The following is a 132,238-nucleotide window of genomic DNA, read 5'->3' as shown; positions in this document are numbered from 1 at the left end:
ATTCCACTGGTTGGAAGTGTCACAGTTTATTTATCCATTCCTCAGTTGAGGGATGTTTGGGTTTCCAGTTTTTGTTTGACATTATGAATAAAGCTGCCAGAAACATACACGTACAAGGTTTTGTGTGAACATGTGCTTTCATTTCACTTGGGTAAATGCCTAGGGGTAAGATTGCTAGGTCACATGAGAAGTGTATGTTTAACTTAAAAAAAAAAAACCCAAAACTTCCAAACTGTCTTCCGAAGTGGCAGTACCGTTTTGCATTTCCCCCAGCATTGTATGAGGCTTCTAGTAGCTTTACAATCTCAAAGCACTTGTTTTGTCAGTTTTTTCTTTTTTATATATTTTTGAATATATATATATTTATATATAAAGAATATATTTTTGAATGTTAGTCATTCTAACAGACATGTAGAGACAAGTGGTTCTCATTGTGGTTTTAAATTGTATTTGCAAACCGACTAATGATGCTGAGCAGATTTTCATGTGCATATTTGTTTATATAAATATGTATCTTCTTTGATGCATCCACATATCTTTTTTGGCAAAGTAGCTATTCAAATCTTCTCTCCATTTTTCTAATGAGATTGTTTGATCTTATTTTTGGGTTTTGAGATTTCTTGGTATATTCTAGACACAAGTCCTTTGTCAGATATGTGATTAGCAAATATTTTCTCCCAGTCTATGGCTCATATTTCTTTTCTTTTAATGATGTCTTTTACAGATGAAATGTTTTTAATTTATATAAAACCCAATTTATTTTTTTTTCTTTTTACAGATCATGCTTTTGTTTTCTAAAATCTATTTCTCTAACTAAGGTCACACCAATTTTTCCTGTTTTCATCTAAAAGTTTTATATTTTAAAATTTTCCATTTAGGTCTATAATCCACTGTGAGCTAATTTATGTATATGACTTTAGGTATGTGTAAAATCAAGGCTAATTTTTTTTTGCATATGGGTGTGAAATTGTTCTTGTAGCATAGTTGAAAAGCTGCTTCTTTTTCCATTGAATTGCCGTTGCAGTTTTGTCAAAACTCATTTGGCCATATTTGTGTGAGTATATTTCTAGGTTCTCCCTTTTTCCCATTGATCCATGTGTCTATTCCTCCATCAATACCACACTGATTTGTTTACTTTAGCTTTATATTGTCTTAAAATCAGGGTGAGTGAGTCATCCAATTGTGTTCTTTTCCAAACTTTTTTTCTATTCTATTTCTTTTTTTTTCATATTCTATTCTATTTCATGTGGTTTTCCATATAAATTTTAGAATAAGTTTGTTGATATCTACAAAAGACCTGCTGCAATTTTGATGGGGACTATGTCCATAGATCTATTTGTAGAGAATTGACATCTTAACAATGCTGGGTCTTTCAATTCATGAACACAGTATATCTTTCTGTCTATTTAGATCTTACTTAATTTTTTTCACCAGTATTTTGTAGTTTTCAGTACCCAGGGCCTGCACGTAATTTGTTAGATTTACATACAAATATCCCATTTTGGGGGCTACTGTAAATACTTCTTTTCTACATTATGCTAGGTACAATAAACTACTCACAGTAGGACAAACACTACATGATTCCACTTATATGAAGTGTTGAAATATTCAAACTCATAGGAGCAGGGAGTAGAATGTTGGTTACCAGGAGCTGGGGGAAAGAGAACCAGGGAGTTGTTCAATGGGTGTAAAGTTTCAATTATGTAAGATGAATAAGTTCCAGGGATTTGTTGTACAATATAGTGCCTATAGTTAATAATCCTGTATTGTACACTTAAAAATGTATTAAGAAGGTAGATGCCATGTTAAATGTTCTCATCACAAAATAAAAAAACAGAAACCAAAACAAAGGGATGCAAGGGAACTTTGGGAAATATGAGAGATATCTATTACTTTGATTGCAGTGATGGTATCATGGGAGAATGCACATGTCCACATGCATCAAATTGTATGCATTAAACATGTGCAGGATTTTTGTACATCCATCATGCCTCAGTAAAGCTGTTAACAATTTCCATTTCTGGGGCGCCTGGGTGGCTCAGTGGTGGAGCATCTGCCTTTGGCTCAGGTCGTGATCCTGGGATCCTGGGATGGAGTCTCGTATCCGGTTCCCCTCGGGGAGCCTGCTTCTCCCTCTGCCTGTGTCTCTGCCTCTCTCTGTGTGTCTCTCATGGATAAATAAAACCTTTAAAAAAAAACCCAAAATTTCCGTTTCCAAATACTCATTGCTAGTATATAGAAATACAATTAATTTTCTTCTACAGTGTGACTTTGCTGAACTCATTAAACAGCTTTAAGAGCTATTTGAGATTTCTTTAGCTTTTCCTACTTAGACAGTGATGTCTGCTAATAGAGATAGCTCTCTATCTTCCTTTCCAATGGATATGTTTTAGTTCTTTGCTCCTCCCCTATTGTACTTGCTAGAATTTCAAGGATGGTGTTGAATAGGACTGGCTAAAGCAGACACCTTTGTCTTGTTCTTGACCTAGAGAGAAAGCATTCAATTTTCCACCACTAAGTATTACGTTAGCTTAAGAATTTTCATAGGTGACATTTATTAGGTTATCAGGTTTATCAAGCTTATCTTTTATTTCTGGTTTTCAGAGTGTTTTCATCATAAGTGGATATTGAGTTTTGTCAAATACATCAGTTGATGTGATTGTGTGGTTTTCATTTTTAGTATGTTATATTGATTGATTTTTGCATGTTGGACAAGCCTTGCATTTCCTGGATAAATCCCAGTCAGTCACAATGCATTATCCTGTTTATATATTGTTGGATTCAATTTGCTAATGTTGTGGTGAGAACTTTTACATTTATGTTAATGAGGGATACGGCTCTGTAGTTTTCCTTTATTGTAATGCCTTTGGTTTTGGTAATCATGTTAATGCTGGCCTCCAGAAAATGAATTTGGAAGTATTTCCACCTCTTCTATTCTCTGGAGACTTTTTGTAATGGAGTAAGTATTATTTCTCCTTTAGATATTTAAGACAATTCACCAGTGGAACCAACTTCTTTTGTGGGAAGTTTTTAACTATGAATTCGATTTCTTTTTTTTTTTTTATGAATTCGATTTCTTTAATAGAAATACAACTTTTCAGGTTATCTGTTTCTTAAGTGACTTTTTGTTAGGTAATTTGTCCATTTTATCTAAGATGTCAAATTTACAGGCATAGAGTTGTCCATGTTATTACCTAATCATCCTTTTAATGCCCGTAGTACCCATACGGATATCATTTTCATTCAAGATTTTGGTAATTTGTGTCTTCTTTCTCCTTTGCTTGGTCCATCTGGCTAGAAAATTATCAGTTTGATTGATTTTTTTTTATAGAGAACAAGCTTTCTTAAATTCCATTAAATTCCATTAAATTGTATGATATCTGTCTTGGTTAAATAGGTGATGGGAATTAAGTAGTGCATTTGTGAGGAGCACCCAGTGTTGTATGGAAGTGCTGAATCACTAGACTGTACACCTGAAACTAATATTACACTGTATGTTAACTAACTGGGATTTAAATAAAGACTTTAAAAAAAACAAGCTTTTGGTTTCATTTGATTTAGCCTATTTTCTATTTTCAATTTCATTGATTTCTGCTTTTATCTTTAGTATTTCCTTTTGCATTCTTCTTGCTTTGAATTTATTTTTCTATTGTGCTTTGAGCTTCATAACATGGAGTTTATATCACTGATTTGAGATTTTTTTCTTCTTTTCTAATGTAAGGATTAAATATTATACACTTCCCCAAAACACTGCATTAGCTACATACATACCACATATTTTGGTTATGCTGTTTTCATTTTCACTCATTTAATGATATTTTCTACTTTCCCTTGAATTACAATCTTTGACCCACAGATTATGTAGAAATGTCATTAATTTCCAAATGTTAAAGAATTTCCCAAGTATCCTTCTCTTAATGATTTCTAGTTTAAATCTGATATAGTCAGAGCATACTTTGTATGATTTCAATTTTTAAAAAACCTGTTAAAGTTTATTGTATGGCCTAGGATGTTACAGATTCTAGAGAATGGTCCACATGCACATGAGAAGAATTTGTAATCTACTCTTTGGGGGTAGATTGCTCTAGAAATGTCAAATTCAGTCAAGTTGGCTGACAGGTTATTCAGCTCTGACATCTACTTTCTGATTCTCTACTTGTCCTAGGCATTACTGGGAAAGGACTGTTGGATTCTCCAAGAATATTTCTGGATTTTTCTGTTTCTTTTAATTTCTGTTTATTTTTAAAGATTTTATTTATTTATTCATGAGAGACAGAGAGAGAGAGAGAAAGAGAGAGAGGCAGAGACACAGGCAGAGGGAGAAGCAGGCTCCATGCAGGGAGCCTGATGTGGGACTCAATCCCCGGTTTCCAGGATCACGTCCTGGGCTGAAGGCAGCACTAAACCGCTGAGCCACCCGGGCTGCCCTAATTTCTGTTTTTGCTTAATGTATTTTGGAACTCTATTATGAGGTACATACACATTTAAGATTGTTATATATTTTGAGTGAATACACTATTCAATCACTATGTAATGTCCCTTTTAACCCAGGCAATTGCCTTGTTCTGAAGTCTCTTTCATGCTAATAATATATACATGCTTGCTTAATTACATTGATGTTTACTTGTTATACCTTTATCAATTCTTTCACTGATAAATTCTATATCATTACATTTAAAATGGGTTGTAGGATCACTGTATTGTACACCTAAAACTAATGTAACTTTGTATATCAACTATGCTTCAATTAAAAAAATTCAGTTAAAGTTTAATGACATAACACACAGAACAGGAAAAAATGTAAATGGGCTTGTTGCAGAATGCATATAGTTGGGTCTTATTTTTGTTACCCAATTTGACACTTTTGCTCTTCTTTTTAAAGATTTGCTTATTTTGAGAGAGAACAAGCAGGAGAGGGACAGAGGGAGAGGGAGACAAGCAGACTTACCACTGAGTGGGGGCCCAATGCCAGACTCGATCCCAGGACCCCAAGATCATGACTTGAACTGAAATCAAGAATCAGATGCTTGGGGCACCTGGGTGGCTCAGTGGTTGAGCATCTGCCTTTGGCTCAGGGCGTAATCCTGGGGTCCTGGGATCAAGTCCCACATCAGACTCCCTGCATGGAGCCTGCTTCTCCTTCTGCCTATGTCTCTGCCTCTCTCTGTGTGTCTCTTATGAATAAATAAATTAAATCTTAAAAAAAAAGAATCAGATGCTTAACCAACTGAGTCATTCAGGCGTCATGACAATTTTCCTCTTTTAATTGATATGTGTATATACCTTTTATATTTTATGTTCTTACTGATATGATTGGATTTAGGTCTTCTATTGTATTAGTTTTGTTTGTTGCTTTGTGCTCTTATTCCTTGTTCTTCCTTTCTTAACTTTTTTTGACAATTTTAATATTTAAAATATTCCATTTTAATTTACACTTTTTTATTTTTGGCTGTATCACTTTATATGTATTTTTAAATACTTTTTTTAGAGCAGTTGAAAGTCCACAGTGAAAAAGGAGGGTTCAGAGATTTCCCATATGCCCTGTGCCCCCATACATGCATGTTTGTACAGTTGATTAACATTAACAATAATCATCTAAAGTCCACAGTTTATGTTAGGATTCACTCTTGGTGTTTTATATTCTATAGGTTTGGACAAATGTATAATCACTATTATAGTATCATACGAAGTATTTCCACTGTCCTAAAAATCCTCTATGTTCTAACTATTCATCTCTCCCTCCACAATTCCTGGCAACCACTAAAATTTATTATTTCCATTGTTTTGCCTTTTCCAAAATGTCATATACAGTTGACCCTTGAACAATATCAGAGTTAAGGGCAGGGACACCTCATGCAGTCAAAAATCCATAGATAACATTTGATTCTCTCAAAACTCAACTCCAAATAGCCTACTGTTGACCAGAAGCCTTACTGATAAACAGTTGATTAACATGTATTTTGTATGTCAAATGTATTACCTATTCTAGTCTTACAATAAAGTAAGCTAGTGAAAAGAAAGTATTATTTAGAAAATGATAAGGAAGAGAAAATACATTTATAGTATGGGACTTTATTTATTTATTTATTTATTAATAATAAATTTATTTTTTATTGGTGTTCAATTTGCCAACATACAGAATAACACCCAGTGCTCATCCCGTCAAGTGCCCCCCTCAGTGCCCATCACCCATTCACCCCCACCCCCTGTCCTCCTCCCCTTCCACCACCCCTAGTTCATTTCCCAGAGTTAGGAGTCTTCATGTTCTGTCTCCCTTTCTGATATTTCCTACCCATTTCTTCTCCCTTCCTTTCTATTTATTTAAAAAAAAAACACACATAAGCAGATCATGCAGTTCAAACTTCTGCTGTTTAAGGGTTAGCAGAAGTTTGAAACATACAGTTTGTAGCCCTTTCAGATTGAAAATCTTCTTTCACTTAGTAATATGTACTCATGTTTTGGCTTGTACTCAAGTCCATGGCTTTTCATGGACCGATAGCTCTTTTTTTAGTGTTGAATAATATTCCATTGTCTGGATGTACCAAGGTTTATCCATTCACCTACTGAATGTTTGATTGCTTCCAAGTTTTAACAATTACGAATAAAGCTAGTATAAACACCTGTGTGTAGGTTTTTGTGTGGAGATAAGATTTCAACTCATTTGGGGAAATACCAATTAAGTATGATTCCTGGATCATACAGTAAGAGTATATTTAGTTTTGTAAGAAGCTGCCAAGCCATCTTCCCAAGTGGCTGTACCATTTTGCATTCCCACCTGCAATGAATGAGGATCCCTCTTGCTCCACACCTTCACGAGGATGCTGTCTACTTTATCCACCCAAGCCCTTAGCATGTTAATTACAGTTGTTTTAAATTCCTGGTCTGATAGTTCCTTTACCATGCTGGCCGTGATGCTTGTTCTGGCTCTTCCAATTGTGTTTTTTGCCTTTTAGTATGCCTCGTAATTTTTTCTTGCTAGCCAAACATGATGTATTGGGTAAAAGGCACTGTGTAAGTAAGCCTTTAGTAATGTGGTGTAGGGTCAGGAGAAGTGTTCTAGTGTCCCATGAGCATGTCTCACTCTTTTTTTCTTTTTAGATTTTATTTATTTATTCATGAGAGACCAGAGAGAGAGACAGAGACACAGGCAGAGGGAGAAGCAGGCTCCCTATGGGCAGCCTATTGTGGGACTCCGGGATCACACCCTGAGCCAAAGGCAGATGCTCAACCACTGAGCCACCCAAGCATCTGAGTGTGTCTCACTCTTTTAGTGAGACTATATCTCTGGACTGTGAACTTCACAAATGTTTCTCATTTCCCCCAACCTTACATGGAATAGGATGACTAGAGTGGGCTGGAGTTGAATACTTCCCTTCTCCACATGGAAAGCTAGAGAGGACTGAAGTTGCGTATTTCCCTTCCTTCCTGGTCAGTTAGGCTCTGATGATACCCAGCAAGTTAGGCTCTGGTTAACTGGGCTCTCCTGAGAGCAGGCCTCGTTACAAAGAACAGCATGCCCTCATGTATTTCAAAATGATTCCTTTTTCCCCTCTCTCTGCCAGACCCCAAGGGATTTTTTTCTCCTATATTTACTGTGGAACCTGGTTGAGGTCCTAGAGGTAGATCTCATAGTATTGTACCCTTGCCCCATGACTGGGTCTCCCTGGAGGTTTTTTTTTTAAGATTTAATTAATTAATAATTAATTAATTATTTATTTATTTATGAGAGAGAGCAAGAGCATGAGTGAGGGAGGTGCAGAGGGAGAGAGACAAGATTCCTTGCTGAGTGTGGAGCCAGACCCAGGGCTTGATCCCAGGACCCTGAGATCATGACCCGAGCTGAAACCAAGTGTCAGAGACTTACCTGACTGAACCAATCAGCTGCCCCTCCCTGGAGTTTTTATCAGAGCTGTCCTCATTGAACTTCCAGCAATTTATCAACTACAGTTCAGGTTTTCTTGCCCTGGCACTCGCCATAGTATAGTACACCCATACCACGGCAACTACCCAATGGAAAAAAAAAAAAGAACTGTTGATACACAAAACAAACTGGATGAATGTTCAGATAATTATGCTAGGAGAAAAAACTCCCAAAATCTTACATACTGTATTATTCAATTATTCAATCTATATAACATTCTTGAAAAGAAGAAATTACAAAAATGGGAACAGATTAGTAGTTGCCAGGGGAGGATATGCGTATGGGAGATGCGTTAGTTCAGTGTGCTATAACAAAGTACTAGAGACTGGATGACTTAACAGAAATTTCTTTCTCATGATTCTGGAGGTTGGGAAGTCCGAGATTAAGGTGCCAGTCAATTTGGTTCATGGTGAGAACCCTCTTCTGGTTTGTAGTCAGATGCCTTTTGTTCTATTCTTACATGGCAGAGAAAACAAGCTCAGGTTTCTTCATCCCCTTATTAAAGGCACCAGTCTCATCATGGGGGCTCCACTCTATGACCTCATTCAAACCTAATCACCTCCCAAAGCCCCCAGCCTCCAAATACCATCACATTGGGAATTAAGGCTTCAATATATGAATTTTAAGGGGAGATTCAGTCTATAACAAGAGGAAAGTGGGTACGTCTATAAAAGGGTGAAATGAGGTTTCATTTGGTGATGGAAATGTGTATCTGAACTGTCTCAATGTCAATATCCTGGTTGTGATGTGGTATTACAGTTTTGCAAGGAAGATGTTACCATTGTGGGAAACTGGGTAAAGTGTACATGAGATCTATTTGTATTCTTTCCTTTTTTTTGACATTTATTCATTTTAGAGAGAGAAGAGAAAGAGAGCACACACATGAGCAGGGAGGGGCAGAGGAGGAGGGGAGAGGGAGAAAGAATCCAAAGCCAACTCCGCAGTGAGCTCAGAGTCAATGCAGGGCTCCATCCCACAACCAGGAGATCAGGATCTGAGCCAAAACCAAGAGTAGGTCGCTCAGCCGACTGCACAATCCAGGCACCCCTATTTGTGTTATTTCTTATGACTACATGTTGATCTACAGTTATCTCAAAATAAAAAGTTTAATGAAAAATTGTCTGCAAACAATCTTCCCCTTTATTGTCCTCAGTAGGGGTGTGAACCCCTCCCACTGCCCTTCCTCACCTTTGGTAGCTAATTCTTTCATTCCAAGTTTTCTTTCTTTTTTTTAAAATTTTTTTTATTGGAGTTCAATTTGCCAACATATAGCATAACACCCAGTGCTCATCCCATCAAGTGCCCCTTTCAGTGCCTGTCACTCAGTCACCCCAACCCCCCGCCCACCTCCCCTTGTTAGTTTCCCAGAGTTAGGAGTCTCTCATGTTCTGTCTCCCTTTCTGATATTTCCCACTCATTTTTTCTCCTTTCCCCTTTATTCCCTTTCACTAATATTATATTCCCCAAATGAACGAGACCATATAATGTTTGTCCATTTCTGATTGACTTACTTCACTCAGCATAATACCCTCCAGTTCCATCCATGTCAAAGCAAATGGTGGGTATTTGTCATTTTTAATGGCTGAGGAATATTCCATTGTATACATAGACCACATCTTCTTTATCCATTCACCTTTCGATGGACACCGAGGCTCCTTCCACAGTTTGGCTACTGTGGACATTGCTGCTAGAAACATCGGGGTGCAGGTGTCCCGGCGCTTCACTGTATCTGTATCTTTCGGGTAAATCCCCAGCAGTGCAATTGCTGGGTCTAGGGCAGGTCTATTTTTTAACTCTGGAAAACTGTGTGGAGGTTCCTCTTTTTTTAAAGATTTTATTGATTTATTCATGAGACACAGAGAGAGACAGAGACATAAACAGAGGGAGACACAGGCTCCCTTCAGGGAGCCCGATGTGGGACTCAATCTCCAGACCCCGGATCACACCCTGTGCTGAGAGCAGAGACTAAACCACTGAGCCACCCAGGCGTCCCTCATTCCAAACTAACTTTTCTTTCTTTCTTTCTTTCTTTCTTTCTTTCTTTCTTTCTTTCTTTCTTTCTTTCTTTCTTTCTTTCTTTCTCTTTCTTTCTTTCTTTCTTTCCTTTCTTTTTCTTCTTTCTTTCTTCTTTCTTTCTTTCTTCTTTCTTTCTTTTTTTCTTTCTTTCTTTCTTTCTTTCTTTCTTTCTTTCTTTCTTTCTTCTTTCTTTTTTTTTTAAAGATTTCATTTATTTATTCATGAGAGACACAGAGAGAGAGGCAGAGACACAGGCAGAGGGAGAAGCAGGCTCCCTGCAGGGAGCCCGATGTGGGACTAGATCCAGGGACTGTGGGATCACGCCTTGAGCCAAAGGCAGACGCCCACCCAGGTGTCCCCCAAGTTTTCTTAACAAGAAAATAGCCTGTTCAGTCTTTGAGGGTGTTGTCATTGACTTTTAGTAGGGTGAGATTTGGTCCCTTTGGGGGTCCTTAGCGTCTCATAGCATAGGATGTGATGTAACAAACACCACTATGAGGTAAGCGGCCTAGAGGTAATGTATTTTATGTATCTGTCTGCCTTTTGGTGGGGGTGGCAGTGTCACCCATGCACTTCACCCAATATAGGTTCCTGCGATCTACACCCTGATGTTGCTGCCCCCCAACTCCCTACGTATATGTGCAGGAACACCAGACCTTTTTCCTCCTTGCCTGGGAGATAGTGTGATGAAATTTGTCTTTAGTACTTGGACCTTATCTAGTCCTTATTCCCAATGTCTGGCTAATAGTGGACTTTCCAAGTCTAACCCCCAACCCTGTACAATCCCACCTCTTTCCCTTTTCTCACACTCCTGCCCCCCCCCCTTTCCTTTATCCTTCCCTACAATCAGAGAACTCACAGAGACACACATGCAAATTTTCACAACAGGGTGAATTTTTATTTTATTCATTACCATGCATGTACCCTGTTCGTGTAGTTTGGTCTCTAAGTAGTTGCCATTTCGAAGTGGCTAGACTTTGGAGATTTCACAGATATTTGAGGCCTCTGGCTCCACTCTGAAGTTCTGGCTGCCCGGCTCTTCATCTGAAGTGGTGGGTTTTTCTACACTCTCTTGGGACTGCTTGGGTTCATTTTGATTCAGCTTTTCATTCAGCTTGTGATAATGGCTGAATAGGATTGATCCTTTGGTTTTCTTAGAATTAATTAAAGGGATGGGAACTCTGGAAGAGGTGTCTTCTCTTAAACTCCCTTGAGGATATCTTTTAGCTTTCATAATTGTCTTGGCTACCTGTGAAGACAATAGGGTGGGCCACAGAGGGGCATTGATTTAGGAGGAAAAAGGAGGGTGGAAGGGAGCAGGGGCTTCAGGAGAAGGGACAGGCTTGGGAGGATATGTGTGCCAGATAGGGACAGGGAAGGAGTCTAGGGGGCAAGGAATCAAGGGATGAGGAGGAGCTTGGGTGGAGTCATCTCACCATGTCACTGTCTCTGGACCCGAGTTGAAAGGGGGTCTTCTCTTTTCTCCCTGAGGTGCTTGGAGTCGGTTGTTCTGTAACTCTGCTAGAAGTTTGTGGCTTATAGGTCACCTTGCCCATGCCAAAATTTCCCAGTGATCTGCCCGAGGCCTCCTCACCCGCCTTTATATACCCTGCAGGATAATGAGGCACACACCCTTCAGCTTTGTTTGGTAGCCAGTGGTAGCCTAGGGATACTTAGACATCACAAAAGACCATGTTGACCAAACTGCGGGGGAGGGGAGATGCTGGAAAAGCCAAGATGCTGTAGTGGGTGAAAGGGGAAATTTTCTTAGCAGCCCTTAAGAGTCTTCCACACTGACCTGTCACCCTTCTCATCTCTGTATGTCAATTTTTGGTGGGTCACATGTCAGGGAGGGTGTCTCCTCCAAACTTCCCCACAGCCACTCTATTAAGTGATACATTCTGTTCTTTTCCACCCTTCACCGATGCCAAGTTGTTGTTTTTTAATCTTACCTTCAATCCATCCATGATAACATGGCCATATTTAAGTCTATGCAGAGATGTGAATCATCTCATTTCCCTCCTACAAATTCCTCTACACACTTTGAAGATCATTGAGTTCTTGGATACTACCAGGGATCTTTTTTATCCCCACCTCCTTTTGCCAGTGACCGCATAGCTCTCCTCAGTTTTCTGTTTTCTAATCTGAAATCACTACCTTCAGGTTATCAAGACTTCACTGAATAAACTTGCTCTGCTGGGTATCTTAGTCTTGTTTCTTTATTTTTTTAAAGATTATTTATTATTTTATTCATGAGAGATACAGAGAGAGGCAGAGACATAGGCAGAGGGAGAAGCAGACTCCCTGCAGGAAGCCTGATATGGGACTATATCCCAGACCCCCAGGATCACGCCCTGAGCCAAAGGCAGACCCTCAACCACGGAGCCACCCAGGCGTCCCTTGTTTCTTTATAAAAAAAAAATTTTTTTGAGAGAGAGAAACAATGTGGGAGGGGGAAGGCAGAGGGAGAGAGAGGAGAGAAAATCTCAAGCAGGCTCCAGGCCTAGCGTAGAGCCCAACATGGGGCTTGATCTCACAACTCTGAGATCATGACCTCAGCCGAAATCCAAGAGTTGGATGCTTAACTGACTGAGACACCCAGGTGCCCCATGTGTATCCTATTCTTGTTTCAAATCTGGGGATCTTGTTTATCTCAGTAGGTGTGCTACTCAGGTTTAGGTTTTAATAGTGTAGGGGGGGATGAGGCAGATGCATAGATGCTGCAAGTTGTAATGGGTGTTTGCATGCAAAAAACTACAATCTAAAACTGATGAATACACCCAGGATGGAGCTTGACTTCACCAGAGGAATGTGTTTGTTATGTAAAAAGCTCTTCTCAATATGTATCTTCACCCACAAAACACTTTTATAACTTTATTTTACTGCTGGCACTCTTAGCATCCTAACTCCTTTCCTTCTGCAGCCTTCTGGAGAAATAGACCTTACCTTCTTGGAGGAGTACTTGTGGAATTCTTTTTTTTTTTTTTTTAATGAACAGCAGTAACAAGATTTCAGCTTCTAGGTGGAGAAACTTAGTGATCACTTTCAGTTCATTTATATTCTTAGGTAGACAGTCTCTCATTTGGGTTTTGTCCCTGTAGGAAAGAGGCAATAGAGTTAACCATAGGTCAGAGTGCCTCTATTAGTATCAGACAAAAGAGATTTCAGAGGAAAAATATTATCAAAGCTAAAAAGTCATTTAATAATAATAAAGCTGTCAAACAAGAGAATAAAAAATCCTAAACATTTTGCTACTAATAGAAGATCTTCAAATTACGTGAAACAAAAACCAATAGAACTGCAAGGAGAAATAGGTAAGTTCACAATCATAGTCAGAAATTTCAATACCCCTGACTCAGTAAGTGAGAAAATGAGTACATAGAAAATCAGTAAAGAGATAGAAAATTTGACCCACATTGTCAATTAGATTAACCTAATGACATTTACAGAATAAATAACATCAGAATTCACATTCAAGTGCACATGGGACATTTACCAACAAAGATAAACTATTCTGGTCAGAAAGCAAGTCTCAATAAATTCAGAAGAATTCATATCATGCAAAGTTTATTCTCTGGGCACAATAGAATTAAATTTGAAATCAATAAGGGAAATATGTCTGGATTATCTTTAAATATTTGGAAAGTAAATAATACATCTATAAGTAACTCATGAGACAAAGAAATCAAAGGGAAATTAGAATATATTTTAGACAGAATTAAAATAAAAACACACCGTTAACAGAATTTACATGATGTGCCCAAAGTGGTACTTAGAGGGAAATTTATATTACTACATGCCTATATTTGAAAAGAAGAAATGCCTCAAATCAATGACCTCAGTTTCTAGCTTAAGAATCTACAAAACTAGTGCACCTTAAACCCAAAGAAAGCAGATGAAAGAAAATAATAAAGACTAAAACAATTTCAGTGCAATAGAGAAGAGAAAGACAATAGAGAAAATCAATGAAACCAAAAGAGGATTCTTTGAGAAGGATGATAAAATTGATAAATCTTTAACCAGACAAACGAGAACAAAAGAAAAGATACAAATAACCAATATCAGGAATGAGATAGGTAGCATCACAACAGATTCTACAGATAAGATGATAAGAAAATAGTATCAACATGTATGCCAATAAATGTGATAACTTGGATTAAATGGATAAATTCTCTGAAAGACACAAGCTACCAAAGCTCACTCAAGAAAAAATACATTTCAACTACACCTAGTTTTATGCTAATGAAGTGACTCTTGGTGGGCTCTGAGATATGAAGCTATCTCAGGCTTCAGGAAAGAGGCTGGTTGCCTGAGGAACCAACTATGTGATTAGAGGATTGAAACTTTCAACCTGGCTCTTGACTTTTGGAAAGGAGTGACTGGCTGAAGATTGAATAAATCACCAATGACCAATGATCTAACAATCATGTCTAAGTAATACAGCTCCCACAAAAACCCTTAAACCAAGCTGTGAAGAGCTTCCAGGTTGACCAAAACCTCAAGATTCTGGGAGGGTGGTGACACATTTCGAAAGGGCATGGAGGCTCTGGGTCCTTTCCTCCATACTTTGCCCTACTGCATCTCTTCCTTCTGGTTCTTTCTGAGCTGATTGCTTTATAATAAGCTAGTAATGGTATGTAAAAGAAGGAGGAGGATATAAGGAGAGTTAGAAAGAGAAGAAAATCATAAGCCAAATAGCCCTTTATATGTTAATAAAACTGAACTTGTAGTTAAAAGATATCCCAGAAAGAAAATTTGAGGTCCATGTGGCTTCACTGGTGAATTTAACCAAATGTTTAAAGAAGAATTAACACCAATGCTTCACAAACTCTTCCAAGAAATAGAATAGGGAGCACTTCCCAACTCAATCTCTCAGGCCAGTATTACCCTGAAATCAAAGCCAAAGATATTACATGAAAATAAAACTATAGACCAATAGCCCTTATGAATATAGGCACAGAAATCTTCAACAAAATACTAGCAAAACAAGTCCAGGAACCTATAAAAGGATTATAACACATGAACAAGTGCAGTTTATCCCAAAAAGGCAACACTGGCTTAACATCCAAAAATCAATCAATGTAGTAACTCATATTAATTGATTAAAGGGAAAACACATGGTCATCTCAATAGAAACAAAAAGAGCATTTGACAAAGTTCAACATCCTTTACTGGATAATAATAATAATAATAATAATAGTAGTAGTAGTAGTAGTAGTAGTAGAACTCAACAAACTAGGAATAGAAAGAAAGTTCCTCAACTCAATAAGAGCAATGTACAAAAACACCACAGTTAACATCATATTTAATGAGTAAAGACTGACTAGTTTTTGCTTAAGATCAGGAACAAGGTAAGAATACCCACTGTTACCACTTCTATTCAACAAGGCAATTAGGCAAGAAAAAAAATTGAAGGCACCCAGATTAGAAAGGAGAAAGTAAAATTGCCTTTATTCACAGAGGACATGCTATTAAAACTAATAAATGAGTTCATCAACGTTGCAGATTACAAAGTCAATATACAAAATTCAATCAATTTTATTCCCATACAATATCAACAATCAATTGGACATTGAAATAAAAAATTAACAATAGCCTCTAAAAATAAGATAAACTGAGAGAAAAATGTAACAAAATAGGTGAATGACCTATGTATTGAAAAGTATAAAATTCAATATCCTTAAGATGCCAATCTTCCCAAATTGGTCAACAGTTTTAGTACAAGCCCAATCAAAATCTCATTACTTTTTTTTAATAGAAATTGGCAATATGATTTAAAATTTTAAATGAAAATACAAAAAAAAACAAAATAACTTTAGGAAAGAACAAAGTTGCAGGATAAAGAGTGTCTGGTTTTGACGTATTATAAAGTACAATAATCACAGCAATGGGATTCTGGCATAAAGATAAATAAATGGATCAATGGAACATAATAGAGAATCCAGAAATAAATCCACACATATATAGACAAGTGATTTTTGACAAAAGTGTAATTGATTGGAGCAAGTATAGTTCTAGCAACAAAGGTGGCTGGAAAAATTAATATCAATATACTAAAAAAAAACATAGAAAACTTATCATCCATACCTCCCATCACATGCAAACATCATCCCAAAGAGGACTATGGACCCAAATATAAAACCTAAAACTATAAAACTGTTATGAAAACTATAGGAGACAACAGTTATGACCTTAGGTTAGGCAGAGATTTTTAGATATGACACCAAAGTATAATCCATACAGGAACTAACTGATCAATTGTACTTTACCAAAAATAAATAAAAAAATTCTACTCTTTGGAAAGCACTGTTAAGGGAATTAAAAGACAAGCAGCAGATGGGGAAAGAATGTTTGCAAACCATATATAAGACAGAGAATTTGTACCCAAATATATGATGAATCCTCAAAGAAAATAACACAATTTTTTTTAATTGGGTAAAAGAGGGCAGCCCCGCTGGCCCAGCGGTTTAGCGCTGCCTTCGGCCTGGGGCATGATCCTGGAGACCTGGGGTCGAGTCCCGCGTCGGGCTCCCTGCATGGAGCCTGCTTCTCCCTCTGCCTGTGTCTCTGCCTCTCTCTCTCTCTCTCTCTCTCTCTCTGTGTGTGTCTCTCATGAATAAATAAATAAATCTTTAAAAACAATAATAATTGGGCAAAAGATTTGAACAGATACTTCACCAAAGACGATATATGAATAGTTAATAAGTGCATGAAAAGATGCTGAGAATCACTGGTCACTGGGGAAATGCAAATGAAAACCAAAATGACATATATCTATGTAGTTATTAAAAGGGCTAAAATCAGAAAGACTAAAATATGACTTCACCATTTCACTCCTAGGTATCTATCGAAGAGACATAAAAGCACATGGTTACACAAGGGGTTGTACACAAATGTTCATAGCAGCTTTATGTGTAATAGCCTCAAACTGTGAATTGTGCAGATGTCCATCAACACGTGTATGAATAAATGAAGTATGGCATAGTCCTACAATTAGCGCACACTATGACTGAGCAATCAAAAGAATAAACTACTGAATCTCAAAATAATTATGCTGGGTGAAAAAAGCCAGACCAAAAATTGTACATGTTGAATGACTGTATTTATGCAATATTCTAGAAAATGCAAAGTAACCTTTAGTGACAGAAAGCAGGTAGTGGTTACCTGGGCCCTGGGGGTGAACAGAGGTAGGAATGAGGGTGCAAGGAAGGTTTTAGGGTGAGGGGTAGATTCACTATCTTTATTTTGATCATGGTCTCCTGGATATACACGTGTCAAAACTTATCAAATTAGACACTTTAAATATGTGCTGTTTGTTATCTGTCAATTATAACTCAACAAAACTATTAATAATATAATGAATATAATAATAATAAATGATAAACTTTAGAGAAAATAGATCACTCCTTCTGAGCTGGGCCCTAACCTTAGGGCTGTGTGTCTACCGTGGAATTTGTCTTACTGGCCAGGCTAATGGTGGTGGTAAGAAAAAACCCTTTTGTTCCTGGCACAGCATTAATGCTTTCATAGGTATTATTTCATTTTGGCCTTATATAGCAAACTTACGAGGAAATCTAAGAGGGTGATTGACTTGCCTAAGATCAAACACATCAAAAGAGTGAAGAGCATCAGTCTACGTCCAAAGCCAGTGGTACCCTAGTCGATGCCAACGGTGTAGCAGCATTTAAAAACCAGCCAAAGACTTCTCATATGCCAATGACTCACTTGGCAGGGCCTAGTGCAGAAAATTCAATGAAGAGTCAGGTTCCGGGCATCATTTTAACTAGCATTCACTTCATAATAACACTAGAAAAAATGAAGCCACTTTTGTTTTAGTGTGTCATAATTCTGAGAATCTCGCCAATTACCCTGACATACACAAACATCTGAAACAGGGCAATTTGACTTTTGAAATAGCTATAGTAGTTCTTCACTAATGCTAGAAGCATCTTTCTAAAAATACTTCCTTCCTCTAACTCCTGTCTTAGTTCCGTATTACTCACAGAACCTAATATTCATGATAAACCCAGGCAATGAAACCAGAATTATTTCTTACTCATACTTCATACTTGTGCACTTTACAGTTTCCCAAAGCTCTTCCTTATAATGATTGATATCTAATTCTCACAAAAGGACAGGAATTTGAATCCCATTTATCCTCTTCATACCCACCAGGATGGGCATAATCAAAAAAGACTGGCAATTAACAAATGTTGATGAGGATGTGGAGAATAGCAACTTTCACACATTGAGGGTGGGAATGTAGAAAGTTGCGTCTCTTTGAAAAAGTTTGGAAGTTCCTCAAAAAGTTAAACATTGAGTTACCACATGATCCAGTAAATCCACCTGTAGGCATATAATCAAGAGAGCCGAAAACATGACTGCACAAAACTTGTACGTGATTGTTCATAGCAGCGTTATTCATAATAGTAAAAAAAAATAGAAACAACTCAAATGCCCATGGATGGGCATGGGTTTCATTTTGCATTGATGGAAACACCCTAAAATTGATTGTGATGATGGTCTCAAAACTATGAATATATTATCAGTACTGAACTGTACACTTTAAAAGGGTACATTTCTGCCTTCAGCTCTGTGACCTATTCTGAAGCTCCAAGTGTTCAGAGAGAACTTGGGTTAAATTCTCCTTTCCACCATGGTCCTTTAGCCTACTTTTTAAAAAGATTTTGTTTATTTATTCATGAGAAACAGAGAGACAGAGAGGCAGAGACACAGGCTGAGGGAGAAGCAGGCTCCATGCAGGAAGTCCGATGTGGGACTCGATCCCGGGACCCCAGGATCACGCCTGGGTTGAAGGCAGAACTAAACCGCTGAGCCACCCGGGCTGCCCTAGCCTACCTTCTTTAGCCTACCTTGTCCTTCTTGGTCCTTGCTTATTCGAACCACCACTTACCGAGCACTGGCTGTGTGTGCAGCACTGTATTGGGCACTCAACATATATGTCTCCATACCTTCGCCCACAAGAAAGGGCTATTATATTTCTTCCCTCTCTTTGAAGAAACAAAACTAAGGCTCAGAGAACTTAAGAGACTGGTCCAAGGTTACACAATAATAAGAAGACCCTAGATTTGAGTCTAGGTCTGAGCCTGGGCTCATTGCCATTATCATTGCAGTATCTCCTCACGTCTCCACTTCCCTCCACACATATATCGATCCTACCCACTGATTCCAGTGCCTTTCCATCTCTCACGCGTATGCAGAGCATATGCACCCCTTCCCTAAAAACTGCTTCCATCTCCCAGATTTCAGTGGCATGTGGAAGCATCAGATAATTAGATGTTCTGATTGTTCTAAAAAATCAGCCCGATTCATTTTGGCATTCCAAGTCCTATCTTGAAAAGAAGGGGAGAAAACAAAGTTTTGCTTGTATAGGATGCACTGCAGAAATGATAACTTTCAAAACATTGTTTCCTTGGAGAGAAAACGTGTTGCCCCCTTTAAAGGAGTGCCTGGTTCTGCACCTGTTTAATAGTGGCCCTAGGGAGAGTCTGATGCAGGTGGACTGCAGTGTTTCCAGAGCTGTCAAGCAGATTCTAAAATGTGGCAGGGCCACATTTCACTGGTGAAGGGGTGATGGCTTTCCTGAACCCCACTTGGGGTAGAAGTTATCCCTTACTCCTTGAATCTCCTTCCCGAACTCCCCAAACGAGGCCCATGCCTTGCTTGACTTTGTATCCTTCGCTGCGGCTGACACAGCACCTCTTTATCATACATGTGACTGCACTGCATATTGAAGTTTAGATCAAATAAAAGAGAAATCAGCTCTGTCTCAGTTTGGAAGGAAAAAATTCTCATCACTTTATAAAGGGTCAATTTCACCTCGGGAGGTTGCCCTTTTATCCTTTGAAGACATGAAAACATCGTCTAAACTTAATTCTTTTTTTAAAAAGATTTATTTATTTATTTATTTATTTATTTATTTATTTATTCATTCATTCATTCATTCATGAGAGGCACAGAGAGAGAGAGAGGCAGAGACACAGGCAGAGGGAGAAGCAGGCTCCATGCAGGGAGCCTGACATGGGACTCGATCCTGGGTCTCCAGGATCATGCCCTGGGCTGAAGGCAGCGCTAAGCCACTGAGCCACCCGGGCTGCCCTAAACTTAATTCCCCTGAGAAATGTTGCAACAACAGTGCAGAAGGGAGACAAAAACATAGGAACAAGGGAAGGAAAGGAGGAAATTCACTCTGACCAAACCTACTCAAGCAAGGGATGACTGCTTTAGCATGAGAGGTGGGTGGCAGCAGAGAGTTGCTACATTGAGTGAATGAATCTGTGAGTATCTAGGGAACCGATGAAGCATTTTGGCCTGCAGGAGAAGCAGACACAGGCCAGTAGGAAATTAGTGTGAGGGCATTAGGGTGGGAGGGAGCTACTGAGCTCCAGAAAAGGGTAGGGATGGGGCCAGAGCAAGGGAGCTCCAGAAAGAAAGGTGCTGAAATGCCAGGCAAGTTATGCTGATAAAGGCAGGTCCTGAAAGGTGAGGGCAAGACCAGCAGCCAGACCAACTAGCAGCTGAACAAATCAAGACCATGACGCTAGGCTGCTATAGTCTTCCTGAGTAGCAGATGGGGTCACAGCACTGAGGAACCTTCCACCTCATTAGAGGCTGCCTGAATGCTCAACAGCATATGTTGGAGAGAAAATTCAGCCATCACATAGAAGGGTGCTGTAGATAACCTCCAGGGTGATCCAAACCAGGGAGTTTCTGAGTCTTTTAAAAAGGCTGGGAAGGTCAGCTGATGGAGATACTCAAATGCTAAGGATCAAGAGAGCCAGAGAGTGAAGTGATGAATGTCCAGGAGTTACAGCAACTCTCGAAAAGAACAGTGATGTCTTCGTTCCAAGTCTGGTCTCAAGAAATACTTATTGTGCATCTACTAAGTGCCAGGTACAGCTCTAGGCACCAAAGAACACAGCAGTGAATGGGGGAGACACAAACAGAGCTGGCATTCCTTAAAGAGTAAATGCGCATTCATCTCCCTATAAGGTCAGCCCTTCAGAGTGTACTGTACAAGTGCTCTTGGGGTGTTTCTTTGGGACTTGTCATTTTGTAAGTGTGTCCCATTTTCCAAGGTTTTACCCTTTGCTTGTTACACCTGGGGTTCATAGAGCCTGCCACCTTTCTAAGGCTGACATAGTGGTAGGTTACTGAAAACACATAAGGTACTTGGAACCTTGCTCATGGTACGAGTATTTGTTGAATTCAATGAAAAAAAAAAGTAATAGCACAAATAGTAATATTACTTTGTACTCACATTTTTCAGGTCAAACAGGGTAGGATGGTTTGGGCTTCAGACCATACCAAGACTTACAGAAGAAAACTAATTTAATGTTTTTTACTGAAGCATAGTTAACACACAATGTTATATTAGCTTCAGGTGTCCCATGTAGTGATTTGACAAGTCTATACATTACGCTCTGCTCACCACAAGTGCAGCTGCCATCTGTCATCACACAATGAAAGGTATTTAATTTTTTAAAGTAGTTTATAAAGTTCAATACGGAGTGAAACTGGAGTGAGTAGGTAACATTTTGGTTTTTTTATTTCATAAAAAGAATAATTGGACCAATATTTCATTACACAGTTTCAAATGTACTGAAAAAAATAGCTATCACTGATTTCTGAAGTGTCGAGTACAAAAGAACTGTCAGCTTTCTGAGTGTGGTTCTGTATCAGACACCAACTTTACTTATCATAAAAATCTCTTTTAAAATGGAGAGAGTGGAAAATATTCCTTTATTTTCTCTATTATTCTATTAACACTTCTGCAAAGAATAGCATTGATTAAAAAAAAAAGAGATATTAGGAAGAAGCTCAGCTAATAGTACAGACTGCCTGAATGTAACCCCAAAGAAAACATTCATCATAGCCAAAGTCAACATAAGTCTGGGAGAGATGAAAATTTCATTGCTTATATTAGCACTCAAAATTTCTAATACTGTTGGTCTGAAGGTGACTACTTTGCAGAGCAGTAACCATGTTACCAAAAAAAAAAAAAATCATATCACCTCCACCTCTCTTCTTGAAGCAGGTGGGAATGGCACTAAAAGCCTGTAAATGTAATAATGTAAATGCTTAGGAAGAGAGATGTAGAAGTATGTCTTTGAACAGCAAGGCTACCTCATCAGACATGAGACTTCTGTTTCCATAGGCCACATATTGCGAGATTCCCAGCTGGCTGGGACCTTGGACATCAGCGACCTAGCTCGACACCCTCAATCGCTCAAAAGGATAGTCCATCAACACAGCAACAAAATTGGCCCTTCCAGTTGAACAAATTCTACTTTAAAAAAAAAAAGATTTATTTATTTATTCATGAGAAACACAGAGAGAGAGGCAGAGACATAGGCAGAGGGAGAAGCAGGCTCCTCACAGGGAGCATGATGTGGGACTCAATCCCCGAACTGGGATCACACCCTGAGCCAAAGGCAGACACTCAACTGCTGAGCCACCCAGGCATCCCCAAATTCTACTGGTATATGAACCCAAACATCTGGATACAAAAAAGGTGATTTCCTCTGACAGCTGACTGACTTATTTACAGGCCCATACCAGGTTCTTGTTCCTCATCCCAGTGACCAGGCCACTCCTGGCAGGTCCTGAATCGTGAGAGACTTACACTAAAGAGTCAAATGTTATGTCAAGGCCCACAAATAGGTCTCTGTATGCATCTGCGTATTACCCCAGCCATGGATGTTAGAGGTGTAACGGCCAGATTCTGAGTGCTGGCAACCCAATTTCCCAGCATACTTTGATGTCTGCACCTTCTTGACCCATAACTGCCACAATGTGGCAGAGGCATGCATTAAACAGCAAATTCTAGGTATAAATATAGAATGAGGAAGTTAAGCTAAGGGATGTTGCTTTAATACAATTCTTCCAATGATGTTTCTCCATACTTACAGATGCAAGTGAGGAAACTGACAGAAGTTTGACATTTTCTTGTTTGACTTTAACACGGACTCATCGCAATGATGATAAGGTTAATGCATCCAGAGAGATGAAATGCTGGAGACATTTTAAAAAACATTGACACCATGTCAGTGTCTTAAGTTGTTAGCATTCTTAAAAAACAAAGGGTGTGGTTGCAAACAAACTAAATAATGAGCAATAACATAATACAGTGCATGAACTGCAACATAACTATCTTTACTTTATTACCCATGGTTCATTGAAAGAAAAGAAATCCCATAATTCAATTCTTTCTAAATGTGGAAACCAAGGCCCGGAGAGAAGAAAGAACTTGCCTAGGTCTGTAGCAGAGATGAGCCTGGAACCCAGACCTTCCTGGGCACTAAGCCAACACTTGTAAATCATGCTGCATCTATAAGTTGGCGAGAAGCACCTTCTCTTATTAAGGGTGCATGGATTCTGGAGCATGGCTCATCAAAATTTATAGAGCCATCAATGTCTGCAATAAAAAGCTCAGCCAGATTTCCTTTCTTTTACTTTTGTTTTTTGCTAGATTTCCTTTTTAATGAAAGTATTAAAAGCACCATTTGAGAGAACATTGTTTATTTGCAGTATCTCCTCCTGTTAAGCTTGATTTAGTGTTTAAGCAGAGAAATCTAATCTCATATAAATCTCAACAGTAAATAATACAGGTTTCAAATCAGATAAAGTATGAATTCAACTTCCAGATTTGTGTTCCTTTCTCTAATTGACAATGCGGCTCTTTGCTGTCATTCACACAGGAGATACTGCGTCTCACCTGTAATCAGATGAACTCTTTGAATTAAAATACTGCTCAATTCAAAAAAAATAAAATAAAATACTGCTCAGTTCTCCCCTGCTTTGAAGTTTGTTTTAGACAATCAGAATCCACAAGTTTCTTAAATTCAAGCAGACATTCATTATTGTTGGCTGAATTGTTTTTTTTTTTATTATTTCTATGTGGAGGTAGAAGAAATCTAGAGTTTTTTTTTTTTTTGAAATCTAGAGTTTTGAAGTCCTAATTATAACCAAACTTTACATATTGAAATTTGAAACACTTAAAGACAATATTAGATATTTGAATGCCATGTGGCATATACTCAAAGCTTGTCTGATTTCCCATGGGCTAATACAGAAAGCAGAATTTCAATCATTTGCTCATTCTGACTTCTGGTTTCCACATCAGCAAAACATGTTCTGATTGCCCATTTTTGAGCAGGGAACTGTTGTAGATGCAGAGATGAGATGTGGAGTAGGAGAGAGAGAGGTGGGAAGGAGTGGCCAGGTATAGAGATGGATGACTGAACCTTGTCGCTATCCTCCCATCAGTGGTCTAGAAAGAGTATTAAGACAGGGACATATACATAATTCAGGAGGGTCAATGGAGGGAAGAAGTGTTCCAGGGAAGTTTCAGGAGTGCCTCCAAGAGGGAGGGGATGGGAACTTGGCCTTGAAGAATAGGAGAATTTCAATCGGTATCCCTGAGGGGCTAGGAGCAAGAGAGTATTCCAGGTAGGAAGAAAAGCAACAACAATGGCACAGAGGTGGGAAAGGGCAGATGAAATCGGGGACGGAACGGAAACAAGCCCATACACTCTAACTGCTTGGTAGGGCTCATGTATGCAGCAAAACCATATGGCTGCCTAATTAGAGACACTCATTTCAATGCTCTTGTGGCATTAAGTTAAGCTACAGGCAGCTCACAGTCCAAGTCTTTTTGGAACTGTAATCCATATAATGACAATGGCTTGTGGACTATTGTCTGGCTAGGCCCCACTGGAAGCTTGTATCAAAGCTAATAATGAGAACTGGGAGCTCCAAAGACCCAGGACAGATGTAAAGCCTTCCTCTGTGTCTGACAAGTTACCAGAGTTCTTGTGTTTGCTTGGAACTTAGCAAAATCAAGACAGAGCAGGAAAGTGGAAGCCAGGGCAGGCTGTTTCTTTTTTGATGGACCTCCTAACAGCTCTGAGGGAGTCCACAAACTGCAAGCCTCTAAAATAGCATTGACTGATTTCAGAATGTACAAAGATAGAATCTGGAAGTCTGAGGCTGGGAGCTGTAATTCTTTACAGCTGGTCTCTAAACAAAAACCTACAGATGCAAACTGGACCAAACTATTTAGAAAAATCAAGAACTCTTTGGCTAAATTTGTACAATAGGCAAAAATTTTAAGAATCCTTCCAGGAATTTCCATTTTCCATTTCCCACTGGGGCACAGTTCAAAGCTGCCCCTTGATACTCGTGGAACACAGCTACAAACCCCACAGCAAGAAGGAAAAGACCGAAAAAACATTCATCCCATCTATATGGCCACGCTTTGTATGACTTTATTCCACGTGCTGTTTCCTCGCTAAAATAATCAGCGTCTCTGATGATCACACATTATGCATTTGACAGTACTGAAAGTGGTCACCAGTTTCAGGTACTAGTACATCCAATGAAAATAAAGGTACTTTATGACAAACCTAGGAGCAGAAACTTCATTCACAAAAGGTAATTGCTTTTCCCTACCACAAGCACTGCCTTATGTTCGTTGACTCACTTATTTTTTTTTTGACTCACTTATTTTAATTCAAATAATGTATGGTCCACCCCAGCAACCTGAAAAATGGTTCATATAACATTTTAACTCAGATTTACTGAAGTACAATTTTTAAAAAATATTTTATTCATGAGAGACAGAGAGAGGCAGAGACACAGGCAGAGGGAGAAGCAGGCTCCATGCAAGGAGCCCGATGTGGGACTCGATCCCAGGACTCCACGATCATGCCCTGGGCCGGAGGCAGTCGCTCAACTGCTGAGCCATCCAGGCATCCCTACTGAAGTAGAATTTGTATACTATTCACCCTTTTGAGTGTATAGTTCTATGAGATTTGACGAACACATGAAATGGTGTCTCTGTCACTACCATCAACATATAAAACGTTTCCAATACCCCTAAAAATTCCTTGAGCCCCTGCATAGTCAATCCCTTCTGACATCTCTATTTCTTGACAACTATTGATCTGTTTTCTGTGCCTTCAGTTCTGTTTCTTGCCGAATGTTAGGTAAACGGAATCATACAGCATGTAGCCATTTGAGTCTGGCTTCTCTCACTTAGCATAATGTATTTAAGATTCCTTAATGTCATTATGTACATCAATAATTTATTCCTTTTTATTGCTATGTAGTATTCCATTGTACGGATGTACCACAAAGTATTTATCCTTTCATTTGTTGAGGCCATTTGAGTTGTTTCCAGTTTTGAAAGTTATGGATAAAATTTTTACAGACATTCACACCCAGGGCTTTGTGTGAACATAAGATATCTAAAGCTCAGTATCTCTAAAATTAAATTATTGATCTTTTTCTCCAACCTGCCCACCAATGACTTTCCCTTTCTCATTAGATGGCAATTTCATCCTTCAAGTTGGTCATGCCAGAAACAACTGCAGGCATTAAACTTGTCACTTCTGAAAATAAAATAAAATAAACTTGTCACTTCTGGGATGCCTGGGTGGCTCAGCAGTTGAGCACCTGCCGTCAGCTCAGGGTATGATCCTGGAGTCCCTAGATCGAGTCCCACATCAGGCTTCCTGCATGGAGCCTGCTTCTCCCTCTGCCTATGTCTCTGCCTCTCTCTCTCTGTGTGTGTCTCTCATGAAGAAATGAATTAAAAAAATCTTTTAAAAAATAAACTTGTCACTTCTCTCATGCCACAACAATCTGTCAGTATATTGTGATGGCTCTACCTTAAGAATATATCCAGAATTCTACTACTTTTCACCACCTCCACTGCTACCACCTGGTCCAATCAACTGTTATCCCCTACCTGGATTACTGCATTAGCCTCTTAAATGGCAGCCCCTCTTTGGCCCTTGACCCCTATAGTATAGTCTCAACACAGCAACCAAAAAGCTCTTTCTAACATGCTAAGTCAGATCGTGTCACTCCTTTGCTTCCCATTTCACTCAGGGGAAAATGCTAAATCCTTAAAATGCCCTGTAAGGCCCTGTACCATCAGGTCCCTTTCCCTGCCACCTGTCTGATCTTCTGCTACTTACCTAGCCACATTGGTCTCTTTGCTGTTCTTCAAATACGTGTACCTCGCTCCTGCCTCAGGGCCTTTGCACTGACGGTTCCCTCTTCCTTGAATGTTCCTTCTCTAGAGTTTCATAAAGTTAACTCCCTCACCTCCTTCAAGTCTTTGCTTAAGTGTCATTTTCTCAATAAGGCCTGTCCAGACCATTCTGTTTAATGTAACATCCTGCCCCAACCTCACATACACATCCCACATACACATACACTGTACTCTTGATCCACCCTACCTTGCTCTACTTTTTCATTTTTGTAAACGTTTATCACTTTCCAATATACTATTGTTACATTCATGTATGAATCACGTTTAGTATCTGTATTCCACTACTAGAATGTGAGTTTTATAAGGGACGGACCTTTGCTTTATCACTAAGATATTTCAATCACCTAACACCTCCTGGCACAAAACAGGCACTCAACAAATATCTGCTGAGAGATGGACTAAAAGAACTTATGTAAGAATAATCCTCTGTGTGCAGTTTCCTAATATCCAATGCCAAGCTGGTCTTTTTTTTTAAAAGAAATGTGGTTTTTAAAAAGACTTTATTTGAAAGAGAGAGAGAGAGAGAGAGAGAGAGAGAGAGAATGAGCAGAGGAGGGGCAGAGGGAGAAGCAGATTCCTTGCTGAGCAGGGAGCTCAACAAGGGGCTTGATCCCAGGACCCTGAGATCATGACCTGAGCAAAAGGCAAATACCCAACTCACTGAGCCACCCAGGTGCCTCTCCAAGCTTGTCTTTTTAAAGGTCCTCATGAGCTGCAGCAGCCTAGATGTCGTGTGCAATTTGGAGAGTTGGGGAAAGCACTGCCAAGAATCCAAGCCTGGAATTTCAGAGAAGTCTTTTGAGTGTCATGGTGCCTGGGACATTTGGCTGATTTATATCAAGGTTTAGCCTCCATGCGGCAAACAGCAGCTATCTTTAGTATCAGCAACTTTTTTTGGACTGCAACATCAAATGTGTTCCAAGAAGTAATTGCGAAAGAGGAAAACTGCTCAGCATGTACAGTGCCTCTGAGGCGACAAGGGAAATACCACACTGAACCTAGAACTCAAAAATAACCAACCACTTAGGATAACCACTTAGGTTGGACTAATATAACTGATATATTAGTTGACATGGCAAAAATATGGGGAACTTTCCACCACACTGAATGAACACTCCTGAACATCTGCCAGTTAATTATAAAAGTGTTCTTTTCAAGAAAAATTGACTCATGTGGTTGGTACTGCTTTCTGATAAATACTGGGATGTTCTTAAAATTGCTGCCCCAAAAGCACAGACTTTGGATCACATAATCAATTAGTATTGGTTGAGTGAACAAATGAAACTTAGGATCATGGAATTTAGTATATGAAGTGGAAATAGCACTGGATTTGGGGAGACGGTACCTGAATTTGAATCCAAATACTACTACTTGGGACGCCTTGGTGCTCAGCGGTTGGGCATCTGCCTTCAGCTCAGGGCATGATCCCAGGATCCGGGATCGAGTCCCACATCAGGCTCCATACAGGAGCCTGCTTCTCCCTCTGCCTGTGTCTCTGCCTCTCTCTCTCTGTCTCGAATGAATGAATGAATGAATGAATGAATAAATAAATACTACTTATTAGCCTTGTGATATCAAAACTCTGAGATTCAGTTTCATCACCTATAAAATAGAATAATGGTTGTTGCCCTGATTACCATGTAGAGTTATGAGGAAGAGGAATAAATAACAAAACGGATATGAGAGCTATTTGTAAATTGCGAAGCATGGGACAGGTATATTACTATGCATTTTAGAGCTGAAGGGTCATCTAAAGCAATCATCTTTTTACATTTTATTTTATTTATATTTTATTTATTTATTCATGACAGACACAGAGAGAGAGGCAGAGACACAGGCAGAGGGAGAAGCAGGCTCCATGCAGGGAGTCTGATGTGGGACTTGATTCAGGGACTCCAGGATCACGCCCAGAGCCAAAGGGAGATGTTCAACCACTGAGCCACCCAGGCATTCCAGCAATCCTCTTTTTTTTTAGATTATTTATTTATTTATTTATTTATTTATTTATTTATGAGAGAGAGAGAGAGAGAGAGAGAAGCAGGCTCCATACAGGGAGCCCGACGCAGGACTCGATCCCGAGTCTCCAGGTTCACACCCTGGGCCCAAGGAGGCACTAAACCACTGAGCCACCCGGGTTGCCCAGCAATCCTCTTTTTAAACAGAGAGATCCTGAGGCTCATAGAGGGACAAATGCATGATCAATGAGGCAATGGTATTGCAGGGTCTACAAACCAGGCCTCTTGACTCACAACCCAGTTCTCTTTCCATTATATCACAACTATTTTATGTTTCTCTGAAAGTGAGGAAGGATGCCAAGAGTCTGAGGAGACCAAGGAAGCTAGAGTTAGCTGGGACACAGTACCAAAAGGAAATAACTGCACAAAGAGAAAATTAGAGATTCACAGAGTACTCCCCTCAAGTATTCAGGTGAGTACTGATCAGCACATGCATATTAGAAAGCTAGCCACGGCTAGAGAAAGAACTTCTCCCCAAATTCTAGGAGTTCTTGGAGTTCTCACAGAGCTGGGAATAGAGACAGTTCTCACAAGCCACACTGGAATCCTCATGGCTCACAAGGCATAGGGTATTCAAAAGGGTCTTGGCTCAGTGGTAGGAAACAACTATAGAACAAATGCTGCTCTGTTTCCTTCTAAAGTTTTAAAGAAAGTCAAGAAAAGATCAAACTATTCCAAGTAACCTAATTACATACCAGAAAAAAAGTTCAAGAAGAATGTAAAAACACCAAGCACAATTGACAAAATGCAACCCAAATCCAGCAACATACATATATATGCAATGATCAAATGGGATTTATCCCAGGAATGCAAAGTTGGTTCAACATCTGAAAATCAATTAATGTAATGTCATATCAATAAAATGAAAAACCAAAAATCACATGATAATCTCAATAGATGTAGAAAAGCATTGGACAAAACCCAACACTCTTTCATGATAAAAACACTCAACAAACTTGTAACAGAAGGAGACTACTATATATGTTGGCAAATTGAACTCCAATAAAAAAAAAATACAAAAAATAAAAAATAAAAATGAAAAAAAATGTGTGACCAAAAAAAAAAAAAAAAAAAAAACAGAAGGAAACTTCATCAACTCAATAAATGGCATCTATAAACAACCAAGAGCTGAGAAGAAAAGGTATAGACAGGGAAAAGACATTTGCAAAGGTATATCGACATTTGCAAAGGTATATCTGATAAAGGACTGTTACTAAAATTATACTCCCCCCCCCCAAAAAAAAACCCTCTTAAAACTCAGCAATAAGTTATGCCTGGGTGGCTCAACGGTTGAGCGTCTGCCTTCAGCTCAGGGCATGATCCCAGGATCTTGGATTGAGTCCCATATTGGACTCCCTAGAGGGAGCCTGCTTCTCCCTCTGCCTGCGTCTCTGCCTCTCTCTCTCTCTCTCTCTCTCTTTCTTTCTGTGTGCCTCTCATGAATAAATAAATCTTTAAAAAAAACAAACAAAAAACTCAGCAATAAGAAAACAAACAGCCCAATTAAAAAATGGGACAAAGGCCCTAACAGACAACTCACCAAAGAAGATATACAGACAGCAAATATAAGTATATGAAAAGATGCTCCAAATCACATGTCATTACAGAATTGCAAATTAAAACAAGAATGAGATACCACTACACACCTATTAAAATGGCCAAAATCCAGAGCGCTGACTACACCAAATGTTGGGGAGGATGTGGAGCTAAAGGAACTCTCATGTCTCTGGCGGGAAGGCAAAATGGTAGAGCCAGTTTGGAAGAAAGTTTGGCATTTTCTTACAAAACTAAACACCATATCATTCAGCAATCACACTCTTGGTAATTACCCAAAGGAGACGAAAACCTATGTCCACACAAAAACCATCACAGGGATGTCTATAGCAGCTTTATTTACAATCAGGCAAAATGTGGAAGCAACCCAGATGTTCCTCAATAGGTAAATGGATAAACAAACTAGGGCACATCCCAACAATGGTGCAATGGAATATTATTTAGCACTAAAAAGAAGTAAGCTATCAAGCTATTAAAAGACATGGAGAAAGCGTCAGTGCACATTGTTAAAGAAGCCAATCTGAAAAGGATATGTTCTGGGAGAGGCAAAACAATGGAGACAGTAAAAAGATCAGTGGTTGCCAGAAGTTCAGGGTCAGGTGGGATTAACAGGTGGCATACAGGGGGTTTTTAGGGCAGTGAAATTATTCTGTATGATACTGTAGTGGTGAATATATATCATTGTATGTTTGTCAAAACTCATAGAATGTACAACTCAAAGAGTGAACCCTAATGTAACCTATAGACTTTAGTTAATAATAATTAATTATTGGCTCACCAATCATAAAAATGTACCACACTAATGCAAGATGTTAATAATAGGGGAATCTGTATGGTGAGGAGAGGTTGGGGCCCAGAGAGAAACTCTCTATACTTTCTACTCAATTTTTCTATAGACCTAAATCTACTCCAAAAAATAAAGTCTATTAACTTTTAAAAACACCACTTATAGTATTACAAAAAACAAAACTCTTTAGTCATAAATCTAACAAATTATACACAAGCCTTTTGTGGAGAAAATTGTAAAACTTTATTGAAAAACTCCCTTCAAATATGGAAATAATGGAGAAATGTATCATGACCTTGTGTAAGAAGATTCATTAACTTAAAAATATCAATTATCAGGTGGAGGAATGGGCAAAATGAGTGAAGTCGAGTGAGAGATATAGACTTCTAGGTATAGAATGAATAAATCATGGGGAAAAAGGCACAGCATAAGGAATAGAATAAAGTTAATGGTATTATAGTAGCATAGTATGGTGACAGATGGTAGTTACACTTGTGGGGGGTATAGCATAATGTATAAATTTGTCAAATCATTATGTTGCACATGTGAAACTAATCTAACATTGTATGTCAGCTATACTTCAATAAAAATATAAAATTGATTCCCATATGTCAAATGCAATTCTAATAAATTTCCCAATTTTTTTGTGGAAAACAAGCTAATTCCAAAAAATGCTAAAAAATCAGAGGGCGGAAAAAAAAAAAATCAGAGGGCGGGGATCCCTGGGTGGCTCAGCAGTTCAGCACCTGCCTTCAGTCCAGGGCATGGTCCTGGAGTCCCGGGATCGAGTCCCACGTCGGGCTCCCTGTGTGGAGTCTGCTTCTCCCTCTGCCTGTGTCTCTGCCACTCTCTCTCTGTGTCTCTCATGAATAAATAAATAAAATCTTTAAAAAAAAAATCAAAGGGCCAAAAGCAGCCAAGATATTGCAAAAGAATGATACAGATGGGAGGATAAACTGCCAGATATCAAGATTTTTTAATATTTATAGTGATCAACAGAAATGATGTGCTATAAATGCTGTGTGTGTATGATTCACCTCTGATAATAATTAAGGAATAATTAAGGGGTTGTATGATAAGAAATTTGCTACGATGTTACACTGATGCCTGAAATAATTTTGTTTCTTTCACATTACATCTTCCTAACAAAAATAATTTAATAGAAAAACTATAGTAATTAAGACCATGTGGTTTTAGTGCAAGGGTAGATAAACAGTCCATTGGAATAGGATGGAGTCTGGAAATAAGTACACACATACACAGCATCTCGATTGATGACAGAGAAGTAATTACAGATCATTGAAGAGGATGGACTATATAATACAAATGATTCTGGGACAGAAGTTTATCTAAAAAAAAAAGAAGAAAAGAAAGAAATCCCTATTTTGCACCATATGAAAATCACTTGTATTTGTATTTTTTTTTTTTTTACTTGTATTTGTATTGAAGATTGTTCTTGGACTTAAATGTAAATATGAAACTATAAGATGTTTAAAAGACCACACAGGAGTACAGCTTTATGACCTCAGATTAGAGAAGCAAGCAAAAACCGCTAAAGAAAATGATGATCTTCTTTTCACTAAAAATCCCTACTGAAAGTAACAAAGACAAACCACATGCTGGAATGAGATACTTAAGTATATAAAGCTAATAAAAAATTAATATAGGCAATATATAAAAAACTTTCTAAAAATCAGTAAGAAATTATCACCTAATCTAAAAACTGGACAAAAGACACATTTTGAAGAAAATGTTTATAATGAATATAAACATTAGATCATTTTAATAAAGAAAATGTAAATTAAAACTAAATGAGATATATTTCAGACCTACGAAATTGGCAAAGGCCAAAAAAATTAGAGAATATTTGTTGACAAAATATGGAGCAACAGGAACTTGCACCTACAACTGCTAGAAATGTAACAACTATTTTGGAAATGTTGGGCATTACCTGCTGGAATTGGCATGGCCTTACCCTATAACCTAGCAATTATATTCCTTGGTTTGGAGAAACTTTTTCATAAATGCATCTAGAGGCATATAAAAATAGTCATTGTAGTATTTGAAATGGGCAGAAACCTGACAGAATTACCCAAGTATCTATTAATAGTAGGATACACTGTGGTATATTTCTACAGTGGGACAGTATGCAGCAGGAAAAAATGAATGAATCATACTTATGTGCATCTTACAAAGCTGAATCTTAGGGACATAATAAGTGAAAGAAGTAAGTCACAAGAGAAAACATGGAGAAAACATGTGCTATGATTCCATTTATGTAAGGAACAGGCAACACTAAACAATACACAGTGAGGATACATGAACAGTAAAATTATAATAAAAAGCAGGTGAATGTTTAATTTAACATTAACGACAGTGTTTGCCTGTAATCTACAGGATTAAAAATGATGTGATCAAGTAAAGGTTAACAAGAGGCTTCTAAGGTACTAGTTAGGTGTTCATTTTATAATTTTAAACTGTACATGAACAATTTATATATTCTTCTCTATGCATTATATACTTCATAAAATATTTTTAAGGGTAAAGAGTTAAAAATAAGCACAATAGTTTGAAGAATAAAAACAAAGTGAGGGGACTCCGACTAATGGAACAAAATAGATAATCTGAGGGAAATGAAAAAAGTACATTTTACCGAACATCATACCAAAAATCTTTGTCAATTTTCAGGTAAAGAAGTCAACGTGAAAACAAAATTTTTAAAATCTTAAGAAGAAATTTAAAAAGATTTATTTATTCATGAGAGACACAGACTGAGAGAGAGAGAGGCAGAGACATAGGTGGAAGGAGAAACAGGCTCCACGCAGGGAGCCTGATGAGGGATTCAATCCCGGATCCCGGGATCACGACCTGAGCCGAAGGCAGATGCTCAACCGCTGAGCCACCCAGGAGTCCCTTAAGAAGAAAAAAATTTATTTACTTATTTTTTATTTTTATATTTTTAACACCCAGTGCTCATCCCATCAAGTGCCCCCCTCAGTGCCCATCACCCAGTCACCCCCACCCCCCGCCCACCTCCCTTTCCACCACCCCTAGTTCGTTTCCCAGAGTTAGGAGTCTCTCATGTTCTGTCTCCCTTTCTGATATTTCCCACTCATTTTTCTTCCTTTCCCCCTTATTCCCTTTCACTATTTTTTATATTCCCCAAATGAATGAGACCATATAATGTTTGTCCTTCTCTGATTGACTTATTTCACTCAGAAGAAAATTTTTAAGATCATTTGTATAACTTCTGGGTAAGGAAGAATTAAATAAGTGAGACTCAGAAAGTATAACTTGTAAAAAGAAGATTGATAATTTTCATTACATGAAAATTAAAAATTTCTCTGCATCAAGAGTCATTGGGAAAAAATAAATATAAAGCAATATCATAGACGAAATATTTGGAACCCTTATTCCTAACAAAGGAGTAGAATATGTAAAGGATATATTAAAAACTCTTATTAATCAATACCTAAAAACCAAATACATTCTAAAAATGTGCAAAAAAATAGAAACAGGAAATTCAGAGAAGAGAGAACATGAATAAACTCATGAAAATATGTTCAACTCCACTGGTAATCAGGGAAATGCAAATTTAAACCATCCCTTAGGGCAGCCCTGGGTGGCTCAGAGGTTTAGCATCCCCTTCAGCCCAGGGCGTGATTCTGGAGACCTGGGATCAAGTTCCGCGTTGGGCTCCCTGCATGGAGCCTGCTTCTTCCTCTGCCTGTGTCTCTGTCTCTCTCCCTCATTCTGTGTCTCTCATGAATAAATAAATAAAAATTTTTAAAAAATAAAAAATAAAAAAATAAACCATCCCTTAGATTGGTAAAATTTTTAAAGGCTGATAACCCCAAATTTTGAATCAGATATGAGAAACTCCCAAACACTGTTGCTGATTCTTTAAATTGTTATGACCACTTTGGAGAGTAATTTGCAAATATTGAGTAAGGTTAAAAATGGGCATACTCTATGATCCAGAAATTACCCTGTTAGATTATATACCCTAGATTCTGGTTCCTGAGAGCCTTTAAGGGCATCTACTAGATCAACTTTTTTCATAATAACACTAACACATGATTTGTTTTTTATCTCATGAGTGTACAGTGGAGTTTTCAAGAGTCTACATGATATATCATATGACAACAGATCGAATGGAGAAATTGGTGGGAAAATCCAAACGTTACAGAGATTTGCAAAGATATAAAACAATAGCACTCTTATAAAGTTTCTTTTTGTTTTGTAAAATAACAGGTTTTCATTTTTATAAAAATGTTACTTCTGGGATGCCTGGGTGGCTCAGTGGTTGAGCATCTGCCTTTGGCTCAGGGTGTGATCCCGGGGTCCAGGATCGGGTCCCACATCAGGCTCCCTGCATGGAGCCTGCTTCTCTCTCTGCCTGTGTCTCTGCCTCTCTCTCTTCTCTCTCTCTCTCTCTCTGTGTTTCTCATTAATAAATAAATAAAATTTTTTTAAAAATGTTACTTCTACATGAACAAAGAATTATTTAAATTATCTCATCCTTAATTTCTATTTCTGTTAAATAACATTAGCTATATAACCCACATAAACAAGAGCTCTTTGGGGTCCTCAATAATCCATGAGTCTCCATCTGGACTCATTTACCAATGTTTGCTAAGCATCTTCTAGTGCCAGGCTCTGGAATGGGCTCTTTATGGCATACGGGGACACAAGGTACCCCAGCTCCACCTTCTTCGAGGCTCTGGCTGAATCTAGTTGATTCCTCCATAGACAAGTGACCCCAAAGAAGCCTCAGGGTTATTTTATCCATAGCACTAAAAGCCTCAGCTACTTTCCTCCCACCCCTGAAACGTTGCAATTTTCTAGTTGTTCCACTATCATGTTACCAGTGTGGTCATCTACCAACCTCAGGGCCCAGAGCCTGGGAAGATTCCAGTGGCATCTGTGCTTCTAGTTTCAGTCATGTAAGTTGCCAGGTCATAAGAAAAAAATGGTAACAGACCACATCTGGGCTCATATTTAATTGCCCGCCGAGTTCAACTAGTTACCACCACAGATTCTTTAATTTGAATGTTGTTCCCTCTTAGCCATATTACCCACTTATTCTGGGATTTTAAAAGTGGCCCCAGAGAGCTACAGTTATTAAGAATATGGCACTCTTCACAAATACCAATATAATACCACTGTTCAACTCATCTGAGCACAGGGGCATTATTGGCAACTGACAGGCTGCCTGATATACTCAGAGCTTTCTTAAATTCCACAAATTTTTGACTCTCCATATTTTTTTGAAGGTCACCTGTGTGCCAGGCACTGGGAGATCTACTCTATCCAAATACATATCAAATACATCAGTGTTATTTTCTTCACCTAATCCTTGTAACAGCCCTGATGGTTAATGATATCATCTTTTTACAGACCCAGCACATACATGCATTTCAGTGCTAAGGCTTCTTGGTTGCTGGTGCCTTTTGAAAAATGGAGAACAGTGGTAACAATTCAAGAGGGGCCTGCTCTCATGGGCTTTGTGAACTGTCCATTCACGGAGGGGATATCTCTCCATGGGTTCTCTATCTATCCATCATCTATCTATAATGTATCTACCTTTACCTATCTATCAATCTATCAGTGTGTTTTGATACACACATGTAGATCTCTCTCTATATATAAATACTTATGTATGTTGTTCCCTCATTTGATATTCCCAAGAATGGTTATTATACCCATCTTACAGACAAGGGAGGGCTAAGAGGCAAAAACTTTTGGTTAAGTCACTGGTCCAAAGTCATAGAGCTCCTAAGTGGTGGGCCATGGCTTCCTGCTCAGTATTTTTTTTTGTTAATTTTTTTTTACTTATTTATTCATGAGAGACACACAGAGAGAGAGAGAGGCAGAGATGCAGGCAGAGGGAGAAGCAGTCTTCATGCAGGGAGCCTGATGTGGGATTCGATCCTGGGTCTCTAGGATCAGGCCCTGGGCTGAAGGCAGGCGCTAAACCATTGCCTGCTCAGTCTTATATGACTTCCATGAGCTTTCTTGACACAGTCCTCCAACCCCATCCTGTAGCCTTCTCTGACTCCTCAGTAGCCATCTCCCTTACATGGCCCTAATTCAAAGAAACCCAGAGTAAAAAAAAAAGTAACAGAGTGGACAGCTTCCTTAGAGCCTACTCAAATTTGCCATGGATCCTACTCCCAAGCTTTCAAGATTCACAGGGAAAATCTGCTCCCTCTACCACATGACAGCTCTTCTGAAATGGCTCCTGCACACTGTTTTTTGCCATTAACTAGCTGTGTTACCTTGACTGTTACTCCCTTCTGAGCCTTGGTTTCCTCGCCTGTTGATCGAAAAAAAAATGAATTAATAATCTGAGTCACGTTTTAGCTCTGAGATTCTAGAATTTTAGACACAAAAGAAGTCAGGTCTTCTTAGTGAAAACCAAAGTACTCTGATTTGAATTTCCAAGACTAGAGAGCACACTTGTGGATTAGCTGATCTGTAGAAAGCACAGACACTTGACAGAACATAACTTCTTGAAAAGCTAAAAACCAAAGCAGCCCAATCCTCCACCACTTGAGCAAGGTTGCAACACAGCAAAGCAAAACAACAAGCCCAATTCAGCTGCCACTCGTCTCCAACCAGACTCATGAATATCATTTGCCAAGTGGCTTCACACGACCCCTTACAAGCAAAGTACTGCTAGTGGGAGGGAATGAAACAAGTATTGACCTGGAAAGTAAACTAAGTTCAGATCTCAGTCCAGCCACTTTTGGGCTGTTTCACTGCCCTGAGCTTCAGCTTCCACCTCTATAAAGTGGGATAATAATTCCTGCCTTGTGTGGCCTTCAATGGATTGTTGTGCAGTGTTTTAGTGGCTGTCAAAATGCCTTAAAAAACTTTAATGCGGTAATGTGAATTTAATCTGATTAATTCCTTGAGAACAAGAGCTAAGGTATCACCGGGCCCAAGGATTTACAGAATTCATTATGGCCAGCTAGACAGGGAGGTACCAGTCACGAATCAATTTTCCCCTATAAGTGTTTTTGATAAAAGCCAAACAATGGAATCTTCCTAAAAGAATACAAAGAGCTAATAACTGAGGCCAACACTTGATTTAAGAATAGGATTCAGTTTGATCATGATCACAAATGATGCACTTACCTTATGTGCCCAGAACGAGAGGAGAGTGCCCATAAGCCCAGCCAATCTTGATGGCTCCTGGAAGGGCCAGGTCTTTCTGTCGTTGACTGCTCAATGGCAAACAGTGGTAACGTGCTTTGTGGGTAGAAAATAGCTATCTCCAATGGAGAGGAGAGTGGCAGTATCCAGCCTGGTCATCTTTCTTCTGAGACAGGTTTCGTCATTTCTTGCCCAGAGTGGTCTTTGCAAAAGCCCCAGGGGAACAGGCTGTTACTCCCGGGCTCAACCAGCTAGGTGATTCTTAAAATGTCTAAATCTAAAGCCTAAGGAACTACAAAGAACAGAATTGGCTAGTAGACAAGATCCTATTTGTTGCACGATTCATTCCCTTCATCAGAAGACTCACAAGTAAACTGGCACAGAAAGAATCCTTTTTGTGGATAGTCCTCTGGTCTAGGTTGCCAAAGTCAACCAGAAATGAAGCAGCCTGAGGGACCTTGAGAGCCTGGACAGCCAGTTGGCCAGTTGGATGGGGAGACATACAGGCAAGTGGGCAACAGGGAAGGTGGGCTGGCAGGCAAGGGCTCTGGCTTGGTACCCAAGGACCTGCTGGGAGTGAGAAGAAAAACAGTGACCAGAGGGAGCCAGGTATCTAGGAGGGAAGAAGACTGAACTCAATCATTTGCTCACAATCAGAACTGGAATCCAGTCTAGATATTTGCAGCTTTTGAAAAATCTTCAGTTGTGTCGAAGAGTGAAAGGAGTATTAGATGTCAAGCTTCTGTTTTTTATTTTGTCTTGAGAGTTAGAAGAGGTAGGACTTCAGTTTGCTGAGCCTGGACCATGGGGAAGCCTGCTCAGTAGACCTCTTCTCAATGACAATGACTACTCAAACTCCACATCATTCCTTCTTTTCCAAGCTCTAGCTATCCTCCCAAAAAAACATCAAGCTCCTCAAAATATTAGCAAGAAGCTGGTCTAGTTGGCCCATAAAGAGCCTCTCTTGACCATAAGCTCCTGAGAACCACACTTTTCCATGCCCAAATCAGATCCAGGTCTTCAGGGTGACGGTGGCCTTTGCACTTTTTTCTGTTGTTTGGGCCTTGGTTGCCTCATGGTAAAGCTGAGTACAGAGTACCTAAGGATTGTCTACAGCACCTCCTGGATCACCACTGCCAATAATCACATGACAGTTCCTCATAGTTCAATGTCTCTAACTAAATTCATTATGTTCACTTTCATACTTACCCACCTCCACAATTGCTTCTATCTCAATGGCTGTTGATGTTCTTAGAACCTCAAGTCAAACCTGGGAAGCAGCCTAGATTTTACCACTGATACTAAGCTTGCTTACCTTGTATTAAGGCCAGTGCTATGTAGTTTATGCATATTTTGATTACCTAAACCCATTGATCTTACCTCCTTGATATGACATGAAGCTTGTCACTACATAGTTCAGCCTCGCACCATCTCTTGTCTAAACACTTGCCATGACTTCATTGGTTCATTTATTCAACCAAAATTTATTGAGGCTCTACCATGTGCTAGGCATTGGGCTGAGGATTCAGTAATAAGCAAAACATATCCCTCCTCCCATGGAGCTTACATTCTAGAAGAGACAAGGGTTAAGCCAGTTGTTCAATCCATTCTCACTACAGCCAGCTTGCTCTTTCTAAAATACAGATCTAACCTTTCAGGTACTACCATGAAACCTTCAGGATAAGGTCCAAACTTGTTAACTTGGCATTTAAGGCTTCACATGCCTTTCCCAATTTACCTTTTCAAACCCCAAATCCAGTCTCCTCCCTAAAACAGATGAGGATACACATACACACACTTAAGTCCCTCCTTTCTACTTCTAACAGCTTATCGGCCAGCCAGACTTCATTGAAACCATGCTCTCCTAACAGCTCATGTATAACCATACCTGCATGGCTTCAGAGTCCCTCTCTGAAAACTAGTCCCTAGGGGCTTTCCCCATCCCAAAGGCTGGTGTCTCATGAAACCAGATTGCCCATAATGAGGCTGAATATTGGAAGGAAGCCTTGACACTTCCTACTTACTCTGTCTGTAATGGCCTTCTCCCCTGTACCTGGAAAACTCCTATTTATCCTTCAGATCCCAGCTTGGATGGTTCTTTCTCATGGAGGCCTTCAAGGTGCCCCCCTCCTGCCTTCCCCTGCAGCTCCTATTGGATGAGGTAATCATCCTTGATATGTCCCTCATCATTCCACTGTCATTTTTTACTGTCTGTCTCCCCCAAAGGCTGAGGTCTCATCGGCTTTAGTCACCACTCTATTCCCGGTATCTGCCACAACACTGACACTGAATGAATGAATTGTTGAATGGATAAATAAGTGAATGAATGAACCTTTGAAAAAAAGAAAGAAATGAAAGAAGTCCTAACTGAATGGATTGATATATCATGTCCATGGTTTGAAAGACAATATTGTTAAGATATCAAATCTCCCCAAATTGATCTATCAATTCAAAGCAATCATAATAAGAATCCAAGAAAACCTTTTACTACATATAATAGATGTCAAAAAATGAATTCTAAAGTTCATATCGATAAAGGAACTAGAAGAGCCAAAAAATTTTAGGGAAAGAGAATAAAGTCATAAGACTATCATTATTTGATTTCAAGGGCCCATAGAACATAAACACACATACATTATAATCATATAGACTATATTTTGTGACCAAAATGAAATTAAAGTAGATATCAATAACAGAAAGATAATTGGGAACTCTATGAACACACAGAAGCTAACTAACACACTTCTAAATAATGCATGGCTCAAAGAGGAAGTCTCGGGAAAATAAAAAAATACATTGAACTGAATGAAAATACAAAATACCAAAATCTGTGGGACACAGCCGAAGCAGAGGCAAGAGGGAAATTTATAGCACTAAATGCTTAAAAAAGAAAAAGTCTCAAATAAATAATCTAAGCTCACACCTCAAGAACCCAGAAATAGAAGAGCAAAATAAACCCCAAGCAAGGAGAAGGAAGGAAGTAATAAAGATAAGAGTAGAAATTTTAAAAAAAGGGTAGAAATTGATGAACTTGAAAAGAGGAATAATTTTTTAATCAATAAAAGAAGGAATTGGTTCTTTAAAGATCAATACAACTGACAAACTTCTAGCAAGACTGACAAAAAAATATAGACACAAAACACAAATATCCAATTCAGGAATGAAACTGGGAATATCATAACAGACCCTGGAAACATCAAAATGATAATAAGGGCATACAACAGACAACTCTACATACATACGTTTGGTAATTTAGACCAAAATAGACCAGTTCTTTGAAAAACATAAAGAAACTACAACTCCTTAAATATGGAACATATCATTTCAATAATCCTATAACTATCAAATAAATCCATAATTTAAAATCTCCCAAGAAAGAAATATCCAGGACTAGATAGCTTTTCTGCTTCCCTAGAAAATCTTACCAAACATTTAAGGGAGAATTAACATAAATTCTACACAGTCTCTTCCAGTAGAAAAGGATAAACACTTTTTGATAGCTTTATGAAGCTGGTGTTACCATGATATCAACACCAGAGAAAAACATAAGGAAAGAAAACTATAGAGCAATATCCTTCATGAGAAAACACAAGAGTCCTTTACAAAATAAGAGCAGATTGGATCCAGCAAATATGTCAAAAGAATAATACAGTATAACTAAGTAGGAAGACAGTGAACCTATAAAGGAGACACAGAAGGAGAGAAAGAGATAGGAAAAACAAAGAAGAACACCATGTCTTATGAGCCAACGTTAAAACCCTCAGGTGAGGAAGTATTGGTCAAGTTCGTTATCTGTTGGAGAGAAGTCAAGCAAGATGAGAAAGGAAATATTGCTTAGTGACAAGAATGTCATTGATGACTTTGGTAAGAGTAGTATAGGAGAAGTGTTGGAGGCAGAAGCCAGAGAACAGTGGGAGGGGAGTGAGAGGCAAGGAACTTAAGACATTGAGTACAGACAACTCCTTCTAGAAGGATGGCTATGAGAGTAGGAGAGAGAGAGAGATTTCATTAGCTTGAGAGGCAGCTGAGATAGGATACGGGGAAGTATTTCTAGTGCAGGAAGATTTTTGGACATATTTAATTGCTGGGACGAATGAGCCCAGAAGAGGTCATTCCCATAGGTGACAGGGAGTAATTGATGAAGAGACAATCCCCAAGGAGAAGAAGATGGGATCCACTGCAGGAGGTGAGAGGCTGGCCTTCGCCTAGAAGAGGAACCTTATTCCCCTACCGTAAGAAAGAACAATGTGGGTTTGAGTCCTGGACTATCTATCTTGTGACTTCAGACAAGTCGTAGCCCATCTTTAAACTTCTGCTTCTCCACCTGTAAAGTGCTAATAAATATATCAACTTCTGTTTTTCTTTCCTCTCAAAATGCTACCTTCAGTACTGGATTAAGATCCTATCTCACATATGATGCCCACTTGAACTCTGTCCTCTGACATCAGTTGATGTGATGTGGTAGTTAAAGAGCCACCAACAGTATGGCCTTGGACAAGCTACTTAACCTCTCAAAGCTTTAGTTTCCACATTGGTAAAACGGGGATGATATTACCTCTTGCCTCACAAAGTCACTTGAGGATTCAAGAAAGTTTAACACATAAAGTGCTTAGCATAGCAGCTGACCTATTTTAAGTGCTTAATAAACTGCAGGTATAATCTACAAGGGAGAAAGTAACTGGAGAGCAAGGTTTGTGTTTTGCTTATCTCCGTATATCTCACAAACCTGTCACAGACTTGGCACTCAGAAGATATTGCTAAACTGAACTGTATTTCATAGAGTTGAAAGACATCCAAACTGGTAGGGATTGTCCAAGGTCACATAGCTAGCAGGTCAGAGGCACAACTGGGGTTAGATGCCAGGTCCACCGTCTCCCAGTCCAGGGAGGGCTCTTTCTAGTACATTATACAGTGGAGGGTGACATGAACACACATTTCTAAGAACACAACTGCTGTGTAGGGCAATAAAACTATTTATAAGTAAATGCCCACTCAGTAGATAGATAGAACAGAAAAAGATCTTTAGTTGCTTTTGCTTGCAGAACTTCACAGCCAGGTCACTCCCACCTGCTATTATGATCTAATAGCTTTGAAGCTTCCCCTCTTGGTTCTGATTCATCACACAATTCTCTATGGCTTCAGGCTAATTTAATTGTTAGAATTAGCCCGTTGAAGAGTTGAGACTCACAATGATCAAGTTAAATTCACATGGCATGATCAGAGTTTAATTTGATATTGTGGCAAAATCCTTGTTAATTATAATGTTGGTATCATTACAAAATGATGATTCACTTTTCATATGTCTCTGAGGAAATTAAGGCAAGGCATATTGGGACCTGGTGCCAGTTAAAGTCCTGAAAAGGTTAAAAACCCAAGGAAGCACAGCACACAACTATGCTCAACTAACTGTTGACAACTGTGCAAAATAAATCCAGTGGAGGAAAGATGGCCTTTACAACAAACGGCATTGGAGCAACTGGACATTTCTAAGTGAAAAAAAAAACATAGACCAAAGCCTCACACCTCATACAAAAATTAACTCAAAATGGATCATGTATTTGAATATAAAACATAAAACGATAAAGGTTTTAGAAAAATAGGACAAAATCTTCGTGATTCAGGACTAGGCAAAGAATTTTAGACTTGACGCCAGAAAGATGATCTCTAAAAGGAAAAATCAGTAAATTGGACCCGGCAAAAATGTAAAAACTTTGCTCTTCAAAAGCCCATGTGGAGAATGAAAAGACTAGCTGAAGACTGGAAGAAAATATTTGCAAAGTCCATATCTGACAAAGGACTTGTATGTAGCATATATGACGTGCTCTCAAATTCCAACAATAAGAAATAACAGGCCAATTAGAAAATGGGCAAGAGATGTGAAGATATATTTCACCAAAGAGGGTATACAGATTGCAAAAAGCACATGCTCAACATCATTAGCCATCGAGGAATGCAAATTTATAACCACAACGAGATATCACTACACACATATCCAAATGGCTAGAAATAACAGTGATACCATCCAATACTAGGGAAGATGTAGAGAAACTGGGCCACCCAGACTTTGCTGGCAGGAATGTAAAATAGTACAGTCACTGTGGAAAACTGGTAGTGTCTTATAAAACTAAACATGCAACGTCCATACACCCCAGCAACCGTACTCTTGGACATTTATTCCAGAGACTTTAAAATTTGTGTTCATACAAAACCCCATACATGAATGTTTATAAAAGCTTATTTCTAACAGTCCCAAACTGGAAACAACTAAGATATCCTTCAGTGAGTGAACAGATAAACTGAGGTTAGCAGTCATAATGTGGGATTCTACTGACTAATAACCAGGAATGAACTAATGATACACAGAACAACCTGCATACAGTACAATTCCACTTACATAACATTCTTGAAATGACAATATTACAGAGATGAAGAGGAGATTAGTGGTTGCCAGAGGTTGGAGATGGGACCAGAATGTGGATACTGGGAGGAGGTTGGGTACGGTGATGGAAGAACCGTTCAGTGTCTTGGGGGTGGTGGTGAATACATAAGCCCGCTAGGGGACAACATCGTATAGAGTTTCACACCACACACAGACACACCATGTGCACAGGTACAAGCAATACTGGAAAAATCTGAAAAAGTGGCTTGTATCCATATTAATATCCTGGTTGTGAAATTATATTATAATTCCACAAAGCATTACTATCAAGGAAACCAGACAGTTTCTGGACAGATCCCCAATAGGATATATATCTACTATTTCTCAAAATTCCATGGGAATCTACAATGCCTGCATTAAAGCAATAAAGTCTAAGGAGGTGTCAAAAGTTCATAAATGGAGGCAAAACCAACAAATCACTGAAGTGGTACTTAGGAAAAGTTTATTGCGCACACACGAAAAAGACAGTTTGCAAACCAGCAGTACTTTTGAGTGCCAAACATGGGATGAGGTTCCAGGGTATATTATTATAAAGCAGCTTATAGTGAGAACACCATGAAATCACTGGAGAGCTGGTAAGGCTAGAAAGGGTGAAAGAGATTTAGAAGACCGAGTTCTTAGGTTACTGAGAAGGGGCTAAAGGGAAAGTCGTGGAGGACGGGAAGTGAAGGAGGAGTTGCAGAGTTTGGCCAACCAGTGGGTGACCAGTCCTCAAGATGCCAGGTAGTGAAGTGAGATAAGATGATGGTGATTTTTGCTTTTTTACTTGCCTGTACAGGATGAGTTTGAGGAGTCTGCAGGACAACTGAGTGGAGGTGTCCAAGAGGCATGTGGCTCTAAGGTCTGGTACTCAGAGGAGAGCTGTCTGGCCTGGAGAAATGTATTTGGCAATGGCTGTGGACAAGATGGCCTAGGATAGAGTGTAAAGAGAGAAGAGGACTGACCCGTTGAGGACAGAACAACTTAGGAAAGACACAATTGGGGAATTTCTTAATCAATGTTCACCTTGCTGCTTTCCTGTAACAGTTCTTTGAAATAATAATAATAATAATAATAATAATAATAATAATAACAACAACAAAAAGCTTTATGAAAAGATGCCAGGATCTCAGTAGAAAATCAACACATCTGATTTAATTTCCAATACAACATCTTTGCTACCACAGCTGCTATACGTTTTGCACAGATTCAGGCCGTGGAACATACTGCCAAGAAATTAAACCAAAAAGGATTTGTTGAGGAAGATAGTGTTCCCTAAACTACTTTGAACAGCTCTTCATCTCATTTTTCAGCATCAATCTTTTGAGACAAAACCTATTTTGCTCAAGTCTTTAGACACTGGATTAGAAAAGGCTCCTTAACTGATGGGGTTGGAGACAATAATCAGGCAGCAATTTCCTCGGTCCTACTGGAAAAATCGTGATGAGCTGAGTAGAGGTACTTCGACCAACTATATACACAGCATAATTTTATGTCTAAGCTGCTGATGACAGTATGTATCTCCCATAACAGGCCCTCTAACTATATGAAATAATGAACTGAGAAGAGGTGAGAGGCTGTTGATGGACTTAAGAAAACCTTAGCCATGGCCAAGTGATACTGATTAGAGAGCGTTGAGAGGCTGCATGACTAAGCCTAGCACCTCAGCACTGAACTTCACTTCCCTCTCTAAGTGACAAGAACACATTAAGAGGAGCTGTGTAAATCAGAAGTTTCCCTCTTCCAGGTACGCTATGGTGATGAGTCATTGAGGCGAGGACACTTCATGCAGTTCCTGTTCCAGGAAATGCTTAAAGACTTCTAAAGAAACCCTTCATCACCAGCCTTCTCTCTCCTTTCACTTCAAGAACCTTCCTGTTATGAAGAGACACAAGTGATCGCTAAGACAGTGGCTAACTCTCCCAGGAGCCTCTGATGCCTGCTCTGGGAGTTGAGGTGAAAGGAATTCTCGGGGGACCTCAGTAACTAGGAACAGCCATATGTCACATTGTCAGCTCCCAGTGAAGGAAATCTGGGGAAAATCTGCTTCGCCTGCTGCATTAATTTTCTAGAGCTATTGTAAAAATTAAAAAGTACCAACAAAGTAGATGGTCTCAATAGCAGATTTATGTGTGGGTCTCACTCTGGAGGCCAAAAATCCAAGATCTAGGTGTCAGCAGGGTCAGTTCCTTCCGAGGGCTGTGAGGGAAGGATGTGTTCCAGGCTTCTCTCCGTGGCTTGCAGACGGCCATCCTCCCCGTGTCTTCATGTGGTGTTCTCCCTGTGTGCATGTCTGTGTCTGTGTCCAATTTGGCCCTTTTATTAGATTAGGGCCCACACTAAAGACTTCATTTTAACTGGATTACATCTATAAAGAGAGTACCTCAAAAAAAAAAAGTCACATTCTGAGGTACTGAGGGTTTGGATTTCAATATATCTTTTTGGAGGGTGTGGAATGGAAGCAGACACAACTCAACCCGTAACATCTGTCCAACATGGAATCTGGTCCCTGGGGAAAGCACTGTTCCTACATCATGGGAGCTATTGCTGGTAAGAGACTTGGGAGGCTTGGACCTCCAAGGAGGCTTGGACCAGTGACAGGGCTACAGGGGCCCCAAGACACCATGCAGTCCAAGAAGTGACTGGTCCAAATTCGCAAGTCAGTGGCTCGGTTGAGATCACAGCCCAGTTCTTAGGAAGTGCCAGAAGCCTCAGGTAGAAGCCATGGGGAAGATAGCCTAAGGAGTATCCTTTTCCAAGGATTAATCCACAGAGCAGGAGCTCCCCAACCCAGGGCTCGTTCTCATAGCGAGTGAGTGGCACTCCTGGCCACATTTCTCAATGGTTGTCTGCCCTCACCATGTCCTCTTCCCCGCCCTCATCCATTCCTGGTGTCCATGAGGCCTGCCAGTGAGTTCAGCTGACACAAGTTCTCTTACCTATCCAAGCACTTTTAAATCCATTTCAAAACTAAAATGGAGAAGACAGGAGAAAATAAAGTGACTCAGCTCGTTGAAAAATGTGATTGAAAATTATAGCAACTTGGATACACTGAGCTTCCTCTTTTAATGATAAAACAAAGATCTAATTTATTGCTCAAATTTCATGGAGTTTTCTCTTACTGAGGTCTGCACATCAGACCTTTTGTCTTTTCTTTAAAAATTGTGGTGAAATACACATAAGTTACCATCGTAACCATTTTTAGTGTGACATTCAGTGACAAGATGTACATTCGCATTGTTGTGCAGTCATCACCCCCAAACCGAAACTCTGTCCCTATTAGACGACAATTCCTCCCCTCCCTCCTCCTGAGCCCCTGGCAACCACCATTCTATTTCTGTCTCTGTGAATCTGACTGCTCCAGGCAACTCATCTAAGTGGAATCACACAGTCTTTGCCCTTTTGTAACTGGCTTATTTCACTGAGCATAAAGTCCTCAAGGTTCATCCATGATGTACCAGGTGTCAAAATGTCCATGTTTTACTTCTTTTATATAAGATCTGGCTTAAAACACAAGCCTGTTAGTTGAGGGAGGCCTCAACTAAAGTGTAACTGTAACTAGGAAGTCATTATGCTTGGAAGTGAATCTTGGGCTCACTGAGCAAGGACTGGAGACAAGGATGAAGAGAAGTAGTAAGTCAAACGCTCCCTTGTCATCACACTTGTATCTGCGCAGGGCAGTAACCCAAACACACAGGGCAGTGGTTTTGGCCAGCAGCCTCATCTATTCAATCTCACTCAACACATATATATTGAGTGCTGATACACAAAGCACCACAGCCTATGCATAAAGAACTCTGGTGGCTTAGAGCAGGCCAGTGCAATGAGCTAACCTACAGAAGGCAGGAAAGCAAGGGGAGTGCACCAAAGATACCACCAAATTGGCCTTTATTCATTGTGTACATATGGCCTCCTCTCCTCACTCCCTGGCACTGCACCTCAGGAAGCTGCCACCAGCAATCTTTTGCTGCTCCAACGCCAAGTGTAGGTGATGGACTGACTGAGATCCCATTCACTCACCCTCTTGCCTCATTCCAAAAATGTTTGTTTTTTTTTTTCAAAAATGGTTTAAGAAGGCTGGTGCAGGTTATTGAACCTTTAAGTTCTCTATACCACAGCTTCCCACCCAGTACACTACATATTAGTCACAAGTTTGCATGGGTGGTGATCCACTCAGCCATTCCATTGGCTGGCAGAGCCTGAGGCAGGGCCTCAAGCGGTGGGCAGGACATTTCGAGCTGTGAACAGTCTTCTTCATCCAACTCCAATGTACCATACAATATTATCATTTTCTAAGGAGGTCTTTCTACAAGAAATAATTGGGAAGCTCAACTATGAGTTGTCTTTGCTTCCTCTGTGTCAACCTTATCTATTCCTACCTCCTCTGTGCAATCTCGTTTGTGATTTCCAGCCCAGTACTCAAGACACATTGACTTTCCCCTCCTCAGGGTTCAGATGAAAAGAGAGCCGTTACTCACCTTATTCTGAAAATCAGTACTATACCATGCACAGGAGCTAAACGAGCCCATATCCTCTTCGTCTCAAACTTGACTGCAGACCTAGTTATGCTTTCTGGTTCATCTCCTCCTACCAAACCAAGCATGACTTCCACTCTCGCACCTGTACGTTGTCTAACAGTGCTAGAGCACATAGGAGGCAATTCTGGAATGCTTCTCGAGTTTGTCTGTATAGTTGACCCTTGAATATGGGAATTGTGGGCTTCAATCCCCCATGCAGTTGAAAATCTGAGCATAACTTCTTACTCCCCCAAAACTTTACTATTAATGGCTACTGTTGACTGGCAGTCTTACCAATAACATAAAGAGTCAATTAACACATATTTTATAGGTTACGTGTATTCCATACTCTATTCTTACAATAGTAGGTAAGCTAGCGAGAAGAAAGTGCTATTAAGAAAGTCGTAAGGAAGAGAAAATACATTTACAGCACTGTCCTGTATTTATAAAAAAAAATTGCACACATACATGGACCCGCACAGTTCAAATCCATGTTGTGCACCTATATGTCTGACTCTTGTCTCAGGTGTGCACTATACTGCTTGGCAGCATGACACCATCCAGATTCAACAGCAGCCCAGGCTTCTCACTGACATGCGTGGATTGATGTGACTTGGTTCAGTCAGGTGTGTAATTTTCTCCCAAAATGCAAGCTGAGGTTCAAGAACTAACAACTGAGAATTCTATTTAAAAACTTGAAAGGTAATACAACATAATTAGATGTGTGCATGCAATTTTAGCCCATTTAGTTTTGTGGATCTATAATCACTTTCAAGTTACTATTATGACTTGATTTGCTGACTCATTTTTGCATAAAGTTTTAAATGGTTTCCATTTCGCTCAAATTCTGTTGATCCATTAGGAGCTTTTAAACTTCACATGACAGCAGAGCACACAGAGCCCTATGTTCTACAGGCACTAGAAATAATGTATTGATATCAAAATACTACCTTGGCAGAAATCAACTGACAAGCCTTGAATCAAAACCTCTCATGGAGTATATTGTAGGTGATTAGAGCACTTAGCCTCTAAAATAAATACTTCAACTCCATGTGAAATCATAAAAAAGTGAACCCATCTTCAAGATCATTGATATTCAGGAAATCTTTCACAGAGTACTTTACTGAGTCCCCAAAACACAATTGCTGGGAGCCTTCATCACAACAGCCAACCAACACTGCTCAAAAGAAGGGGGGGGAATGGAGCTGTGGGGCTTGGGTGATGTACATAAGGTAATTTCTCTTAGTTACTCCCCAGTCTACAAAATGAGGGTGCAGTGGAGCAGTTGATCCCAGATTCTATCAGAGTCTAAAATTGCCACTGTTTTTTTTTAATTAGGTTCAAGAATATTGTAATCAAGACAAGTGGCCCTTTAATTTTTGTGTTCATAGTCTATATTTGATCATTACGGTTTTCTATGGCACATCCTAAGGGATGAAAAGACTCAAAACAATACCAAACAAGCAAGCAAAAATTACAACACACCCAAGCTCACTATAACAATGCCTGTCTCCATACCCACAACCTGTCTTTTCTTTCATTTATGTCTGGTCTACTCTATGGGCCTTACTTCCTTTTGAAGCGAATTGTATCCCCTCTCCCAACCTTGTTCATTAAGCGCAAGGGGGAGAGACAAGGAGATGGGGATAGGAGGAAGATTATGCAGGACTTTGGATTTTACTCTATGCAAGAGTTGGAGTGGAAGAGTGCCATGATCTAAGTTTTACTTTTAAACTTCAATTGAGGAACTTTGTGGAGAATATATTGAATGGGACAAGGGCAGAAGCAGGGTAAAGCAGGCAGGAGGCTACTGTAGTGATTCTAGCAAGAGATGATGATGGTGATGATGGTAATAATGATGATGATGATGGGTAGGACTGTGGTAGAAGCCATGATGATGGTGAGAAGTGGCTATATTTAGAAGGAATATGGACAGATTTTATCGATGAATTAGATTTATGGTAGGAGAAAGCAGTATCAAGGTATACTCTGAGGTTTTGGCCTGAGCAACTGCCATTTACTGAGATTCAGAAGTCTGCAGAAGAGCAGGTTAGGGGAGGAGATGGGAAGTTTGGGTTGAGCTGTCTACTGCACACCCCAGAGGCTATGCAAAGCTCACAGTTGGGTGTACAAGTCTGGGGTTCAAGGGACAGGCCCAGGCTGGAAATGTAAATCTGGCAGGAGCACATACACGGTTTTTAAGGCCATGATTTTGAATTAGACCAGGAAGGCAATGAGTGGAGAGGAGGGAAGTGAGGGTGCTGAGGAAGAAGCCTTATGACCCTCTACCCTTAAGAGTAGACGAGGAGAAACTGCCAAAGGGGAGGAAGAAGCAGCAGCCAGTGTCGTGAGGAGAGCCAGAAGATTCTGGCATCTCAGAAGCCGAGGAAGAAAATACAACCTGCTTATTTCAAAGATTTGTCTGATAGGCACCACTGGAACAGAGCATGCAACTGAATTATAGGAAACAAAATCTTTCACAATGAACACAAATGTGGTGGCACTATGATCCACATGTTCTAAGCAAAGCAACTGTCCTGCCCAACTACAACACTGCCTGCCATGATCCAAACCAGTGCTACTCTTGCCCCCCGCTCTTTCTCACCACTGGGTGCTCATGGAAGTGCTAGAGCTGAGCCCAAGTTGAGCAGGCACTTTAGTTATCAGCCTTAACTGGGCCCAAACTTCAGCTCTGCTACGGACCAGCTGTGTGACCTTGGACATGCTGCTTGACTTCTCTGACCCTTAGTCTCTTCATTTTTAAAGCTATGTACCTCCCAAGGTGTTGGGAGAATAAAAAATGACCATCTATGCACATATCGTTTGGCACAGAGCTGAAACTCAGAGTGTCTAATCTTATTAGCTAACCTTGCAAAAAGTAAGATTTAGTGTATTATCTGAGAAATCCATAATGCCGTCTGTTACCGAAGCTCAGAGAAAAAAAAATCAGTCCTTGAATTCTAAGATACATAGAATCTCCCTCTTCCACTGCCCGACCACTGCTGCTTCTCACACCTCCCCACTTCCCAGCCCGGCTTCATGCTGTCCATGGTGGTCTCTTTCCCTCTAGCAGTGACTTCAGCTGGACACAGAGGAATGGCTGCTTTTCAGCCCTGATCCTAGTGGTTCTTGAATCATCCTCTGACACTTATGTGAACTCCAGTTCTCATCCCTTCTGGTCTTCTTCCTAGACTCCTCCTCCTCTACCTGCTCTGTGAAGCCTGGGCTGGGAGGCTCTGTCCTGGATCCTTCTCTCTCAGAAGCTATGCAGTCACCATGCTCATGAACACCCAAGCTTTACCTCTCCACCACGACATATGCTCTTCTCTCCAAAGTCTACTATACTCTAGGCTTGCCCTGTCTCCAGAGCTCCAGACCCACCAACTACCAACTGGGCATCTTCCCACTCCCTCAATGTCCTGGCAAGCACCTCCAGTTTAGTGAAGGTCTGAAGCAGGCTTCGCTCCCCCACCCCTGCAAAACACCCGCTACTCCCCTACTCATCATCACTTTAGCTGCCTACACCGGAAACCCGAAGTCCTCCCTTCCCTCACTCTCACAGTACAGTCACACTGGAAACAAACCTTGCTAGCACCACCTTCGAAAAATACATATTGCAATATCCTGGCCTCTCTGTCCCCTTCAGGATAGTGGTCCAGCTGCTCGGTATATCATAGAGTTGTGTCTGAGTCATAGGACTACTGGTGATTTTAATGTTTCTTTTTCGATCATTGCTACTTTCTAAGATTTCCTCCACAAACTATCTCCTAACTATCTCCCTAAATCCCTGCTGTTTAAAGTGTGGCCCCCATATCAGCAGCATAAGCATCACCTGGGAACTTCCGGCCTGAGCCCAGGCCTATTGAATTGGCCTTTTTAAGCAGATTTCCATGGGACTGTCATGAACACTTAGTTTGGAAGCACTGGTCTAGTTTCCTGACATCCCTGTCTCCCTCATTACTCCCATCTACCTCCTGTAACTTCCCCACATGTCCTATGATGCTACTCCTCTGCCTGCCACCTCATGGCCTCTCCCCACCATCCAATTTTGCCTGGTGCCTTTGTACCTCACTCCAGGAGAATAAACACAGAGGGGAAATATTTGGTTTATGACAGGCAAAAAAATGATATTATTAATATATAAAGATCTTAAAATCAATAGGAAAAACCCCAACAACCTAAAACTAATATTCAAAGAAGAGAAATTAGGGGATCCCTGGGTGGCTCAGCGGTTTAGCGCCTGCCTTTAGACCAGGGTGCGATCCTGGAGTCCCGGGATCGAGTCCCACGTCAGGCTCCCTGCATGGAGCCTGCTTCTCCCTCTGCCTGTGTCTCTGCCTCTCTCTCTCTCTCTCTCTCTCTCTCTCTCTCTCATGAATAAATAAATAAATAAATCTTTAAAAAAAAAAAAACAAAGAAGAGAAATTAGAGAAGGAAAATAAAATGGTCAATAGGATTTTGAAAAATCAAACCCATAAACCTCAGTAAAAAGTCAAAGAAATCTTTAAAAAAAAAGCAAAAGTGACATAGACTGCATTAGCTATCTATTGCCGCATAAAAAATTATTCCCAAACTGAACAGTTTACAGAAACAATAAATATTGATTAACTCAACAGTTTTTCTGGGTGAGGAATTTGGGAGTGGCTCACCTGGGTGATTCTGGCTCAGGGTCTCTTTGCCAAGATGTCTGCAGGGACTACAGTCATCTTAAGGCTTATGAGAATGGAAGACCCGCTTCCAAGGTGATTCATTCACATGCTGGCATGTTGGTGCTGGCTGTTGGCAGGAGGCCTGAGTTCTACACCATATGGACCTCAATAATGCTGCTTGAGTGGCCTCATGACACTTGTTGGCTTCCCCCAGAACAAGTAACCCAAGAGAGCAAGGTAGAGTGGCAATGGTGTTTATGAGCTAGTCTCAGAAGTACATACCTTATATATACAGTGGAATATCATGCAGCCTTTGAGAGGAAGGAAATCCTGCCATCTGTAACAGCGTGGGTGAACCTGGAGGACATCATATCAAGTGAAATAATACAGACACAGAAAGACACATACTGCGTGATATCACCTATATGTAGAATCTAAAATAGTTCAATTTATAGAAGCAGACAGTAGAATGGGGGTGGCCAGGGGCTGGGGATTGGAGGAAATGGGGAGGTGATAGTGAAAGGATACAAAGTTCCAGTTACACAAGATGTACAGTTCTGGAGGCCTAAAACACAGCAGTGTGACTAGAGCTTACAACACTTCATTGTATATTTGGAATTTGTGAAGAGGGTAGATCTTTTTTTTTTAATTTTTTAATTGGTGTTCAATTTGCCAACATATAGCATAACACCCAGTGCTCATCCCACTAAGTCCCCCCTCAGTGCCCATCACCCAGTCACCCCAACCCCCCGCCCACCTCCCCTTCCACTACCCCTTGTTCATTTCCCAGAGTTAGGTGTCTCTCATGTTTTGTCACAAGAGGGTAGATTTTAAGTGACTCACCACACACACTTATACACACACACCCATGTCCATGCACACACTATGCAAGGTGATGGAAGTGTTAATTAGCTTGATTTTGGATATCAATGATACACACAACATATACATGTATAAAAGTATCCCATTGTACACCTTGAATATATGCAGTTTTTGTTAATTCTGCCTCAACACAGGTACAAAAAAGGAAGAAAAATATCTCAAAATTTGATTTAACTTTTTAAAAAGAAGTACACACCTGCCACTTCTGCAATATCTCATTGGTCTTACAGGACAGCCCTATTTATTATGAGAGGGAACTACACAAAGGTGTGAATGAATATCAAGCAGCAAGGAACATTGGGGCTGTCTTGGAGGCTGCTTGGTATTTAGCCTCAAAAGTGCATAACCTCTGACCCAGCAATTTTCATTCTAGGGATCTGTCCTAAGGAGTTAAATATGGATGTGTAAAAAGATTTAAGTGTATTATTAACTAATCATAGTTAATAATAGTGAAAATTTTGCAAAGACTTAAATCCCCGTAATAAAGAATTAAGTATGTTAGGGTACCCCATGCAATGCAATATTATGGAGAAGAGTATTTAGTGACATGAAAAAATATTTATTGTGTATTGCTAGGCTTTTTTTTTATATAGGAAGTAACAAAGTAGCCACTCACTGTTTGAGGAGATTTTTAAAGCATTTGTGTATGGACAGAGAGGAGAGAAGAGACTGAAAGGATACACTTCACATGTAAGCCATGCTTATTCCTGGTGGTGGCATTACAATGATTTTTATTGTTGTTTTTTGGGAGTAGTGATTGTTTCCTACAGCAAATACCCATAATGTGATAATAGGGAAAAAATGATATGTTTTCATTTTTACAAAAGACTTAGCCCGAGCATCACCTCCTCCCAGAAGCTTCCCCTACTCTCTGTGCTGTTTTCACCCTCCAGCCTGAGTTAGTTTCTTCCTTTGCATGCACTCAAAGCATCCTGTCCAAATGCCCCTTGGTGCCCTTTCTAAATAGTATTTTCCACATACAGGCCCTGCCGAACCACACGCACTCGGTGTGTTTTGCTGAATGAAAGCGAACATACTTCACACCTACAGCCAAGTGAGCTGGTGTGTCCGGGCTGGGCTCCATTAGGAACTCTACAAGGTGTCCTGGGAGGAGTAAGGGCGCTGCGGATGGTGTGGGGTGAGCCCCCTGTGCTCCCGGCCCAGACTCTGGCACTTTCCTCTGGAATGGAGGTAAGGCCATTGCGCAGTTCCTATTTAGCAAGAGGACTGAACTGGAGGAACATTACTAGTCCTTCTACTCCATTTCAAGACAGTAGACTGAGCCACAAATTTACCCTGAGCGTCAGTTTGACAGCCGTCAGTTCTGTCCCAGGTTTCATCAATTAGATGACGGCAAGCCACGCACATCATGAGTTGAGGCAGAGATCAAGCGAATTTGATTAATGATGTCTCAGAGATGTGCTACAAATAGCACATGATCCAGTATGCAAGTCAACTCCTTTATCGCCACTCGTGCAAACAGATCAGATGAGGCTCTGAAATATGGTGCCCAACTCTGCCAAAGCTTCTACACTGCACACACTTCTGAGCAATTTAATCGAGATGACAAGCACTTGGGACAAGAACATATGGCAAAGTTGAGTTATAAATGCTCTTTTCTTCCTGAAAAAAAAAAAGATGGGACATTTTAATCGGGTCTTGAATTATGTTTATATTACCAAAAGGAAAAGTATATTATTAATGAGCAAGGATGTTTCAAGCTTCTAGGCTTCCTTTCTAGAATGTCACCAGATTAATCAAGGACAAAAGGGCCACAGATTTTTCATGCCTAAAACTCAGTTCTTTTTTTTTTTTTTAAAGATTGTATTTATTTATTCATGAAAGGCACAGAGAGAGAGAGAGAGAGAGAGAGAGGCAGAGACACAGGGAGAGGGAGAAGCGGGCTCCATGCAGGGAGCCCGATGCAGGACTCGATGTGGGACTCGACCCCGGGTCTCCAGGATCACGCCCTGGGCCGAAGGCGGCGCTAAACCGCTGAGCCACCTGGCTGCCCTAAAACTCAGTTCTGACTAGATCCACATTTAACATCACGGCAAGGAAATTTTTTAACAACTAAAATGTGGAGGGGGCCGATGATAGCAATACACTTTAGTAGCCAGGCAAATTTTCTTCAAGCCAAGGGGCCAAGAGAAAAGATAAGTGTAAGAGATCTCCACAGCTTGGTGCAGGGTCCGCATGTGGGGTACGTAGGCCTGGCATGGAGGACTCAGCGGTCCTATGGCTCTGGTTTGCCTGGGTGACTTGAGGCCTGCCTCAGGTTCAGCTCTGAGACCTTGAGTCCTTTATCATTAGAGGATTGGAGGATGGACTTGTCTTTTTTCCAAATTCCTCAAAAAAAGGTGCTTGGGGCCACATATGAGTATAGAGGATGTGAGAAAACATCCCTCAGCCCCCCAATACATGCGCCTGTGCGCACACACACACACACACACACAGAGGCATACACTTCAAGCAGGACAGCTCAGCTCACAGCACTATCACGTGATGACTTTCCACGTTACATTTTAGTAGGAAAAGGTGTTCTATTTTATTTTTTTTTTCTATTTTTTTTTTTTAAGAAAAGGAATGCTAAGAAACTTCTGGACTCCTTGAATTCTAACTCTATGATCTCTTCTGCAGCTTTGTTGGTTCCATACTCAGATAAGAAGTCAGTGAAAATATGGATAGCTACTAAAAATTTGGGTGGCAACTCTGTTTGGTTTTTAAAGTTTTGATTTGTGGTCTTTGTGTTTCTTTTTCACAATTGCCAGTTGCCTCTGAGGCTCCCTTGTACAGAACCGAGACAAACTGCTCAGGTAAATGACAGCCTGACACTTTCATATTTCTGATTCAGTTGATATTAGTCACATTTTTCCCCATTGGGAAGCTCCATATTTCCATGACAAGCGCTTCATATTAATTTTAAAAGTGGATTCAGTGATGTCATAATTTCTCATTTTGTTCAGTCCTGAAGCAAATAGTCATTCCCTGTAGAGAAGGGGGATGCATTCCACCAGATAATTACTGTTGTTTGTTATAGAGACAGAAAGAGCGATAATATCTTCTTTTTTAGCATATTCCCCTAATTCATAATAAGGGAGATTAATAAAAGATTAAGGAATAATGAGGAAATAGTTATTTTATAATGAATCATTGTTTTATTTACCCGTTGTAGGTACCTTGCTAAGAAAGAATGTTTGGCTTTGAAAGATAAAAAGGTCCTTCTGGAACTTTTGTAGTTAATCCCTAATATTTGGTAGCAGTTATACATCCTGACCTGGCCTGTGGTGGCAGTGAGGTGCACTGCTTGAGTTCGCCAGGTGAAGACCAGTGCCAGCCCCACTGGACTCAGTAGCTGCGGAGAAGAAAACATATGTAAGGCCAACAGGGAGGTGTTAGCCAGAAGACACAGATGGGGGAAGGAAAGCTCTGAACACTCTCTTGGGAAGAAATGTTTTCCGTAGATAGAGAAAATGTTGGGTTTCTTTTAGAGTCTGCTTGAGCAGTGACCAATGGAAATTATGAGAGAAAGGTTTCTGCTCATCATCTGACTGTGGGGCCTGGTAAAGTGTTCTGACTTGGATTTGTCTGTCTCCAGGCCTGCGGTTAATAAATGTTAGCAAACAGCTCAGGAGGTCATTGTGTTGTGGCTGGAAAAGGGATAAAATGGGTGTAGACTGGAAGGTGGTTCCATTAGAGGCTCATACGTTTAAATTGCAGTTATTTTCTGCGCAATGTAGCCTTTGAGCAGAATCTGTGATTTCACAAAGCCGACCATGCTAACAATGGGAGTGGACTGTTATTTTGTTTGGGTGCTTCTTCCAGAATCAGCTTTAAAATAAGCACCATTAATCAGCAAATAGCAGTAATAATCTAAATAAGGGCACCTTGAATTCAACTGTGCAGTGCACAAAACAACAGGTTTCATCTGGCTGGCCTTTGCACAAAGCCATACAACAGGCGGGTGTCGTCTCCACTCACGTATGAGGACATGAAGGCACGGAGTGATTATGGGAATTAGCCAAAAGCGTCCCTCAAAACTCACAATATACTTTCCCTAACGTTATTGCTTTTCCATGACACACATCCCTTGTGAATGGAAAAAAAAATCTAAAGATTTTACTTATTTATTCATGAGAGGCACAGAGAGAGAAAGAGGCATGACACAGGCAGAGGGAGAAACAGGCTAAATGCAGGGAGCCCGATGTGAGACTCAATCCCAGGACCCCAGGATCACACTTGGCGCTAAACTGCCGAGCCACCCAGGTGTCCCAAGAATGGAGAAAATTAAAATGGACCCAAATCACCTTCATCTAGCTTCAGTCCCTGGGCATTATCCATCCTTGTATTTCTAAAAATCAAGGAGAACTACATCTCTAAGTAGGAGTTTGTTATTGCCTATTGTTTTATAAAACAAATTGAGCAACCTGTGTCACCTCTATAAGTCACCGGCCCACATTCTCTTTGGGCCCTCCGTCCCTTTCTATCAGCAAAATTGCTAGCACATTCATTGGAGTGAGGAGCAAAGTCTGTCTCAACAAAAAGCAAGAAAATGAACTGGCTGCATTTCAGCTCTTGGCATTAAAATCCAGTCTGTGTGTTGGTGGGGGGGTGCTTGGGGATGGTGAGACAGCTAGGAGGGGAACAGCAATATATTTCAGTGGGCCTATTTTGCTGGCTTTCTGGAAAAACAAACAAAAGAAATCCAAAGGTCCACTTGGACAGTCTCGCAACGCCCACCACCAAGAAAAGAAGCACCAGCTAAAATTCCCACTTGGCCCATAACTCAAAGAACACAGATTTGTGGCTAAGCCACAATGTTCACACAGAACTTGCAGGCTGCAAGCTCCCTTTAGTTCAAAGCCAGTCTTCGAAGTCCACATAAAGGGATCTTGGATCCCTCCTGTTGCAGTTTCTTCCTCCACACTTGGTCATGGATGAGCCCATTCATTCAGCCATTGCCCATCTTCCCAATCTCTGTGGGTGAGCATTCAGCAAATGTCCATCACATGCCTGTCATGTGCTAAGAGTCCTATGTTTCCAACTGCTGAAAAGTTTCTGATTATAAAATAAAAAGTGACTGTCAAAATAAGCATTTACTTTGGGATCTGCTCGAGCATTATGCCACAACACACTACTCAAACTTACCTTGCCCTAGTCTCCCATCGATCAGATTGCTGTTAAATAAAAACTCCTCTACCCCCAAGCCCCCCACCAAGCCATCTTCTCTTCTCATATCCATGCATCAATGAGCTCACTGCCACCCAACCCAGAAGGTACCAAGTCTGGGCATCTCAGCGGATCAGAAAGTGTTCCCTGTATTGGGCCGAATTCTACCTTCCCTGCCCCATTTATACAACCCAGGACACGTAGCTGCCAGTTATCAATTCTGCTGTCAATAGGAAAGTCTGGCACCAACAGAACGTGGCAGCTTTTACCTATGTAACTCCACACCCAGGATAACTGATAACCTGTCAAAGAGGTAAGCAAAGGACAGTTTTGTTATCCTTGTTCTTTCTTTCTTTTCCTTTCTATATAACTCACATTTAAATTACTTGCTGAAGGTGGAATATAAATGAGACTCAATCAGACCTCATGAGTCATCGTTTCAGTGGGAAACAAAGCCGCCCTGCTTCAAAAGGCAATTTAATTAATTTCATTATGTGCTGTGGAAATAAGCTTTTAGAGATGATTCAAAACACTTACGTGAGATTGTCTAAAAATAAGCAAATAATGCAAATTACTGTGTTTTTTTTTTTTTGGTATGAAAGTATTAAAATAATAGGAAGATATTTTAAAATATAAAATGGGGCAGCCCAGGTGGCTCAGAGGTTTAGTACCGCCTTCAGCCCAGGGTGTGATCCTGGAGGCCCGGGATCGAGTCCCACGTCAGGCTCCCTGCATGGAGCCTGCTTCTCCCTCTGCCTGTGTCTCTGCCTCTCTCTCTCTCTCGCTGTGTCTCTCATGAATAAATAAATAAAATCTTTTATATATATTATATATATAAAGGGGAAAAAGCAGAGTGGAGTCTTAGCCAGTTATACGTCAAAGGTAAGGAAAGGAAACATGTCACTCAGGAAAGATGAGGGTCAGTTTTAACAGCTTCCTTCTGACCCAGGAAAGGACACACCTTCCATTCCACCCTTTGGACTTCTCCCTCTCTGTATCCCAGTTTTCTCCCCTGTAAAATGAGGATTCCTGTCATTCTGATTTCCAGAATTGAGGGTTAAATGAAAAAGTGAGTATAAAAGCACTTTGTAAACTTGCAAAATGCTGGACCTATATGACATCTTTCCAGTTACTCATAAATGACTCTTATTTCTTCCGAGTAGAAAAGTAACACTTCCAAGTTCTAGATCTTATAAGCAAAAACACTGCTTCTGTTTTATTTTCTCACATCTTATTACTTAGAAATATGATAAAACAGTGAGGACATTGAGACTTGATCCTCACCTGTACACCAAAACTGTCTGCCCTGTCTCCCAGAATGACAGACATCCAGTTGTCCAAGTCAGAAAACGTGGAGTCCTGCTTCATTCAACTCTTTCCTCCACCAACAGCCAGTCCATTGGCTCCTCTTTCAAAATATACCCAAATCTGGGCAGCCCGGGTGGCTCAGCAGTTTAGGGCCGCCTTCAGCCCAGGGCCTGATCCTGGAGTCCCAGGATCAAGTCCCACGTCAGGCTCCCTGCATGGAGCCTGCTTCTCCCTCTGCCTGTGTCTCTGCCTCTCTCTCTCTCTCTCTCTCATAAATAAATAAAATCTTTAAAATATATATCTCTCTCTCTCATAAATAAATAAAATCTTTAAAATATATATATATATATATCCAGAATCCAACCACCTCCACTCCCTGCAATGCCCATGGTCCAAGATCCTGTCCCTTCATGTCTCTCCCAGATGGTGATACTGCCCCCACTGAACTTCTAAGTGGTTTCCCCACACCCCCTTTCCTCTTTTCAATCCAGTCTTTCTGTTTTCAAATTTATATTTTCTGGGAAAGAATATCGTTTCTGTTAAAAAATGAGACACATGCATACACACAGACAGAGAAAAAAGAAAGAGAGACATTTGGGGCAGGTCCTCCTACCCCACCACAATCTTTGCACATTATCATATGATAACATGATGCTCAGGGTCCTGGGATTGAGCCCCTCTCACCCTCCCTCCTGCTCATGCACTCTCTTTCTCAAATAAATAAATAAAATCTTTAGAATAAAAAACACAATACCATTTACGATCACTCCTATGACCTTGGGATCATGACCTGAGCTGAAGGCAGACGCTTGACCAACTGAGCCACTCAGGCACCCTTGGAATGTTCTTCTTTTTTTTTTTTCAACCATTTAAAAATGTAAAAACATTCTCAGCTCACAGACCATGTAAAAACAGGTAGCAGGCCAAGTACGGCCCACAACAGACTGTAGTTAATCAACCCTTGATGGCATAATTAAAAACCTAACCTCAAGCCTCTTTCTTATTCTTTTACTTGCACCCAAGAGTATACGAATTGATACAATATCCTTTTTCTTTACTTAAAATTTTTATTTTGAAGTATTTGAAACATACTAAAATGTACACAAAACAATGTAATACGCACATATGTCCCCACCACCCAGATTTAACTGATATTGAATTTTACCATACTTGCTTCAGATAACATTAAAGAAACAAAGCCTTACCAAACAGCTGAAGGTGAACCCCTGCTCTCCCCCTAGAGGTACCAAATACCCTGAAGTCGGTGTCTGCTCTTCTATGCACTCTGGGTATTGCCATGCACTTGCGTATCCATAAATGATATGCCCTGTTGTTTTCTGTGTTTTTAAACTTTACATGAATGGCACTGCACTGCATGTAGTGTATTCTCAACTCCCCCCATCCCCCAGTATTATCCATGTTGATACATGTAGAACTGGTTCATTCACTTTTGCCACTGTGTGAATAAGTCACAATTCATCTAGTGATACCCTAACTGGGAGAAGGGAAGTTGGGTTTTTTATGGTTTCCCTTGTACCCAAAGAGACTGCACAAGGGTGTATTTTGTCACTTCTTCCCACTGTGGGCAAGAGGTTTTGTTTTTTTTTAGATTTTATTTATTTATTCACAAGAGACACAGAGAGAGAGAGAGAGAGAGAGAGAGAGAGAGAGAGAGGCAGAGACACAGGCAGAGGGAGAAGCAGGCTCCATGCAGGGAGCCCGACGTGGGACTCGATCCTGGGACTCCAGGATCACACCCTGGGCTGAAGGCAGGCGCTACCACTGAGCCACCCGGGCTGCCCAGCAAGAGAGTTTTCTAGCAAGCATGGGTTTGATTGTGCCCTTCTACTGTCGAAAACCTTTTGCTAGTTCTCTGTTGCCCAATCTTCTGACCTTTAGCCCTGTGCTTCTGCCTCTGCTCTCTGCCTTTGGAGCTCTGCAGCTCTGCTTGAGCCCTACCGAACTCCCTTCCACCTCTGAGCCTTGGCACATGCTCTTCCTTTGGCCCTCTTTGGCCCGAGCCTGCCGCCTGCCCACCCCTAGACCCTGATGGCACAGGTGCTGCTCTGCCCCATGCCTGACATGCCTTCCTCCCAGCTCCAGTCCTACCCCATTTCCCCTATCAAACCCTGTGCTTTCTCCACACAGCTAGGTGTCACCTCACCGAAGAAGCTTTTAGTGACCTTCCGTGACCCTGGGGGGTTCACTCCTGTGTGCCTCCAGCACAATGTTAGCTGACATCTACTGGAGTACATCCAAAAAGGGGGTGTCCCTACTTACTTGCCATGTCCCCTCTACAATCTAGATCTATTTGTATCCAGGCACCAGGCCCTTCATGCCTCTCTGTTCACCTTGGATTTGGCACATAGACAATATTCACTAAATATTTAATGGCGTAATATCTGGATAAGTGAATAAAAAGATGCTCAACATGATCCCTCTGGCATTAGCCTCCAGAAAAATGAATACAAGAATTACATGAACTGGGATATGATTGACAGAACCCAATCTAACTGGCTCTTCCCCGTGGATATTTGAAACCAGTAAATACTGCTATTTATAGCCTCTGAAGCCCAACTTTAGCTTGATGATTCAGCCAATTATTGAATTGCCCTAAGTTTTCTTAAAACTCATAAGTATTCTGAAACATAAACAACTCAGTTATTTACTTTTAGTTTACACAGTTTGCTTCTTGTGAAAGTATGTAAACTTGCAGAGAAAAGAAAATTCGTACTGACTAGGAAATGGATCTATAAAAATGATGATAAAACATTTAACTAGTAACCTAAACCTTAAGATTAAAAAAAAAAGGTAATATTACCTCCAGAAGCTGATAATTGGCCCTGTATTCACCAGAAGGATTTTTTCAATAATTACACATCAGTAGTGCTTCTATTTCTGCTACTCTTGGTGCTTCATGCCAAAGCAGACGTCCACACATGGTGTTCCATAAAGTCATGATACTAAATTTTTCCTCTTGTGGAAATCAATCTTGCTGACTTCTAGGCACAACATGAATCTAAAAGCATCTTGTCTACTGAAGACCAAGGGGGGCCACAGAAGGGAATTTTTAAAATATCTTAATTTTCCACCCTTTAAATCCTAGACCTGATACAGTGGGGACCATTTGGAAAAGCAATGTTTCTACATATACGATATGCTTCTTAAGCAATTGGCACAGAATATCATTTAACACTCTCCTGAATACTCAACACTATCCCCAGGAACTCTACGATACCAAGGGGACCGGCCTGGGAACTGTCTCAGCTTTTCCATGACTTGCTGTGTGACCTTTGGTGAGTTACTTCCCCTTTCTGGGCCTCTAACATACAATGAATAGTTGAACTGGACCACTGTGAGTTGGTTGCTTCCAGCTTTGGAAGGTATTTATCAAGTTTCCAAGTACATGTAATTTTATGTTAGTATTTTACAGAAGGAATACAAGTAATTGCACCCGGGGTCTTCTAGAATTTGGTAGGCTAGGGAAGTGCAGGTTAAACACAAGCAACATATAATTTAATAAGACTAGGGTAAGCTGAATTAATAAGCAAGCTGTGTCTAATTACTAGGCTTTATTTTGAATACCATAACTACTAGATATTTCTTCTCCCTGATGTGCTCATTTGGTAACTGGGAAACAATAATTTCAACACCCCTGTCACTCTGAGTATCCATTTCTACAAGACAGTGTGGATATGCAATTAATATATATCAACAGGGGGATTTGGGTCCACAAATGATGTATGAAAACTATTCCAGATGCAAAACAAGCCTCCTAAGCCCTTTCAAATTATAGAGGTAATGGTGATTAACAACTGATTCAGTGGAAAAAATTATTTTGTGCATTCAAAGCTTGAAGTACTGCCAGAAGGGGAAAGAATCAACAAAACAACATGGTCGGGCTAGATTGAATCCACAGAACATATTACAGAAGAGGCCCTTAACTGGCTGGGCAAAAAAATGGGCTTGCTCACCAGGTGAAGTTAATAAAAGACCCTTTGACCAAGATTTCCATGACAAAGCTCTGCTAATTTTCTCAAGAAGAATCTGCTCCAGTGGTGAGTCACTGCCCTTTTACTGGCATTATTCTAATGATATGAGTTGGAAGAAAAGGTCACAATTTAGATCAATGCCATCTTCGGATGACAGAGTGGGTGAGTCACCAAATGAAATTAATGCTCAAGCGTGGTTACCATTTTTGCTGTATATACTCTCCTCTGACACACTCTATGTCCAACACATTCAATGAGATATTTCAGGAGAGCCGGTTGCTAGGTTTCAGCCTCGCTCAAAACTCTTCATCTCAGTACAGAAAGAAATATGGAAAATTTTCAAGATGATAATATTAAATTTACCACAAGGCAATCAAAGGACTCAGATGTCTGTATACTGACATGGGCCACTCTAGTGACTGACAAAATACAAAAACTTAAGAGAGCTAGAGCTGCAAAAACTTTAGAAATCATCCTAGCCATTCCTCTTACTTTATAGAAGACACTGAGATTCAGAAAGGGAAGTGACTTGCTTAAGACATGTTTAGTGGCAAGAAGAAACCAGAACTCAGACCTTCTGTCTCCTTGACCAATATGCTTCCCCCAAAATGGGCATTCTTGGTTTATATGTTTACTTTAGAGACTTTAGAGTCTACATAAACGTTTCTTATTTCTGGAAATGGGAAGCAGCAGCCAAGTGAACAAGATGGCTTTTAAAAAACATTTGAAAAGTTGGTCAGGTTTTTAATCTTTATTAAAATATTTATTATAAAGATGTGCTTGAACACTTCACCAAGTAAGATATACAAATAGAAAAGAAATACATAAAAAGCTCAAAATCACATGTCATCAGGGAACTGCAAATGAAAGCAATGAGACACAACCTATGCACCCAGTAGAATGGCCCGAATCCCAAACACTGACCACACCAAGTGCTGGCGAGGATGGGGAACAAGAGGAACCACCGATGGGGACACTGGTGGGAAGGCAAGATGGTGTGGCCACATCAAAAGACAGTTTGGTGGTTTCTTACCAAACTAAGCAAACTCTTAACGTGCCATATGGCAATTGTACTCCTTGGTATTTACCTGAACGAGCTGAGAACTTCTGTCACTCAAAACCTGCACATGGATATTTATAGCAGTTTTATTCATAACTGCTAGAACTTGGAAGCAATATGTGAATGGACAAACCATGGTATATCCAGCCAATGGAATGTTATTTAGCATTTTTAAAAATGAGCTATCCCTCTAAACCCACTTTGTTGAGTTTTTCTCATAAATGGATATCGTACTTTGTCAACATAATAAAGGCCATATATGAAAAACATACAGCTAACATCATACTCAATGGTGAAAAACTGAGAGCTTTTCCTCTACCATCAGGTACAAGACATGGATGTTCACTCTCACAACATTTATCCAACATACTAATTGAAGTCCTAGCTTCAGACAAGAAAAAGAAATAAAAGGTACCATTTGTAAGGAAGAAGTAAAATTTTCACTATTTGCAGATAACATGATACCATATACAGAAAAGACTGCACCAGAAACTACTGGAACTGAGAAAGAATTCAGTAAAGTCACAGGACACAAAATTAATATACAGAAATCTGTTACACTTCTATACACTAATAATAAAGTAGCAGAAAGAGAAATTAAGAAAAAATCTCCTTTGTAACTACACTAAAAACAATAAAACACCTAGGAAGAAACTTAAGCAAGGAGGTGAAAGACCTATACTCCAAAAACTATAAAACACTGATGAAAGAAATTGAAGATGACATAAACAAATGGAAAGATATTCTATGCTCATGGATTGGAAGAACAAATATTGTTAAAATGTCCATACTAAACAAAGAATCTACAGATTCAGGGCAATCAAAATACCAGCATTTTTCACACAACTATCAAAATACCAGCATTTTTCACACAACTAAAACAAATAATACAAAAATTTGTATGTAACCACAAAAGACCCCAAATAGCCAAAGCAATCTTGAGAAAGAAGAACAAGGCTGGAGGCATCACAATCCCAGATTTCAAGATATGCCACAAAGCTGTAGTAATCAAAGCAATATGGTACTGGCACAAAAAGAGACATAAAGACCAATGGAATAGAATAGATCCATGGAACAGAAATGCACCCATGGTCAATTAATCCATGACAAAGGAGGCAAGAATATACCATGGGAAAAGACAATCTCTTCAACAAATCATCTTGGGAAAACTGTGAAAGATGAAACTGGACCACTTTATTATACCATACACAAAAATAAACTTGAAATGGATTAAAGACCTAAATTTGAGACCTGAAACCACAAAACTCCTAGAAGACAACATAGGCAGTAATCTCTTTGACATCAGCTGTAACAACATTTTCTAGATAGGTCTCCTCAGGCAAGGGAAACAAAACATTATATGGTCTCTATCATTTGGGGAATATAAAAAATAGTGAAAGGGAATAAAGGGGAAAGGAGAGAAAATGAGTGGGAAATATCAGAGAGGGAGACAGAACAGGAGAGACTCCTAACTCTGGGAAACGAACAAGGGGTGGTGGAAAGGGAGGTGGGCAGGAGGTGGGGGTGACTGGTGACAGGCACTGAGGGGGACACTTGGTGGGATGAGCACTGGGTGTTATGCTATATGTTGGCAAACTGAACTCCAATAAAAAAAATGAAAGGAATAAAAAAATTTTTTTTTAAAAGGGAAACAAAACAAAACTATACTACTGGGACTACACCAAAATATAAAGCCTATGCACAATGAAGGAAACCATCAACACAACAAAAAGGCAACCTAGAAAATGGGAGAAGATATTTGCAAATGACATATGTGATTAACGGTTAGTATCCAAAATATATAAATAACTTATACAACTCAACACCAAAAAAGAAATAATCCAATTAAAAAATGAGCAGAGGATCTGAATAGACATTTTTTCCTCAGTGGATATACAGATGGCCAACAGACATATGAAAAGTTGTTCAACATCACTAATCATCAGGGAAATGCAAATAAAAACCACCATGAGATATCACTTCACACCTGTCAGAATGGCTAAAATCATAAATACAAGAAATAACAAGTGTTGGCGAAGATGTGGAGAAAAAGGAACCCTCATGCACTGTTGCTAGGAATGCAAATTGGTGCAGCCACTGTGGAAACAGTATGGAGTTTCTTTAAAATATGAAATATAGAACTACCATATAATCTAGTAATTCCACCACTGGGTATTGACCCAAAGAAGACAAAAACATGAATTCAAAAAGATATATGCACCTCTCTTTTTATTGTAGCATTATTTACAATAGCCAGGATACAGAAGCAGCCCAAGTGTCCAACCCATAGAGGAATGAATAAAGAAGATGTGGTATACACACGCACACTGGAATATGACTCAGTCATGAAAAAGAATGAGATCTTGCCATTTCCAACAACATGGATGGACCTAGAGGGTATTAAGTTAAAGGAAATAAGTCAGGTGGAGAAAAATACCATATGATTTCACTCATGTGTGGAATTTAAGAAACAAAACAAATGAACAAAGAAAAAAAGAAACAAACAAAAAACCCTTAAATACAGAGAAGAAATAGGTGGTTGCCGGAGGGGAGTAGGTGAGAGGATGGGTAAAATAGAGAAGAGGATGAAAAGGACACTTATCATAATAAGCACTGAGAAATGTATAAAATTGTTGAATCCTATTGTACACCTGAAACTAATATAACATTGTATGCTAATTATATTGCAATAAAAATTAAATAAATAAATAAAATATTTCTGTTATAATAAAATCTCATAAAACGTTACAAAATTTTGCAAATAAATTTTTTTAAATGAGCTACCAAGCCATGAAAGGACATTTCAATGCATATTAAGTGAAAGAAGTCAATCTGAAAATGCTACATGCTCTATGATTCCAGCTCTGTGTTATTCTTGAAAAGGCAAAACTATGGAGACAGTAAAAAGATCAGTGGTTGCCAGGGGTTGGGGTGGAGGAAGGATGAATATGTAGAGTACAGAAGTGGTTTTAAGACAGTGAGACTATTCTGTATGATACTGCAATGGTGGATACCTGTCATTATACTTTTGTCCAAACCCATGGAATGCATTCCACCAGGAGTGAACCCGAATGTAAACTATGGGCTTTGGGTGATGATGATGTGTCAGTGTAGGTTCATTGATTATAATGAATGGTTTCAATGTACTATAGTTTTCATTTAGGAACTTTTACAACTCACAGATTTTGGAATAAGAAGTTCGAAACACACATCGAGCCAGTTTGCAAGGTATATACAGTCTGACAGAGTGTCAGAAAACCCAGTAAAAATTCTTTAGAACATGAAAGATAATGACTTTACACCAAAGAAGTTGAAGCTTAATGCAGAGAGAAGAACTCTTTAAGCACCAAAACCCCCACTGCATATTCATAATGAAATAATTAAATATTCAAAATACCGATACTTATTTTGTTAAAGGAATTACGTGCATTTTAACATGTGATCAGAGTTCAAGAAGTTTGCTCCTTGAGATTACTGTGACACTTAAGTCATCTATTGTTTCTGTTTAGAGGGATCCTGCTCAAATGATCACCCCATTGACTGGGCTAAATCTCCTGGACTGGAGATCATCATGAAGTTATCCAAAGGTTATTAAAAGTAAGAAACGGATTGGTAGTAGTAGTAGTAGTAGTAGTAGTAAAATCAAAGCTAAATGAAACAGATAACAACATAAAATTCATCACTTGTTGTTATAGAACTGCTACAAATTAAGACCCACTGTATTAACATAAAGAACACACATCTTCTAGAAAGAAAGCTATATCTATTTCTGATAGATGAAGAACCATGTGTTCGAATGTTATAAAATATGAATAATGTGCATTCGGTAGAAAACACTGTGTTAAGGGCAGATATGGGGTCGAAGTCTGGAGGTTTCCCTGCCACTAGTGTGGGGTGAGCAGGCCTGCCTCTGTCCCCGCAATGCACTCCCTCTCCATTGCAGGCCTAGCTGCCTCAGGGACTCAAGGAAACAGAAAGCGTATGTTAATGTCAAACTCGATAGAAAGAATTCTATAAAGGGACATAATATGGAAGGACATTCATTCACTCAACACATGCACGGGGATACCTATTCTGTGGCAGGCACAGGACACCAGGCATACAGTGTGTGAGTAAAATTGGTCGATATGATGCTTACCTGCATGGAAATGCATGGACCACTAGTGCTTACCCAGGCAGAAATGGGGGTGGGGGTCAGGCCCGTTGAGAACCAAATTGTGAAGCTCCCCCCTGGAACTCTCTTAAGCACACCACTGGGCTCTTGGTGTTTTGAGAAGCTGGTGACCTATCCAAGGAACTGCAGTCATGGGGTTCCAGCTAGAAGTTAGAAATCCAAAATCAAGGCATGGGCACAGCCGTGCTCCCTCCAGAGGCTCTAGGGGTGGATCCTCCCCTGTCTCTTCCAGCTTCTGCGGGCCCCAGGCTTCTTTGGCTTGTGGCCACATCACTCCGGTCTCTGCCTCTGTCTTCATGGGGCATTCTCCTATGTGTGGGTCTGTTTCAAACTCCCTCTTATAAGGATACATGTGATTGCATTTAGGTTATGAGGGATTATCAAAGATTATCTACCAAGATTACCCAGGTAAACTCCTCCTTTCAAGATCCTTAATTTAATCACATCTTTCTCCATATAAGGTGATATCCACCCTTGACATAGAAGGTAATATTCACAGGATCTGGAAATTGGTGAGTATACCTTGGGAGTGCTATTTTTATCTTAGTCTCCCACAAAACCCTTGTGATAATATTGAGCCCACCAGATAATCCAGGATAATCTCCCTCCTGTAAAGTCGGCCAAATAGCAACCTTCACTCTATCTGCACCTTCACTTCCTTTTTCACAGGTTCCAAGGATTAAGATGTGATCATCTTTGGGGAGTCAATCATCTGCCTAGAAGACTATATAATATTACATTATGGGACTGAACTGTGTCCCCTTCCCCTCAATTCCTATGTTGAAGTCCTAACACCCAGTACTTCAGAACGTGATGGTATTTGGAGATTAAGTCTTTAAAAAGGTAGTAAGTTAAAATGAGGTTATTAGGGGGCACCTGAGTGGCTCAGTCGGCTAAGCGTCTGCCTTTGGCTCAGGTCATGATCCCAGGATCCTGGGATGGAGCCCTGCATCAGGCTCCCTGTTCAGTGGGGAGTCTGCTCCTTCCTCTCCCTGTCCTTCTGCCCCTCTGCCCGGCTTGTGCTCTTTTTCTCTCTCTTTCAAATAAATAAATAAAATTTTTTAAAAATAAAATAAAATGAGGTTATGAGGTTAACTCTAATCCAGTATGACCCATGTACTTATAAGAAAAGATTAGGACACAGGCATACAGAGGGAAGAGCATGTGAAGACACAGGGAGAAGATGGTCACCTACAACTGAAGGTTATTCAGAAGGAACCAACCCTGCCAACACCTGGATGTTTGGACTTCTGGCCCCCAGAAGAACTATGCAACAATATGTTTCTGTTGTTTAAGCCACACAGTCTGTGGTACTTGGTTATGGAGGCCTGAGCAAACTCATGTAGTAATCTAATCCAGAGAGCTACTATCCCATCACATTCACAGGTTCCATCCATAGCCAAGAGGCGGACAGGATACAAGGCGAGTACACCACGCAGTGGGACCCTGGGGGGGCACCTTAGAATTCGGCCTACCACACACGGCAATTCCCACCAGACCCTTCTACCAAGTCAGTTGGAAAAATTGGTTTAACTCTCTTGCTTATCCTATTTTAATGGGCTTTCCATCCGTTTATTGTTCATCTTTCAATCCCAATTCTAGTTGATCTGAGATGGGTCAGGAGGGAGGACTGAGCAAAGAGTGGAAGCAGAGGACTGAATTTCTAAGTAGAAGCAGCAGATATACTAGGTGAGGGGCACCTGGGTAGCTCAGTTGGTTAAGCATCTGACTCTTGATCTCAGCTCAAGTCCTGATCTCAGAGTTGTGAGCTCAAGCTCCACGTTGGGCTCCACACCACTGCTTTAAAAAAGAAAAGAAATACTGGGGGCAGGGGAAAGCATGGTGCCCTCAACCTGTTCTACATCCAATTTTTTTAAAGATTTTATTCATTTATTCATGAAAGACACACAGAGAGAGAGGCAGAGACACAGGCAGAGGGAGAAGCAGGCTTCACGCAGGGAGCCTGATGTGGGACTCGATCCCGGGTCTCCAGGATCACACCCTGGGCCGAAGGCTGCACTAAACCGCTGAGCCACCCGGGCTGCCTGATACATCCAATTTTTAAGAAAGAAATGGAATGAAGAAATGTAAGTAGACTCCACTTCTCACAGCTCTCAAACATTTTCATTTTCTATTGTGAATATTTTTAAAGCAATAACATCAGGCCATGAAATATACGCTTTTCTTTAAAACATGTATTTCAGGCAGCCCGGATGGCTCAGCGGTTTAGCGCCGCCTTCAGCCCAGGGCCTTATCCTGGAGGCCCAGGATCGAGTCCCACATCAGGCTCCCTACATCGAGCCTGCTTCTCTCTCTCTCTCTCCATGTCTCATGAATAAATAAATAAGATCTTTAAAAAAATAAAACATGTATTTCTTTTGTTTTTTGGGTTTTTTTTAAAGATCTTATTTATTTATTCATGAGAGACAGAGAGAGAGGCAGAGACATAGGCAGAGGGAGAAGCAGGCTCCCTGCGGGGAGCCCAATGTGGGACTCAATCCCAGGACCCCAGGATCACGCCCTGAGCCAAAGGCAGAAGTTCAACCACTGAGCCCCCCAGGTGCCCCTAAAACATGTCTTTCTATAGCTACATATAGCTGAGAAAAATCAGATTATTTCTACTGAAACTTTTTTCTGTTTTTGTATATGTTAACGGGCCAGAGGTAAATTTGATGACATTGCTGAAAATCGCAGAATCACACAGCAGAGCACTGGCAAGTATTCGTAGACCCAGGTGCCAGGCTGCCTCTTTACCAGTATTGTCTATGGGACATGTGTTAAGTGGGACTCTAGCTGAATGACTGCAATCGCTATGTTCTATGAAAGCTGGTTAAACAGGAAAACCCCATGTGCCATAGCCACAAAGAGCATATCCAGCTGCACTGCTGCTTTGCCTGTATGCAGGCATAAAGCATGCCACCCTTGTGTTCCCGTGTTTATAAAGAACCATAGATGCAGTGGGGAGGGGTGGCAGTGGGGAGGGGTTGAGAGAAGGGATGTGTTAGGGCTTCAGAGCAGAGTGCTCTTTCCTGCGAACAGGAAGCCACAGAGATGGGAAAAAAGACTTTGATGACAATCCAACTGTTTCGGTTTTCTTCCTGAGGCAGAACTGACAAAATTTGGTACAGAGGGACCATGTTGGTATCTTGCCACTTACTAGGAGCCCAGCCCTCATGCAGCTCTAAGGTCCTTCGGAGCATGGCCCTGCACCAGGTCCTGCCCTGTCCTGACACTGACATTGGTTCCACGCTCCAAAGTGCATGACTCCCCTCCCTCTATTCATATCTATGTCTATATCCCTGTCCACATCCATCTCCATCCATATCTACATATGTGTACATAGTGCATACTGCCATTTTCATTTGCCAAATCTGTTGAGCCCTGCAGCGAACATGTTGGGAGCCTCACCAGCATCAAACCCCTTCCTCAGTGGTGGTCACTGAGTGGCCTAAGTTAACCAAGTGAATGATTCAGGACTGGGCACTTGTCCAGGCATAAATGGACCAATGCTTGGCATTGCCTGGCCAAAGTGATTATTTCACAGGTGGGAATGTAACCGGAGTTAGTTCAGAGTGAAGCCCAAGGGGTATGATCAGTGACAGGAAGACTATGTGTGGTGTAGATGAAACCCCAGAATGGCTGCAGCCATTTAGTCATCACAAGGCCAGAAAGCCTGAGGTTGTTGCCAACACACTGAGGAGAGAGAATCACAGATAAATGGGGTGGGAAGTCTACACTGTGCAAATGGATTGACCCCATCTCTTGCCTCTCCCATTGTTTAAGTCAGTTGGAACTGTGGTTTCTTACTTCCAGTTGGCCAAGAGCATTCTTACTAGTAAGTGCTAGGCACTGGGGATTCAGCGGTGACAGTGCTGAGCATACAGCATAGTGGAGGGAGGTAAACAAACAGGACAATTTCATCCAGTATTATGTATTGTGAGAGGCCTTTCTGGAGAGGCAATATGAGAGTTGATACCTAAAGGGTAAGAAAGAGCTGGCCCTGGGAGGATCTGGGGGGGGAGGGTCCCGGGCAAAGAGAATAGCCAGTGTAAAGCTGTGAGGTGGGAGTGAGCATGGGCAAAACAGCAAGGTGTACAGGAAATGAAGTGGGAAGCTCTAAGTAGTGACAGGTAAAATATTTGGAGGCAGGGGAATCATACTATGCATAGAGCAGATATGCCTGGGAAACTATTTCCAGTCTTCTCCATTAATTCCCTTACTTTTGAAACCAGATTCTCTTAAATGCCTGTGCTGTTTTTTTCCCTCTTTTCAAAGACAACAGTTAAGAATTCCAAATAAGAGGAAGGCATCAGAGATGCAGCAGTGGCCACTTCTTAATATGTCTAAGCTGTTTCTAAGAGGACTGTCCCCCCTACCAGTTTTCATGGAATTCCTTAACAGCACGTCAAGGTGATGGTCAGGGACCCAAGAAAGCTCTCCTGATTTTAAGCTGAGTTTTCAATACATAGCATTTTGTAGGACTCTACCTTTGCTTATTAAAGTACCTATTTCGGGGCTGCTTTGTACAAACATCTTCAAGTCTAGCATTAAAAACATACACTGACAGTTCCCAATTTCCAGCAGCAATTCTCAAAACTGGCTTTGTCAGATATGGCCTGGTACAGACATGTATTTCCAGGCCCCACCCCCAGAGGTTCTGACTCAGTAGGTTTGGGCAGTAAATCATAGGTGATTCCAGTGGTTTCTGCAATGCCATTACATGTGTCCTGAGTTCCCTGGACATCTTATAGTCTGTACTTTTGTATGTAAATATGACTGTATATAATCTGTATATTTTGATACTGAGATGACTCCAATCTTTTTTACAAGTGGATGTTATTTACTGAGAACTAGCTAGAGCCCTTAGAAGCACAGAAAGGAACTGGGAGTATAATCAAAAGGTGGTTTGGAGGACCATGGACAAAGGCCAACTGGCACAAGGAAGGGGTGGCCTGCTGGACAGGGCTAGGAAGTAACTACCTCCATATTTAATTGGTCACAAGTATTACTCCGTTAGCAGTATTCGAAGCCCATTCACTCCCAAAATAATTTCCTTTAAAAAGCCACAGGCCAGGGATCCCCGGGTGGCTTAGCGGTTTAGTGCCTGCCTTCGGCCCAGGACATGATCCTGGAGTCCCGGGATCGAATCCCACATCGGGCTCCCTGTGTGGAGCCTCCTTCTCCCTCTGCTTCTGTGTGTGTGTGTGTGTGTGTGTCTCATGAATAAATAAATAAAATCTTTTAAAAAAAGCCACAGGGTAAGATGCTGCTTTCTTACCACCCCCCGCCCTCCTCCCTGTTTCCTGCCACACCACTTCTGATGGGCCTACCAGATGGGGTATAACCAGGCCTTCCTGTCTCAGTACCCCTCAGGGCCCCCCCACCAGTTTGAGCATCTCTGGTCTACAATTACTGCATAAAAGCTTGTCCTTGACAACTCCATTTTATATGATATAAACAGAGGTAAACACGTATTAAAAAAACAAAGATATTAATAAATTTACTATTCATTGAATGAGGACACACCGAAGTGGCATTATGAACACTTTTTTAATGACAACAGATGGTAAATTCATACAAATTACAGGCTAGAATATAACGGATACAAAATCCATCCGGGTAACAGTTAGAAAAGTATCACTTACAAAAGTAAATCTGATTCAAGTGGCTAAAGAACTCAAGCCCCCCTTTTTGATAATTACACACAGCTTTCAAAATAGCGCATCTAAACCCTGCCCCTAGTCAGGGCACTATTCAAAGACTACAGCATACTCAATGACTCTACTGAGTTGAAGATTCTAACATCTTCAGCAAGGATGTCTGGAGACATCTCGTAACAGGTTCACTATGCAAAACTCAAACAAGAATATGTGAACGTTCTTTGCAAACTGTAAGGTGCTGTGCAGATGTTGTTAGCTATTGCTATTATTACTGTTCAGTGAGATTTCACTGAACTTGAGAAAAAGGAAGACTAGTCCGTGTAACTGACAAATATGGCTGATAGAACACCTTAAAAGGAATGCAGATACTACTCTCAAGTACGTGTAGTCATGAAACAGGAAAGAAAATGTGGCCAGGAGCGATGGTAGTTGAGGAATCCCAGACTATTTTCATCAATAGATAAAGGATTCAACTATTCATAAATTACATGTAATAGTTATGGTTAGATTCCCGAAGTCCCTGAAAATAATTTATTTTCTCAGGTGACCCTTTCCCTTCTGCAAAAAGAAAAAGGAAATCTTGCCAAGTTATCATCGTGTTGCTTCAGCCCAGCTCTTGCAAAATTTATCTTACATGTAAGAGTAGTATGAACTAATTAAAGTTGTACTACTCTGTTGGAGGACACAGATCACTTGACTGCAGAGAAAATCTGCTGCTGACCTCAGACAAGTGACAAATTCTGTGCCACTGTTGAACCATTTATAACGTGGACCCAACAATGGTCTACAACTCGATCATAAATAAAACAATAAACATGAACTTGTCTAGAGATGAGAAATACACACTAGATATTTAAATCCTGCATTTCATGTACCTTTGGCCAGCATCTTTGCCTGGGTACACCTTATTTAACTGTTTTTACTGGTCTCCTTGGGTGCTCTAGCTGTATTTAAAAAATTTATCTGAAAATGGCAGATAAATATCAAGGCAATCAGTTGACTCTTTTGACAAAGGGGATGAGATTTTTCTGATGAAAATAGTCGAATTATTATAATGTATATGTTCGATTTCCATCCTTTTTTAAAGATATTTAGGCTCCTTCAGTAACAACTCAAAGTTGAATTCTGCTGTTAAACGTAAAACAGTATCTATCCACTTGAAGAGATAATGATATCAGATGCATTCTATAACACATTTAACTTTCTAGCACAATGGGGAAGAAGAGATTATATTCTGGGGGGCAAAATAGGAGGCAAGGTGAGGAAGGTAGTGTCTTTATCAGTAGCCTGTGCTAACACTTCAAGTTACGCTTCCTAACTGAGGTTATTCTTGCAATCCATTTTCAAACAACAGTGAACATATTCTTAGCTTAGAACACGTATAAGGGCTCAATTGTAAGTTTCCTTTCTATACATCCTGAAGTATGTACATTGAGCACAAGGAAATCAGTGAGACATCTTGAAAAATAAATCTAAATGTCAAATACCGTACATCATCTCAAGAGCAGCAGAATACTGCGTTAACAGTTAAAACTCCAGGAAAAATGAACTGGTTTGAAGACAAGCCCTATATTATAACAATCCTAAATATCAACCTTAGCATCCAATTCTAACTTTCAAACACTTGGGACTTTTTCCAAGAGGAAATTACAACTGCTTTTGCATGAATCCCTGTTTACTTGCAGAAAAACACCCAACCCATAATATTTTCTATTCAGCAAATGTCTGAAATCAAACAAAATAATCTACCGTTGGACATTCATATTTTACAAACAGCATGAGATCCGAAAAGTACAAAACCTTGGCATTACAGAAAAGCAATTAGGTGGAGAACAATTCTAAGTATGACAAGGCATCTAAAGGGATGACCATTTAGAAATTCACCACATAGTATCCCAGACTCAAACAAGGGTCTTCTACAATTTTATATTAAATTTGTTCAATTTTATACTCAAACTGTAGTCTTTAAGAAAACACTTTACATTTAGAGTAACTGCTTAAAGACATTTCAAACTGTAGACAATATTCAACCATAAGCAAAAATAAATAGTCCTACGATAATCATCTTTCACTTTTTCTCAAAAATTAAACACAAAAGCCTACTTAGCCTTTATGCCTAACCATCTCCGTCTTCCTTTAGTCCAGTTGCACAACAAAAAAAGGTGAACAAACAAATCAGTAATGGCTAAAATAGCCAGGGTCGCTGTATTAAGAATTACCAGTAACAGGAAATTGGAACAATGAGATATCTATCTAGTAAGAAGAGTAAAGGTAGAATGTGCTTTTTCAAGAAATTGGCCAAAAAGCACTCATCCGGGGAAAAAAATGCAAATAGCCGTGAGGTAACAAAGGCAGATTTTGAACTAAAACCAAACGTTCGGTGTATTGAACTAGCATTAGGAAATGCACATGGGATGTCAAACAAAATAGTGCTTATCTCCAGGCGGCAACAACACAGGGAATTTAAATTCTCTTCCTGTTTCAATACACATTTTTCCAACTGTGTTTTTAGACTACATACAAGTAGTATCAAGCAGCTGTAAAGAACAGACTAAGGATGCTGAAGTAAACCATAGGGTCTTTTTCTATCAGATAGGACCTCAAGAGGATGTAACTATAGATATCTGGGACATAACAGCTTTGATTAAAAAAAGACTTGACTAGCAATCCCAAGAATACTTACTGGATGATGATCAAAATAATCTTTCAGGATTGTTTATGCTTCCTACATATGTGAAAATGGACACATTCAATTGTAAATTCCTATCACAGACATTATTAAAAAGGCGGGAAAATAAATTGAAAGGGAGCTGACAAAAACCCTGTGATTAAAGCAAAACTTCATTGCTGAATGATAGAGCACAGCAGATCATTAAAAAGTTAGCCTAAAAGCACAGGGTAGCCTGCAAAAGCTGAGTGCCCAGGTAGCTATCTCTTTGCTTTGCTACCTAAGATACTTCAATAAACCAGTCCTTCGACATGAATAGGCGTGATTTGGCCTAGTCTTCCCATGAAATAATGTAATGAAAGATTCCTATGGACTAGGGATTACACTTTACGCAAAATTTCTCAGTGACATTCAGATGAAGTCCAAAATCCACAATTCAAGCAATTTTGCACAGGAATTTACAACCTAAAATCCAACAAACCAGGACTTTTGTGATAGTAAGGAAGAGTGTTTCAGCAAAAAAAAAAATAGTTTAGATTTCTTTCCTTCACTGTGTGCATCTTCACATATCCAGAGAAGTAAGCCTTAAAACCAACCAAAAGAGAAAAATACTGTAAAACATTTCTGGTGGTGAGATAATCAAATTCTTCCCAGAACATGTAACTAAATTAACATACTTGTTAGTGACCAACTTAACTTTTCCAAATTTTCATTGGCAAATGAGAGGCTCATACAGTTAAAACTGATGATACAAATCATTGGATTAGAAGGACCAAAATTTACACTAGTCAAATGTGACTCCTTCAGATTGATTTTAACATGTTCTCAACTTTATTGAAATCATCAATATCCGAGACACATTTACCATTTTTAAAAATCAATTTAATGCTATCAAAAGGTGATGTTCAACTTAATCCTGTTTGCCTTCACGCCACTGTCGTGAGCCTTCATTCCAGGCCACATAAACAAAGAGGGCCAACACCACGTGGACGGCGACCACCGCAACAATAGCAGCATAAAAATAGCTGTCCCTATTGGACATCCCAAAGGCGCCTATCAAGAGAAAAAAAGTTTCCATTTTATTCCAAAATTTATCAAAGTGCAAAAAACAAAGCATACTAGTTTTTCTTAGCTACATATTTATTTAACATCAGGCAATTAAAAAGTAATACTTCGGGTGGTGATAAATCAAGAATTCGTTTAAAGATCTGAACACCTTCTATGCACAAAGAACATTATTCTGAGTGAAAACTATAATTATCACTTAAGGACTTTGACATAAAAAGGAGGACTTTATTTTCTTTTTCTACTAATGTCTGCCACCAAAGGTACATTCCCCCAAATTCCTCCTCCCACGTCAGCCAGTAAAAGAAAGGACCTGCAAGCTATTTCACAGAAAACCATCAACAAATACACTGTCACGCTAAAATAACTCAGTGATGAACAAGTTAATTTCATGAAAGAAGATTCATTTGAACAACATGATTTTTGAGAAGCAAAACAGAAACAGATGGAAGAAGCAAATTAAGAATATCCAGCTTACAGATTAAAAGAGATCATAAAAACACAGAATCTTAAATATACTAAGAGGAAAAATGTCTTGTTTTTTCATCTAAGATTACCTTCAAAAACATAAGACTTAGTCGTGAAATATAACCCAATAGGTACAGTGATCATTAAAGCTGTGAAGAACAGGAGCGTCTTCAGGGTAGATGCTAATGAACTTTCATTTCTGGAATAAAGTAAACAAAGAGAAAATCAGAACCTGTACAACCATATCCAATTGTTTTTGTGTCCATAAACACTATAAATATCCACAGAGAAGATGCTGGAGACCCTGCCTCTGCCTTGGAAGCAGTGGCCAGAGGAAGAAGAGTAGAGTCAGGGACTCAAAACTGGAAGATCCTAAAGACCCAAAGAACACCCAAGAGACTATGATTCAGATCCAGTGTGAGAGGAAGTATCAAAGTATGAAAGTGGTTTGTAGTCTCCAAAGTGCTACGCAAGTGTACCCTGATTACAGAATTTATAATGGAGGTAGCAAAGGAGATGGACAGAAAACAATTAATGCATGTTCCTTCACAAAGCATCCTCTCAAGTGCTAGCTGGATACAGTACACACAAGGTATGAAAATCTCCAAAAAAAGCAGCCTAGAACAATTTGGATGCAGCTGAAGGAAACTTACTTTAATTTCTTTGAATTAAATAGCTATAAGTGCAACTTAGATGGTCTTCACGTAACATGGATGCATTAAAAATTTATGTCAAAACACCTTCTATTCAGTAAATTCTATTTGTCCAGAGATTATTTTAAAATCAAGGAAATATTCCAACGGAGAAAAGTTTTGCTTCAGAATACAATAAAACTATTCTGAAGAATGCAATCACACTTTTCAAATTACATAAAGAAAAACAAGGCTTATACTCTGCTACTTAAAAACATGAATACGAAGATTAACATAAAAAAAGAAAAAAAGTCTTCATGTTCTGTCTCCTAACTCTGGGAAACGAATTAGGGGTGGTGGAAGGGGAGGAGGGCGGGGGGAGGTGAATGGGTGACAGGCACTGAGGGGGGCACTTGACGGGATGAGCACTGGATGTTATTCTGTATGTTGGCAAATTGAACACCAATAAAAAATAAATTTAGTATTAAAAAAAAAAGAAAAGAAAAGAAAAGAAAAAAAGACAGACGCCTGGGTGGCTCAGTGGTTGAGCGTCTGCCTTCGGCTCAGGTCATGATCCCAGAGTCCAGGGATGGAGTCCCACATCAGGCTCCCCGCAGGAAGCCTGCTTCTCCCTCTGCCTGTGTCTCTGCCTCTCTCTCTGGGTCTCTCATGAATAAATAAATAAAATCTTTTTAAAAAGATTAACATAAAAGCACAAACAAAATTGGATACAATAAAATGTCCATAATTTTAAAAAAAATTCACAATTAATGTATATCAATATATGGACCCATTAAAAAGAATCCTGACCATTACTCACAAACTAATCATGTGACAAATGAACAAGACAAACTATATCATATTATGTTTATCAGGGGTCTGCAAAATAAGGCCTAAGGGCCCAATGCCTATTTCTATAAATAAAGTTTAAATGGAACACAGGCATACCCATTTGTTTATGTATCATCTAAGATAGCTTTGGAGCTACAAAGGACAAGCTGAGTAACAGTGCCAAACTGTATGGCCCTCAAGATCTAAAATATTTACTCCCTGGCCCTTTACAGAAAAACTTCACCAACCACTGACATATGCCATTTCAATCATGTTAAAAGTGTGTGCATATAAAAAAGGACTCCAGATCAATATACAAAAATAACTTCCCCATTTTCAAAATGTTCCTTAATGTTGTTTCACTGACTTTTCAAAAAGTAAATCTACTCCAGCACTTGTCCCTTACACTGTCACAGATGAGCAGCCCTATGGAAAGTGAAGCAGTAGTAGGTTTCCAGAAACCCTGGACACATCTGTACCTCATACATACCACCACCTACATTCTAAAAGCAGTAAACCCTATAGTTTTAATCATTTAGCTTAAGGTCCTTTTTGTCTCTTATATCTAACCATCTCAGACTATCTTAACACACTTCACAGTTTATGCTTATAGTCAACATTGGAGTTAATTTTGTTTCTGGCAATCCTCAGAGGCTATGGTTTTTATCTGTATCTCTGGGAAGGAGACAGCCCAGCCTTCAAGGTCCCCCTCAAAAGAGCCTGTCCTCCAGGCACCTTTCCTGATCACTAGAACTGAAATGATTCACTGCTCTGGGACACAATCACACTTAGCTCATACCTGTTATTACAGCACTTAATGTGCCAGCTTGTTTCTTATATAGTCCTGCACATTTCTCTGGACCTTAGAAAATCCAGGCAAAGGGTTCTTACAACTGTGTAAATGAGCTAGGAAGTTTCTGGAAGCCCAGAAGGGAAGGGAACAGCTCAAGTTTATGGTTTACAAACAATGGTCTACAAACTTTTTTGACTATTAATTAAACCATCTAAGTTTTGAGCACAAACCCCATATAAAGGCATATTGATTTTTTTAAACAGATCATCTACACACAAAATACCAATACATCCCTTAAAAAAGGAAACATACGCAAAAATAGATACTGAAAAGGATAATGCGAAAATAAACTCATGTAGAAGTTCTAGTATTTTCTTTCCATACTTCAGTGGATCATTTTTTAACATCCCACTACAGCGATCGCTGAGCTACACAATCCTCATCTGACATACTTATACTCCTTTAAACATTTCCTAGCAGTAAACGTTTGGGGAAATTTATTGTGTAATCTTCATGAAGAATATGAGTAGTTCTACAGTAGGGCTATAAAGATTCAATGTCAGTTACCTGACCACTTCTTTCATGAATCCCAACAAAAAACATGACTTTCTGGAGGTTTCTATGGTTGAGTCCAAGGATGCATTTTAGGTATGCAAAGTTAAGATATCTAACCTGATAAAGAAACAAAGCTTGAGATTCTAGAGAAAGTGTTAAAACGTTCTTTCGTTCTTCAGATCATCTCTCTTGAGTATCTAATATCTGACCTGGTTTCCAGAAAACATTATTATTGAAAAGATAATACCATATAAAAATGTGTTAAGGCAAACAAAAGCATTTATAGTTCCACCACTCAAACATAATTTTTTCTTTTCTACATGTTAATTTCTAGCCCCACATGCTCTACGTCAGGCATGGGCACATCTTAACAATTCATAGTTTATTTTCAACTTTTTTACTACCTTTACCTTAAGCTCCAATACTCGTTTATTCTGGATTATGACCTCACAAGTATGGGACTATATATAAAGTAAAGCCTAAAAACTTCTGAAAACTAGCAAACTTCCTCTAGTGTTTACAGGACATTTTCTCTTTGGCTTCCAGCCACACCCCCACCGTAGTTGGCAGTTCTGCTGGCATAAGCAAGCTTGGGTATAACAGGTAAATTATTCTAAAACAAAGCAACTGAGTGCCTGGGTGGCTGAGTGGGTTAAGCATCTACCTTCGGGCAGCTCAAGTCATGATCCCAGCATCAGGCTCCCTGCTCAGCGGAGTCTGCTTTTCCTTTTCTCTCTCCCTCTGCCCCTCCTCTGCCCCTCTGCTTGTGCTTGCCTGTGTGCTCTAATAAATAAATAAATATTTTTAAAAGAAATAAATACATAAAACAAAGCAACTGATGTTATTCAGTTGATTTCTTATATGTATCTCTCATGGGTGTTACAGAGACTTGTTAGAAATAAAGAAATAACTCAGAATGAACCTTACTGTTTCCCCACTCTTGAAACCACCTAAAGTTGACCCACTTCATAGGAACTTCTGCAGCAAGTGCTAGGCAGATACAGCTTACCACGTTTCCTTCTATGGCAAGCAAGACTTTCATGTAAGTAGATTTCACTGTAAATTCCACTAGGAAACACTAGAATCAGTCTAGGAGGGCTACACGGTATTCTAAGTATACTTGACCAAAAAGATCCCAACAACTAGTAAACAGTAATTATAAAAAACCGCTACAGTGACATCATGAGAGAGAAAAGGGTCACGGGGCTCCAAAGATCAGTCTTTGGAATCAATGAGATTGGTCACACGCCAGCTTCAACACTTACTGTGTCATCTTGGGCAAGTCACTCATCCAGAGTAACTTCTTCTTTAAAAAAGGGGGAGAGAGGGGAACTAAACACTTTCTTAGTTTGCTAACCCATGTAATAAAGAACCTAAGTTGAGTCTGGCACATAGTAGGTCAACATTGAATGGCAGCTAAATCCCTTCCCACCCTTTTGTCTACCGAGATATCATTGGCTAGGCTAGTGGGCCACAATACCATTCTACTCAGCCACCAGCCCCCATCCTACTAACTCCCCCAAATGAAGCAGTCTCAAACCAGGGCCAGCCCCTAACTCTCGTCCCTTCATTCGTTCATACAGCAAACATTTAAGCCCCGACGATGCAGGCCCCGTGGGGGGGCACGGAGATGGAGAAGGCCGGGTTCCTGTCCTCAGGGAGCTCACCCTGCAGTGGGGAGAGATTGCAGAGAGCAGGATCGCAAAACAGACGACAGCAAGAGGAAGTGCTAGGACAGAAGCAGGAGCTGAAGGCCCGCCGACCTCTCCCCTACGACCCCGGCTCCCGGCTCCCGAGCGTGCAGACGCTACAGGCCCCAACCAGCTTCCCTTCTCTCCGCCCCCCGGCCCCCCGCAGCCCGGCCACCGCAGGCCCGAGGGTCCAGACGTCACGCCCACCGCAGGCCCGCCCGCTCGGCTCGGGCCCTCCCTCACACCCCACTCCAGGCCGGGGCCAGGTGGCCTTGCGGTCAGGGCCCCTGCCGGGCCGGGGCGCCGCTCGGGGCTACCTGAAGTCGGGCGGCTGCAGCGCATTCAGCGCCGCTTTATCGAGGCGTTCCATGGTGCAGCCGCGCCCACAGCAGGGGCTGGGAGGCGGGCTGGGTTCGGGACCGCACTCCGTCCGCTCGGCAGGCGACCGGTAGAGGCGTGCCACGCCGGAAGTGCCGGCTAGCGCCGGGCGGCGGGACGCAATGCGCAAGTGCGGCGCGCCAGGGTGACGTAGAGCGCGCGGCGCGGGCGCGGGCGCAGGCGCGGGCGCGGGGGCTCACGTGACTTACCGGCCGGGGCTCCGCGGCGTGCGCCCTGCCAGGAGCTGCCTGCGCTCGAGGAGCAGGCCGGGCGAGTAGCCCAGCCACTCCACGTTGAGCCGGGACTTGCCTCGCAGCATGGTCTTCCGCGGAGGGCGGCGGGGTTAGCGGCCCCCGAGCGCGCGTGAGAAGCTTGGTGCCCCTCGGGACGGCTGTCGCCGAGCTGCGGTTTCCAGGCCACCGGAGCAGAGGGGCCGCCACGAGGGACGGCCGGGCAGAGGACTGTGGCCCTAGGCAACCAAGCAGTTTCCAGACACAGACACACACACACACACACACACACACACAAAGCGGTGCACGTTATTCCCCAGCCCTTGAGAAATGCTTCATAATTACCAACAGTGAAAGTCCAGCCGTGGGAAAGTGGGAGGAGTTAGTTTAACACTCACCCGAGTCCGTAAGCTAGTCAATGTCAGAGCTGAAAGAGCCCTTGCTGAGCGTGACTGTTCAGGCCTGACGACGCCGGTGACCCCAACTTCCACTTCAAGTTAAAAACATTTTGCAGCTGCTCAGAAAGCTGCCAATGAGACAACAGGGACTCAAATAGTAAGGGACAGATGGGCCTCCCGGGCCCGCGCAACCCGAGAGAAGTATAAACGAAAACAGCGCCGTAAGCCTGGGGTCAGCTTGACAAAATAAGGTTGCCACTGGCAGCTAATAAGAGGACAACCCTTACATGGTCAACGCCTGGAAAGGGCCGCTGACCACACATCTATTTTCTGCACCACATGGATACAAAGACCACATGTGAAATCATAACTAAACACGGCAGCTTAGGACAGTGTTGGGCGCTCCGGACTGGGAAGCAGGAAGCCTCGGTTTGAGTTCAAACTTGATTCCTCTCTGGGCCTCACCTAGACCTTAGGGGGACAAGAATCGCCTAATTCCAGAACTGGGGCAAAATCAGAATTTAACTGTGGGGTTGGCAAACTGTGGCCAGCCGGCTGAATACATACAGCCTGCCTGCCCCCCTGGTGTCCTATAGCTCAGTGAGTAAAGAATGGGTTTTCCATTTTTAATGACTGAAAAAAATCAAAAGAAGACTAATATTTTCCCATACGGGAAAATTATGTGAAATTCAAGTTTTGCTGTCCATAAATAGGATTTTATTGGAACTCAGCCACATGTATTAGTTTGGATCATCTACAGCTGCTTTCACTGTGCAACGGCAATGTTGTGTTAGTGGTGACAGAGACCGTGTAACCCACAAAGCCTAAAATGTTTACTATCTGGCCTTTTACAGGAGAAGTTTGCCATCCCTGCTCTAGCTCATCACCCAATAATGAGGTTCTTGAATCCCTAGGGATCCATAATTGTAGTAAGGGGGTTTCTGAGAATGATTTTCAATATTAAAAAAAAAACTAACGAACGTACTTACTCTTCATAGGGGATTAACAGTTACTTAGAACACGACCTTTCTTTCATCTTAGGCACTAATTGTATCACATCGATGAAGTAATCTTGGTTATCTCATGAGAAAATAGAGAAATTATTACTAAACTAACATAAGCCATAATATACTTGGCCAACTAAATCTTTTAAAACATACAGAATGAACACAAGAGGAGGGAACTTGCTTTGTGGGTTTGTGTAACTCCAATGCCTAGAATAAGGGCCTGGTATATAGTAGGTGCTCAAAAAATATTAATTACATAAATGAATTGGGTCCACAGGAGGACAAAGAGCAAAAAGGTTCTTGGTCCTGAAAAGACTGGGAACCACAGATATAGTAGTAGTGCCTTGCTGGAGCTACCTTAACAATAAATTGCAAATTGAATTATTATTGATGGAAGAGAGTCTGTGTTGTGTGAACAGAGGTCTCTTCGATCCCCCATAAAAGATTTACAAGAGGATGCACGCTCTAATAAAGACAGCCAGAAGGAAAGTAGCTAGCACAGAGCAGTTTTTTAAGGACAGTACCCTCTCAAGGTGGGAAAGCGAGCAGGCCCAGAGGTGGCAACTGCACTGGGGCTAGGGGTGTCTTTTCTTTTTATGTTTGCATAGGTTATGGGTCATCGCTGGGGGGGGGGGTCTCCGATAGAGGTTGTGTCCCATCATCTAAGGGACTCCTCCTACCAGTTCAGGGCGGGGTGTTTGGTCCTATAATGTACTTGCTAGAATTGTCATGGCCATCTTCCCCCATGGGGTGCAGGGTTTGAAGCCACAATGTAAATATATTGTAATGAAGCTATAGGTTACCCTGGGGTCAACGTTGAAGAGGAAAGCACCTGGTCTCCGCCTGTGGCTCCGGGTCTGTCAGCCCGGGGGTGTTGGAAGCTGTAAAGCTAGGATGTTAAAAGCCACAAAGTCAGGATGTTCTACCTCAGGCTTCTAATGTGTCATCTATTTATCACTGCCTCTGCCTCCAGCTCATGTCTAACTACTCTATCAGGATGGTTAAACAACAGAAATTTTTTTTAAGATTTTGTATTTATTTATTCGTGAGAGACACAGAGAGAAAGAGAGGCAGAGACACAGGCAGAGGGAGAAGCAGGCTCCATGCAGGGAGCCCGACGCGGGACTCGATCCTGGAACTCCAGGATCGCGCCCTGGGCTAAAGGCAGGCACCAAACCGCTGAGCCACCCAGGGATCCCCATAAACAACAGAAATTTATTGTCACACAGTTCTGGAGGCTAGAAGCCTGAAATTGAGGTGTCGGCAGAGTTGGTTTCTTCTGAGGATAGTGAAGGAGATTTTGTTATGTGCCTCTCACTTAATTTCTGGTAGTTTGCAGGCAATCTTTGGTGACCCTTGATTTATAGAAGCATCCCCCAGATCTCTGTGTTTCTTTTTACATGGAATTCTCCCTGAGTCTGTATCTGTGTCCAAATATCTTGTTTTTATGAAGATTCCAGTCATATTCCATTAGGGGCCTACCAAACTCCAGCCTGACCTCGACTCAACTAATCATATCCACCACCCAATTCCTAAATAAAGTCCAATTCTGAGATACTGGGGCTTAGGAGTTCCACAAAGGAATTGGGCTAGGGGCAGAGGAGACAAAATTCAGCCCATATCAGTAGTCTAAACTTCTTGTACAGATGAAGAAACTGTGTTCTGGAGAGGGAAGGGACTTCTCAGAAGTCATACATTTATCTAGTGGGGCCTAGCTCAACTCCTGCCTCCAGACCAGCACTTTCACACTCTCATGTTAGAAGCCTGTGTGGCAGTTATATGATAACTCCAACAAAAACCATTCATAAATGAGATTTGATGTGGGACAAAATGCCTAGTTACTCTCATTTACATATTAGTGTTTGGGGTTTTTTAGTAAACTAAAGCTGTCGTACCTCTTTTTGCTGCTGACTTCACACTCCACCAACATGTACTGTGAACTCACTGAGGTGTAGGTAGAACTTTTAGAATAAATTCAATCTGTAAGAGAGAAAAAAGAAGAAATTAGCACTCTGGCCCCCAAACAAAGTCCTGCAACCTCCTACCTGCAGCAGCTGCTAAAGAACTGGAGGTCAGTGGAGCCCAAACAGCCGTTGCCATGGGAATGAAATGGCATGTCGGGGGCGTGGTCATGATGGAGGGAACCCTAAGGGGTGCCTCCTTTATTCCCTAAGAATCAGAAAATGATTCTTAAACAGCAAAAGCCCTGGTCAGGCCCTGTCAGTTCAGTTGAGAAAGCAGAGCTAAATATGGGGAGTGGCTTGCCCCAAACTCACTGGATTAGTGACAGGATTCAAGAATATAAAGTTCCTAACTCTCCGTTCAGTGTTTTGTCCATTGCACATACTGTCTTACACCTCTGTACTGTAAACCCAGTGACACGGCAACTGTACACCCAAAGTCGAGTTTGGCAATACCCCCCAATTTGCTTTAGTGCCTCACACAGCAACCTCCCCCTCCCTGCCCGACACACCATAGTCCTCCTCTGGGTAGGCAGTGGTGGGGTTGGATGGGAATGGTCATACTTGAAACACCAACTGATCTTTCTGAAGGCAATCCTTGCACAGTGTGGCATTTTAACAACTAAACCATGAAGAAAATAGAAATAAGCTCTATGATACAATCAATAAAAGTTGCCCTGAGACAAAGGGGAGGGGGATAAAGAGAGAGAGCAGGAGGGAGAGAGAGAAACTGTGGCTTCTTCATAATGTGGGGTGCAATGGTTTGTTGTTGTTGTTGTTGTTGTTATTCTGTAACACAAATTGGTAAAATATGCCCCCTGGTGAAATAACTTAGTTCCACTTGTAGAAAAAATAAATAAGCGGTTTGAGCTGGGGGTTATTTTAGTAAAAACCTCTTTTGTCAGGAACCCCTGGGCAATGAAATGCAAGTTTTGTTGTTTGCTTGTTTGTTGATGTCTCTTGCAGCAGAAAATTAACTACTTCATTTAACGAACACTTATTAATGAAATGCAAGTTATACTGTAGGATGATAATTTCCCTTTGCATCTGGCCTTTTTCCATTGTCATCTGCATCCACCTCTGGCCATAACCACTGCCCAAAAGCACGTGCCCCGTGCTTCAGTTTACAGAGTATATTCACAATTTCTAAATGTATATACCATCTCCGTTTTATAGGTGAAAAGGTGAGGTTGAGGAAAATTTTGAAGCTGGGTGACGGCCCTACAGCACCCCTCGTCTAACCAACTCTCAGGCTACCTCTCCCAACTGCATCGTCTGCTGCAGAGCTAAGCTAGGATATTAAAGCTAGCGAAGGGACGTGCCAGCGGAGCCAGGGGATGCTTGGGGTCCATGGAGGAGGACTATTCTCACCTCGCTGGCCCCACAGGATCTGAAGTCCAGGAGCTGACAACTGTAGCACAGTAAACGGAGCCCTGGGTATCTTCTGGCAAAGGGAAAGTTGGCACCGGGGCACAGCGAAACAGGTTCCACCATTTGCTAAGGGTGGTACAAGGTCATCCCGGGTCTTGCGGCCCCTGGTTTGTTTCTACGAAGGGAAGCGCGGCCCACGAGGAGCGGCAGGGCGCCAGTTGCCAGCGCCAAGGTGAAGGGTCCCGGCGACACGCCTACCACCGCAAAGGCCCCATGAGGACTGACGTGACAGGGCCACACCGAAGACAGGCACATACTGTGCTCAACAAGGGCCAAGTCTAGAGGAGGTACTCGTGATCACTTGGTTGAACGAAGAAGTCGGTGCCCAGCGTAGGGAAACTGAGGCCGCGGCTCACCCAGACCCTGAGATGCGGCAACACTGCGCACTGCTTGTGAAACAGGGGCCCGAGCCCTCGGAATCGGGTTTCCACGCGGTCCCCGGGACGCCGAGTGGGCGGGGCGAGGGCGGGCCGCCTCCATTTTGCTGGACTCTGATTGGACGGTCCCTCTAGCCGGGGGCGGGGCCTGGAGAGGGAAGTCCCGCCCACCGGCAGTGGGCGGGGCAAGGCGTTGTGGGTCCTTGAGGCCCTGGAGTGTGAGCGCTCCGCCACCAAGTGGGGTCTCTGGGGTGAAATCTGAGCCCCCCCCCAGGCTCTTTCATTCCCCGAGGCCGACACACCCAGCCTGAGCTGCGCTCCTAGTATCCGTTGAATACAATTAATACATAATAGTTGAGCGAGAGAGAGCAAGAGAAGTGCGGGGGGGGGGGGGGGGCGGGGGGAACCCCAAGTTCTAGCCGGCTCACAATGCGCAAGAGCAGTTAAATGATGTTTGGAGTTAGTTTCGTTCTTGTTTTCCCCTTGTCCGTATTTTGTTTTACTGAGGTGGGTTTCAAGTGTACAAGATCATGATTGGTGTTGTCCGTTTTTACTTTTTCATTTTCTATGAACGAGTTGAGCGAAGAGACATTAGAGGAAGGCAAAACGCAGTAGGAGCAGATAAATAGGATGCAGAAGAAGCCAGACTCAGAGGAGCTGGTGGTTTGGGCACCAGGCGAAAAACATGAAAAGGCAATAAAAGACAAAGCAGGCCGGCCTGGCCACGCATAGCTAAGGCCTTCCTGGCTGAGCCGTGCCAGGCTGCTCTTCCCAAGCCTGTCCTGGGAAGAAGACACCAACCACCTGCCAGGAGGGCAGCACTGAGGGGGTGCGGGCCGGCTCAGCCTGTGACTGGGCAGGAGTGTGGGTGTGTCGCGCGTGTGAGTTTGTGTGTTTGCTGGGGAAATAGTTTCCTCCCAACCCAGGAAACCTCTCCACAAAGGTGTAAGAGAAAGCAAACAACTCTGTCGACTAATAAGCGTGAAACCAGAATGTGCAGCATGTCACAAGCAACCCACGGAAGGGATGGGAAAAGACGGAAATCTCAAATAGCTAAATGGATACAAGCCATTACAGCTGAGAGGTTGAATAATTTGCAGCCAGGTAACAGCCAAAGGTAGGCTCATCTCCTCCCAGGAAACTGAGACCAGAGGTTCTTTTCCTTGATGATTACACTACAAGAGTTTGGCTCCCAGGCCCTTGAGGGAACTTTCTTGAGAGGCTGAGCCCTTAAAAAATATACATACACTTGAAAAGGACAGACAAAGGAAGCCTGAAAGTAAAGAAAAGGAGGGAATATCTTCCGTTATTTTTCCACAAGGAGAATTTAACCTCTTGTTCTTAATTTGCATTTGCCCTTATTATACTGTATTGCTAAAGACCAGGAAGCATGTGTGTGTGTGTGTGTCTGTGTTACATGCATGTGCACCCATAAATACATGTCTGAGAACCTGCCACCAAAACAAAGCTCTTTGCTGGCTCCTTTGGCTCCCAGGTCAGGGTCTGCACCCCCTCCCCATGACTCCACCATCCCCCGCCTTCCAGAGTGCTCTCTCCTCTCCCTATTCCCCTCATCATACCCTCCAAACTCTTCTCCCTCGCCCCAATCTCACACAAACACTCTGGATGACTTTGTAGAACATCTAATACATTATGATTGTGAAGCAGCTCCTGTAGCGTCCCCACCTGAGGAGCCATACCCCCATTTCTACCACCTCGCAAGTGCCATCTGTCCTCTCAATATCTCCTATGGTATTTTGGGCCTACATGATAGTTTGTGATCTCTTCTATATCCTATGAATCTCCTTGGGGCTTCCAGTCTCTCCCCGTAGACCATAGATGGGGAGAGGAGGACATGGCTGCTGGTTTTTTCATGTCTGTGCTGCCATCGCACAGGGCCCTGAACATGTACCCTCAGTCAGCTGCACTGAGAATCCTTCTAGGGCCACTTCTCTGGCTTTCCCCCTCCCACCCTCCTTCTGTTTCTTGGCCTCCTAAACTCTGCCATGAGAATATGAAACCAGAAGAATAAGGATTTACAAGATCTGTTCCCAGAGTGATTCCCCTAAGAGGAAGTATAGAGCTGACCAAGTTTACTTAAAATGCGTAAGGACCAAGCTTGGTGCTTTCCCACCTTGCCTCTCACCCGCTAGGCTCTGAGCACCCCATTGTGTAAAGCCCTAGGAAATCTAGGTCCCCCCTGTGGTGGACAGGCTGGTACTTCTGGCCTGAGGAAACCAGAGTGGGTGAAAAAGGAGCCAGCTTCATGGAGAGTACCATCCAGGCAAACCTGTCTGTGGGCCTTTGTCAACCGAGCAGGCGAAAGTTGACACCAAAAAAACAGCTGTTCTTTTGGAAATCTTGATTTGGAGAAATTGCGCACCCAGTCCTCTGATTCCAGGTCAGGCTGTGATCTGACTGCGAGAGAATAGTAGTTAAAAGATTTCCCCTAGAAAGTTCTGCATCAAGAACAGCTGCCCGTCACCCACTTTCCCTTGGGAGCATCACCTTGACATCGGTGCCATGTGTCCAGACGAAGCACTAGCATCAGCCTTTCCACGTGTCTCAGGGCCCAGCCAGGAAAGCCATTGTTCTCTACCCCTTTTTTCAAAAAGGCCCCTTAGCCCCACTAGACGAGGGGAGCCAACGAGGCCCCTGGGAATTAGTGGGGCAATGAAGGCTCACAGCATCACAGATAGTTGCCAGAATCACAAACTGCCAAGCGATTATCCAGCCTTTATTTCTCAGCTCCAGAAACCGATACTCAGTGCCTCCCAAGACAGCTGACTTGCTTTTCCAACCTCAGTAGTGGCAGAGGTCAGCCTGACTATCCCCTCTGTTCTGTGGACTCTGGCCTCTCTTAACCTTGCCAACACTTGTTGGTGACCACATTTTACTGCTGGAACACATCCATCTATCAACTAGCCCCTCAAATCTTCTCTATGCAGGTGCTGCTGGATCTTCTCGGTACAGTCCCGGGTAGATTTTTAAGAGTCAAATGTGTGTTCCCACATTGGTCACTGTGGCACCTCACCTATGTGGCCACAAAGCAGACACACAGGGCCAGTGGAGGAAACAGCTGGGTTACCACTGGAAAGAACTAGACCTGGAGCCAAAGCCTGGAGGTGAATCTGGGTTCCTCCACCACTTCCTAGCTGTGGGACCACACATGGGTCAGTGCCCCTTTCTGGGCATTAGTTTACCTTAACTGGAAATGGTTTGTTAGGAGAAGCTGATGACCTGATAAACTGCAAGGTCATGACTTGGCACAGGAGAAAGAGAGCTAGACTGAGGGTGACTCTGTCTGGGGCTCCCACATGCCCTAGAGCGAGCCTCTTACTTCCTCATCTGTTGGTGTCAGAACTAGATGTGGCTGGGACTAAATGGACCTCTGTGGCCCTTCAGGGATAAGTGAAGAAAAGTGGCAGTCGGAGAACTGTCTGTTTTTTGAGAGCACATATTCCTTTCCAAGAACCAAGTCATTTCTTTCTTCATTTTACAATCTCAGCACAACTCTCGGGTCATCTCCGTTCCACTGGCAACTCTGTGATCTGCTGCAAGAGAAAGATTTCGAGGATGAAATACAGGAAGCTGCTTCAAAGGACTGAGAGCAGAGAGTCAGTTTGGTGGACCGTAAGCTTGAGGAATGGCTTCAGGAGCAGGGTGTAACCTGAGGAAGGGAAGAACAGGGGCAGCTCTGCCTTCAGATGTTTGAAGGGCTTTCACAGGGAACAGACGTGAAACTAGTAGTGAGTACAAAGCAGGAGGGCGTGGGGAACCAGGAATCCACGGCAAAGGCCACGGGAAGTTTGCTTCTTTTCATTCTAAAGAATCGCTTTCTACCTGCTGGCCTATTAGAGCGGCTGTACAAAGGCATCTGCCCCCTTGATGGGCTCTCACCCTGGGGTGGAGGTGGAGCTGGAGGGTGGATTGCTCGTAGGTGACTACTGCCTTCTTCCCCAAATCGGATGATTTTGTGTTCTCTGAGCCCGCGGTGAGATCAGGCATATTTTTTATAGCACCTAGTACAGATTTGTGTACACAGTTGGGCTTAGCCAAATGAGTGAATGTATCTTTCTTTCTTCATATAACAGGGAAGGCCTGTAATGGGGTGTTATCCTTGGCCCCTGACACTTGGATAATGATGGTGTCCCACAGTAAAACATTTTTGCATGTAAATATCACTTAAATCTGCACAGTGGTTGTCAAACAGTGAGGCCCTGAGAGAAGCCAGTGCACCAACCTGGAAACATTTTTATGATAATCATTTTCCTGCAGAACCTGGAGCTTCAAAAGGAGGGCATTCAAATACCCCCCCTAGAATGTTGCAGCTGGAAGGAACTTTCAAGATCACAGAATCCAACCCTTTCATTTCCCAGATGGCACAGCCAAGGCATCGGCTGTGGGGGTGAGGGGAGGAGAATGCCTTTCCTGGCCTAAGGCCTGGCACATGGAAAGAACCTACCAGAGCCTTGCCGCCTGCCTGCTTGACAGTGGGCCAACCAAGGCAATGGCAGAGTGGGGTGAGAAAGCAGCCTTCTCTCTCTCACCCAGGCAAGACAGCAGGGCTTAAACAAGACCCAGGGGCAGCTGGAGGTGACCCAGCAATATAGACAGGAGCGAGAAAAAAGCACCAGCCCACATCTCCCTCGGAAGTGACATGGAAGCTCAAGGAAAGACTGTCTCTGTAGAGGAGGTGCCAGCAAACCCCAAGCAGGTTCCTCTGTTCTGCAACTTAGGGAAGACCCTAGGCGTCCATTCCAGCTGACAAGTAGGGCCCACAGAGCCCAGCCTAGTCTCCACTCTGCATGGGGAGCACCCCAGCTGGGGATGCTGTGTCCCAAATTTATAAACCTAACAGCCTTCAGGGATCCCTGAGCTTCCCTTCACTTGGAATGCACTTCTCACTGATACCTTTTGAAATCCTGCTCTTCCTTAATAGTTCATCTAAAAGGCCACCTCTTCTGAGAAGCATTTTTAAATGTCCAAGCATTAGTTTTTTATTCCCAAGACCCTAGTCGTCCTCCTTATTCAACTCACCTCAGTGTGCTGTGTATCAATCTGCTTTGGACCAGCGTTGGTGTGCTGGATCTCCCTCCCTTGCCTAGACCATCCTTCCCAGTGTTCACTTACTGAACTCAGAGAACTTGCTTTGTGCATACTTGCCGCTCCTCTAGTCTCAGGCACTGTAGGCGCTCAGAGAGCCAGCTGAACGCACAGAGGAAAGGACGGCTGAAGAAGAGGCTGCTGTCTTAGCTGCACCCCCTTCACAGAGGAGCACTCTGCCTCTCACAAGGTCCAGAAGAAGGATGGAGCAAGGAGGGGAGGGAGTGAGAAAAAATGAAGGGAGGGAGGGAGAGGGAACAGAGGGAGGAAGGATTGTTGAAAACAGAAAAAACACAAACTTTTATTGTCCTGAGAGGCTCCTAGGGAGAGAGACACACACCCAGGATGATGGTGTGGTGCTGTCGGTGGTGGAATAGTAGACCAGATTCCCCATATGAATGGAATGCGTCACAGTTCTGTTCATTGATTCAACCATTTGTTCACTTATGGAAAGCCTACTATGGGCAAGGCGATGTTTCGCTTGGTTTCTTGGTGGTATGCCCTAGTCCTTCAGGACACGCATGGGTTCACATATGAACTCTGTCATTTACTAGCTCTATGACCTTGAACAGGTACTTAACTTCTCTGTGCCTCAATTTCTTTATCTGCAAAATGGGATTATAACAGTACCTTCCTTATAAGTTCCTGTGAAAATCCAGGGATTAAATTGACACCAAGTGCTTTATTTTTTTAAAGATTTTTATTTATTTATTCATGAGAGACACAGAGAGAGAGAGGCAGAGACATAGGCAGAGAGAAAAGCAGGCTCCATGCAGGGAGCCCAATGTGGGACTCGATCCCTGGACTCCAGGAGCAGCCCCTGGGCCAAAGGCAGGCTCTAAAACACTGAGCCACCCAGGATCCCAACACCAAGGGCTTTAAACAGTGCTCTGCACAGAGCAACCGCTATGTAAGCCTTGGCGATTGTTCTAGGCACCGTGAATATATACATCAGTGAACAAGACTGACAGAAATCTTTGCCCCCTTGAGCTTAAATCCAAGTGGAGGGAGATGGACGAGGAACGGCAACAACAAAGGACATCAATCACGTCAGGAGGTAATAAACGACATTTGGAAACAGAGCAGGTCAGGGAAACTGGGAGTAAGCAGATGGGAGTGGTGATTTTCCGTGCTACAGTCACTGTGGGCCTCACAGAGACCTGTTCGTCAATGGCATCAACTTGAACCTGCGGCATGGGGTGGGAACAGGAAGAGATCTTTCGAGAGAACTCTGAGAGACCAGGTGCCTTGAGGGTGAGAGGCTGTTTGCTGTTGAGTTAGAGGAGGTGCAGAAGTCTGCAAGGAGCCAGGGCTTTGGTAAACACTTGTGGCCAAATTTGGCAGCTACTGGGCCTCTGCGGAGCACACCCAACCCTCGCAGCTGGCACAGAGGCGGCCCAGGGAGCCAAAGCCCTTCAGTGAGCTTAGCTAATGAGGGCCTGCAGTGCAAAGCTTGGCTCAGCCTTGCAGCTCCCTGGGACCTCATCACTGTTTCCCTAAGCTGGGTTTCCTCTTACCTGGGAAACCTGGTGGAACAGACTGGGAGTGCCCTGAATTTTTAATGATGCATGAAGTACAGAAGGTTTTGCTCTGGGTGATCCAGAGAGAGTCCTTTCTGCTTTCCTTGGGGGCAATGACTCCAGAAAGAGCTAGAAGCTCAAAGTGTCCTCCGAGAGCAAGGTTTCCTGTGAGAAGCCTCTCAGCCTGTATCCCCCCCTCTCCATCACAACCCTAGTCACACAAAGGCCATAATCAAAAGCCCCTTTGCCAACCCCAAGCCCCCGCTTCAGTTCTTGGCTCTACAACTCCCCATCATTCTATCCCTCTGCTGCTTGTGGAGGCTCAGGAGGTTCGTGTCCCTGCAGTTGGCTTATAAATTCCTCAAGATCATGAATGGGGTTTTTAAAAATATTTTATTTATTTATTCATGAGAGACACACAGAGAGAGGCAGAGACATAGGGAGGGGGAGAAGCAGGCTCCTTGTGGGGATCCTGATGTGGGACTCAATCCCAGGACCCCGGGATCTCACCCTGAGCCGAAGGTAGACGCTCAAGCACTGAGCCACCCAGGAGCCCCGAGATCATGAATGTTTTTGAGGAGGTGACAAATTCTAGAAGCATCACACCATAGGCTATATTTGACCATTTGTTCAATAAACACTCATTGAGTACCTACTGAGTGCCATGCATCGTTCTTGGTGCTTGGGAGACAACAGTGAAGAAAACAGACCAGAGTTCTTTCCTCACAGAGCTCATATTCTAGTGGGACAAAGAGTCAGTAAACATAGGACATTCATAAGACAATGTCACCACAATGAACAGCGCCATTAAGAAGAAAGGAAGGAGAGTAAGGGGAGCAAGAGTGATGGAGGCCTTTCCTTTCATGGTAGACAGAGGAGGCTTCTCAGGCAGCGACATTTAAGCCCAAACTGAATGAAGTTATGGGCCAAGCCATGTCCCAAGCAAAAGAACAGGGAGGGAACAGCAAGTACAAGGGCCTTGAGATGAAGAAAAACATGCTAGTACAGTGCTATCAATTCACTGATATAGAGATTTAGGTCAAAAGAGAGAAAATGTCTTTTCCAAAATACACATCAAGCAGGAAATGAATGAAAGACATCCTCACACCCATGACTGACCACTATTAATGTTTCTTGGAGTTTCTTCCAGATATATTAACATATGTACACATGTATGTACTTGTACATATAAACACACACACTGTTTTTCCTAAACTGTTACTCTGCAAACTTTATTGTCATTAACCAGATGCAAGGATAATTTCCAATGTCCATAAACATGGATCTACATTGTCATTTTTTCCAACTTAACATTTGTACCAATTTGAAATATCTTTTTGTTTAGCGAGGTATAATTTACTTACAGTAGAATTGATCCTTTGTACGTATACAGTTGTATGAATTTTTACAAACTCACACAGTTGTGTAGTATTCACCATCGAGATAATGAATTTCTCTATTATCCCAAATACTCCTTTACTGTGCCTTTGTAGTCAAATTGCCTGTTCCCACCTGCAGATGAGATCCCTGGCAAGCAGCGATCTGATTTCCGTCTCAATAGTTTTAATTTTTTTCAGAATATCATATAAACAGAATCATATACTATGAAGACTTTTGTGTCTAGCTTAGTTCACATAGAATGCTTTTTGAGAGTCATCCACGTTGCTGTATATCAGTAATTTATTATTTTTATATAATACACTCCATCGTATAGATATCCCACAATTTGTTTATCCATCCACTAGTGGAGGGACACTTGGGTTGCTTCCAGCTATTGAAACTATTAAAGCTATTAAAAATAGCTTCCAGCTATTAAATAAAGCTATTATAAACATTCATATACAGATTCTTTTTTAAGGTTTTATTTATTTATTCATAAAAGTCACACAAAGAGAGAGGCAGAGGAGAAGCAGGCTCCATGCAGGGAGCCTGATGCGGAACTCGATCCCAGGACCCTGGGATCATGACCTGAGCCAAAGGCAGATGCTCAACTACTGAGCCACCCAGGCTCCCCCAGATTCTTTTCTTAATGGGTATTTCTTTATTTCTCTTGGGTGTATACTTAGAAGTGGGATTGCTAGGTTGTATGGTAAAAGTGTGTTTAACTTTATAGGGAACTACCCAACTTTTGTCCAAATTGTCTGTACCATTTTGGATTTTCACCAGCAGAGTATGAGAGGTCTAGTTGCTCCACATGGTTATTTTTTTAAAAAATTTTAGCCACTCTAATAGGAGTATAGTGGTATCTCATTGTTGGTTTTTAAAAAATAGTTCTAATTTTTTTTATTGAGTTTTTTTACTGAAATATAATTAACATACAATGTTATATTAGTTTCACGTGGTAAAATATAATGATTCACCATTTCTATGCATTACTCAGTGCTCATAATGACAAGTCTATCTTAATCCCCTTCCCCTATTTCACCCATTCCACCCCCCCACTTCCCCTCTGGCAACCACCAGTTTGTTGTTTTAATTCGCTTTTCCTCTAATGACTAATGATGTTGAGCGTCTTTCATGTGCTTATTTGCCATTCTTATTTCCTCTTTGGTGAAGTGTCAGTTCAAATCTTTGCCCATGTTGTAATTAGACTGTTTGCTTACTGCCGAGCTGTATTAATTTCCTCAGGCAGCTGTAACAAATTACCACACACTTAACAACTCAAAGCAACTGAAATAAATTCTCTCACAGATCTGGAAGCCAGAAGTCCAAACCTAGTCCTATGTGTGTCAAAGTATCAGTAGAGTTGGTTCCTTCTGGAGGCTCCAGGGGAGAATCTATTCTTGCCTCTTCCAGTTTCTGAAAGCTGCTGATAATCCATGATTTGTGGCCTTGTTGCTCTGATATGTGCCTCTGTGGTCCCATTGCCCTCTGCTTTTCTGCAGTCAAACCTCCCTCTGTCTCTTATCAGGACACTTGTGATGGCATTTGGGGTCCATCCAGATAGTCCAGGATGATCTCTCCATCTCAAGATCCTTAACTTCATCACATTAGCAAAGTCCTTTTTTTGTCATATAAAGTAACATTCATAGGCTCCAGGGGCTATGACCTGAGTAACTTTGGGGGACAGTGTTCAGCCTACTACACAAGCTTAGAGAGTTCTTCAGATTTTGATTCACTGTCCTTTATTAGATAAGTGTTTTGCAAATAGTTTTTCCCTGCTTGTGGCTCATCTCTACATTTCTACATTTTCTTAACAGATCTCTTGAAAAACACAATGTTATCATTTTTATTTTAATGGAGTCCAATTGATAAATTTTATAAAAAAATTTTCTATTATGGCTTGTATTTTGTTTATTCTCATGAAATAATCTTTGCATAAGCCGAGGTCACAAAGATTTTCTCCTACATTTACTTCCAGAAATTTTAGTTTTAGGTTTAACATTTAAGCCTTTGAACAATTTTGAGTTAGTTTTTGTAAATGGTGCAAGACACAGGTCCAAATTCATTACTTTGCATGTGAATGGTCAATTGTTCCAGCACCGTTTGGTACAAAGACTATTCTTTCTCCTTTGAATTGCCCTTGTACCTTGTCAAAAACCAGTTGGCGGGGGATGCCTGGGTGGTTCAGCAGTTGAGTGTCTGCCTTTGGCTCAGGGCATGATCTCAGAGTCCAGGGATCAAGTCCCACATCAGGCTCCCTGCAGGGAGCCTGCTTCTCCCTCTGCCTGTGTCTCTGCCTCTCTCTCTATGTCTCCCAGGAATAAATAAATAAAATAAAAATAAAATCTAAAAGAAAAACAGTGGGCTATGTTTATTTCTGAATTCTCTTCTGTTCAATGGAGCTACGTGTTGGGCCTTTCACCATACCACATTGTCTTGATTACCATAGGTTTATAATAAATCTTGAGATTTAATAGTGTGAATGCTCCAACTCTGTTCTTTTTTAAAATCATACTTTTGCTATTTTTTTGCTACTATGTGGAAATACGATTGCCTTTTTGTATGTTGGTTTTGTATCCTGTTCCAGTAGCTTTTCTGTAGATTCCTTGGGATTGTCTACATACACAATCATATTGCCTGTGAGTATAGATAGCTTTATTTTCTCCATTCCAATCTGAAGCCTCCTATATCTTGTCCTTGTCTTACAAGGACATCTTGGCATCAGCCAAGGCCTTAGGTATGATGTTGAGTAAGAGTGATGAGAGTGCACATCCTATGCTCCCAATCTTATTGCAGGAGCATTTGGTTTTTCACTGTTAATTACAATGTTAGGAATGTTTTGTGTGGATGTTGTTGTTGTTGTTGTCCTTTTTCAAGAAGAAAAAGTCCCTTTTATTCCTAGTTTGCTTGATAGTTTTATTACAAATGGATGTATGATCATGTGATTTTGCTTCTTTAGACTGTTAATATGATGGATTACATTGATTTCTTTTTGAACGTTGAACCACCTTTGCATTGCCAGAGTAAACATCACTTGATTTTTATATATTATTTGATCAGCGTGCTAATGTTTGTTGAGGATTTTCACATTCTATTCATGAAGAATATTGGCTTTTAGTTTACTTTAGTTTTTTTCTTATACTGTGTTGTCTGGATTTGGTGTCAGAGTAATGCTGGCATCATATAATAATTTAAGAAGTATCCCCTTGTCTTCCCTTTTCTGGAATAGTTTTTGTAGAATTGGTATTACATATTCCTTAAATGTTTGGTAGAAGGTGAAAGTGAATTCATGTAGCTTTAATTTGTGGAAATATTTGTACTCAATTCCCTTCACTTCATTTAGTAGAATAGAACTTCCAGTTTGTGTCCTTTCAACTTGTAATTCATTGAAGTTGATGTGAAGTTTCATTCACATTGAAGTGAAATTTAAGGGCACAGTGTGTGGTTTGTAGTCCCTTATTATCCTGTTAATGTCTATGGTATATTGTCATTGTTAATGATTTCCTGGTATCACATTATATAAAGTAATATATTTAGCCATTCTGTTATTGTTGAACTTTTAAATTACATTTGTATTTTCACCATTATAAATATGATAAAAACATATGTATATACATCTTTGTAGAGATGTCTGATTTATTTAGATAAATCCTACAAGCAGACTTTGTGTGTATTGCTCCATAAAAATTACCTCCAAACTCAGTGGTTTAAAATAACAAACATTTATTTATTTATTTATTTATTTATTTATTTATTTATTTACTTACTTACTTATTTTAAAGATTTTATTTATTTATTTGAGACTGAGACAAAGAGAAAGAGAATGAGCAGGGGGAGGGGCAGAGGAAGAGAGAGAAGCAGGCTCCCTGCTGAGCAGGGAGCCCTACAACAACACAAAGACATTGCAGGGCTCAATCCAGGGTCCTGGGATCATGACCCGAGCCGAGCTGAAGACAGACACTTAACCAACTGAGCCATCCAGGCACCCAAACAACACATATTTACTATCTCATAGTTTGTGTGGGTCTGGAATCTAGTTGTGTCTTGACTGGGTCCTCTGGTTCAGGGTCTCTGACACAGCTACAGTCAAGTGTTGGCTGCTGCTACAATCATCTCAAGGCTCAACTGGGGGGAAGAGGTGCTTCCCAGCTGGCTTACATGACTGTAGGCAAGATTTTATTCCTTCCAGGCCATTGGACACAAGACCTCAGCTCCTTACTGGCTGGCCATTGACCAGAGGTTGTGTTCAATTCCTTGCCACGTAAGCCTCCCTGTGGGGCAGTTCATAACATAGCAGAGGGAGTTCCTTCAAAGAAGCAAGGGACTAAGAGACCAAGAGATGGCCAACCTACTCTTGGAAGTATCCCATCACTCATGCCCAATTCAGACTTATTAGAAATAAGTCACTAGGTTTGGCCCACACTCAAGGAAAGGGGATTCTACAAGGCCACAGATACAAGGAGGTGAGGGTATTTAGGGGACATTTTAGAGGCTGCCTAGCAAGGAATATTGGTTTCTTTTTTTTTTTTTTTTTGAATATTGGTTTCAAGAGTTGTTTCATTGTTTCTTATAAAGAATTGTATTTATGGGTTCAATTCCAACTCTTCTTTTTCCTGTTCTTCAAATGAATACAAATGACTAGTTTTTACAGATATTTTAAAAGTAATGAGTAAATAACAAAATATTTATAATATATGTGGAGATAAAAAGAATAGTAATTCAGTGAACATACACATAACTACCACTTATTGTATTTTTAAAATGTATATCTCTTTCTCTCTCAGGACTAACCAATATTTGATTTTTTGGTTTTTGTTTATTATTCCCTTGATTTTATTTGAATAAACACTTATATTTATTTTAAGACAACATATTGCTTAGTTATGTTTGTTTTTAAACTTTGCGCTGTACTGCATGTATTATTGTGATTTTGCTTTTTTTACCGAAAGAGATTCTCCTGAGATTCATCTATTTGGTTGCATCTAACTGCATTTATTGTATCCACTATATAGAATCCTGTTGTTATGTATCTACTATAGTTTCTTAATGCTTCCTACTAGTACTGGATATTTGCTATAACCAACATGTGGTTATGAATATTCCTGTACAAGTGTATGTCTCCAGGTGCACATGTACATGGCCTTCTCTTGAATAAAAACATTGCCATTCTAATGCGTGTATGTTATGGACTGAATTGTGTTCCCCTGCCCATTCCTACGTTGATATCCTAATCCCCAGTATTCACAATGTGAATATTTGAAGATCAAGTCTTTAAAGAGGTAATTAAGGTAAAATGAGGTCATTAGGGTAGACCATAATCCAGCATTACTAGTGACCTTCTAAGTAGAGGAGATTAAGACACAGGCAACATCTAGGGGCAACCATGGAGGACACAGTGAGAAAGTGATCGTCTGCAAAGCAAGGAGAGAGTCTTTAGGAGAAGCTAACAGTGCCAGAAACTGGATCTTAAATTTCCAGCCTCCAGGACTGTGAAACAACAAATTTCTGTTGTTGAATCCACGGTGTCTGTGGTATTTTGTTACGGCAGCCCTAGGGAACCAGTGAAGTGTGGGTCTTTTGTTGTGATTGTAATTTGCAGTTATTGAGTTTGAGCATCTTTTCATGTGTGCATGGACTATTTGGCTTCCTCCCCTTTGAAATGCCTAGTAATGTTATTTGCCCATTTGTTGTTGTTATTGTTGTTGGATCATTTGTCTTTTCCTTGTTAGTTTATCGACCATCTTTCTTTATGTATTATAGACTTGAATCACTTGGTGATGTATGTATTGTAATCTATGCCTTTTCCAATGTGTGGCTTCTCTTTTCACTCTTGGTTTTTTTATTTTTTTTATTTTTTTATTTTTTTATTTTATTTATTTATTTATTTATTTTACCATCCTCACCAGTTTATGCTGTAATATCTTGTGTTTCATTTTTATATTTTTAATACTTTATTTTTAAGAAGATTTCATTTATTTATTTGAGAGAGAGAGAGAGGGAGAGAGAGAGAGAACGAGTGGGATGGGGTGTAGAGGGAGAGGGAAAGGGAGAAGCAGACTCTCCACTGAGTAGGGAGCCTGATGCAGGGCTCCATCCCAAGACCTTGGGACCATGACCGGAGCCGAAGGCAGACACTTAACCAACTGAGCAACCCTGGCGCTGCTTATTTTTTTATTTTAATAATATGGTGACTACTTGTGAACCCACGGCCAATCCCAAAACTAGAACATGAGTGACTGACATTCTCCTATGGCCTCATCAGCCGTTCCATCCCTCTGCCATTCATTTCCTCAAAATAACAGTAGCTAACACTATGTGCCAGGGGTTGTTTTACACACTTTATAGGTACTCACTCTCTCAAACCAGACCATAATCCTATGAACCAGCTACGTTTTACAGATGAGGCCACTAAAGCACAATGTTACTTGCCGGAGTCATGCCAGCATTTGATGACAAAGCCAACATTTGAACCTAGGCAGTCTATTTCTTAACCATCTTGCTATATTGCTCATTGGTAATCACTGTGCAAAATCTGGTGTATCTCATTTAACTGCCTTTTAAAATTGATATTACCTATTTGTGTATGTCTAAATAACATACTCTTTAGTTTTGTTGTTTTAATAACTTTATTAAAAAGGCAGCATACCATATATTGTCTCTTGAAGTTATTTTGTTGAACAGAAGTATTTTTTGTCACATATTTTATTTTATTTTATTTTTTTAATTTTTATTTATTTATGATAGTCAGAGAGAGAGAGAGAGAGAGAGAGAGAGAGAGAGAGAGAGGCAGAGACACGGGCAGAGGGAGAAGCAGGCTCCATGCACCGGGAGCCCAACGTGGGCTTCGATCCCGGGTCTCCAGGATCGCACCCTGGGCCAAAGGCAGGCGCTAAACCGCTGCGCCACCCAGGGATCCCCTTGTCACATATTTTAAATTATCAGTCAATTCCTTTATTGCCTGTACTTTTTTGTATCTAATTTAAGAAATCTTTCCATACTCCAAGGTTTTAAAGATCTGGTCTTGTATTACCTTCTAAAAATCTATAACTTTGCCTTTCAATTCAGTGATTTTTAAAATTTTTATTTTGAAGTAATTTGAATTCATAACAATTGAAATAGTAAGGAGAGTTCCTGTACTCTTCACTCAGCTTCCCCCAAATGATAAGAGTTACCTAACCATAGTACAACAATAATCAAAACTAGGAAATGGACATTGGTGTGATATCATTAAGTAAATTACAGATCTTATTAGATTTCAACACTTTTTATGTGCAGACTTTTTAAATTTGGGGGTACATTTCTATGAAATTTTTACTCCATGTATACATTTGTGTAACCACCTTCACAATCGGTCTACTCCCTTGAGCCACCTTCCCATCACCTCTACCCACTTCAACCAACCATTGATCTTCACCGTGACAGCTCTGTCATTTCGAGAATGTGATATAAATGCAATCATGGGCAGCCCCGGTGGCCGGGCAGTTTAGCGCCGCCTTCAGGCCAGGGCGTAATCCTGGAGACCTGGGATCTAGTCCCACGTGGTCGGGCTCCCTGCATGGAGCCTACTTCTCTCTCTCTCTCTCTCTCTCTCTCTCTCTCTCTCGGTGTCTCTCATGAATAAATAAATAAATAAATAAATAAATAAATAAATAAATAAATAAATAAATAAATAAGGATCTCTGGGTGGCGCAGCGGTTTGGCGCCTGCCTTTGGCCCAGGGCGCGATCCTAGAGACCCGGGATCGAATCCCACGTCGGGCTCCCGGTGCATGGAGCCTGCTTCTCCCTCTGCCTATGTCTCTGCCTCTCTCTCTCTCTCTCTGTGACTATCATAAATAAATAAAAATTTTAAAAAATCCAGTCTTAAAAGGTTACATACGGTATGATTGCATTTTTAAAAATATTTATCTTTAATATTTTTTCTTTATTTATTTATGATAGTCACAGAGAGAGAGAGAGAGAGAGAGAGAGAGGCAGAGACAGAAGCAGGCTCCATGCACCGGGAGCCCGACGTGGGATTCGATCCCGGCTCTCCAGGATCAGGCCCTGGGCCAAAGGCAGGCGCCAAACCGCTGCGCCACCCAGGGATCCCAAGACTGGATTTTTTTACTCAGCATAAAGCCTTTGAAATCCACCTAAGTAGGTATGTATATGAATAGTTTGTTCATTTTATTGAGTAGTATTCCATGGCATGGATATACCACATTTTCTTTATTCATTCACCCATTGAGTGACATTTGGGTTGTTTCCAGCTTTTGATTGCTACAAACAAAGCTGCTATGAACATTCATGTGTAGCTGTATGTGTGAACATAAAGTTTCATTTTTCTGGAACAAATGGACAAATGTGGGATTGCTAGGTCAAATGGTAAGTGTATGTTTAGCTTTATAAGAAACTGCTGAAGTGTTCTCCAAAGTATCCATACCATTTTACATTCCCACCAGCACTGTAGGAGTGTTCTCACAATATTTTATTGATTTATTGTTATTTTGATTTTAGCCATTCCAGTGAGTGTGTACTGATGTTTCATTGTGGTTTTGTCTTGTGTTCTCCTAATGACTAATGATAGTAAGCATCTTTTCATGTGCTTATGTGCCATCTGTATTTCCTCTTTGGTCAAGTGTCAATCTGAGTCCCTTACCCAATTGAATTGTTTGCTTTCTTACTGCTGAGTTTAGAGAATTCTTTATATATTCTGCATGCAAGTCTTTTGTCAGATTGGTATTGGTGTGTAAATATTTTCTCCTTGTCTGTGGCTTGTCTTTTTATTCTCTTATCAGTGTCTTTCACAGAGCAAACTTTTTTAGTTTTGAAGAAGTCTACTTTATCAATTTTTAACGGTTATGCTTTTGATGTCATGTCTAAGAATCCTAAGGCAAAACGATTTTCTCTTTTTTTTTGGTAGAGTTTTATGCTTTACATTTAAACTTATGATTCATTTTGAGTTAATTTTTGAATAAAGTAGAGTCTGGTGGGGAGGAAAAGCAGTACCTCCTTATTTAGATAGGTCAGGATGGCCAATACAGGTCCATCTCCGAGTGTCTACAACACCTACTGGGGAAGAGTCATACATATCCATTAGTGTTTCTGGGTTGTGGACTGTTCTAGCACCTAGGTTATAAGGCAAAAAACAAACTAAACTAAACTAAACTAAACTAAACTAACAACATCCAGAGAACTTACTCTTGGCCCATCCATTGAATCCTGAGGTCCCTAGTCAGTTCTCTTTGTCTCAGTCTTCTGATAATTACATATTTTGTCCTGGGGTTTCAATTATAATTAGTGGGAGGAATAGGATGAAATGCATTTACTTCATCTGTTGTAGACCTGAAGACCTACATTTAAGTCACATGAAATTTATTTTTGTGTATGGTAAGGGATCCAATTTCATGTTGTCAATATACATGATCAGTTGTTTCATTACCACTTTGCAAATAGTCCACTTCTTCTCTTTCAATGATCTGTAAAGACAGCTCTGATACTGATAATGTCAGGTCCCTCACCTTGTTCTCCTTCTTTGGAAATGCTTCAATTTTTCTTGGCATTTGTTCTCTCTTTTTTTTTTGCATTTGTTCTCTTATATAAAGTTTTGAATCCACTTGTTAAGCACCGTGAAAATAACATGTTGCAATTTTTGTTAGAAATGCAATGGGGGGGCGCCTGGGTGGTTCAGTCGTTAAGCATCCAACTCTTAATTTCAGCTCTGATATTGATCTCAGGGTTGTGAATTCAAGCGCTTGTTGGGCTCTGTGCCCAACTTAAAAAAGATAAATAAATGCATTGAATCTTGCAGATTAATTTGGAACTGAATGGCCATCTTTACATGGTTGAGACTTCCAAACCATGACTACAGTATATTTCTTAATTGATTTAAACTTTCTTTAATACACTTGCATATCTCTTGTTAAATTTATCCCTGATTACTTTACATTTTTGATGCTAGGAGACTCTGAAGAGCCCACTGAAAAATTACTGGTACCAATGAAAGAGTTTGGTAAAGTGATTGAGCACCGACTAAATATGCAAAAGGCAAAAACTGGCAAATCTGGTTGAAAACATAATAGAAGGGATCCCTGGGTGGCGCAGCGGTTTGGCGCCTGCCTTTGGCCTGGGGCGTGATCCTGGAGACCCGGGATCGAATCCCACGTCGGGCTCCCGGTGCATGGAGCCTGCTTCTCCCTCTGCCTATGTCTCTGCTTCTCTCTCTCTCTCTCTCTGTGTGACTATCATAAATAAATAAAAAATATTAAAAAAAAAGAAAACATAATAGAAAAAGGCTTCCATTCACAATTGCAATATAAAATATATAAAATATCCAGGAATGAACCTAACCTGAGAGATATAGCTGGCAGTAAACACTTGCAACAAACATTATAGACCATGGAATGATATCCTTAACATAAAACATTATCACTAGGCAACAAGAAAAACACCAGCCTTCCAGGAGGAAAGTGGGTGAAAGACTTGAATGTAATAATCACACAAGAAGTAATGTAAATGAATAGTAAATATTTTTAAAAGTTTGCCTCACTAGCAAAGAAAGAGATTAAAACAATGAGATATGTTCCACCCATAAGTCTGGGCAGTATTTCAAAGATTGTTTCTTTGCAATGTGACAGGGGAAGGGAAACATCTGCCTCCTATGGCACTGGTGGGAGTATAAATGCACATTCCTGTACATCGACTCTTCTACTTCTAGACATTTGTTCTAAGGAAGTCATCAGACTAGCATGTTTCACTTTCCTCACCTGCAAAATGGGGATAATAGTGCTTTCCTCACAGAATTGTTATGAATATTAATGAGAAAATCCCCTTAGGGATGCTAACCTGTGTGATTCTTTAAGGAAACTGGGAAGAGGTGTCTCCACTCTGTGGATAAACTGTGCCTTTTTCCAGGCAGATCTCCAGGACTTGGTAAGTGGACAGGACCTTTGTGCAAAAGAAAAAAGTGCCCCTTCCTCCAGATAGATGCAGTCACATGCCAGGGTACTTTGCCTTCAGAATGGAATGTGAGCTTTGATTTAAGCACTTACTTTGCCCCCTAGCTGGCACCTATGTTCAGTGCACTTACATGGTGGCCTTGGATTCATGTGGGACCTTTTAGCAAAGGTCCTAGCGTTAAATGAGAATTACATATCTTCTATGACTATGTCCAAGGACACTCATAGAATGATGTTTTAGTGGTGAAAAATTGAAACTCAAATGCCCAATACAGGAATAATTATGTTAATTTGGCACCTTCGTATAATGGTGCTGTTTTAATCCATGTATTTGAAGACTATTGAATAATGTTGGAAAACTCTCAATAAATATGAAGCTAAAAAAATCAAAATCCAAACTAGATAGTGATCCCAATTATATAAAAGTTCCAGGATATTTACATAAATACAGACCAAAACCTCTGCAGTGGTTTGTACTGGTTGGGAGGTTTAGGACTAATTTTTCATATTTTACCCTTTCTCATGATTTTACAACTTGTCTGGAATGTGTACATTACTCTGACAAGCAGAAAAAAAATCATTTAAGAGACCTCTTTTCTGCATGACCTGTCTTCCTGGTCTGTGGCCTTGGTCCTGAAGCTGCTGTCTGGGAGCAGGATGGGGGCTTGTCACCAGGCTCTGAGCCCTTCTGAACCTCACCAAGTTTAAGCAAGTTGCCTGTGGACCACCTGGGCCACTTTGTACATCCCCACATCAGAAGTACTGTGCTTTTGCAATGAACCCCAAGGAGACCTTGGCTGTGACTACTGACAACCAAGGAAAAGAAGATTAGGTGGAGCATTATCACCTATGTCTTGCTCTTGGTCTGCTTTGCAAAGTGTGCTGAGAAAAAAGTAGATCAGACCCGTTCATGCAACCATCTACCCCTAAGTGCCTATGAACAATAGTGGAATATCCTGTCTAGGAGATGAGGAGAGACATGTCTTGGGAAGAACAGATGATGGACTGGGGCAGCTGCCCAGGCTTGTTAGACTAATTCAGGGAGCAATTTCCCAATGATTGGTGGGTGGGTGGGAATAATGGCCCATTGCAAATGAGAGGATTGAAAACAGTTAAGATGAGATGGTACCATTTCCAACAATATGGACGGACCTAGAGAGGGTATTATGCTAAGTGAAATATATCAGACTGGGAAAGACAAATGCCATATGATTTCATTCATAAGTGGAATCCAGGAAAAAAAACCACAAATGAATAAACAAGCAGCAGATTCAGACCTATAGATACAGAGAATAAACTGATGGTTGCCAGAGGGGAGAGATGTGGTGGTGGGGTAGGCAAAATGGGTGTAGGGGTGACGGAGATACAGGCCTTCAATTATGGAATGAATAAGTCATGGGAATAGGAAGCATAGCATAGGTGCGCCTGGGTGGCTTAGTTGGTCAAGTGTCTGCCTTGGCTCAGGGCATGATCCCAGGGTCCTGGGATGGAGCCCCGCTGAGCAGGGGGCCTGCTTATCCCTCTCCCAGTTAAGCTCCCCCTGCTTGTGCTCTCTCTCTCTCTCTCTGTCAGATAAATCAATAAAATCTTTTTAAAAAAGGCACAGCATAAGGAATATAGCCAATGATATTGTAATCATGATGTATAGGGACAGATAGATGGTAGTTACTACACTTGTGAGCATAGCATGATGTATAAACTTGTTGAATCTCTATGCTGTACACATGAAACTAATGTAACACCGTGTGTCAACTATACTCAAATAAAAAAGAAGAAAACAGAAACAGCTTCTCTATGGATCTAGCCATCAGGCAATAGAATAATACGTTTTTGGAGAGAACATTCTGGAATCAGAGCAGCTGGTTTCAAATTGCCTCAGACTTGCTAGCTGTGTGATTTTGGGCAAGATACTTAGTTTCTCTGTGCCTCTGCATTCTTAGTTGTGAAATGAGCAGAATAATAGAGTCCACCTACCCCTAGAGTAGATACGAAAATGATATGCACCCTTGCTTATGGTAAAGCCTTTCCTGGGTAGGGCGGCAGTGGGTGGAGTCGACCTGCACTGGGGTGAAGTATCCTCTTCCTCCCCACCATCTATGGCCAGTTTCCAATGCTTTGATCCCAATGCTTCCAACTGGAAACCAAGCATGGGTTTCACATGGCACATCTGAACTCTGGTGGCCCAGAGGTAGATTCCTGAGTGTGGTAGGAAACCCAGCAGTCTGGAGATTCAAGCCCCAGGTTCCAGGTCCAAGTCTGCCACACACTTGATGGTGCTTTGGTAGTCACAGCTGCAATCTGCTCATCTCCCAAATGAGGATAATCATCCTGCCCTTCATACCTCACAGGGCTGATGTGAGGATCAGATGAGATAATGGAAGGGAAATAATTTTGTAAAGGAGGGGTGATTAGTCTATGAAAAGCTTAGTGAATATTTTCGCATAAAATCTGCCTCAATTTTGTACTCAAAGGGTGTTCTTTTCTGTATCATCTCTCCTAGAGTGCTTATCTGGGTCTGAATCATTGTGATACCTAGTCACATGGATTTGCAATTATCTCCAGTTGATTCGCTTTCTTTCTTTAATTGAAAAAGTGTTTTTTGTATTTTTTTCCCGGAACCAGAGCTTTGTTGCATTTAGCCTTTATTTCTACCCTAAGTCTCTCTGTCCATAAAATTACTCAGAGTAGAGGCCTACATTTTCTGCCCTATCTTCTCTTCTACAGGAACCCATCTGGTAAAACAGGTGGAGGGTCTAATCCACATCTGTAATGAAGACACTAATCCCTGCCCTGTGGGCCTTCAGGTAAAGACGCTCTTTGCACAGGGCTGTACTGCTGTCTGCCTAGGCAGCTATAGGGGTGAACTAAGATGCTGAGAAGTCAGGAAGACAGAGCTGTCAGAAGCAGGCATTGCAGCTACTCAACCAGAGTGTGGTGCTCTATGCACTTTCTCTAATTTGATTGAGTTGTCTTTGGGCCAGTGTTTTTGTTTTGTCCTTTATGTTGTACAGTTGAACTGTCATCTCCTTTTTAAAAATTACCATGGGGCACTTGGGTGGCTCAGTCGGTTAAGTGCTGAACTCTTGGTTTCGGCTCAGGTCATGATCTCAGGGTTGTGAGGTCAAGCCCCTTGTAGGGCTCCACATTCAGCAGGGAGTCACCTTGGGGATGCTCTCCCTTTCCCTCTGCCCCTTCCATTCTCTCTCTCTCTCTTACACACACACATATAAATAAATAAAATCTCCTCTTAAAAATTAGTATGGGCAGCTTCCTTTGAATATATTTTTCCTCAATGAAATCCTGGGGCCAACGGTAGATGCTTTCTTCCTGGGCTTCCTTTTCCAAAAGGGGCACTTACTTCATGGAGAAGTATGTCTGGCATCTTTCCCATGTAAGTAAGGCGGCTTTAAAAAACAGGAAGGTGGCCCCCTCCCAGGGATCACCTGAGTGATGTAGGACATGGCACAGATTCTTTGGGTGGGAATTTCCCACAATCTGAGAGCCCTCACCTAGGCAGGCACCTCTCCACAACAAGGGCGATGGCACGTGGGAGACAGAACTGTTTCTGGACTATTCATTTGGGTGGGACTGTCACAAGCACAGAGCCTGTCCTCAAGCCACCACCTTCTGCTGCTAGGAGTCATCTGCAACTGTTTTAACAAGCTGGCTAGTGTTTTAAATTAAATGATTGTGTGGGATTCTGACTTGGCAGAAAGCAAACAAATAGAATGCTGCTCAGTTTTTATGGGACTTGGTGTCTCAAACCTCAGGCATATTGAGAGGTCCCACCTGTTTGATGTAGCAACTTAGATATTTTATTTAACAAACACTTAGAGCACTCACTTTGAGCAGGGAATGTCCTGGGTGTTTTATAGCCGTAAGACTCCCATTGTATCTGAGTAACCCTAATTGATGAGAGCTGAGTGGCTGCCCTGTCCACTGGGAAGCCTGGTGATATTTGTTTGGGTGATATCAATAATCTTATGAGAAAGCCTGAGGGTCAGGGTAGGGAAGTCATCAGTAGTAGAACATCTGACTCCAGGCCCAATGGGGTATGCTGCTGTCCTGGGAGGTGCCAGGAGATGAGGCTGAAGAGCTGCCACAGGGAAGCCTCACCTTCCCAGCCACCAAGATTTGCAGATGGTGGACACATCCATGTCCTGCAGAGTATGCCTACGAGAGGTGTCCAGTAAATGCTTGTGGCATATATGGGAGCATTAGCCGTTCTCCTAGGTATGGAGGAATAATAAAGGATAGAATTTTCAAACTGGAAGGGCCTGTGGAAACCATATAATCCACTCCTGCTGTTTACAAATGGGAAGACCAAGGCCTGGCACAGAAAGACACTTGCCCCTGGCTGTGCTGCAGATTAGGGGCAGAACTCGGGGTGTCCTTACTCAATCCAGGACTCACTGTGGGAACATGTGGTCCCCTTGGTTCTCTGACTGAGAACAGGGATGATGAGTGAGAAAAAGAGACAGTGCAAAACCCAGCCCTCTTGTAGTTACAGCGAACATGCCATTTATCTTCCAAACTCATGTACTTTTTAGAACAGAAGGGAGAGCCGTTAATAATTACTGTGACAACAGCATACATGGGTCTGTCCCTAGCAACCAGGACATATGTTCACCCTAATTAAAAATAATAAGATGATAGTAAAAAAGACCAAGAAGCACTACAAAGATGCTCCCTAAATTCCAACACTGGCTGAACGCTTTGCCTCCACTAGCTCATTTAATCTTCCCCACATACCCACCAGATAGGTCTGCTCTGCACACTGAGGAAATTGAGGCTCCAAGAGGTCAAGTCACTTGCTTCAGGTTACCTAGTGGTTACGGCTGAGTATGGACTGGAATCCAGGCCTCTTGCTGTTCACACCACCCTGGACTATCTCACATTTTGCTCATCCTTTTCACTCCTAAAACATTTCTACACGGCTTGGCATGGTGGAAGAGGGGTCAGAAGATCTGATGGGTGGTACAAATTCACTACCATGTGAGTCAGGTGTACAAATTTATGCAAGTCCCTTTATCACCATGCCACCCACTCCCAACCCCAGGATTCAATTTCCTTATCTGGGCCTCTCATTCAAGACTGTCTAAGGGCTGGCCCCTGGCGATTGGTCCAGCTTTATTCCTATTGGCTCCCTGCTCTTCAGCTAGACCCAGCCCCAGTGCCGTCCCCTGACATTTTGCTTGGAGTCATATGCTGGCATGCCCTGCCCCAACTAACCCAGTGCAGAGCTCCTTTGAATTGGCCTCACCATGCCCACCCTTGGTCTTCCCCAGTAACAACAAGCTACCCCAGGGGCATCTGCCTCCACTCCTAAAGTGCAGCTTTATGAGATCCCAGAGGGACACTCACAGTGGTGGGTAGCTCTGTCTTCACTGAAGATCCTGAAGCAAAGCTCTCCAGATACTGTTGTAACTCCTCCACACGAGGGTTTCCCTGCTCTGGAGCTTGTAGTGGTACAACCAAGTCTAGACGTTAAGTAGGACTTGAAGGATAAAGCTGAAAGGTCTAATGCTTCAGTGTTACACTTGGGGCCAAAGCTGAAACACAAGCCTCTTGGAAACACAAAGTGTGCCCACTGTCCCAGGACCCAGGACAAACACTGGCCTCAAGATGGTGAGCCACATATCATTGTGCTCCTGCATGTTCTAAATCCAGCCAGACAAGAAGACAGAAAGAAAAATACATATACACATACATAGGAAATAAGAAGGGAAACTCTGGAACATTCTGCCACAGAAAGGTGGTATAATTGTGTCTTTTTCTTACTTCTGCTTTTATGTTTACTGTTACATTTTTATGTGACTTGTGTCTATATGTTTTATGATGGAAAAGTGAGTTTTTTTCCCTTGAAATTGTCTTGGCAAATAGAAAAAGAAAAAAAAAAAGGAAGGACATGAAAGATGTTAGCGAGTCAGAATCAGATTTGCTGTCTTCAGCTCACCTCTGTCTCCCACTCCCTGCTGGCCTTGGACTTGGCCTTTCCATTTTCTGGGTCTCCTTTTCCTCTCTGTAAAAGAAGGCAGGCAAATGGGGCCACCTTAAGACAAACCTCCAGTGTTCATACCCAGAGGCAGGCTGTTTGGGTGTGGGTGGTGGGAGATTTCTAGGGGAGTTTTTTGTCTGCTTCTAGACCAGAGATTAAAAGGTGGTTTGTTTCGCTGCTCTAACTGTTGTTGTCATGCTGGGTTTTGTTTCTAGTTCTATTGTTGCTTTTTTCTATGAGTGTCACTAGAGTCCCAGCTTGAACCTCTGTTCTAACACAGGCTTCCCCTCTAAGCCTGGGCTTCTGGACTGAACAAAGCCACTGAAAGCCCAGAGTCCCTGGACCTCTTTTCTTTCATCATGGAGTAAGTGGCTCTTTTCATCTGGATCTAATCAAACCCTGAAAACTCTCCAGAAATTAAGGTAGCTCCCAAGTAGAAAAGGTCCCAAATCCACACAAATGTGAACGAATGAGATCTTTTCCCACCTTCCCTCCCTTCTCCCTCTTTTATTTTCTGTTTTTTCAAGAAAACATTTTTATTATATTTCCATTATACAAGTAATACATACTCTTTGTAGAGCTATGAGGAAAAAATATTGGAGTATATCTGTCCATGGTAACAATATACAGCTGTTGAAAGGCAGATGTTTTTGTTTTGAGTATAAAGTATATCTGTATGTGTTGACATGGAACAATGTCCATGTCATACATTGAGTGAAGAAAGAAAACCAAGTTACAGCACAGTGTATATAGTGTGATCCCATTTGTATTCAAATATACATGCACATGTTTATATGTGCATGCAAATGTATGGGAAAAATCTATGCCAACCAGTTCACAATGGTCTTCTCTGGGGAATGGAGTAGTAAAAGGGAAATCCTCTATATACTTCCATCTGGTTTGAACTTTTTAAAAGATTGTATTATTCTTGTAGTTTTTTTTTTTTAATCTTAGAGAGTCAAGAAAAAGAAAGGCAACAAAAGTGCTACTACAGATATTTCTATGTTGAAATAAAAAGAAAATATCACTTATTGTGGGGAACATTGAGTAATGTAGAATTGCTAAATGTTGTATACCTGAAACTAACATAACATTGGGGTGGAGCCTTTTGGGTTTTCTATGTACAGTATCATGTCATCTGCAAAGAGGGAGAGTTTGACTTCTTCTTTGCCAATTTGAATGTTTTTTATTTCTTTTTGTTGCCTGATTGCTGAGGCTAGGACTTCCAGCACTATGTTGAATAACAGTGGTGAGAGTGGACATCTCTCTCTTGTTCCTGATCTTAGGGGAAAGGCTCCCAGTGTTTCCCCATTGAGAATTATATTTGCTGTGGGCTTTTCCTGGATGGCTTTTAAGATGCTGAGGAATGTTCCCTCTATCCCTACACTCTAAAGAGTTTTGATCAGGAATGGATGCTGTATTTTGTCAAATGCTTTCTCTGCATCTATTGAGAGGATCATATGGTTCTTGTTTTTTCTCTTGCTGATATGATCAATCACATTGATTGCTTTGTGAGTGTTGAACCAGCCTTGCATCCCGGGGATAAATCCCACTTGGTCATGGTGAATAATCTTCTTAATGTATTGTTGGATCCTATTGGCTAGTATCTTGTTGAGAATTTTTGCATCCATGTTCATCAGGGATATTATATATCTATAATTCTAACATTGTATGTTAATTATACCTCAATAAAAAACATTGTATGTTAATTATACCTCAATAAAAAACAATTAAATGGAAAAAAGAAAAATATCAAAAAACAAAAGAAAAAATAGTCATGTATAATCCTTACTCTTCCTTCCTTGCCTTGAGGCAATCACTGTTATTTTGTTGCATAGCCCAACCTATTTTTTAAACATTTGATGCATATATTATCTTTATTTACATAAAGGGAATAAATTATACATACTATTTCCATTTAACCTGCTTTTCTCACCTAATATTGTAGCATGAACATCTTTCCAGGTTGATGAAAATGAATCTCTTGGGATGCCTGGGTGGCTCAGCGGTTGAGTGTCTGCCTTTGGCTCAGGGTGTGATCCCGGAGTCCTGGGACCGAGTCCCACATTGGGCTTCCTGCATGGAGCCTGCTTCTGCCTATGTCTCTGCCTCTCTGTGTGTGTGTCTCTCACAGAATAAATAAATAAAATCTTTTAAAAAAATAAATACATACATACATAAATAAAATCTTTAAAAAGAAAGAAAGAAAAAAGAAAGAAACAAAGAAAGAAAGAAAGAAAACGCATCTCTCTTATCATTTTAAATGGTTGTACACATATTTAGATTATTTCCTTTTTATGCCCCAATTTTTTTGTATATTTTTTATTGGAGTTCAATTTGCCAGCATATAGAATAACACCCAGTGCTCATCCCGTCAAGTGCCCCCCTCACCCAGTCACCCCAAACCCCCACCCACCTCCCCTTCCACTACCCCTTGTTCATTTCCCAGAGTTAGGAGTCTCTCATGGTTTGTCATCCTCTCTGGAAGTTCCCACTCATTTTCTCTCCTTTCCCCTTTATTCCCTTTCACTATTTTTTATATTCCCCATATAAGTGAAACCATATAATGATTGTCCTTCTCCAATTGACTTACTTCACTCAGCATAATTTTCTCCAGTTCTATCCACGTTGAAGCAAATGGTGGGTATTCGTCATATGCCCCAATTTAAAAAAAAACAAAACACTATCAACATCTCTGAGCAGTTAAATCTTTGCCCATATCGAGCATTATGTCCTCAGGATAAATTCCTAAAAGTGAAACTGCTTGGTATAAGGATGTGTAATGTTTGTTAAGGATTTTAACCTATGACACCAACTTGTCTTCCAGAAAGGCCTTGCCAGTGCTCCCTGTACCAGCAGCATGTGGGCCCATCTGGTCTCCACATCATTCATTTCCTCCACAGGTTAGTCTCACTCTTTGAAATTTTTGTTCATTTGATAGCTAAAAAATATGTGATCTCTGTGTCTTTTCAATGATCATTCCCTTAATTACTACTAGGGATGGGCATTTCTGTTTCTTTTTTTTAAGTTTTATTTATCTACTTGAAAGATTGAGAGAGAGTGGAAGAGAGCACTTCGTTGGGGGGGAGGAGAGAGGGAGAGAATCTTCAAGCTGACTCCACACTAAGTGCAGAGCCCTATGCATGGCTTGATCTCAAGACCCATGAGATCATGACTTGAACCAAAACCTAAAGTTGGAGGCTTGACCAACTGAGTCACCAATGCACCCCAAGGACTGGGCATTTCCCGATGGTTCTCAGTCCTCTGTCTTTTGGTGAGTTGCTTGTTCATGTAGCGTTCCAATTATCCCACTGGGGTATTTCTCTTTTTCCTACTGATTTGTAAAAGCTCCTTATATCTTAAAGATGTTAATCATTGTCTCTCATATATGCCATTCTTCCAAGAATGTTATTTTGGTTTTTTAATTTAATTTATGGTGTTGGCGAGGGATGCCTGGGTAGCTCAGTGGTTGAGTGTCTGCCTTTGGCTCAGGGTGTAATCCCGGGGCCCTGGGATCAATTCCCACATTGGGCTCCCCACAAGGAGCTTGCTTCTCCCTCTGCCTGTGTCTCTACCTCTCTCTCTGTCTCTGATGAGTAAATAATTTATGGTGTTTGTCAATCCACAGAAGCTTTTAATTTTTGAACTAAATTTATCAAAAATTTCCTTTATAGTTTCTATCCAGAATACCCTTCCATTCCAAGTTTACAAAAATATTTACTGGTACTTTCTTCTAGTGTGACGTTAAATTCATCGATCTGTCTGAATGTTATGGGAATGCCGGGGGTGAAGTGGATTTATGTGTCCTTTTTTGAAATGGCTAGCTATCCATCCCAATACTCACACTGGCTGTTTCTCCACTTCAGCTTGTGAGTTCTATCTTTATCTCATCTCTGAACAACTCTTGCACAGGACTTGATCTCCTGTTTCTTTTATTTGGTCAAGACTAAAAGTTTGGAAGCAGCTCCTGGGTGACTCTGGAGCATTCCATGTCACAACAGCCATAAGTTTGTGCCCCACCAGGAGTGGAGAGGCAGCTACAGGAGACAGGCTCTGAGGGAACTGATTATACAGTCATATACTAAGAAATGACCTTCTCCAAATATAGCTCAGCCTGATGCACTTCCAAACCTCCAAAGTATCAACCACTGTCCAGCAATCCCCCCAAAACCCAAACTCAGATAAAAGCTCTCCCTGCTGCCTGGCGCCGTTGGCCTCTGGGTGGCACTGCAGAGCCGTTCTGTGCCTCCTGGAGGGTGCAGGATGGAGAACGCCTCTCCTGGGGCTCTGGGGTACCCTGGTCCCTGTGGGGCTTTAGAAGCCTGAGAAGCGGGACCCAAGGAAAGGCTGCTGCTCCCTAAGGCCACCAGCTTGGTTTCACCGTTGTCTTTGGCATGGAACCACATGCTGCTTCTTCAAAAGGGCCGGCATGACTGATTCTCCAGGGGCAAGGCCATTACAGCCAAGGCTCTTTATAAATCACCTGGTTTTGTGTTACTTTACAAGGTCTTTCACAGCCAGGATATCCTTTAAGGAAGGCAGCTTTAAGCACAGTCATCTCTGCTTTCTGAATACCTAAAAAAATGGAAAAAGCCCTTGTGGGAACTTGAGCAAGTTCTTATCCCTCTCTGATGGACACTTTTCTTCAGTGTAGATAGCAGTCTAGGGAGGAGAAGGCCAGAGCCCGACCGTCATGCCAGATGAGAAGAGTTCATAGCAGGCAAGCCAGCAGATTAGTGTTCACTTTGAAAGTGTTCTGGAAAGTCCCTAAGTTGCAGCAGGGAATTATCATGGGGAGGCACAAGGGTGGATAACTCAGGAGCTGCTAGGGGGCTGTTAGACTTACCCAGGTAGGAGCAAGATAGCCTGCTGGCATTTGAGATGTACGTCAGAGGTAGTCCTAGGGCTTATTGGTGGATGGAATTGGTAAGGTGAGTAAAAGAGGACAATCAAGGATGGGATGTAGATTTTGTCTTAAATATAGCCAAGGAATGACTGGGGAGGAGTGGATTTGGGGGTAAGAATGGGAAAACTTATGGTACTTCCTCTGTGCCAGGCATTGTTTGTTTCATGTACAGTAGTAAGTTGTATCCTCCTAACAACCCCATGAGGTAAGTCCCATTATGATCATATCTGCTTTACTGCTAAGAAATTAAGGCACAAAGAATGCTTTGGCAAGGTCATATGGTAAGTTAGCAGAGATGAGACACAAACTCAAGTGATCTACTCCAGAGTCATTATTTTAACTACCGTGCTATACTGCCTCTCCAGACTAATGTACCTAAAGATAGGGACTTAGGTTTTAGCCAGATTAAATCTGAGATGCCTGTTAAACATTCAAGTGAAGACTTCCGGAACACAGATTGGTAATAGGCTTACCTGAAATGGTGGCTTCAATAGTTATGTATGGTTCCTCAGACATAAGCAGCCTCAGGAAATTTCCATGATGATGATGAGGATGATGATGATATTGATGATATTTGAAGAACACAGGACACACATAATAGGCTCAAAGATAATAGCTATCATCATCACTGGGATGTCCTTTTTTTAAGTTTTTTTTTAAATTTTTATTTATTTATGATAGTCACAGAGAGAGAGAGGCAGAGACACAGGCAGAGGGAGAAGCAGGCTCCATGCACCGGGAGCCCGACGTGGGATTCAATCCTGGGTCTCCAGGATCGCGCCCTGGGCCAAAGGCAGGCGCTAAACCGCTGCGCCACCCAGGGATCCCATCACTGGGATGTTCTACAGGTACCTCAAACACAACTTGTCCAAATTATCCTCCTCAAAAAATAGGCTCCATCTCCTCTTCCTCCTTTAGCTGATCAAACTGGAAATGTGGAGTCAGCCTCTATTCTTCTGTCTCAGCTGTCACATCTAATTATCACCAAGTCCTGTCCCCGTGAACTTGAAAATGAATCCTGAATTCTTTTTTCTCCTCCTCTCTGTCCCGACTACCATTTCACCCAATAGATCCTCAACTCTTCTTGCCTATGTGGTGGCCACAGCCTGCTAACTGGTCTGTTAGCTCTCATCTTGGGTCACTAGTCCTCTTTCCACACATGGCCCAAGGTCTATATCTAAAACAGATATTCAATCATGTCACTGCTCTTCTGAAAATGCTTCAAGGCCTTCTCTAGCTGACACAACTCCTGCATTTCTTTAGGTCACAGCCCAGTGCGTAGGCTACTTTCCACACATGTAGGTGATGACTTCTATGATCAGGAAAGTCCAGGGAATTGTGGGAACAGAGAGAAGTGTTACGTGCCCTAACCATGTATGAGAATGGAGAGGAGTTGGGGAACGCTTTCTGGAATAGGTGACATATAAGATGAGCCTTGAGGAATCAGTGGGAGGCCAGCAAATAAAATAGAAGAAAGAAATCCCAAAATGTGAAAAAGCACAAGAGAAGGAGAAAACAAGCAAGTTCAGAGGGCCTGGTGCACAAAGGATCAGTGGTGTGAGACTGCGGAGGTCCACAGGACCAAGTTGTCCTCATCCCATAGCCCTTAGGGAGGAGTTTCAATTTTATCCTCAGGGCCACAGGAAGCCCACAGAAATTTCAGACAGTGGGAAGACCTGGACATATTTGTGCTTCTGGAAGTTTCATTCTAAAATGACATAATCCCTAGGAAGAAGAATTTGACAATATTTAACAGAATTGCGTATTCCTTTCTCCTTTGAGACAATAACCCTATATGTATGAGTCTTTCCCAAAGATACACCAACAAAAATATGAAATTGTCTATGCACAGGATCTTTATCCAGCAGTATTTGTAATAGCAAATGATTGCCAACAACCTAATGTCCATCATTAGGGGATTGGTTGAGTGAACTAAAGTCGCATCTAACTAAAGCTACACTGAAAAAAATGGAGGATACACAGATACAGAATATATATAGCTAAGTAAAGAAAGCAAGGTGCATGAGAATGTACATAGTATGCAACCATTTGTGTAAAGAAAATGGGGACTTGGAGATATAGATGTATATATTAATGAAAGAATAAGTGAAAAAGCAGCAAAAGTGGTTGCCTGTAGGGAAAGAATGGGGAGAGGAGAGTGATAGAAGTTAAATTTCTCTAACTCTAACTTGTTTTATAGTTTTGGATTTAGAAGCATTTAATATTTCATATAACTTAAAAGGAAAATTAAATCAAAGAGAAAAATCAATCCCTTAAAATTGAAAACAAATTCAAATAAATAAAGGTATCTGTATATCAAGTTGATGGTATAATCATACGAAGCAGAATATTTTGAAGATTTTGAAACACAGTATTTTGACTGCAAATCCCTGGTGGAATATATATACTGAAGACAAATAAAGAGAAAGAAGTACTAAATTGCATTCAATCTTTTGTTAGTAGTTATGATGGCATTGTTATTTTAACACACACATATCAGAATAAAACAAATTGTATATATGTATATATATACACATTTTAGGAAAAGCCAAATAAGTTATAATTATTTTCAGCATAAAAGAGATATTATAAAATCAAAGGAGTTAAGTAAAATGTACTATAATATTTCTTGTGAGTTGAAATCATTAGTATGAAGTCTTCAGTTTTGCTTTCTAAGAGGTGCATATTTCCTAACCTTACCCATTGAAAAGTTTAGGTAATAGTGTAACCCAGTAGTAAAGAACATTGATGTCCAGCTTGTAATCTTTAAATACTATTTCCCATTGAAACCTGCCAGAGCTCCTTGGAAAAATTGTTGGTTACAGGTCTCTGGCAGAAAATATACAACAGGAGCTTGAAAACCTCTGATGGTTTTATCGAAGGTTACTGGAGTCAAATAAAAAAAACCATAGGAGGATGGATATTCCCTTCTGATAATGCCAGAATAGGTTGTTGAAGACCAACTTTTCTGCTGATAACTAGAATAGTTGAACAAAATAGGGGGGGGGGAACTATTTTGAGACAATGGGGAACTACCAGTGCAGTGAGGACTTGAATAACCAAGATGTTGAAAAGAAGGAAGACATAGAGAGGTGAGCCTGACACTGGGCACCACTTTTCCCTTCAAGGCATTTGCTGTTTCCAAGATGCGGCTAAGAAACCAAGAAGCTGAGCAAGATTCCCATAGTCTTTTGGGATTGAAAGGTCAAACACAGGCAGTCAGGGCCCACCAAGGAGGATGAGTCTGGTAAACAGGCTCTAAATTTGTATCCCCAAAGGGGTATTGGATGAGGAGGTTTGGTCTGTGAGGTGGCAGAGATGATTTCAAGACATGACACACCTTTCTTAAAGCCAATGGGCTCCTCCCCCTGTTTTTCTGCCTCTCAGCTTTCTGACCCTTGGGCTATGTCTCCTTTGATGATTCTGTCCAAAGCCTCAGTGGTTCTTCTCCAGAGATCTTTTAGATCCATTCGCATACTGGGCACTTGTGTCCCAGGGCAAGTTCCCCTGGAGACAACTGCTGCACCACATCAGCAGAAGTTCTGTTGCTAAACCCCATCTCATCCACAATTCCTTGAGCAATTGGCTCTTTGGAAGCAGCTTCCCTTGTCCCTGATAAATCTCCTGTTAATTGATTCAAACAGCTCTTCTGTCCATCAATAATTTTTAGGATTTTGAGTATATTAGACCATGTAGTCACAAATCAGACAAGGATGTTTTTTATAACTTAATCCAAGAAGATGATAAGCATGTTAATCATATAAATCACTTGCAGCACACTACAAGGACCTTTCTTCTAAATTTTTATTAGCCCAATATTAGGTTCTCTTTGGGTACCAGTTATTAATCTACTTAATTGTTCTGGCATAAAATAACTTACTTCCCTTTTATCTACATGGCTATTATGAGACACCTTGTTAAAATCTTACTGAAATCCAGATCCACTATATTTATCTCCCTGATGTACTAGCCTAATAACCTTGCCAGAGAAGGAAATGGAACATGTGAGGAATGATTTGCTATTGGCAGATCCATTCTGGGTCCTGCATACAATTTCTTCCTTTTCTAGTGGCTCTCAAATCAGTCATAAATAGTGCCCTTCAGACCTGGCCCTCAGTATAGATGGTAAGCTACTTGATCTGTGGTTTAGAATCAGAAGACTGGGGAGGGGTAAGAGGTATTACAGTATGTACAGTCTGTTCTCCACAGGTCCTCATTTATAAGACTCTCCATGTTCTGGGGTAGCATCTTTTAAGACTGAACCCATAACTGAACCCATTTAGAGAATGCACAATACCCTCTCAACATTGACTTTCTGACTGCCCACTCCTTTGGAGTCAGTCCCATAGACATGTTTGGCTCCTCAGCTCTTGTCTTCCCTCACCCCATGTTTCTCTATTTCCCCACCAGTCCTCCATTCATGTCAGAGCATGACCATGTTATGAAAGATTGGCTAAAGGTCATGTTCATTATAATGATTTATTTAGGTCACTTACTATCTGTGCTTATAATAAGTGGCTTCAGTAACCACTCATCAATCATTGATTACATACCACATTAACTTTGTATCATGTAATTACAGTAGCAAAATCTACATATGAATGGTCAATCTTTAGAGTTTGGTGATAGTTTGAGGTTTATGCATAAAGTAGATGATTGGACAAACCAGGTTCTCAAACATTTTTGACTCCAGTTGTGGTAGCCACCTCCAAAATGGCCTCTGATAAGCCTTGTCTGCTGATACTCATACCATCCCTGTATAGTCTCTTCCAACATTATAACAGTGTTAGTCTGTATCACCAGCCAAATATGGTCAAAGTGATGGTATGTGATTCCTAAGGCAAGGTCATTTCTGCCTTGCTCTCTTGGGTTGCTTCCTCCAGAGGAAGCCAGCACCACATTGCAAGAGCACTCAAGCAACCCAACAGAGAGGGCCACACAGTGTGAAACAAACCTCAACCAATAACCAGGACCATCTTTTTAGCCATGTGAATGAGCCATCTTGAAGTAAACCCTCCAGTTCCTGACTGACATCTTTTTTTTTAAGATTTTAAAATTTATTTATTTATGAGAGACACACAGAGAGAGGCAGAGAAATAGGCAGAGGGAGAAGCAGGCTCCCCGCAGGAGGCCTGATGTGGGACTCTATCCCAGGACCCTGGGATCACGCCCTGAGCCAAAGACAGACTCTCAACCATAGAGCCACCCAGGCATCCCTCTGACTGATATCTTGACTGCCATCTTATGAAGGACTCTGACCCAGAACCATCTAACTACATTGCTCCTGAATTCCTGACCCTCAAAAATGGTAAGACAACAAATGCTTATTGTCTTAAGAAAGTAAGTTTTGAAGCAATTGTTGTGCAGCAATAGATACTGACATAGCAGCTCACAGTAAGAAATAAATTGTATATCATGACCCAATGTGCACATACCTACATATGTAAAAGTATAATAAACTTTATGAAACTGAATAAGATCAATCTGATATTTTCACTTTATTTTAATTTTTTGAAGTTGCTGCTCATGGCCCACTGAATCAATTTTATGATCTGTTAATGGGTCATCATACCAAGTTTGAAAAACACTGCAGTAGGTGACATTATTCCTCTGCTTCTGAAATCCTATGGTTTCATGTGGTATGAATACATGGTCATAACACGAACAAAATACAACATTGGCTCCAACGAACAAAACACGTAGGCATTTCAATGAGAGTCAGTGGGAAGAGAGGGTAGGTACAGAGGGTGCTTGCCACTCAGAGGCTGTTGTAATTCTCTTTTGTGCTTCCCATTGTCTCAATCCTTTGGACCTAAATCTCTGTATTGGTTTTAGATCCTTTCTTGTGGAATAACTTGGATTTCTCATATAGATATGTCCTTCCTGCTTGGATGTGTAATTCCACATCTGCACCATTTGGAGAGATGTCAGTCATCTAGTGTTTTTTGTCTTGTCCTTGGCTTTTTATGAGCATTTGTCAGGCAATGATAGCCTGCATTCATACTCCCTGCAATCAATTCGGGGGAATTCCTTGAAGATTCAAGATTCTCCTTCCCCTGCGCTACCTTAAAGGAAAACATTATCAATGAATTCCTAAGATAATTTCCCATACTATGGCATAAGAGCACTGTAGCCTGCATACATGGAATCAAAATAGGAGCCAATTATTGACATCCAATGGAAATATTGATTGTCATAATGAGAGACAGACAGACAGAGTGGAGAGGGAGGAAAGGGAGGAAGGAGGAAAAAAGCAGGGGGAAAAGGAGGAAGGGAAGGAAGAAAAGAAAGAAGGAACAAGGGGAACGAGGGAACGAGAAAGGATACAAGCAAATCAATTTGCTATAGAACAGCATCTGCCAGCTGGGACATAAGAACAGGCATATTTTAAAATTTGTGCTATAACCAGGTAGAACCGTACAGCTGCTAGGAACCACAGAGTGACAAAGCTGGAGGAGATATGCCTAGTTTACAGATGGAACACCTATGGTACAACTCTCCAGTTTTCACTAACAGTTACATGCTCCCTCTAGAAGAACTTGTGGGCAGGAATCTAGCAGCATGCTCAGGAGATTGATGAGGGGTTGGGCCTCAAGGGACATTTAATCCTAAAGCCGGAACCCAGTCTTCTAATTTCCTGATCCTGGGGGATGAACTGCCTACTTGGCTCTTACTTGCTTCTATCTTCAACCAAATAAAAAGGACACAAACAAGAACAAAATATTAGAAATAAGAGGCCTAACAAGCAAGATCCCAAATGATCTAAGATCCAAGCAACACAAGAATCCCCCATTTGTCTAATCGCTCCCAGAAACCCTGTTTCAATTTGTGTCTGGACCAAAAAAAGAAAAGCAACTAATAATCATTGTACAAATTATCGTGTTTAAATAAGGAGATTTGGGGGCACCTGGGTGGCTCAGTCAGTTTAGCATCCGACTCTTGATTTTGGCTCAGGTCATGTACTCAAGGTCTTGAGATTGAGCTCCTCCTCAGGCTCTGTGCTGAGCGTGGAGTCTGCTTGAGATTCTCAATCTCTCTCTCTCTCTCTCTCTCTCTCCTCCCAAAAAATTTAAATAAGGAGTTTTCCACAATTACATAATAGATCGTTAGAAAGTAATGTATCCATATACTTGTGCAGTCACAGGTAAACAGAAGGTCACACCCTATAGATGTTCACCTAAGGTTCCTACCATGTGGCTACCCAGTCAGGACTTGAACTTTTCCATGGCAAGGAGCTCACTACTCCCTGGAGTAGCTAAGTAGCTAACTCTATCTAGCCTTTGGGGATAGTTAATAACACGGACAGAACCAAGTTCATTTGTTGCATGTTCATCTGGTAGTGGAAGTTCCAGTCTCTTCCTCTTGGAAGAAATGCCATGAGTTTTCTTGGTTTCTGCAGCTCACTTGTATGTGCAATGGCAATGTACCCTCAAAGCATTGTCAGTCTGTCTCATGAACCAATGTGCCAGCAACCAGTTCCAGGCTGGTCTCAAAATAGTAGATTGCTTCATTGAATTCAAACAGTCAAAAAAATACTTGCAACTGGCTTATGCATGTACTGTTAGGATTAATGGTCTATCATTGTAACTGAGACCATACCCATCACTGAAAAAGACAGAGCTGCTTTGGTACTCAGTTCGATAGGTGGCAGACAATTGTGGTTACCACTCACATCGTCTTTTATTTTATACACAAGGTTCATTAAAATACTATGCAACTTCCATGTTTATTTCTTCCAAAATGGGGCCTTCACATCTGCCAGGGCTAATGAGTGCTTTTCACCAGTAGTATTGCACAGTCATTCAGTTATTCCAGGGTCCCTGATGCGAATCAGTTGCATGCGGGTTCTCAGTAAGGACCAGCCTTTCTAGTCATCTTGATACCATGGGGATATTGACTGTGCAGTCCATGGTTGAACATGAGGCTTCCCATGATGTCCCTAGACCATAGGATTACTTCATATGAGCTGGTTCATTTCAGCCTGGCCCCAGACATCGCAGTACCATTCTATGATTTTCTGCAGTTTTTGGATGTCCAGATATGGAGAAAGTTATTAGGAGTGGGGTATTTACTAAGGAATGAAACAGAATGTTAAAAAGGAAGATTTGAAGATGCATAACCAAACCTGGGTCCTCATTATATGCTGTGAAGTTTTCCTGGTTCCATGTACTTGTCTCTAACTTAAATGGTTTCTCTTTCCTTTCACCGAGTCTAAATTAAATCACACCCTTATTTGAAGGTTCAACTTGTAAGCCGCTTCCTCTTTGAAGTTTCTATTGTGTTATTAAAAAGGTTTAGTAAAAGGTTTCCTCTAGTGACTGAAAACTCCTTCAGTAAGGCTCAACTGTGAGCACATGAGCTTGAGGTGCTTAAGAGACATATGAGTTAGGCGACCAGAAGACAGCTGAGTGTGTGGATCTGGATTCTCATTGCATTGAAACTAAAGATCTGAGAATCAGCAGCATGTAAATGAGAGTTGAAATCATGAGAGTAGGTGAGAGAGATTGCTCAGAGAGACCAAGAAGAGAAGTAGGTGTCATGTAAAATTTGTTTTCACAGTGCAAAAAAAGTCTGTTGACTAGCTCTGAATGACATGAGAATTGAGTGAGTAGAAACTCAGGCAGCTGCACCCCAGGTCTTGAACGATTCTAATAATGACAACACTAATTTGTGTATACTATGTATTGGGCAGTCTGCTAAAGATTTTGCATGCATATCTCAGTGAATTTTCTCCAACCATTGTCTAGGGTAGATACTAACATCCCCATTTGATGGATGAAGAAACCAAAACACATGGATAAAGCAATATACCCAGGAAGGTCACACTGCCAGTGAGGGGTGAAGCTGGGATGTGAGCTCAGGCCTGTGGGACTCAGAAGTCCAATCTCTTTCTTAATAGCTTGCACCATAGTGCTTCTCATTATGTTAGTTGCCAGTTGCCATTTTCTTGCTAATTATATTCTTTTTCATCTGATCTAGACAGTATCTGTCACTGAGTCCATCTCAGAGATGAGACAATGACAAGAAAACAAGAAATGCTACTTGACAGATGAGTAATGCAGACAGAAGTCCCATTCTCAACATTCTCCCTGTAACAAAGCTTCAACCCCCTCCCTCCTCGACCAAGACTCATCTCCAGGCTCGCTAGCCCCCACTCATGGACCACTGTGGAGAGGCAGCTCTCAGTGTCTCTCATTTCTCACAGTTTGGCTGTCTCCTACATGTAGATGTCAACAGGAGATAAAGTGAAAAATAGAGTGGCACTGAAGTGACCAATAGGGGCTTTCTCAGATCAAGTACACCCTTTCATTTCCTCAAGTCTTTGCTGAATTTGGAGGGAAAGGTGTATTTTGATATACCAAGAAAAAAATTGAAAAATCTTATGGGCTACAGACTTCTTATATTCCCCCAGTAGGAATGAGCCTCTGCCTTCTCTGGGTTCCTAGAACACATCATTCATTTGTGTCCCTATTTTTTTAAGATTTTATTTTATTTATTCATGAGAGACACACAGAGAGAGAGAGAGGTAGAGACACAGGCAAAGGGAGAAGCAGGCTCCATGCGGGAAGCCCAATGTGGGGACTCGATCCCGGGTCTCCAGGATCACGCCCTGGGCTGAAGGCAGGCGCTAAACCGCTGAGCCACCCAGGGATCCCCATTTGTGTCCCTATCAATGGCTCTTCTCACTGTCTTCCATGAATCCCAGTTATCTGTGTCTCTGGTGGTCTCCCTTAATAGATTATGAGCCCCAAGAGGGAAAAACTCTGCCTTACTAACCTTGGCAGCTCCCACAGAAGCTATTGCTGTGCCCTGTATGTGGTGGATAGAGGGAGGCACTCACTAATCAATGCTTGTTGAAGTGGGGAACATGTGGTTGATGACTGTGATGCTTGCTCTTCCTCAGAGCAATCAATGGAACACCTATCCTGACTCGTGGGGACCCCGATCCCCACCTCTTCTCGACCCTTCCTCTGCTCTTCACTGGTTCCTTTTGCTTTCCTCAGTCACAGCATTACCACATGTTGGCACTGTCTATTTACTTGTCTATCCTGTAGACTAAAAGAAAATTAAGAGTAGGGACCCTGCCTGAGGGGGTCCCTCTGTGCCCCAGGTACCTCGAACAGAGTGCCTAATGAGTGTGTGATAAATGAGTGAACCAAAGGAAGGAAGGAGCGAGGGAGAGAGGGAAAGGAAGACGGAGAGATGGAAGCAGAAAGGGAAGAAAGGAGGGGAAAAAAGAGGACATGAGGATTTTTAAGTCTTTTGGAAGCTAAGAAAATAAACTAGTGTGGGTGGGAGGAGGGAGAAGTGACAAATTCTTCTGCAAGAAAACATGCTCCCGACCTTTGTAAGAAAATAAAAGAATGCTAGTTTACAAGAAGTGACTGAATCCTTGCTTAAACAGCGAAAATCATCCAGCGTGATTTGCTGCTCCATTTATGTAACACCTAGGATCCAACTTTGTCTAACTTAAGGTCTCCAATTTGATGAGACACTTTCAGTCAGACTCCCTGGAATTGATCTAGGGTGTGTGGTGGCACATCTCTTATCACATACCTAAAACATACTGCCACTTAACAGTAAGTCAATTGCTGCTTTTAGGAATGCGAAATGTTAAGCATAGTGTTGATGATTTGTAAATATGTAACGAATGGTTGATGGGCAGAATTTGCTCCAAGAAAGAACATGTCAAGTCCCAAACCTAAAGAAAGGTGGCAATGGGGAAAAATACCTAAGAAGTCAGTAAAAAAAAATATATCAATGAGATAGCAGAAGAAACTGTTCACTTGGGGGCATGTACGTTTCATTTTCCCCGCAATCAGATAAACTGGGACCTGAGAAGGAGGATCCTGACCAAGATAGGCCCTTTATTTTTAAAAAAAAATTTTTTTTTTAGTTTTTATTTATTTATGATAGTCACAGAGAGAGAGAGAGAGAGAGAGAGAGAGGCAGAGAGGGCAGCAGGCTCCATGCACCGGGAGCCCGACGTGGGACTCAATCCCGGGTCTCCAGGATCGCGCCCTGGGCCAAAGGCAGACGCCAAACCACTGTGCCACCCAGGGATCCCCCCTTTATTTTTTTAATAATAAATTTATTTCTTATTGGTGTTCAATTTGCCAACATACAGAATAACACCCAGTGCTCATCCCATCAAGTGCCCCCCTCAGTGCCCGTCACCCAGTCACCCCCACCCCTTGCCCTCCTCCCCTTCTACCACCTCTAGTTCGTTTCTCAGAGTTAGGAGTCTTCATGTTCTGTCTCCCTTTCTGATATTTCCTACCCATTTCTTCTCCCTTCCCTTCTATTCCCTTTCACTATTTATATTCCCCAAATGAATGAGAACATACAGTTTGTCCTTCTCCGATTGACTCATTTCACTCAGCATAATACCCTCCAGTTCCATCCACGTTGAAGCAAATGGTGGGTATTTGTCGTTTCTAATGGCTGAGGAATATTCCATTGTATACATAAACCACATCTTCTTTATCCATTCAAGATAGGCCCTTTATTAATGAAAATTCAAATAAAAGAAAA

The 132,238-nt window shown here is 41.2% G+C and overlaps 2 protein-coding genes across 3 annotated transcripts; both read right to left on the bottom strand.

The window, feature by feature from the left end:
* Positions 1–10,809: 10,809 nt before the first annotated feature.
* LOC119878093 lies at positions 10,810–56,616 on the bottom strand. Of its 2 annotated transcripts, XM_038588563.1 has the most exons (5): positions 56,299–56,616; positions 54,404–54,478; positions 12,884–13,032; positions 11,374–11,546; positions 10,810–11,186 (listed from the first exon to the last, which is right to left on the bottom strand). In XM_038588563.1, the coding sequence occupies exons 3-5, from the start codon at positions 13,017–13,019 to the stop codon at positions 10,908–10,910; spliced, it is 588 nt and encodes a 195-aa protein (XP_038444491.1). In that variant the 5' UTR covers positions 13,020–13,032; positions 54,404–54,478; positions 56,299–56,616; the 3' UTR covers positions 10,810–10,907. The 2 variants fall into 2 exon arrangements, with proteins under 2 accessions (XP_038444491.1, XP_038444490.1); XM_038588562.1 differs by lacking the exons at positions 54,404–54,478; positions 56,299–56,616 and adding an exon at positions 22,868–22,917.
* Positions 56,617–79,704: 23,088 nt separating this feature from the next.
* Positions 79,705–85,530, bottom strand: VMA21 (vacuolar ATPase assembly factor VMA21). Its single transcript, NM_001252312.1, has 3 exons — positions 85,387–85,530; positions 80,657–80,766; positions 79,705–80,087 (listed from the first exon to the last, which is right to left on the bottom strand). Exons 1-3 carry the CDS (start codon positions 85,437–85,439, stop codon positions 79,945–79,947), a joined length of 306 nt encoding a protein of 101 aa, NP_001239241.1. The 5' UTR covers positions 85,440–85,530; the 3' UTR covers positions 79,705–79,944.
* Positions 85,531–132,238: the final 46,708 nt, after the last annotated feature.

Source organism: Canis lupus, chromosome X (assembly GCF_011100685.1).
Source record: "Canis lupus familiaris isolate Mischka breed German Shepherd chromosome X, alternate assembly UU_Cfam_GSD_1.0, whole genome shotgun sequence".
In the NCBI taxonomy this organism is placed as follows: domain Eukaryota; kingdom Metazoa; phylum Chordata; class Mammalia; order Carnivora; family Canidae; genus Canis; species Canis lupus.
Note: the sequence above shows the minus strand (reverse complement) of the source record. Positions and strands in the feature narration are given on the sequence as shown.

Bases quoted from the DNA above. Each gene is read 5' to 3' on its own strand.
- LOC119878093 (XM_038588562.1), bottom strand. From the start codon at position 22,902: ATGTCAAACTTCTGTCAGTTTCCTCACTTGCATCT. The intron at 13,033-22,867 runs GTAAGTATGGAG...TCTTTCCTACAG, and splicing joins CAGTTTCCTCACTTGCATCT to GGACAAAACCCAAATGAGAG. The intron at 11,547-12,883 runs GTAAGGTCTATT...ATTATCCTGCAG, and splicing joins ACAAGTACTCCTCCAAGAAG to GGTATATAAAGGCGGGTGAG.
- VMA21 (NM_001252312.1), bottom strand. From the start codon at position 85,439: ATGGAACGCCTCGATAAAGCGGCGCTGAATGCGCTGCAGCCGCCCGAC. The intron at 80,767-85,386 runs GTAGCCCCGAGC...ACTTTATTCCAG, and splicing joins CTGCAGCCGCCCGACTTCAG to AAATGAAAGTTCATTAGCAT. The intron at 80,088-80,656 runs GTAATCTTAGAT...TTCTCTTGATAG, and splicing joins TAAGTCTTATGTTTTTGAAG to GCGCCTTTGGGATGTCCAAT.